This window comes from Apium graveolens, chromosome 10, assembly GCF_009905375.1.
Source record: "Apium graveolens cultivar Ventura chromosome 10, ASM990537v1, whole genome shotgun sequence".
Lineage (NCBI taxonomy): Eukaryota > Viridiplantae > Streptophyta > Magnoliopsida > Apiales > Apiaceae > Apium > Apium graveolens.
This window is the reverse complement of record NC_133656.1, coordinates 214,499,504-214,643,682: the sequence shown is the minus strand read 5'-3', so window position 1 is coordinate 214,643,682 and position 144,179 is coordinate 214,499,504. Positions and strand designations below refer to the sequence as shown.

Below are 144,179 nucleotides of genomic sequence, written 5' to 3'. Positions count from 1 at the left end.
CTTGGGCTGCAACAGCTCTACGGCATAAGCTTTGTTAGAAAAATGGATTTTACATCATAATTTTATTATGTTGTTGATAATAATCCTAAAATCTAATCATTGAAAGTTGTTTCGTGATATGTGAACTTAAACTTTTATATATGAATCTAAGTATTTTCTTAATGAAATCCATAGAGAAATAGAGTTGAAAATAGTAGCTTGTAAAAGCTTGAAATGGAGAACGTGTCATTTGTCCCACATTGAAAATAAATAAAGTGAGGATTTTATTTAATTTTTTAATTAGAATTAATTTATCAGTCGTGTTGAGTTATTTTTTCTGTTGGGCTTGGTCACTTTGTAAGTGGGCTGAGTCGGATTCAATGAATCTGGACATGTAACTGATAATATATATTCATAATTGAAAAACATTAAAACTGATTTAATGTGTGGATTAAATATAAAAGCTGTTACATTTTATTTAAATTCAAAATCAGTTTGATTTATGTATTAAATGAGCAGTTTTGATTTCTGATATTAAAGTCTATTAAAATCTATTAATGTCAGGGTGGTCAGTTACACCTAACCTCTACTATAAATAGAGGCCTAAGTTGTTGATGAAGATAGACCACACCTACATTCTCTTCTTCTTTCTACTTTCTCTTCTCTCCCAAACACAATTCTGAGCTGCTGATTTTTCCGGCGACTGAGGTGCTAGTCGAAGTTGGATTTGTTGTTGTTGTGAACATCAAGTTCGGAGCTGTTTTATCCTGGAGGGGGCATTGCAAGCATCCCAACGCAGCAGGTGGGGATTATTATACAGACCGGGGAACTTTTAACTCTCAGTACAAGTTGGTTATCATTAGTGTTTATCCAAGAACATATAATTATTTTTTTTATTTTGATTATCTCATGTGAAGAAGTTTTAACTCAACCGTTTCTTCAAGCAGAAAATCTCGCGCAACTGTTTGAAACAGAAAATGTCAGGGATAAACGTAACAAAAGAAGATGTGAAAAGTACAAAGAAATAAAGTCACAGTATGGTTTGTGTTTATATATATTATATTTCAAGATAAAATTTCTAAAAAGCATCTGTAATGTATATTTGCAAATTTAATCATGCTATTCAGTTTATATGTTCCAAAATTTATGTTATGCATATATAATATCTATTATGATTTAACTCTAACAAATATAATAAATATAATCCTTCAAACTCCAAAACGTACGCCCGTGCTTGGCACGGGTTACCAACTAATTACTTTACATCTAAAGGCATCCCATGGAACTGGCCAGCACCTGTTGGCGTTGTCCAATTATAATAGCACACGGTGAAAAGAGCACTGAAGCACCGTCGATCTTTTCTTCAAAAGGTTGTTGTTTGGTAAATCTTTTTAATTGAAGGTTGGCTGAGATTTTACAACCCATGCAAGAGCTAGTTGATCTACAAGCATCCGAGAAGCCTTCATGTATTTAGAACTATAAACTTGCAGCACCTCCTGCAAAAAAATCTTTGCTCTGCAAAAAAATCTTTGCTCTGCAAAAAAAGTTACATGATCGTCTTCAGAATGCGAGACAAAATATGTTAAGAGCAGAAAATAGTATGAATTGAGCCTTCCTAACTCCATAAGCAATATGGTTCAAGAGTAGAATGTTTGGGCCCCACTAATTTCCAGCCTAATATGCTTAGAACAATATCACAAATGAAAATAAATTACTGGTTCAAATTTTAGAGTCAGCTTTTGAGCTCATTCAGAGTGAAATAATTTGATAAGCAAACACATTGCTTGAACTCGTTTTTGGCAAAGATATCACTTGGCCTACATCTTAGGCCCATTCATATGGATTTACAAATCAGAAATATTACAAATTAAGACAAACAACCCCCAAAATTTTGGTTCAAAATATTAGCAGCACCTTTGTATTCCATCTTGGCTGCCCCCAACTGTTATGAATCCTGAATTTAGTGGTTGCTCTTTTTTGTTGCGAAATGTGAGGGCAATATCAAACAAAGGATAGTCATTGAATATTTGTCCCAGCTCATCAATCACTGCTACATCAGAGTTGGTAAAGATGTAATGTGAAATTCGACCCGGCAACTGAGACTGCTCCTCAAGTTTTTGTTCTAAGAAAACCTACAGAGGTGAAAGTATTTGCATATAATTAAGAGAATTCTACTGTGGAAAAAATAAACATGTTGCAGTTTCAGTGGGAAGAAATTTCTGCCTGCGCCAGAATGTGCTTAAAATGAACATATGAAAGGTCAAATGGTTATTTGTACAACTAACCAACACCATATCTCTATGTATTGTGCTCTTACAATGTAAGACCTGATTCTTTAAAACATCAACTTGTCACGTGAATATTCACCTTGAATTGGATAAAGTGTGACCCTGCTTCCGTGCTCTGGAAGTGTGGATGCTGGATCAGTGAGAATGAGCACATTGCTTTGAGGCATCGTCATTCGTCACCTACAATTGTAGTTTATGTTTCAACTGAAATAATAAACTCTTGGGACAAGTAAAACAATTTAAATGATAAATAACAAAACATAACCCAAAGTTGTGTAATTGGCATAATTACGGCCATAAGATAAAAACCTTTTGATCCTCACAAGAATGCACTTATCTGAATGTGGAAGTAGTGTCATGGAACATGTCAACTACATAATAGATATCATCATCCGTAACTTGAGAGTTGTGACAAAATGACATATATTCTTGGAAATAATATTGTAAATGGCTTGTTAAAATACTCCCTCCATCCTAATTTATTAGTTTCTGATGAAAAAATAGTGCATACTAAGAAAAGTCAATTTAAATGTATTTTTCAAGTATTACCCTTATTTATTGCATTAATTTTATATATATGTGTTATATATAAGTGGAGTAAGTTGCATTGGAAATGATAAAAATAAGAGGGTAAATTTGAAAATTTGTTCATAAATTTTCTTTAAATAGAGAGATGGACAACTATTATGATATAAAACAAATCAAAAAAGACTAATATACCAGGATGGGGGAGTAATTGCATAACAAAGACAACTATCATGATCCATATAAACAAGTCGTTGATAGTCTAGGAAATCAAAATAACCTACTGCAAGTTTGGGCTGCAACAACTCTACGGCATAAGCTTTGTTTGAAAAATGGATTTTAGATCATAATTTTATTATGGTCTTGATAATAATCCTAAAATCTAATGATTGTAAGTTATTCCATAATATGTGAAGTTGAACTTTTATATATGAATCTAAGTATTTTCTTAATGAAATCCATAGAGAAATAGAGTTGAAAATAGTAGCTTGTAAAAGCTTGAAATGGAGAATGTGTCATTTGTCCCACATTGAAAATAAATAAAGTGAGGATTTTATTTAATTTTTTAATTAGAATTAATTTATCAGTCGGGCTGAGTTATTGTTGTTGGACAAACTTAGTATTTTAGACTAAGTTGTGAATCATTTTGAGACTCTATATGAGTGAGACACATTATGTGTTAGTGGTGTGTATTTATTGGAACATATTCTCCTCTTCGAGGGGATTCCAACTCATATTTACACGCTCAAAATGAGTAAAAGGTGAATGAGAACTGATGTTCCAAAGTTTTACCTTTTAATATGAAAGTGGTTTTGTACCACATCGAGAGTAGCACAAACCTATTCCTTAGTTTTTCTTATAAATACCATGTACCACATCGAAAAGAAAAACAAGTCCTTTCAAGCCTCTCTTTATAAATAGAGTCTTAGGGCATCAGTTTTATCAAGTCAAGGGAATAAGAGTCCTCTCTTTCATTCTCGGTCTCTTTAGTCTTAAATTTTCCAATACTCCGGTGATAGTTCTCGGGCTTAGTTCAAGTTCGCTGAGAGTATATTCGATCTATCGATTATACTGGTATCTCGTTTTATCCTGGGAGGCTATCGACTCGCACATACGGTGAGAGGCGAAATAGCTTTAAGGAGACAGTTTCAACTGGACTCGAGGATTTCCATTTGGTTATATTCTTCCTTTCTCTGTTTGATTTCGTTTACTCACGCACACACTTATTTGATTTATATGTATTAATCGTAGATTATATTCACAATCTTAAAGCTATTTATTTTATATACATCTGTGACTGATACATCTGTATCTGCTTGTTTTGTTGAGTAACAGATCGATGGAGAACCAAACTGTGAACGATTCGATGAACATGACGGCTGATCCCAACGCACAGATCACTGGATCTGATGGGGTTCACCAGCAGCCGATTAACCCTAACGCACGGATCGTACGATCTGATGGGGGTCAAACGCCTGTTGGACATGTGCCTTCGGGACATGTGCCTGTGGGCACACTGTCATTGGACAGTTTAGTGTTCCTCTTGGACAGATATCGGCAGGATTCACTCCTCCGATCATACCTGCGGTGCCTGGTGTACATACACCTGTAATACAGACGCACGTACCATCTGTTCCACCTGTGGTGCCTGCTGCACCTGTTATGCCAACTGTGCCTGCTGCACATGCTGAAAAACCTGAGAAGTTCAACGGAATAAACTTCAAACGTTGGCAACAAAAGATGCACTTTTATCTGACCACGTTGCATATGGATCGCTTCCTTAAGGAAGAACCACCGTTGCTCACTGCTGAGAGTAACATGCAGACTGTGTATGTTGCTGATGCTTGGAAGCACTCCGACTACATCTGTCGGAACTATGTGTTAAATTGTTTGTCTGACTCGTTGTATAACGTATACAGCGCGAAGCCAACAGCTAAGGTCTTATGGGAGTCACTTGACCATAAGTATAAAACCGAGGACGCTGGGGCAAAGAAGTGGATTATTGGCCACTTTCTTGATTATAAGATGACAGACTCTAAGACTGTGGTCAGTCAGGTGCAGGAACTGCAGGTGATCATTCATGACATTCATGCTGAGGGAATGGTCATAAGTGAGTCTTTCCAAGTTGCTGCTGTTATTGAAAAGCTTCCACCTGGATGGAAAGATTTTAAGAACTACCTTAAGCACAAGCGAAAGGAGATGTCTATGGAGGATCTTATTATTAGACTTCGTATTGAAGAAGACAACAGAGGGTCCGAGAAGAAAGTTAATGTTACCACTGAGAAGGCAAACATGGTGGAGCACTCTCAAAGTTCCAAGCCCAAGAAGACTAATTCTAGTAAAGGGGCAAAGCTGGCACCCAAAGGAGGGATTTCGAAGTCGAAATTTCAGGGGAAGTGCTACAACTGTGATAAAGTTGGTCATAGGTCTTCTGACTTCAAGAAGCCCAAGAAGCCCAACAAGAAGAAAGAAGCAAACATGGTAGAGAATATCTCCAAGGATATGGGTGATATAGACCTCTGTGCTACAGTCTCTGAAATGAACCTGGTCGGTTCTAATCCACGTGAATGGTGGATTGATACTGGTGCTACTAGGCATGTTTGCTCAGACAAGGCGATTTTCTCTAGCCCCAAAGCTTCTGATGCTGGTGAGAAGCTCTACATGGGGAATTCAGCAACTTCTACCATTGAGGGTGAAGGCACGGTGATCCTGAAGATGACCTCTAGGAAGAATCTGACTTTGAAGAATGTACTTTATGTGCCTGATATTCGCAAGAACCTTGTGTCTGGTTCTCTGTTGAATAAGCATGGCTTTCGCATTGTAATAGAGACAGATAAAGTAATTTTGTCTAAGAGTGGTATGTTTGTAGGCAAGGGTTATTTAACCGATGGGCTTTTTAAGCTCAATGTAATGTCCGTTAAGGACGATAATGAAATGAAGAATTCTTCTGCTTACTTGCTTGAGTCTCCTAATTTATGGCATGCTAGATTAGGACATGTAAATTATGACACTTTACGACGTTTAAGTGTAAAAGAATACATACCTAAACTTACTATCGATTCAAAACATAAGTGTGAGACTTGTGTTGAGGCAAAATTAACGAGATCATCATTTAAACGTGTGGAAAGGAACACCAAAGTGCTAGACCTAATACATAGCGACATATGTGATTTAAAATTCGCTCCAACAAGAGGAGGAAACAAGTATTTTATTACATTCATTGATGATTGTACAAAATACTACTATGTATATTTGTTGAAAAGCAAAGACGAAGCTATAGATAAATTTAAAATCTATAAGGAAGAAGTTGAGACACAACAGACTGAGAAAATCAAAACGATACGAAGTGATCGTGGAGGTGAATATGTTGAACCATTTGGAGAATTCTGTTCACTACATGGTATAATCCATGAGGTCACTGCACCATACTCCCCTCAGTCAAATGGTGTGGCTGAAAGGAAGAATCACACTCTGAAAGAAATGATGAATGCGATGTTGTTAAGCTCTGGGCTTCCACAATCGATGTGGGGAGAATCCATCTTAAGCGCAAATAATATTTTAAATATTACGATGCGTAAGAATAAGGATGTAAGTCCTTATGAAATGTGGAAGAAAAAAAAACCAAGTTACCAACAACTGAAAGTGTGGGGGTGCCTTGCAAAGGTACTGATCCCTACACCGAAGAAGGTGAAGATAGGTCCTAAGACTGTGGATTGTATTTTCATCGGATATCCTCCACATAGTACTGCATATCGGTTTCTTGTTCATGAATCCAAGATTCCTGATATTCAAAAGAATACCATTATGGAATCAAGGAATGCCTCATTCTTTGAGACGATGTTTCCCTGTAATCCAGGAAACCAACAACCTACGACGTCTAAACGATCTCATGAGTCTGTAGATGACGATAATGAGAGTGACGAAAGTGAAGAAGAAAATGTGGGGGTAGTGAGAAGGAGGAAAAGACAACGAACGGAGAAATCCTATGGGTCTGATTTTATGACCTATTTGCTCGAAGAAGGTGACCCAAAAACCTATAAGGAGGCGGTTACCTCACCTGATGGACCTATGTGGAAAGAGGCCATCAAGAATAAAGTTGATTCAATTATGCAGAATCATACTTGGGAACTAGTGGACTTGCCAACTGGTTGCAAACCATTAGGTAGCAAGTGGGTTTTCAAGAATAAGTTGAAAACTGATGGCACTATTGATAAGTATAAGGCCAGAATTGTGATTAAAGGATACAAGCAACAAAAAGGCCTTGATTATTTTGATACATATTCTCCTGTAACGAGAATAACATCCCAGGACAAGAAAGGAAAGTTTGTAGATTGGTGAAATCATTGTATGGTTTGAAGCAAGCGCCTATGAAATGGCATGAAAAATTTGACGAGGTCGTGCTGGCTAATGGCTTCAAAATCAATGAATGTGATAGTTGTGCCTATTACAAGGATAACGAGAGTGGCTATGTCATGATGACGCTATATGTAGATGATCTACTTATTGCCGGAAGCAATGATAAAGTGATCAAATCTACCAAGGACATGTTGAAATCAAGATTCGACATGAAAGACATGGGACTATCAAATGTAATTCTGGGAATTCAAATTTCTAGAACATCAGAGGGTCACGCATTAAGTCAACCACATTATATTGACAAGATCCTTGAGAAGTTTCTTAAGGATGACTTTGAGAAAGCTAGGACACCTGTGGATATGACTTTGCACCTATCCAAGAACAAAGGTGTAGCTGTTTCCCAATTGGAATACTCGAGGATAATTGGTAGTCTGATGTACCTCATGAGCTGTACAAGACCAGACATTGCATACTCAATTAGCAAGTTGAGTAGGTTTACGAGTAATCCGGGAGCTGATCACTGGAAATCGATCATAAGGGTACTAAGGTACTTGAGGGGAACTCGAGACTATGGACTGCACTATGGCAGATACCCAGCAGTATTAGAAGGATATACTGACGCAAATTGGATATCTAGCAAGAAAGCACTTAAGTCTACGAGCGGCTATGTGTTTATATTAGCTGGAGCGGCAATATCATGGAAATCCTCAAAACAAATGGTGATAACTCATTTCACGATGGAAGCTGAGTTTGCGGCACTAGATAAATGCGTCGAAGAGGCTGAATATCTACGTCAGTTTCTGGAGGATATTCCAAGATGGCCAAAGCCTGTAACTGTAATAGGGATTCATTGTGATAGTCAATCCGCTATTGGCAGAGCGCAGAGCACGATGTATAATGGAAAGTCTCGTCATATACGATGATGACACAGTTCCATTAGAAAATTGATCTCAACCAAAATTATCACTATTGACTATATACCGTCAAAAGATAATATCGCGGATCCACTAACCAAAGGGTTATCAAAAGAAGTGGTTGAGAAATCATCGAGAGGGATGGGCCTTAAGCCTATTGCTTAACGGCATCATGGTGGACACCCAACCATTGCTGACTGGAGATCCCAAGAACTTGGTTCAATGGGACAACTAAATCATGATGACCAAATCACTGTGGGGGTAACCCCTGGCATGTTCCTATGATGAGGAAACAGTGAGACCCGTAAGGTACGAGGTTAAGCTTTGAGCTTTTAATGATCTTTGATGAATACATGGAGTTCAGGAGTGAACGCATGGAATTCAGTTGAGTAAACGCGGGTTACTCTATAAGATAAAGATCACCTATGTGGGAGAGAAGTGGGGCCGCTTCAAAGGAGAATTGTGAGGCACAATTCTTTAAAAACTCCTGCAGAACCAGGACGATGTTCCATGGCCAAAATGGATATAATCATGAGAACTGAATGAGTCAGGAAAGATATAGTGATGAGTATGTCATCGTTTACACAAACGGTTGAACAGTTCAAGGACATCGCGTCATACTATCTACCAGTAAAGTCGATATACTTATTCGAGCGAAGGTTCAAGGAGCATTCTCTACCTATCGTATGCTATATCTGACCGCCAGAACTATCACCAAGTCAAGCTCCGCGTCTGTCTGTCTATGTGGTGCGTGCTACTGGACCATCAATCTCATTTATGGGGGATTGTTGGACAAACTTAGTATTTTAGACTATGTTGTGAATCATTTTGAGACTCTATATGAGTGAGACACATTATGTGTTAGTGGTGTGTATTTATTGGAACGTATTCTCCTCTTCGAGGGGATTCCAACGCATATTTACACGCTCAAAATGAGTAAAAGGTGAATGAGAACTGATGTTCCAAAGTTTTACCTTTTAATATGAAAAGTGGTTTTGTACCACATCGAGAGTAGCACAAACCTATTCCTTAGTTTTTCTTATAAATACCATGTACCACATCGAAAAGAAAAACAAGTCCTTTCAAGCCTCTCTTTATAAATAGAGTCTTAGGGCATCAGTTTTATCAAGTCAAGGGAATAAGAGTCCTCTCTTTCATTCTCGGTCTCTTTAGTCTTAAATTTTCCAATACTCCGGTGATAGTTCTCGGGCTTAGTTCAAGTTCGCTGAGAGTATATTCGATTTATCGATTATACTGGTATCTCGTTTTATCCTGGGAGGCTATCGACTCGCACATACGGTGAGAGGCGAAATAGCTTTAAGGAGACAGTTTCAACTGGACTCGAGGATTTCCATTTGGTTATATTCTTCCTTTCTCTGTTTGATTTTATTTACTCACGCACACACTTATTTGATTTATATGTATTAATCGCACATTGTATTCACAATTGTTTCTGTTGGGCTTGGTCACTTTGTAAGTGGGTTGAGTCAGATTCAATGAATCTGGACATGTAACTGATAATATATATTCATAATTGAAAAACGTTAAAACTGATTTAATGTGTGGATTAAATACAAAAGCTGTTATATTTTATTTAAATTCATAATCAGCAGTTTTGATTTATGTATTAAATGAGCAGTTTTGATTTCTGATATTCCTGATCATGTGGAAAAGATGACAAATGTGGGGGCGGAACCTAGTAGTAGCTCTATTCCTAAGGAAGTAGAGGAACCAAGGAGAAGTAAGCGTGCAAAGGAAGTTAAGGATTTTAGAGGTGATTTTATCACTTACAATGTCGAGGACGAACCTTTAACTTTCCGATAAGCTATGGATTCTTCGGAGTCTAGGCATTGAAAGGGCGCTGTGAAGAGTGAAATTGACTCTATTATTTCTAATGGAACATGGGAGTTGGTTGATCTCCTTCCTGGGTATTCTATTATTGGGTGCAAATGGGTCTTAAGAAGAAGTTGAACCCTGACGGCTCAATAGATTAGTACAAAGTTAGACTGGTAGCTAAGGGTTTTAAGCATAGGAAAGAATTGATTACTTTGATACATACTCTCCGGTTGCTAGGATGGTAACAATATGAATACTTATAGCATTGGCTTTCGTCCACGGTCTTATCATCCATCAGATGGATGTAAAGACCGCTTTTCTTCATGGTGAACTTGAAGAAGAGATTTATATGGACCAGTCTGAGGGATTTGTTGCATCTGGCAATGAAAGGAAATTATGTAAGTTAATCAAGTCCATCTATGGCTTGAAACAAGCTCCCAGAGATTGTGATAAAAAGTTTGATGAAACTGAATTGCCATTCAATTATAAGATTAATGAAAGTGGCAAGTGTGTCTACAATAAAGTTAAAGGTAATGAGTGTGTTATCCCGTGTCTATATGTGGATGACATCTTACTATTTGGAACCAATATTGAGATTATTAACGAGATAAAAGAATTCTTGAAAAGGCACTTTGAAATGAAGGATATGGGTGAGGCTAGTGTGATTCTTGGAATCAAACTGATTCAGTCAACTGAGGGAATAGCCTTGACTCAATCTCATTATATAGAGAAATCTATACTTGAAAAATATGGTTATTCATAGTGTAGAATCGCTAGTACACCTTATGATTCTAAAGTTTCCCTTGTCAAGAATACTTCAGGAGTGCATGTGTCTCAGTTAAGGTATTCTCAAATTATTGGGAGTTTGCAGTATCTAGCTAACTGTACTAGACCAGATATTTCATATTCTGTGTCTAAATTGGCTAGATATACAAGCTGTCCAAACAGAACTCATTGGGATGCTCTTGATAGAGTACTTAGATATCTAAAAGGCACAATGTACCTTAGTTTACACTACAGGAGATTTCCTGGTGTGCTTGAAGGGTACAGTGATGCAAGTTGGATAGCTAAGAAGTCTGGTTCCAATGGAGTGACTGGATATGTGTTCACCTTGGCTGGTGGAGCAATATCCTGGAATTCAAGCAGACAGACTATAGTGACTCAGTCTACATTTGAGGCTGAGTTGTGTGCACTTGATGTCACGGGGACGAAGGCTGAATGGTTGCACGGACTTATGTCTGTGATACCTGTAGTAGGCAGACCGCTTCCTGCTATTGTTATTCATTGTGATAGTCGAACAACTATCGACAAGATTAGCAGTAAAAAGCATAATGCTAAAACAAAGAGACACATCCAAATTAGAGTCAAGTCTATAAGGGGTTTAGTGTCTGATAGGATTATAATTATAGAGTTCATAGGAACTCAGAATAATATATCTGATCATTTGACTAAGGGACTGGAACCTGCAGTGGTCCTCAAGTCAGGGTTGGGGATGGGACTGTCAACCCATCATAATTCATCAACAGTGGGAACCCAATACACATGAGAAGAGATCCCTCGAAGTGTATTCAATGTGCTAATAACAAGCTGTAAGGATGAATTGGTAGTACCTTTGCTACATAGATTATACTATTGTATCTGAGTCTATCCCCTGTAAACCTAGAAGGTACAGACACTGCTAGAAAAGTAAGAGTGTTAAAACTATGAATGGGGTCAAGTCATTTGACGAGATAGATGCAGTATATCTCTGGAGATGCCCAACTAAGCGGATATAATTGTATGGTTGCAATTAGAGGAAAGGGTTATTGCTTGAAGCATTCGACGAATAGGATCGAGACAAGACCATTAATGTCTCAAAGCCGTAGATTGGAACCATAGCCGTTGATTTGTCGTCGTCTATGGAACATGGTTGGACTAAACGGATTAAGATTCAAGGTGAAACATTCCATCTAAATCCGGTGGCCATTGAAGTAGAGGACTTAGGAGGGTTCAAACCCAGAAAGGTACCGACTCTAAAAAATAAGTCATGATGAAAAATCTGATCGCATTTATGTATGGATTTGTGGGGGATTGTTAGAAAAATGGATTTTATATCATAATTTTATTATGTTCTTGATAATAATCCTAAAATATAACGATTGGAAGTTGTTCCATGATATGTGAACTTGAACTTTTATATATAGATCTAAGTATTTTCTTAGTGAAATCCATAGAGAAATAGAGTTGAAACTAGTAGCTTGTAAAAGCTTGAAATGGAGAATGTGTTATTTGTCCCACATTAAAAATAAATAAAGTGAGGATTTTATTTATTTATAATTTAATTTTTTTAATTATAATTAATTTATCAGTCGGGCTGAGTTATTGTTTCTGTTGGGTTTGGTCACTTTGTAAGTGGGCTGAGTCAGATTCAATGAATCTGGACATGTAACTAATAATATATATTCATAATTGAAAAACATTAAAACTGATTTAATGTGTGGATTAAATACAAAAGCTGTTACATTTTATTTAAATTCAAAATCAGCAGTTTTAATTTATGTATTAAATGAGCAGTTTTGATTTCTGATATTAAAGTCTATTAATGTCAGGGTGGTCAGTTACACTTAGTCTCTACTATAAATAGAGGCATAAGTTGTTGATGAAGATAGACCACGCCTACATTCTCTTCTTCTCTCTACTTTCTCTTCTCTCCTAAACACAATTTTGAGCTGCTGATTTTTCCGACGACTGAGGTGTTAGTCGAAGTTGGATTTGTTGTTGCTGTGAACATCAAGTTCGGAGCTGTTTTATCCTGGAGGGGGCATTGCAAGCATCCCAACGCAACAGGTGGGGGAAATTATCTCTTCAAGAGCAGTCAGGGCTTTGAGTAAGGCCTAGCGACTCAGCTGATTATTTTTCTTCTTGCATTGTACCTGTTGGCTACCATTATTTTTCAGTTTCTTTTCACTGTGTTAAAGCTATGGTTACTGGTACGCTTTCTGTTCTTTCTTTGTTCCTACATTTACTGATATGCATGTTATTTACCTACATGTTTTGTTTTGTTAATTGTTATCTTGGACTTGGCTTGTTAAATATGTTATAGAAATGCATCTATGTTTCTATAATAGTCAATATTTCCAACAAGCTTAAGATTGAATAGAAGGAAAGGAAAGATCAATTTTAAGGAGCAGGATACACAAATTATGAACATTGAATTGTTCTGTAAATATCTAACTAGTGCATAAATTATGATTATACTCTGTAATCTGTAATATCGTCGTAACACTTTATGCTTTGTATGAATTGGTTCTCATACCATGTCTCAGTTTTGAGAATTCCCCTAATATGAATACATACGTGATTTTGCTTAGCATATTTATAAAAGTTAAATTCAAATGTGGTTTCCGGAGTGCGTAGGATTACTCTTAGATATTACCTCAATGAATTTAATAAAGGCATTCAGAACAGCCATCGATCGCTCAACCTTATTGTATAACATGTTCCCGACAGAAACCTGCTCACTTGATCTTCTTCTGACCAAGCTATCAACGGTTGAATTATAAGTGGTAAAAACAGTGACAAAGCTAATGCCATCCCCAACTTTAGAATCTCTTAGAGAGGATGCAAAGTAGGTCTTGTTAATGCCTTGGTGCCTGCAATAAAACATTGCGTCCTACCAAAAATTAGGAGCAGATACACTACATATAATGATATAAATAGTATGATTTTACAGAGAAATAGGTAAACATGAGAATAATATATATATATATAAGTAGAAATAATCTTTAGCTTTTGAATATGCACTAGTAATAGAAACCAAACTTTTATTATATTTTATTTCATAGTTTGGGAGTATGACACTATATTAGGAGAAAATCATTTTAGAATAATAAATTCTCGATCTTTATCCATAAGCTATGAAATAAAATATAATAAAAGGTCTTAAACTGGTAGGTACTAGCTATGAGATTCAGTTAGTATAGATGTTTCTAGTTTACAGGGAAAAAAACTCAATGAAGATTTAATTTTGTCATAAAATTGCACATAACGAAATCATTCTTTAAGCACAAATCAAGCAGTGAAAGTTCATATGATCAATTAATTTGAAGAACATTGTCAAGCAAACTGCTTGAAATGTAGCAAATGCAAGTCTAGTACAGACCACAATATATGTTTATCAAGAAGATGCAGATCCTTGGCATTAAAGTCGATCATGCAAACCTTCTCCGGCAGCAGGTCCAAAAACCAAATGATTAAATTTATTGGTCGATGCCCTAGAGTTGAATCCATGTGCAACTTTAAAATTGACAAATGGAGAAGTGTATGTTATCATTCAAAATAGCAGGTATGCTTGAAAGTACAGACTGATTGGCATATTGAAAAAAGGAATAACCTGAGATTATATGTGGAAACAATGAAATGACAGGTAAAAGTAAGAAAAACTGACGCCATCCACGACACGCTTTCATCTAAAGAGCCCTTATATGGAACTTGCTAATTTGAATTATCTGTCCATAAAAAATAGAAAAATATATTTGTACCATGGTTATCATGACGCCAAGTCGAGTCTCGACGCCCGAGTACCTTCCAGAAGACCAGTTGAAAAGTCGCCTAACTGGTCATAAAAAGTCGACAAAGTGTACAGTGTACATACACTTACTAGATTTAACATATAATATAACTAAACACATCATTCCCATGATTTATATCAAAAGTAATAGAATAGTAAGGTTAAAATAAGCATCTTAAGCATAGTTGCTGAAAAATAACATGCATATTTCAAATCTCAATATGTGCAAGCAACTAAAAAAAGTATGATAAATATCAAGCAAATTTATAAATCTTTATATCATTTCATCTCCATCTCTTTCTTATGTACTGTCATTGGCTGAATCGGGTGATGATACCCCAAGTTGGGCTCTGACCCGAGCACCATCGCGATAACTAGTCATCAACAAGTCGGGCCGTCTTCGTGATGACATTGATTTGTCTTATCAGTCTTGATATATTTAATTTATATGCCCAAATAAGAAATTAGCGAACAAGATATTAATTTATATGACCTGAATGCCATGAAAAGTCAATTCAATATTCAACTGTCATTCCTTAATAAATAGTAGCTTAAATCATGTGTGATGCACGGACGTGCTCTAATATTGTTCGATTTTAATTGAATTTTTTAAATATTAAATCATTAATTTAAATTGAGTTGATAGTGTGTTTTAGTTGAAAATGGTAATTGATTATAATAATTAGAATATCATTATTTTATTTTGTTAAATAAATATGCACATGTCATGTTTGGAAAAGAAGGTTGGCTTGGTTAGAAAAAGTAGCTTGAGTCTAAGATAATTAAGTATTTTATAAAACCAACCGCATTTAAAGAAATACTTGCAGTAAGTAGACGAGGCAAGAAATTTTAAGTTTAAATGAAATGGTTTTCATTTTTCATGTGATATGGTTTAAAGCATATGCCAAGAGGTCAAAATTGATGTATAAGCAAATCTAAAGCTCCAACTTACTTGGATCTCAAATCAATTTTGCTTAGACATCAATTTTGCCCTCGTGGTATACGCTTTAAGCCAAATGTATAAGAAGAAGAAGCAGATGATTAGTAAAAACCTCATTCATTTCAGATACACGTCTTCAAGAGTTTGAACCATAGATTTGAAAATTAGAGTTTTGATCTCTATGAGGTAGATAGAGATACAAAGAGAAAGAGAGCTAGACTAATTTGAAATTGATATGAGAGAGAGAGGGGGGGGAGGGGGGGGAAATAATGATTTCAATTTGTCCAGTGAAAGTGTATTTAAAATTCAAATTCAGAAATGGTGTGGCCGGAAGGACCACACCACATAGCTGTCAAAGTAAATAAAAGAAATAGTAGTCCTCAAATTTGAGTATGTGTCAAGATGATAATGGATTATATATAGATGTCACATGTGCAACTAAAAAAGCTCAAAATTTATAATTATATAGTCCTAGGGCAGGGGTTGTAAAACGGTCTTCATTTGTGAATTCAGTATTTATCATATATCCAGCTGCACCTTCCAGTACGGCTTAGAGTCTTAAAATGCGTGTCGAAACCTCAATTCCAAATGTTAACAATCTGGCGGGATGGAGGGAGTGATATTTTACAAATAACTTGTTTCGAAGATATATAAAGGTTATTTATTAGTTTTCATTCTAAAGATATTTCAAATTTATGATGGCAGAATAATATAAAATTTTATTTTAACAATTAAAGTTAATATTTGTACCGAGAATTTAATTTTTATGTTGGGTGATGGTAAAAAATGTAAACTTTTTCGAAAAGTGTAACAAGAATATCATTTTTGAATTTGTTGGCTCAAAATACCGTTTTAATACGCAATTGAAGAATGGGTGAGCCTGTTACACATTTGAGAAATGGGTAATACAATAAAACCTGTATATAAGAATACTGTATACAGTAATAACCTTTTTATTGTAATAAAAAATTACGATCCAAATTTGGGCTAATTATAATTAAGAATAATTTCTACATTGTAATATTCCATATTTTTTATAAACACATCCTTTATTAATTTTTCTCTATATACGAATAAAAATGCTTAAAATTACATATATATACACATACATACATGCATACATATATGCATATATATATATACATTTATGCATATGTGTGTGATAAATATATATAGTAATATATAGTTTGCTTACATAAATAAACATTAAAAATGACTTAAAATATTTTTTCAATGTTATATCATTTTGATTAACACCGCATCATTAGTTTACACACCCATTTGATCACATTCTTCTCAATTTGTTTTAAAAAATTCATGTACTTGGTATTATGTTATGTAATTTATCTTAAAAGTTTATGATATATCTTTTAAATTCATGTATTAAATATATTTAATGGTACAGTTTCGCTCTATTTGTTGTGGTTTCAGTTTTGATTTCGATTTTTGGTTCGGTTTTGCTCATCCCTAACAAACATACATGTTTTAAGTGCGTATTATACTGCTTAAAAGATAACTGAACAGAAGTCCCAAATCTCCTCGATGTGGGACTGGGATGTTACAATTTATTTTAAGTTCAAAAATGCTTCAATCACAATCTTGTTGTGTTTCATGAGTCTAGATTTATGATGAGATTAAGAGGTTGAATAAGTATTTTTTCAGTAATCTTGTTGCGTTTCATGAGTCTATTTATACACACACACACATATACTTAGCTTGTATTTAATTAATATAAATTTGTACTCTAAATTCTTATGGCCAAATAGACCCTTAATACGTTCGGAGGAATATTCGCATTTCTTGCCTCCAAATATTAGTAACAGAATTGTAAGCAAAAGTTAAAAGTTAGATAACTCATAAAAGGATTATTATAAAAAAATTTACTATGACGGTAATTAAGCATATTACCATGTGGCAGTTCCATATCATGCCACAAGGAAAACATATAATTTATAAATTTTGGAAGTAATAAGTGACAATCATTTGACATCAATTAAAGAAATCTCTCATGCCAATAAGTTTATCAACCAATTAAGCAAATGCCTAGCATCCAAGTGTGATGTTTTCCTAACATATATTATCGTTAATAGATACATGACCATAATATCAACCAAAATAACAAACCATGGCAGCTTTATTAAAACCACAAATAAATATAAGAATCAACAAATGATCTGGAAAAGGGGTAATCAGACCAAAACCAAGGAAAATTGCAGCCAAGGAACATACAATAGAGGAACTTACCATTCACCTTTAACTTGATTCGGAGTTTTAAGATGTTCATCTATACAATAGAAGAATTAGTTTAGTTATAGTGGTAAGATATGATCAGAATCATATGTCGAAGAAACCCTGCAATCAAAAAATGAGTGTGTGAATATATTCTCTTTACACGCGTAACTATATCTCAAATTAATTTTTCTTAATAGTGCTCATGTTAGGTATGAATACAACACAGAGGGGGGGTGAATGTGTTTTGGCTTAAATGTTTGATTTTTGATCGACTTAGGCTTTAGCAGTTGGTTGTTATCAATGATTTAGTAGAATAGATGTTAAACATAAATGACTGTGCAAATATGTAAAACAAAGATCTTCAAAACTCACTTAATTTTATATTAAAAATCAAGCAGTGTTTTGCTACAAAATCTCTAAGTTCTTGTTTTAGAACTTAGCTCCTTTCTTGAGAGAGAATACAAGATTTTCTATCTAGATTGTTACTACTGACTAGAGGACCAGTGTTAACTTTATAACTCAGTTAACTGCTGGTTTACACAGAGGATAATAAACATGCTATTAGCTTTTCTAAACTGTCACTTGTCATTTCTATTTATAGAAAAGCAAATCTTCCATTTCTGGCTTAGCATATCTTTAGCATCCCGTGTTTACTTTAATCTTCCCCTGTCAGTTAATCTTTGCCATTGATCTTGCACATCTCTCAAGCTGGTAGACTTGTCAATCCAGCTATGTGAATTGTTTGTTGATTTGCAACCTTGGATATTAAACTGTTCTGCAATTCTGTACTTAGAGAAATTTCTTCACTTCGAGATCTCCAATTAAGCTGTAGAGAACTCGACATCTCGATAGGCTTGTTGGCTTGTCGATATCTCTGAAACTTCATTGTTGACTTGACTTATCGACAACTCTGAGTTCTCTAGTGAATTTTGGTTTATCGATAACTCAGAGTTCTCTAATGGACTTTGGCTTATCGATAACTCAGAGTTCTCTAATGAATGTATACTTGTCGATATCTCTAAGTTCTCGAATGGGTATCTGACTTATTGATATCTCCAATAGCATTTCATGAGTTCTCGGTAGACAATTCCTGAGTTCTCGATATGCAATTCCTGAGTTCTCGATAGGCAATTTCTGAGTTCTCGATAGGCAATTCATGAGTTCTCGAATGACTTCTCTATAACACTAATTATGTGACTTGTAGAGATCTTGACTTAGAATGTTTTTCACCAAACAGAATTATTCAACTCCAAGCTTCTTCATAATTCTTCTGAGGCATGACCTTCTTGATCTTCTTCCAGATAGAATTATTAGGCTTGATACTGTTTAGGGAAAAATGCTCCAGTCTGCTCCATTTACATTTTACAGACATTAAGTGTTACAAGTATAAATTACAGATTAAGGTTACAGTACATCTAATCTTAGGGTTGGCCCCAAGCTTTACTGATTGCTAGTGACATTGTTAGCATCAGTAATCTTTGACATCATCTATTATATATTACAATCTCCCCCAACTTGTTCATTATGAAATTATGCACAAGTTCAGATTATTAAAGATTAATGACATTGTTAGCTCCAGTAATCTTTGACATCATCTATTATATATTGCAATCTCCCCCAACTTGTTCATTATGATATTATGCACAAGTTCTGATTGATGATGTCAAAATTTTGACTAAATGCAGAAATCAAAACCAATCTTCCCATCGGGTCTTCTTTTGTTGAGTTGTATTTAGATTTATTCAACATCCATTAGCTGTTTTGGCATTTAGATATATATTCTCCCTCTTTTTAACATTATCTCCAGGAAGAAGGATCCAGCTAAATGCACATTGTTCAAGCTGCTGTCATTTTCCATTTGGAACACTGTCTACAACTTCAAGCTTCACTGAGATTCATGGTGATGAGTTTATCAAAAAGAATAGAAGTTTCAATTAGATCTGTAGAAAAAGTCTGTCAGTGATAAAAGTCCTAAGCTCTCAGTTTTTTTGAATAAGTAGTCTCACTAAATCTCACTGCACTAGTCTCATGATTTTTGAGAGTCAGAGTTCCCTCACAAGGATTACTAAATCCATACACTAATTTTACCTCTCCTTTTGCCAGGAAGGATCCTGCCTCTCTTATTTTCCGTTTTTCTCTCAAGCTTTTCTCTTATCCTCACATGAAAGGCTCAAATGTTGTTTGACCTACAAAAATAAGAGTTAATATGTGATCATATGATTAGAGGAAGACCATATAGGACTAATCATACTCATTTCACCAGAAAAATGAGTGCATAAGCATCTATGACTGGGGTCACAGTTTGACTCACAGATTGCTCTGTGGTTGTGATAGTGTGTTATCCTCTACTTGTAGTAGGAACCTCCAATTGAATTGGAGGGGATTTGACCGGGTTACTGTCATGTGCACCAGCCTCAAACCCTTGTGTGTCTTGCAACACACTGGCACTTGAATGTGCTAAGATTGCCCTTCTTATGACATTGTCATAGGCAATTGTTCTTCTAGCTTTGACTGCTAAGGCAGCTTCTGCTAGAGTTATGAGGGGAGTTGTTCCTTCTTGAGGAACCTCCAATTGAATTGGGGAGGATTTAGATAGCTCCCCCTCAGGAGTACTACCCTCAAACCTTTCAGTCTGTGAAGACTGTTTTGCACATGAAAGTGCATAAGAAATACTCATGAAATATTCAGTAAACTAATAAATTTTCAAGTTTGGTGGATTCTTTTCTCAAACAACAGAACAATCTGAAAAATATCATGAAATTGTTGTCCTTTTGTAAAACAGGTGGCTTTTGAGAGTCACCTGAGTGGGATTGTGTTTGAGCTTGTGTTTGTGTTGTTGTGCCTGGGTAAACCACAGTTTGGTTTTGAAATGTTTTAGCTGCAGTTTTAGCACTAATACCTGTGAATTGATTATTTGAATTCCCTGTTGATGTCTTGTATTAGACCTGTAATGCATTGAACAACTGTATCTTTTTGGAGTTTCATTAGACAAATACATTGTAAGATATTTTAGTTGCAAGCATTATTGCAGAGAGGACAAAATTTAATATAGTTATAAGAACATAGTAATTTTTACACAAACAAGTGATTGCAAGACAAGAATCAGAAATTTCATTAAAAAGGAAACATAGTACATTAAGACATAGATTTAACAAGTAAATCCTAATCCTAACTACTCTAATTCAGGCTCCTTCTTCTCGGCCTCTAACCTCCTTGCCCTGCGCTGGTAAGCTCTGGACATGGAGTGTGAAAGAGAGATGATCCTCTCCTGCAACTCCAAAGCAGCAAGGTGTTGCTGCTCAGCCACCCTGGCTCGTCTCTCCTGCTCGAAGGAGGCTTCCATCTCAAAGAAAAGAATGATGATTTAATCATTCCACGAGAGTTCGTAAAAGACCTCAAGTGGAATATCAAAGGGGCTGTAAACAACCCCCTTGAGACGGACACGAAGTCCGATAGGATCAAAATATACTAGATCATCATCCAAATGATGGACCAGTTGGTAAGCTCCATGAATAAGTTTGTAAAAGACTGGGGCATCCATTTGAGTGAGAGAGAGAGATGAACAGGAGGTGAGTTTGAAATTGGATGTTTGTTGAGAATAGGAGAGTAGTGATAAATGATAAAGAGTGAAGCATTTTAATTTATAGAGGGAGTAAAGATAGAAACCAAGAGACTCTTGAGTTGCCCGGATAATAAGAGTAATAATCACATAAGCATACTTGACAGCTAGAAATGACTAGTTACTATTCCCCATGCAAGTACTCAAGAATATTAGTTTACTTTAAAGAGTGACTATTCCCCATGCAAATAAGCACATACTCCCTACACAAAAAGTAACTCATCCTATCAGCAATCAGACAAATAAATTTACCACTATTAGCATACTCAAAACAACACAAATAATGTACTAATCTACTAACATTGGACTAACTTATTTTTACGTAAACAAGAAATCATATAAGCATATAAATGTGTCAATAGGTCAGAGAAGTTAGATACAAAGTATGTCAAAAGTATTTTTATGAACAGAATTTATGAATTAAATTTGTTCAGTTTTTCATACTTTTTGCTTCTTTGGATCTGTCATTTATTAAGTTCATATACCGAAGATATGAAGTAATAAATATTCAGTTTACTTAGAATTTTGAAAAATTCTAAGTTCAAATTGAATCGAGAAGTCTGGGTATTTATAGAAAAAGTAAAATACTTATCGAGAAGTCAAATAAACGATTGATATTAAACTTATCGAGAAGTCAAAAATGACTTATCGAGAACTCTGATAAATGCCCAGTTTGTCTGAAAATTGACTAAAAAGATTCTAATTTATTTGAATTAAATTAAATTGAAATCATAATAAAATTTTCAAAAGTATTTGTCTAAAATAATTCATTGAATTAAATTATTTTAGTTTTGAGTTATTGATAAGTCTCAAAATATCCTTGTCGAGAACTCTGTGTATTAACACTATTAGAGAACTCTACATGGTCTTATCGATAAGTCATAATAGAGCTTATCGAGAAGTCTGTAAATAGACTTATCGAGGACTCACTCGAGAACTCTAAAATGACTTGTCGATAAATTATTTTGACTTATCGAGAACTCAGTTCTCTATACCTTTGAGTACTGCTATTCTGCCATGTGTTAATTTTACACATTTAAGATGTAAAATTAACAACTAAGCAGTTTACTTAGAATTTTGAAGTATTCTAAGTTAATTTTTAAATTTTTAAGAAAAATAAATTTACAGAGATTCTGAAATATTTATAATTCATATTTCAGTTAATTTCCAATTAAATCAAACTAGGTTGATTTATTAGAAATTAATCTGCTGCAACACATTTAGCTGAGTTCTTGCCTTAGGATGAAGAATTGAGCATTCCAATTTCACTCACAAGTCTAGTGAAGGTTGTTTCATCCAAAGGTTTAGTAAAAATATCAGCTAATTGTTTCTCTGTTGGAACAAAAATGAGCTCAATGGTACCATTTGCAGCATGTTCCCTGATAAAATGGTACCTAACTTCAATGTGCTTTGTTCTAGAATGATTAACTGGATTAGCTACTATAGATATGGCACTAGTATTGTCATACATAATAGGAATTTTGTGTAACACTAGACCATAGTCCATTAGCTGATTTCTAATCCAAAGCACCTGAGCACAACAACTTCCAGCAGCTATATATTCAGCTTCAGCTGTGGAAGTTGACACAAATTGTTGTTTCTTACTATACCAGGATACAAGTCTTTGACCAAGAAATTGACAGCTTCCACTAGTACTTTTCCTATCAACTTTGCATCCAGCAAAATCTGCATTTGTGTATCCAACAGCTTCAAAACCAGTTCCCTTAGGATACCATAATCCCAAGTTTGGAGTTCCCTTTAAGTATCTGAAAATCCTTTTTACAGCCATCAAATGTGATTCCTTTGGATTGGCTTAAAATCTGGCACATAGACAAGTAGCAAACATGATGTCTGGTCTATTAGCAGTTAAATAAAGAAATGATCTAATCATCCCTCTGTAGCTTGATATATCCACACTCTTGCCTTTCTTGTCTTCATCCAACTTGGTTGCAGTAGACATTGGTGTAGATGCAGGTGAGCTATCCATCATACCAAATTTCTTCAATAAGTCATTCACATATTTGGTTTGGCTGATGAAAATACCATCATTTCTTTGACTAACTTGAAGGCCAAGGAAGTAACTCAATTCTCCCATCATGCTCATTTCATACTCACTCTGCATTAGCCTAGAGAATCTTTGACAAAGTTTTTCATTTGTAGATCCAAAGATGATATCATCCACATAGATTTGAACTAGGATCATATCTTCACCATGCTTCTTGTAGAAGAGAGTCTTATCAATAGTACCTCTGGTAAAGCCATGTTTGAGTAGGAATTTTGATAGTGTGTCATACCGGGCTCTTGGTGCCTGTTTCAATCCATATAGAGCCTTGAGTAATTTGTAAATAAAGTTAAGGAATTTTGGATCTTCAAAGCCAGATGGCTGTTGCACATAAACTTCTTCTTCTAGTTCACCATTAAGAAAAGCACTATTGACATCCATTTGGTACATCTTGAAATTTGAGTGTGCAACAAATGCCAGAAAAATTCTTATTGTTTCTAATCTTGCAACAGGAGCAAAAGTCTCATCATAGTCAATTCCCTCTTCTTGTGAGTAGCCTTTAGCAACCAGCCTTACTTTGTTTCTAGTAACAATTCCATTTTCATCCATTTTGTTCCTGTACACCCACTTAGTTCCAATTATGCTTCTATTCTTTGGTGCAGGAACTAATTTCCAAACTTTGTTTCTCTCAAACTGATTCAGCTCATCCTGCATAGCACATATCCAATTAGGATCCAATAGGGCTTTTTCAGTTTTCTTGGGCTCTACTTGAGATAGAAAACATGCATGTAGGCATTCATTAGCAGTTGTACTTCTAGTTCTCACACCAGTTGAGGGATCACCAATAATAGCTTCTACTGTATGACTCCTATCCCACTTTCTAGTGTGGGTCTGTTGACTAGTGCCTTCATCATTTTCTTCAGTATTACTATGACTGTCATTTCCATTTTCCCTTTCTCCCCCTGAGTTTGTGCCATCAAATTCAGGTGTCTGAAGAGAGCTTTCATTCCCATGATTTTGTTCAGAGGTCTCTTCATTTGTTACTTGTTGTGCCACAACTTCATCTTCCTCATCAGAATCACTATCAATGGTTAGATTTTCAAATGCAAGAGCTTCAACATCATTTACATCAAGACATTCCAAGCCTGGACACTTGTCATCATCAAAAGTCACATCTGTACTTTCCATAATTTTCTTTTGATCAATCACATAAACTTTATAGGTCGTTCTTTCCAATGAATATCCCTGAAAAATTACTTCAAAACTTTAGAGTCAAATTTTCCCACATATTCAGAGTTGTCTTTTAGAATATAACACTTGCTTCCAAACACATGTAGATGCTTTACTGTAGGCTTCCTGTTAGACATGATTGAGTAAGGTGATTTGCCATGAGCTTCGTTTATGAGATATCTATTTTGAGTGTAGCATGCAGTATTAACAGCCTCTTCCCAAAAACTAGTTGGCAACTGAGCATCTTGTAGCAAAGTTCTAGCAACTTCAACCAATGTTCTATTTTTTTTCTCAACTACTCCATTCTGTTGAGGTGTTCTAGCTGCTGAAAATTCTTGAACAATGCCTTTACTTTTGCATAATTCACTTAATGTTGAGTTTCTAAATCTTTTCACACTAACTTCTCCTTCGGCTTGCTTCTCAATTTTCTTGATGTGCTCAATTATAATGTTTGGAGTTTCATCTTTATAGTACATGAACTCAACCCAAGTGTATCTTGAAAAATCACCAACCATGACAAGGGCATATTTGTTCCTTGAAATGGACAAGACATTTACTGGCCCAAACAGGTCCATATAAATAAGTTGCAGAGGTGCACTTATAGAATTCATGGATTTTGACTTGTGACTTGATCTTTTCATCTTTCCTTTCTGATAAGCTTCACAGACTTCCAGTTGAGCAAATTCCAGATTGGGCATGTCTCTCACAAGCTCCTTCTTGACTAAGGTGTTGATTGCTTTGAAATTCAAGTGAGATAGCTTCTTATGCCATAATTTGCTTTGCTCTTCTGATGCCTTGGTGTAGAAACAACACACTCCATCCTTATTTGTTGAATCTAAGTCTGCAACAAACAAGCTTCCCTTTCTTATACCTTTAAGAGCAATTTCACCAGTCTTTTTGCTAATAAAAGCACAATCTTCTTTGTTGAAAACAACTTGAAAACCTCTGTCTGCAAATTGACTAACACCTATAAGATTTACTTCTAATCCAGCAACTAGTGCTACATCTTCAATGACAACATTTCCAGAAATAATCTTTCCATATCCCATTGTGAATCATTTGATGTTGTCTCCAAAGGTCACCAAGGGGCCAGCCATCTCCTCAAATTGTGATAGTTGGGCCTTATCACCTGTCATATGCCTGGAACATCCACTATCAATGATCCATATGACCTTCTTTCCTTTGCCCTGCACACAATGAGGATTAATTGTGTTTAGCTACCCAAGCTGTGTTGGGCATTTTCTTCTTGTTAACTGATTTTGCAGAACTAGAATGTGAATTTTGAGATAAAATGGAATTCATAGACTGGCATTCTCCCTTTCAGATACAGAACCAATTTTTGATTCCATGAGATCAATTCTCAATTTGTGGCAACTCTTCATCACTTTCATGTTGCAGGGAATGCAGTCGAACTTGTCACAGAATGAATAGGGATTATTAGCCTTAGCTTCATTGTACTTGCAGACTCCTTCAGGTGTATTGCTAACAGTCTTTTTACAAAGATGAGTTAGGTGATTCATTGATCCACAGTTCTCACACCTCTTTCTGGGAGCATCTGCAACATAAGAAAAATTATTGCTTTTGTTTATCCCAATCTTTCCATTTCTATTCTTCTTTTTCTTTTTGACCTATTCAGCTTTAATCTCCTTCACAGGCTCCTTAGTTTCTTGATTGGCCTTTGGTGTTTCAACAAAGATGGAAGACTGAGTTGTCTCATCATTTTTCTTTTCCTTGTCCTTATCAACTATCTTCTGTTTGATGATCAACTCTTCTTCACTGAAGTTCACTTCACATGCCTTGAACAAAGGTGATTCAACTTTCTTCAAAATAATTGGAACATCCTCAGTTTTAGTTGATTTTCCTTTATCACTGACAAACTTCTTTTTGTTGTTCAAACCCTCATAATCAAGACCAATGGCAATGTTTGCACATGGCTTGTTCTTTTCATGATATTGGCCAATCAAATCTGAAGCATTTTTGAAGGATTTCAGCTTCACTTCATTCTTCTCCGGCCTTTCTCTCAGTACTGCTTCAATTTCACTTGCACACTTTAATTTGTTCTTTAAGTATGCATTTTCTTGCCTAGCAGCATCAAGCTCAACCAACAACAATTCAGTCTCTTGTTTTTCACTCTCAAGTTTTTCATTGATCTTTTTCAATCTGCTAACTTCCTCATTTGCAGCAACCATGTTTGTATGAATGTGGAACATTTCTGTGCTCATCTTTTCAACAGTTTCCTTATATTGACTCACATTTAAATCAATTGTGGTAAGAGTTGGTACCTGTGATTTAGATGATGAAGAGTCTCCTTGCTCCAAAGCCATGAGTGCATAGTTCCTAACTTCCTCATCTTCATCATTATCTGAATCATCCCAGCTCTTGCCCTCAGCAATATAAGCTTTCCCTTGTTGCTTCTTTAGAAGAGCATCGTACTTTGCTTCCAATTCAAGATATGCTTTATCTTTCTTTTTCTTCTTGGGTTTCCTACATTTTGTAGAAAAATGGCCCAACTCATCACAGTTAAAGCACCTTATGTTTGATCTATCAACAGATCCAGTTTTGCTATCAGGAGTGTACTTCCCTTTTCCTTTCCAGCTGCTGTCTTTGTTGAAGGACTGTCCTTTGCTCTTGAAGAATCTTGGTTTCTTCACTCTAATGTTAGAGAATTTTCTAGCCAGGTAAGCCATTGATTTGTCTAGCTCATCAAGAGTGTAGAATTCATCTTCTTCATCCAATTCCAGTATGACTTGCTCTTTAGTGTCATTGACTCTTTTCTCACTTGTAGAAAATTCTGGAGTTTGGGATCTTTGCTCATCATTAAAGGTCTGGCCATCATTCACAATTAGTGCACTTGAGCCGTCCAGTACATATCCTTGACCAGCCCTTAATGATTTCTTTTGAATCATTTCAAGTTCATAAGTTTTCAGAACCCCATAGAGCACTTCCAGTGTGATTATACTCAAATCCCTTCCTTCTCTGATTGCAGAGATCTTTTGTTCCAAATGATCAGGGAGAGTAAGCAAGAACTTCAAATTCACTTCTTCAACATCATAAAATTTATCATGAAGCTGCAAGTCATTTATCAGCTTATTAAACCTTTCAAACACATCAGTAATACCCTCATTTGGTTTAGCCATAAAACTCTCATACTGAGAAATCAATATCCTTCTTTGATATGACCTAACCTCCTCAGTTCCTTCACAAAGTATCTCAATCTTTTCCCAGATCTGTTTAGCAGTGTCACAGTTGACAATGTTATTATACATTACATTATCAAGTGACTCAATTAGTATTAGTTGTAAAGCACTATCTAGGGAAACTTTCTCTCTTTCAGGTTCAGTATACTCAGAGGGATCCTTGGGAGCATAATGAGCTGGAATAACCATATCTCCATCTGTGGTTTCCTCAACTCTAACTACAGGAGTGAAGGGCCCATTATTGAGGATATCAATGTAAAGGTGATTGGCCATTCTTATAAACAGCAACATTTTCTTTTTCCATAAAGTGTAGTTGGCCTTATCAAAGGGAGGAATCTTGATACTACTGATTTTCTGTGTATTCATTTTCCAAGATCTAATCTGTTTACTTTCAGATTTTGCTCTGATACCACTTGTTAGGTATGAATACAACACAGAGGGGGGGGGGGTGAATGTGTTTTGGCTTAAATGTTTGATTTTTGATCGACTTAGGCTTTAGCAGTTGGTTGTTATCAATGATTTGGTATAACAGATGTTAAACATAAATGACTGTGCAAATATGTAAAACAAAGATCTTCAAAACTCACTTAATTTTATATTAAAAATCAAGCAGTGTTTTGCTACAAAATCTCTAAGTTCTTGTTTTAGAACTTAGCTCCTTTCTTGAGAGAGAATACAAGATTTTATATTTAGATTGTTACTACTGACTAGAGGACAAGTGTTAACTTTATAACTCAGTTAACTGCTGGTTTACACAGAGGATACTAAACATGATATTAGCTTTTCTAAACTGTCACTTGTCATTTCTATTTATAGAAAAATAAATCTTCCATTTATGGCTTAGCATATCTTTAGCATCCCGTGTTTACTTTAATCTTCCTTTGTCAGTTAATCTTTGTCATTGATCTTGCACATCTCTCAAGCTGCTTTTTGTAGACTTGTTAATCCAGCTATGTGAATTGTTTGTTGATTTGCAACCTTGGATATTAAACTGTTCTGCAATTCTGTACTTAGAGAAATTTCTTCACTTCGAGATCTCCAATTAAGCTGTAGAGAACTCGACATCTCGATAGGCTTGTTGGCTTGTCGATATCTCTGAAACTTCATTGTTGACTTGACTTATCGACAACTCTGAGTTCTCTAGTGAATTTTGGTTTATCGATAACTCAGAGTTCTCTAATGGACTTTGGCTTATCGATAACTCAGAGTTCTCTAATGAATGTATACTTGTCGATATCTCTAAGTTCTCGAATGGGTATCTGACTTATTGATATCTCCAATAGCATTTCATGAGTTCTCGGTAGACAATTCCTGAGTTCTCGATAAGCAATTCCTGAGTTCTCGATAGGCAATTTCTGAGTTCTCGATAGGCAATTCATGAGTTCTCGAATGACTTCTCTATAACACTAATTATGTGACTTGTAGAGATCTTGACTTAGAATGTTTTTCACCAAACAGAATTATTCAACTCCAAGCTTCTTCATAATTCTTCTGAGGCATGACCTTCTTGATCTTCTTCCAGATAGAATTCTTAGGCTTGACACTGTTTAGGGAAAAATGCTCCAGTCTGCTCCATTTACATTTTACAGACATTAAGTGTTACAAGTATAAATTACAGATTAAGGTTACGTTACAACTAATCTTAGGGTTGGCCCCAAGCTTGACTGATTGCTAGTGACATTGTTAGCATCGGTAATTTTTGACATCATCCATTATATATTACAGCTCATTTCTTCCACACAATGGTAATGGTGGAGAGTATCACTTGCATTACTTACTTTTGACATGTAATTGAATTATTTAAGGGGTTTTTAAAATTTAAAACATACAACTAGTTATAACAGTCATCAAAACAGGGGCTAACACAAAAAATGACATTTTTTTACCTGCAGCAATTGAGTGCGACACTACTAATCAAATTCAATTTTTTCAATCGTATCTAAAGATGAACTTCTTTAGCCTAATAAGCAACAAATTCTTGACAATAAATAGGTCAGTAGCATTACTCATCATCTTCATTATATATCTTCATATTCCCTGTAAAACCGGCTTATACGTTTATTTATAAAAAAACAAAATCAGATTAAATTTAGAACCTTAGAACAAATATATGTTGTGCCAGTAATAAAAAGGGACTTAAAAAAACAATCTGTTGCAAAAAGACAACCAAAGAGGGCAAGGTCACAAGTCACAACAAAATCAGCAATCCCGCTTTCGTAATGTGTATATACAATTATAGATAAATGTACATAAATAGCAAGGGGAGTGATTGAAGTAACAGAGTTTTCAAGAAAATTGAAGGAAAGGTATAAACGATTTACAAAAGAGAGAGAATTGAGGGGCAAGGATCGGTGAATTTTGGAGTTAGGGTTGGGTGTGCACTTCTTGCACCGGCAAATTTTTTATTTATCTAATTTTATAAATTATTTTTACAAAAAAAAAATCTTCAAATTTGAATAATTTAAACTTTTATTTAAAAAATAATTAAATATTAGTAATAAACTATATTTTATATATACTTAACATTTACATACGTGATAAATAGGAAACAAACTGAAGGGACGAAAAGAGTATACAATAAAAGATAAATTACATATTCATTTTCTCTCATCTCTGTATTCTCTCCGTCTCAATAAATTCTTAACATTTAAAACAGAGCGTGCGACACGCACTTTAAGACTCTTATCTGATATATTTATATAAATTATTTTTAAAAAAATGTCGCAATAAAAATTAAAATTTTATATTTTTATTAAAAAAAATAAAATTAAGTTATGAAACTATAATATCCTAGTATAGTTGTCCGCTATGTTTGGCGTTGTAAAGTAAAATTTTATTTCAATTATTTAAATTTCTTTACAAACATAAATTTTTGATTTCATATTTTAATAATTTGGCCAAAATATATTTTAATGTAATATTGAAAAATAAATTTTATTGATGTGCTATATATCTTACTAACCATCAACGAAAAACTATTATTTCACCGCACTTAATTTTGGTACAAAGTTATATTAACTTTGTTCAACAATAATTTCTAAATTGAATAATAATAATTTTATAAAATAATAAAAATGATGAATATGAGTAAATTAACTTTAACTAATCTTGCAGCAAATTAAATACACCCCTATACAAATCTACCAGCACAGCATACGAATAAACTAAACAGAATCACCATGTTAACGAATATTGGGCGCTAAGGATGGGCACTGACTTCGGCCCGACCGATCCCGCCCCGATCCCCACAGCGAAAGTGGCGGGGATTCGGGGATTTTTGCGGGTACGGGCCGGGGCATGGGGATGATTTCGGAAAAAACCCGGGGAACTGGTCGAGAACGATTTTTTATGTCTAGTTGATCCCCGTCCCCAGCCCGATTTTTTCCTGCTCTACAATATATTTATATATTCTTATTTATTTTCAAGAAATATTTAAGTGCTACGAACAATTTGCATTTTCTATGTTGTTAGAGATGTTTTTAGATACTATCTTTTTCAAAGTATAAGGTGAGAGTGAAATACTACAAATGTACTTTGATTTTACATAAATGTTTAAAGACAAAATTATTAAAATTTGTAGTTTAATATTTTGTTTTGTACTTTTTTTCTATATATAGTGCATGAAAAGATTATTTAATAGAATGTTTAATTTAAATAAAATATCCCCGATTATCCGAGGAGATCCCCGTTCCCCATTTGGGTCGGGGACGGGAAATGATATATAGTCCCCGACGGGTAATGGGTCGGGGACGGGGATTAGGTTTGATGTCGCGGGCCGGGGGCGGGGATAATACTACCCGACCCCGAAGTGACCCAACGTCCATCCCTATTGGGCGCCGAGCAGGTACCGAGCACCTTGTTAAAGGTGGCAAGGATGCTAATATGAAACATCAAGTTTGATAATATAGTACATGATAAATTTTGTAGAGTAATTTTACTTAAACATAGACTTAAGCAACTAAATTCAGATAAACACATCAGGCAACCTGGAACAAGACCAACTAAAATAATTAGACATTTAGACCAACTTCATGAAGACTAATGTTTAGCTTCGAGACATTACTACTTTTTGTAATCATAAAAATATCGTAATTGGATTACCCACGTTATAAACTAATGTTGTTGATATTAGCAGCTAACCTTGGACCATTTGGTCTCTAGCATGGAAATGTGCTTATGCAGATAGCAAATTATAACTTGGTTCTCAAATAATTGGTGGGGGGTAGAGATAGCATAATCTTAACATGCTACATTCTGAAACTGGCCAAAATTATCAAAAATAGTTGTTGTATTATTAAAAGAAGGAATGTATGGGAAAAGATGAGTCAAGAACATGTATTATTGCCATATTTTTTGTTGGCATGTAAAAGGCAATCTAGAATTTGGTTAGGGTCTATGACTTCTTAAACATAAACAATGTACACAAGAGACAAATTTCATGACTTGCCTAGTATTAGTACCATCAAGTATGTAAGATACTGAAAAAAACTCACATGATCATCGTCAAGCAACAATAAGTCATCTTCTAGATCTAGGTACATAAATTTATCATTTATAAGACTGGTCAATATTGGAACACAAAGTTATTTAAACGTGCATGCCTCATTATGTTATTAGTAAAAAACAACCATATTTTTAGAAATACATAAATAACTATATTACCAACCCTCAATCATGTGTTCATATTTATTTAAACTAAATTTACAACTCAATGATTTTACCCCAACAGTCAGCCACCCCTCAGTAGATCACATATACAATTTCTAGGTACTTGATACATTGGCGGAGCTTTGATCTGAGCTATTTTAGAAGATCAACTTCTTTGCCATCTCCAACATTTCACCTGGAAAATTATAGATTACATAATGATTTTCTTTACTTCGTAATCATTTCAGAATAGTTGCGTATCACATTGAACAAATTGCAGGTCAAATTGATAAGAAAAAACTCACAGTTAAACTTTTAAAGATATGTACACAGGACTACAAAAATTACAAAATTTAAAATATGCAAGCCGAAGCTGAAAAAGAAAAACTGGCCAATAGACAAACGGTGGGCCAACATCAGCTTTGCACTAACATTCTTATACCACATATGACATGTATCCCCTCGGAAAAATCCAATCATTTTTTCTTAAAAATGTAACAAAAGACCGTCGATAGACAAAAGACCCTAATTATTGTGAGTAACAAAATTATACTAATACAATCAATAACACAATTAGTCGAGAATTATAAATCACTGAATAATCTGTAATTGTTCTTTAATATATGTAACAAAATTGATTTAAAGTATCAAATAAGAGATTACCAACTCTGTTCCCACAAGATCTGAATACGCAACCAGTTAGAAAGAGTAATCAACGTATTTCTTATTTGAGAATAAACAATCATTGATTGAAGTATTCATTCTAAACTAAACTTAATCAATAATGGATAAAAAAATTATGAGTAAAAATAAAATAAATATAATAAATTACCATAAAAAATGATGAGTAAAATAATGTTAGATATTGTCCCGTGAAACCATTATGTGTTCCATATGCAATAATGAAAAAATGAAAGTCATTAAGCGTATAGACGTTCAAACGTTGTCCAATAGCAAATTAAAAAACTCATTAGGACATTACATCAAACAATTTATGACATGAAGCAAGCATTTATATATAACACGAAAACATTAAAACATATTTTTAGCTGCAGATTTATCGAAATTCTTATGGCACAACTGCAATCAAATTCTAAGTAATTAGATGAAGCAAACAAACCATAAAATCTCACCTTTTGTTGTGTTTAACTACATGAAGTGTACTTTTGTTGGCATTTTTTTTGTCTTCGCCTCATAAATTGTCAAATATATGAAAAAAATAAGATATTAAATGTCACATTTCATCATACACTTGGTGAGCATAAAAATAAAAACTATGGAGAAATAAAAATAGCAAGCAAACACACAATACCTTAACATCATTGCAACCTATAAGAACTAACAACAAGAAAGCATATGCATAAGCATATTTAAAAACATCACCAACCTAACAAATCCAAACAACAAAATCATGTTATAAGAAAATGAAAAAAGATGGCGGATATGATATGTATGAAAAGACGAGAAGAAGAAGAAGCAGATGATTAGTAAAAACCTCATTCATTTCAGATATACGCCTTCAAAAGTTTGAACCATATATCTGAAAATTAGAGTTTTGATCTCTATGAGGTAGATAGAGATACAAAGAGAAAGAGAGCTAGAATAATTTGAAATTGATATGGAAGAGAGAGTGTGGGGGGGGGGGGGAGGGGGGGAAATAATGATTTCAATTTGTCCAGTGAAAGGGTATTCAAAATTCAAATTTAGAAACGTGTCTTCTAATTAAATTTGAATATGTTTGAGTTATATGTATGTAAGTATGTATAAATCTCCATATGAATTTGTTTGTGGCAGGAAGGACCACACCACATAGCTGTCAAAGTAAATAAAAGAAATAGTAGTCCTCAAATTTGAATATGTCAAGATGATAATGGATTATATATAGATGTCACATGTGCAACTAAAAAAACTCAAAATTTATAATTATATAGTCCTAGGGCAGGGGTTATAAAACGGTCTTCATTTGTGAATTCAGTATTTATCATATATCCAGCCGCACCTTCCAGTACGGCTAAGAGTCTTAAAATCCGTGTCGAAACCTCAATTTCAAACGTTAACAATTTGGCGGGATGGAGGGAGTGATATTTTACAAATAACTTGTTTCGAAGATATATAAAGGTTATTTATTAGTTTTCATTCTAAAGATATTTCAAATTTATGATGATAAAATAATATAAAATTTGATTTTAACAATTAAAGTTAATATTTGTACCGAGAATTTAATTTTTATGTTGGGTGATGGTAAAAAATGCAAACTTTTTCAGAAAGTGTAACAAGAATATCATTTTTGAATTTGTTGACTCAAAATACCGTTTTAATACGCAGTTGAGGAATGTGTGAGCCTGTTACACATTTGAGAAATGGGTAATACAATAAAACTTGTATATAAGAATACTGTATACAATAATAACCTTCTTATTGTAATAAAAAAATACGATCCCAATTTGGGCTAATTATAATTAAGAATAATTTCTACATTGTAATATTCCATATTTTTTATAAATACATCCTTTATTAATTTTTCTCTATATACGAATAAAAATGCTTAAAATTACATATATATACACATACAAACATGCATACATATATGCATATATATATATATATGCATATGTGTGATAAATATAAATATATATATATATAGTAATATATAGTTTTCTTACATAAATAAACATTAAAAATGAGTTAAAATATTTTTTCAATGTTATATCATTTTGATTAACAGCGCATCATTAGTTTACGCACCCATTTGATCACATTCTTCTCAATTTGTTTTAAAAAATTCATGTATTTGGTATTATGTCACGTGATTTATCTTAAAAGTTTATGATATATCTTTTAAATTCATGTATTCTATATATTTAATGGTACAGTTTCGCTCTAATTGTTGTGGTTTCAGTTTTGATTTCGGTTTTTGGTTCGGTTTTGCTCATCCCTAACAAACATACATGTTTTAAGTGCATATTATACTGCTTAAAAGGGTGATACACGTCAATTGAATGCATATCTGGAATGTTTTTTTTAATTCACAGAGCAAATATATAACAAATAAGAAAAGACACAATTGCCTGTATTAATGAATTTGATGGTAATTTTGTCATTTCTTCTATTTTGCTTTTAAAGTAAAAAATGTGCTATGGAAATACTTTCCAATTATTAAAAACCGACAAATATTTGAGAAATTTGGTGAAGTTTTCAACAAGGTACATGCACAAGATTGAAATTAAGTATTTCATATTACATGTACGAATGATAAAAGCGAGAGAATAATTTAAATAATGAAAGATTTGTTCGAACCTGTGTGTTAAACTTTAAAGAAGTTTGGATGATCATATTTGGTAGAGTTTGCACAACATTAAAATGCCCCGCTTTGCGCACTTATATGCGGCAAATCGAAAATATAAAATATGTAAAATGTAATTTGTATCAAAAGATTTGGATCATTATTGGAGTGCGTTGAGTATTCAAATCAGTTGGTGATCTAAATTTGAATTTTCAGATTACAACGGTTGGAGATGGCTAAAGCGCAATAAGGAAAATTGGAAATGCATGGTACATCTTAATGCGATCAATGTGTAAAGCAAACTTATATTGTAATAATTATCCGTTAAGGATCATGTTGGGACTTGTGAAAACAATAATGTGTTTATTTGTGACATTGTGTATATGAATAGATTTTTGGATATGATGATATTGATGCAATACTGTCTTTCGATATTTGACACAAAAAATTGTAGTGATATTCCTTTATTAAGCAGTACAACTCATTATTACCCATATTTGTTAATACTTCATTAGTTGATATTAACAATTTATGAATATATTAGTTTATAACCCGTGCTTTGCACACGGGAATCTCAAAAATTATTTAATAAAATAAATTTATAATTCAAATTGAATAATATGATTATGAAAGATTAAATTATCTATATAATAAGTGTATTGCATCTACATATTATGATAAATTTATTCAAAAAGTACTTTCGTTACATATGTTATTTTTATGTTATATATTTTATGAGATTATTTCTATAAATAGATCTGTTAAAATTTAAACTTTACTTCAAATTTGTATTAAAAACTTACCATAAGTAACACAATTCATATTTAAAATTGTATTGCAAAATTTCTATAATAAAAATGGGTCATAATAAGTACATGGATCTTTTATAAATATAATATGGATACCAAACCTAAAAATGGATAGTCCACTGGGTCAAATTAAAGTTAAAAATCATATCCGAACCAAAATATGGATACCAAACCTTTGGAAAAGGTTATCCAGCAATTTATAATATATAGATATATTTTAATCTCAATAATAAATACAATTACATATATTAATTTTTTTAACATTAACATAAGTCTTGTAAAAATATAATACCATCCTGCTTCTGTTTACAAAAACAAGTGTATTGAAATTTGAGACGATACTTTTATTCCATTTGTTTTTGAATAGTCACGGGTGATGATGCACATTGACGCGAAATGATAATGAACAATATTTAGTATTTAGAATATGATATACCTAATTAATATCAAATTTGAAGAGTATGTGGAGTTCGACAAGAAGATAACAAGAGATGGTCTTACGATCAGTCACCAAATTTAATAAGTACCCCGGGTTTTGTAAAAGTATTCGAAATCTGACAAAAAGGTATTAAGCGGCTTTACAACTAGTTACCAAATTTGACGTCAGTAAATGTATGAATAAATATAAGATCCAAGAAAATCTTATAATAAGAAGATACGCAAAATTATAGTTTTCTTTACATAATTAATAGTTCATTTTCAACATAATGTTTACAAAAATAAGTAAATTAAAATTTTAAGATTTAACATATATAAAACCTCAATTCATACATTTATAACACAATAAAAATCTTTGGATCCAATTCTTGTCGAAACCTCAGATTTGTTAAAATAAATATTCAATTATAATTGTAATTGTAAGACATATATTAATTTTAAAAAAAAATTATATATTCAAACAACAAATCCCAAAAAATAAATATATAACTAAAAAATGTTACCATAAAAACCGTACATTTAACGAATATAAATTATAGAAACCCAGGCGGGTCACATACCCGACTTTAATCAATCAAAGCCAAGAACAAACTCATTTTCTTTTCTTTCTTTTTGCCCCCTATTAGCTACAGAGATTGCGAGTGTACACAAACACTTGATCGTTACACAGTTCGAGCAACGAGGTAAGTGATTTCAATTAATTAAATTCATCGATTTTTCAAACTGTATGTGCATATGATTTTTTTTTCCATTTATCTGCTCTAAATCTACTAGATTGTATGTTTATATGTGTATGCAATTGTTCTCATCTAACTTTACCTATACACCTGCTCCTTAATTTGTGTTTTTGGTTTGCTGGAACTAATATATTTTATATGTCGGCAATATTTGTATGTATTTGAATGTAGTGTTACTGCACTCAATTCCTCACTCATGTTTAGGGTTACTGTTTAAGGATTTTTTGGTTACAGGTTGTTTATTTTTCGAGAAACCGGAGGTACGTGTATCGTTATTGAAGTGTTTATGCAATGTTATTTTTTGTACTTTTAGTCAAAATTGATTGAATTCTGAATTTAGGGTTTCATTTCACAATATGACTACTAAGAAAACTGTATGTATGTGTTTAGATATTGTCACTGGGATTGTATATTTGAAATGCAAGGGTGTATATGTGCTCAGAATTATCCATAATTTTCCGTGTTTTTTAACTTTAATTATGAAACTTTGATGATAAGTTGTTGTAGGAAGTCTATTGATTTGTTCTGATAGAGCTATCTTTTTGTATGATATTTAGTTATTCACTGAGGCTGAGTATAATTATTTTGGCAGGAAGATGGAACATCCAGAAAATGAGTCTCGTTCTGGTGGTGAACAAAACCACGGTAAACCGGATGACGAGGTTAGTTATTCCTTGTAAAAGACTGGGACTTAGGAAGTAAACTATAAGCATTAAATTCTTTACTTATCTACAAGAAAGCTGGGATTCTCCGGTCACCCAACGAATCCCGTATCGCCACGCACCCCCGTAAATGGATACTTGGATTCTTGGGGGGCATACTCGGATGCTCAAAATTCTCAAATAAATTTCATCTTTTTAAATATTTGTGCTATGGAAATAAGTGATTTTTAGTTTAAACTTTAAACTATTGTGTTTTAGATGTTTAGACCATGTATTTTATTCAATTTGCAAAACTATTAGTTTTATTAATGAATTTCTATCATTTTTAATGGATTTCGTCATTCATAACATCAAACATATATTTATAGAAGTAATATATGTGCCGTTTCCCGCCGCATTCAAATTATTGTATTATTTTATTTTCCGAATCCATGTATCCCCCACACCCGCATTCCCCATCCTTATCCTTGTTCTATGCTTATTTATGTTTCTAGCATCTTTCCAAATCAAATGTTCAATTAGATTAATCTACAAATATCATTGTTGATTTTTTAGTGTTTGTTGTGTGGCAGTATTCCAGAAACATGGTATAAAAAAAATTACTTGAAAAATAATTAACTTTAATTTTGACAACTATATTAATTACAGTCTCAAAATGTGTTGGTCTTGCCATGATTTAGAAACACAGTAATACTAAAACTCCATACGAGTTCATAAAATTAATGATGGTTGGAATGAGTCTTGCCTGGGTTGACCTTTTTTTTGATGAACTTGTAAGTTTGTGGTATGCTTTCTCTCCAGATATATAACAATATAACTATTTGCTTGGTTGCAGGAAGCTGGGGCTCGCCTAGAAGAATTTAAGAAATCTGTGGAGTTTAAAATGACTCTTCGTCAGAGTAACCTAAATCCTGAAATTCCTGGTAATGAGTTTCAGAAGGGAACTTCTATTTGATACAAATTATGATTGTTTTTTAATTAATTGAAAAGAAGTCAGGATGTCAGTTATTATATATCATATCATTGCTGCATTCCAAAGTACGAATCAAATATATATCTAGTTAGACATCTTGGTGTGCTTTTTGGAAAATATAAAAACTGATGTTGTGTTTGGTTGGGTTGAATGAAAATGGGAGGGAACATGATAAAGTTTGTTTCATTTCATGATTGAAAATTGTTAATTTTCTTTTTTTCCTCCTTTACATTCCTAGAAATCTAAGTTAAAGCTCAAATTTGCTAATGTGAGAAGGAATTTTCCAATCTCCCTACCGACTTAGCTTCCTTGCAAATTTCATTAAAGAAAATTTGCACTCCCTCATTCCTGTTCACTCTTCCCTTCTCCATTCTTCCTTTCACCTTGGATATTGTCAACAATTTTCATCCATTTATTCCTCATTCCTAGCTGGATAACACATTCATAACTGAGGTATGAAAATTCTCAAAAATAATAGGCAAACATTTCTATCAAGACAATGTGAAATATTTCATCACAAATATTTAAAATTATTTGTAAGTAATGACACTACGTTCAGTATGTTAAAAAGCTCGGATATCTCAACTCTTGAATTATTAAAGTTCAGCAAGTGACTATTTGTATATTTGGTTTCTCCCATATTGCAGTTATTATACTTTATCCCTATGCTTCAAGTGAGAGGCTACACTAGTTTGAATAACCAGCTAATTGACGAAGTTGGTTTCAGACTTCATGTATAATATATTGTGCCGACTCTTTAGTACTTCTATATTAATACATCTCCTATGTTGTAGAATTGCATTGTATTTTGCAATACCCATCGGCTGTAATCATCAAATTAGGATAAGATATTTATGCTTACATAATGACATCAGCTAAATTTGTTGTTCTTAGACAATGTATGGTTGGGACTGAAGATTTCTGTCCAAAAATTCTGTTTTTCTCGATGTTTTTTCAGAGCCAAGTTTTCTCAGGACACTAGATTCCAGCATTAAGCGAAACACTGCAGTTATTAAAAAATTAAAGCAGATTAATGAAGAACAGCGTGAAAGTTTAATGGATGAATTGCGAAGTGTCAACTTAAGCAAATTCGTTAGTGAAGCAGTGACTGCTATTTGTGAGGCCAAGCTTAGAACATCAGACATCCATGCAGCGGTCCAGGTACCTATACGTTTGAACTAAATTTAGCAGACATGCCATGTAGTTACTTGTAGGGCTGTCAAACAGATATTTCGGATACGGAACCGCCTACATCCGTATCCGGATCCGAATCCGAAAATTCATATCCGGATCTGTATCCGAGGAAATATTTAAAGAATAATATCCGAATCCGGATCCGACAGATACTATCCGGATACGGATAATCTCCGGATCCGAATCCGATTTTCAATCAGATTTTTTTATTTTTATATTAAAAAATAAAAAAATAAAAAAATACAGTTAAAATTAAAATTTCATTTTTAAAAATGTAAATAAGAGTTAAAGTGATTTAATCCTATTTTTAATTTATTCAAAAATTAATTTTTATTTATCTTTTCAATATATTTGTTATCTTTAAATTGTTGAACTCAAATGATTTTTTATATATGTCAATACTATTTTTACAATTATATAAAATTTGTATAAACATAATATTTAATTATATATATATGTGTGTGTATTTATATACACCTACACACACTATAAATTAAATATAATAAATTTTAAATTACATAAATATTTAAATATAATATATTTATTCGGATTCAGATATTATCGGATACGAATATGCCTATATCCGTATCCGTATCCGCAATCATCGCATTCGAATACGGATAATATCCGCTTTGTTTCGGATACGGGTAATATCCGCTTTATTTCGAATACGAATACGGATTTTTCGGATGAATATTGGATTTTTCGAATTTTTTTGACAGCCCTAGTTTCATGTTATTTCTTTCAAGTATTTAGTTGTTAATACTTAAAAAGAAATGGTACTACTCTGGCTTCGGTGATAAGGAACCACTAGTTGCAACTTGCACCACTAATCAACCTTCATTTGTGCAATTTATGCAAATAGCTTATAGATAAAGTACTTCAGATTGATAGCCTGCCTGGATAGTTTTTTTTTCTTTTCATCCATTTTGCACTTGCATTTGGTCGTTAGATATGCTTTGCGATCTTGTTAAAGTTAGGCACTTTGATAGAACTTTTTACGTAGAAACTGTGATATATAATTTTTACATTCATCTCCTTACAGTTCCCCTCAATATTATCATAATTTCAAATTGTATGAAGGTCAAAAAGTTTGATATGCATGGTAGCGTCAAACTGAGGATTTACAGAACAAAAAATGCCAAATTTGAGATGTTAGGCCGAGGTTCATTTAGGTGTTAGGATTGCAGAGTGTTTGATACTGGGATTAAATGTAATTTTGTGGGAGTTGGTACAAGAAATTTCAGTTATGGCATTATTTCCTAAACAAGACCATTTTTTGGCCATTTAAATACGGCCATAGGAAGAACATCTTTCATAATAATTCTCTATGCATTATATCTCAAATTTTGCTTGTTTGCACTCCTCCCTGTGTTTCTGATATTCTGCCCCCTCCAAAATCCAGATATGTTCATTGCTCCATCAGAGGTATAAAGACTTTTCACCTAGTTTGGTTCAAGGACTCCTCAAAATCTTCTTTCCTGGAAAAACCCCGGAGGACCCAGATGCTGATAAGAATTCGAAGGCCATGAAGAAGCGCAGTTCACTTAAACTCCTCTTGGAACTATATTTTGTTGGTGTCATTGATGATAGTGGTGTTTTCATTAATATTATCAAGGATCTTACGAGCATGGAACACCTGAAGGATCGTGATGCAGCTCAGACAAATTTGTCTCTTCTTTCTAGTTTTGCTCGGCAAGCTAGATACTTTCTTGGACTTCCACTGTCTGGACAGGAAATTCTCGCGGAGGTATGTATCTTGCTGATTTATTTCATTTAATTGTTCCTTTTTTACGAGTCAGACAACCAGAAGCTACCCTTACGAGTTACCGTAAATGTATTTACTTAAATGTTGTTTAAGTTGGGTATTGTAAGGACTCCCAAGTTTCAGCTGCATAGCTTTGTACTTGACCTTTCTTGCAAACAATCTTCAAACTTCTGTTCTAATGGTCCAAGCTACCAATTATCTTTACAGACTACTAAGTTTCTCCGTTTCGTGTTGTTTGTTTCTCAGTTTTACAAAGGACTTAATATTACACCAGATCAAAAGAAATTTTTCAAGAAGGCTTTTCATGTGTACTATGATGCTGCGGCAGAGCTTCTTCAGTCAGAGCATACGGTAGGTTATTTTGATTTTCTTCACCTATATTGAGCATGTTTGGCTTATTTAGTGACTTATTACTTAAAGTTATGTTAGTCATCAAGCAAAAGTTTTTTTTTTTACTTTTAAAGTATCGAATGTGTTTGGACAAATTTACTAAAATTATTATTAAATAAAACTATACATTTAATCTGAAAAATCCAATTAGCTAAACAGATATATATTACCATTTATTTACTTTAATCTAAAGCTTACTACTTTACACAAGCCCAAACAGGCTCAACTCCTTGATTTTAAATTAAATTCCTTACATTTGATGGTAGGATGTAGCCAGGGTTCTCAAGATCATATATACTATTATGAACCAGTAGTGTGTAATGCGTTGTTGCCGTTAGGGTTAGGGAGTAAACATAGAACAAAAGTACAGTTTGGCTCTGGCACTTGGAAATGCAGTAACTTTTCTAGTAAGTTGGATTTAGTGTCTTACAGGTCAGGTACTGTAAGTTCGTTATATGATTATGAAAGGTAATATTATGTGCTGTTACTTTTGCGTTTAATATCTCTTTAATGTATTTATTCCATGGCTTTTGATGAAGTCACTGCGCCAAATGGAGCACGAAAATTCTAAAATTTTAAACGCGAAAGGTGAGCTCAGCGAGGAGACTGCAATTGCATATGAAAAGCTCCGAAAGTCATATGACCATCTATATCGTGGTGTTTCTGCGTAAGTTGATTTTCATTTTCCTAGGTGTCGGTTTGTTTTTAAATTCTGTTATGATGTTTAAATTATTGTTAGCTGGACTTTGAATGTTGGATTAAATGGCGAGGCCTTCGGCATTGTTGGTTCAATAGGGTGATTTATTGAGAGATGGTTGGACTTCATTCTTTATTCCATAACCTTTTCCCATGACTCCATTCCTGGCTAAGTAGTATACAGATGTTGATTAACATTTCGTCAGTGCTGTTCAACTATATGAAGCATGGACACTTGCGTACATTACTCCGACACTTTGCTATAATTTACATGTAAATTTACAGTAAGAAGGCTGAAGAAAAAGTAATTTATTTTGAAATTCTAAATTGGAAATTTTATATTACTAGTCCCTTAGAAGTCGGAACAAAATGGGTTGTAAGGATTATGTGTGATATCTTTGTAAGGTGATAAATGATAAGTATGCATTGGTTTGTGGTTTCTGAATCCACCTTGTGATTGTTTCTCATAGTGTTAGTTTATTTCAAGTTCAAACGACAATAATAAGTTTGCTTTCTGTGTTGTAGTTTAGCTGAAGCACTTGACATGCAACCTCCCGTAATGCCAGAGGATGCTCACACAACTAGGGTCACTACAGGGGAAGATGCAACATCTACTGGTACTGGGAAAGATTCTTCTACGCTTGAAGCGATATGGGATGATGATGACACAAGAGCTTTCTATGAATGCTTACCAGACCTTAGGTTTGTTTTACCCATAACAATTTATTCAATAAACAGTTATATACTCGAAGTTTAGAAAAAAATAGCCAGGTATGTGCTTCCCAAGTACTTCAGTGTCTCGGTGTATGCAAAAGGCTAAGTGAGCATAAAAACTATAAATTCCACAAGATAATTAGAACTTCTAGAAAATCTGGTAGATCAACTTTTTTACCTTTAATACCAATGTTATGCAACATAAATTGAACAGCCTTGGGAAAGATATGTAAACGTGCAAAAGTATCTAGAACAAAAAACCTGATATAGTGATAATCCAGTATATAAAATGTGGAATGTGTCACCTTTTAATTCATCTGTATTGGCTAGTTTAGTTGCTTTCAAAACACTGTGAAGGCTTCTAGTGGTAAATATAGTCTGGTTATCTGTTTCTGATTTAAAGTATTTTTTCTCGAAACATGTAATACAACTTTATCGCCCTTTATTTTATCGGTAACTGATGCATTGCCTACTTTTTCCAGAGCATTTGTTCCTGCAGTATTATTGGGAGAATCAGAGTCCAAGGTAAATGATCAATCTGCAAAGACACATGAGCAACCAAGTGTAAGCATTTCCTTGTCTATTATTGACACAACTATATATAATGGTTATATTGATATGTACAAAAGTGAAGTCGAAAGAATTATATCTCTACGATATTTAGAACTCTCTTTCTTTTTAATTCATTGTTCCCGACATTTTCAGAATGAAATGTATCATGTGCGACCTATAGATTTTTGGTTTCTCTTGCAACGTGGTCTCAAAATTTATTATTAAATTTAACATGGGATGCGTGAAACCACTTCCAATGATTTTAGCATTAAAAAAGTAAGGCATCTACTTGATATGTTTCTTCACTTGTTTTGTTTTACTTATAAATTTGTACTACTTTATTAACAAGGTTGAAGTATGCTACATTATTGAAGGTCGTTTACTCATCTCTTGGGAGAAATATTCTCTATTAGTTTCCAGAAAGCAATCTAGGTGCTTCCAATTTTTTGACCTTTTCTACAGGTTTTCCTACTTACGTGGCATTTCGTTTGTGTAGGATATGACTACCGAATCAGACCAGCAGATTGTTACACAAGACATTACAGAGGTTTCTGCAGGTTCTGAAGGACTGCATGATTTTAAAAGTGGAAAAGAAAAAGATGATAGCAATGATAAAGAAAAAGGCAAGGAATTAGAGAAAGAGAAAGGAAAAGAAAAGGAAGCTGATCGAAGAGGTGATATTGAAAAAGAAAAACTTAAAAATCCCGAAGGAACTAACCTTGAAGGTTTGTTGCAGAGGCTCCCAGGTTGTGTTAGCCGAGACCTAATTGATCAGTTGACGGTGAGTAATCACACTCGACATGTAAAATATAACTGTCGCACAAAATGTTCTTTTAGATGGTGTTTTGTAATCTTTAGGCTATGTTTGTGTGCAAACATGACGTAAGGAGTTGAGATAAGACTATTTCTTTTAGGTTTTCATTAAGGACTATATAGTCGGCAAATTAGTCCTTTTAAGATGGTGTAACTTTTTTACTTTTATTTACTAGCGGATACAATCCTTAGAGAGTGTTGGATAAAATGGCCCGTGGATTTAGACGATTAGCACAAGTCCTCTACTCACTTTTTAGTGAAAATTAAAACAAATAGTGCTATCCCATTTTCAATCCCTAAAAACATTCAGAGCCTGAACACATGATTCCTATTAGTGTTAAAAGACGCTTACAGTGTTGCTTAGCCTAGATTTTCTATGACAATTCTCTTAGATTATATTTTGGTACCTTCTATATAATATAGTTGTTATCTAGGACGCTTCTTTATATTATTATAATTGTTTTTTATCGTTATTATTTTTAGGTGGAATTCTGTTATGTGAACTCAAAATCTAGCCGCAAAAAGCTCGTGAGGGCTCTATTTAGTGTCCCCAGGACATCTTTGGAGTTGCTTCCATATTATTCGCGGATGGTGGCTACTTTGTCGACTTGTATGAAGGATGTGTCTTCCATGCTCATACAGTTGTTGGAAGAAGAATTTAACTTTTTGCTAAATAAGAAGGTATATTGCTCTGAGTCTGGAATAATCAATGATTAAGCTTTTAGATTTAGTTTTGGTAACTTACATATTTTTCATTTTTTTTCAGGATCAAATGAATATTGAAACTAAGATCAGGAATATTCGGTTTATTGGAGAACTCTGCAAATTTAAAATAGCACCAGCGGGTCTTGTTTTTAGCTGTCTAAAGGTATAACAAATCTCTCTCTCTCTCTCTCTCTCTCTCTCTCTCTCTCTCTCTCTCTCTCTCTCTCTCTCTCTCTCTCTCTCTCTCTCTCTCTCTCTCTCTCTCTCTCTCTCTCTCCCCCTCTCCCTCCCTCTCTCCCTGCCTCCCTCCCTCCCCCTCTCTTTCTCTCCATCTCTCCCTCCCACTCTCTCTCTCACTCACTCACACACACGCACTCAGGTCCTTTACTTACACAAGACAGAATGATTCACCTCTCTGTCTACGCTTGGTGGTTCTCGATATATCACGTTAATCCTACACATTGTGACTTGTGTGGTATCCAAGGCTTTCTGTTATAATTTTGAATTTGTTGATATATATGAAGTCATTGTGTTCATTGGAGAAAAGGAAACTGGTTTTATATTCGCTAAACAACTGGTCCTTTCCGCCCTCTTTATGCACATATACTTGATACCTCTATTTTTGACCAGGCATGTTTGGATGATTTTAGCCACCATAATATTGATGTCGCGTGTAATCTTCTTGAGACATGTGGCCGTTTTCTTTACCGTTCGCCTGAAACTGCTGTACGCATGGCTAACATGCTGGAGATATTGATGCGTTTAAAAAATGTGAAAAATCTCGATCCCCGTCATAGCACTCTTGTAGAGAATGCTTATTACCTGTGCAAGCCACCGGAAAGATCTGCACGAATATCCAAAGTCCGTCCTCCGTTACATCAGGTGTAATGTTAACTTCAGTTTTGTCCACAATTCTCGAGTTCTGCATCTATTTAGCAACATTACTAACCTTCAGTTGATGATTTGCAGTATATTAGAAAGCTAATTTTCTCGGATCTTGACAAGTTATCAATTGAACACGTGCTAAGACAACTTCGTAAACTACCGTGGAGTGAATGTGAGCCCTATCTTTTGAAATGTTTTATGAAGGTTCACAGGGGAAAGTATGGTCAGATACACTTGATTGCTTCCCTTACTGCTGGCTTGAGTCGATATCATGATGAATTTGCTGTTTCTGTTGTTGACGAGGTTTGTTCTTTTCAGTAAGATTATTTATAGATAATAACTGTTTTCTGAGTGGGCATGTAAATATATGGATATATCAGAGGTTCATTTTATAAAAATTCCATGTAGCCATGCATTGAGATGATTATTTTTTTGTTCTTTCCTAAGATTATTTTGCTTATATACTAGCTTACTGTAACCACGTTTTTTTAAAAGCATTAAGTTCTAACAAAAACTGATGATTATTATGAATATGACAGTCTGAGTCAATCTGTATTTTTTTGTTTATCTATTTGAGTTTGTGTATGCATTTGCATTTATATTCTGACATCAGTGGAATTTCATGTTAAATTTAGGTTTTGGAGGAAATTAGGGTTGGATTAGAGTTGAATGATTATGGAATGCAGCAACGGCGCATTGCACACATGCGTTTCTTGGGGGAACTATATAACTATGAACATGTGGATTCTTCTGTTATTTTTGAAACACTCTATTTAATTCTCGTTTTTGGACATGGGACAGCTGAGGTATTCTACAGTTTAAACTTTATCTCGAGTATGTGTTGGTTTATTATTCTTCATTTATCCAAAAACATGCTAAATATTTGCATTCTGGTCTTATTAAAGGCATGCAGTGGATGATATCTGTATTTGAATCTGTGTTTTTTTTAAGTTCTTCTGTAGGAAAGTGTAGTTCTAGGTGGATTTAATGCATATATCGTGTTTGTTTTCTAAAATACGTCATCTAATTGCCAAATACACCAGCTACGCGTAATCAATTAAAAATTATGAATATATATTTTAATCTCTTTCTTTTAAAACTGTAAAACTTGTTCAGGAATAATTAAAGGGAGTCATCTCCAGTCACCAACGTTGGTATATAAGAAGTACCACTATTTTAATGCGTAATTGTAAGCGGTTAAATGTGTCTGCTGTGCCAAATTTTGGTGGTATACTATGTATTAACTGGAAGGTTATAGTTCTATGTAAACTATCAAAAATATCTATTCTATTCTTGATAGATGTCTTTACGTGGCACTATATTATTTCTTATCTTGTACTAGGCATCAGAAGCTGTGTCGCTTTACTAAGCTTTTAGTTCAGTAGCATATTAACTTGTTTGAGCCATAAAACTGCATATACATATTTCTGTTTTTTTAGTTTTATTTATTTTCTTTGTTGAATGCTTTTCTATCATTATTGATATTTGTAGGAAGATGTATTAGATCCACCAGAAGATTGTTTCCGTATCAGGATGGTTATAACGCTTCTCGAAACATGTGGACATTATTTTGATCGAGGTTCCTCAAAGAGAAAGCTTGATAGATTCCTTATTCACTTTCAGAGATACATACTAAGCAAAGGTGCGGTGCCACTGGATATAGAGTTTGACTTGCAGGTTAGATTTGTAAATGCTCTTTCCTTGTGATGAAGGTGTTCTCCCACTGGCTTTCAAGATTGACCACCACTTTACTCCCTCTTAATATATTTATCGGTAATCCATATTAGGAACACGAGTATAGAATAGCCACACTTAAATTGTGCAGGGTATTCCAGTGATTGTATTCAAATATCACATATCGCTTACAAAATGAAGCATTTGCAGGACCTATTTGCAGACTTGCGCCCCAACATGACAAGATATTCATCTGTTGAAGAGTTAGATGCGGCTCTTGCTGTACTTGAAGAGCATGAACGTAAAAATTCAACTGAAAAAAATAGTACTGAAAAACACTTGCGCTCGGAAAAAGTACCTAGTGGGAATTTGGGGCATATTTCAGTTAATGGACAAATGCAGACAGACGGTGTTAAGGCAAATGGTGAGGCACATGAAGAGGTAGCTGAGGACACTGATACAGACTCTGGAAGTGACAGAAATAGTCCAGCTGGACACTATGATGAGGAAGAGATGGATGAAGAGAATCATGATGAGACACGTGACAGTGAAGATGACTACTCCGAAGGGGGTGGTAATGCTTCTGATGAAGATGATGAAGTTCGAGTTCGGCAAAAGATCACCAAAGTGGATCCTTTAGAAGAAGCAGACTTTGATAGAGAATTCAGAGCTCTGATGCAGGTAATCACATATCTGTTTGTATTATGAAGTTTCTGGAGTATCAGTTACCGATTTTTCCATTTCCTAGATTATTAGTAGAAAGAACAGAGATGAGAAATTGAGCAAGGAGAACATATTTAGTTTTATTTAGCAAAAAATAACTATTTAGTTTCTGAAGCTTGATTCATCTTTATAAAATGTACCAGAGATTGATTCGACTACTTTTTTTTGACACGATTTATATTGCTATGTTTGAACTGACAACTGTGAGGTGAATGCAGGAGAGCTTGGACTCCCGGAAGTTGGAGTTGCGGGCTCGGCCAACTTTGAATATGATGATTCCAATGAACATTTTCGAGGGACCTACAAAAGATCATCATGGAAGGGGCGTGGAAGGTGAAAGTGGTGATGATACTTTGGATGAAGAGGCGGGAGGAAGCAAGGAGGTTCGCGTGAAAGTTCTTGTAAAGCGTGGCAGCAAGCAGCAAACTAAAGAGATGTTTATACCCCGAGATTCCTCACTTGTGCAGAGTACCAAGCAGAAGGAAGCTGCTGAACTTGAGGAGAAGCAAGACATTAAACGGTTGGTCTTGGAGTATAATGATAGAGAAGAAGAGGAACTGAATGGATTAGGTAACCAACCAAATAGCTGGATCCAAAGTGGTGGTGGTAGAGCTTCTAGCCGAGGCCACACATGGGATGGCCATAGTGGGAGGGGTGCTGGATCACGTCATCGGTATCATCACCATTCTGGGGGTGGAATCTTTTATAGCAGAAGAAGATGAGATTAACCAACATTTGGAATGTAGAGATACCAAAGAAGCCCTGGAAAGACCATACCCCCCACCCCCACCCCCTCCCCAAAAAAACCCACCAATGCAAACCCTTTACCAAACTGGTGCAGAACGAAAAATGTCAGCCGAATCCTTAGATCTATGGGAAGCTCACTTTTGTTTATGGAGGTATCATCGAGGTGGTTAAGTTACCTTTTATCTTTTTAATACATATATTTTCAGCTGTCAGCGGTTATCTCATATTAGTACACAAGTAGCACTGCAGAGTAACAGAGTTTGCCTGACTGAGATTTTTCTGCTAAAAGCTTCATGAGAGTTGTGCTAACAATGTTTATCTATGTATATAAGTTGTCTGACTTAAAAGGGAATTGATCAACAATGTGTATCAGTGTAATGTATATGCATGCAGACTTTAGCTAATTCCTTGAGCATTCACTAATAGCTGGGACAGGATATTTAAGGAAAAGAAGTGTGAAATACAAAGGAAAGTGCTGGAGAAATTACGTAAAGTACTGAAATAGGGTATCAGATATATACATATAATCTGCATTTTTTGTTCGAATGTGTATTCTTGTCGCAAAAACTAGATGATTCCTATATCTGGGATGTGATCTACCTCTTTGTTCGAATGTGTATTCTTTTAGAAAAAACTATATGATTCCAAAATCTAGGATGTGAACAAATTTTCTTCATAGGTTTGTTTTTATTTATATATTATTATCAGGTAGGTCTGCTTATGCCTAAGCTGCAGAAATTCATCCACATAGACATAGGTCCCAGTTACGGTGTATATTGAGAGATGGCGTAGTAATAAAGAGAGAACCGACAAAAAGAAAAAATATAGGAAGGTAAGTTAAACTTTAGCCTTAACGGGTTAAGTATATTATGCCAGCACACCACCATCTGAATAGGAAACAGGAATAGGACCAAGGGGATGCGTATTGTTCTTGTACAAATAATCAAGAACAATTCTAATAGATTGTTTATAAAATATTAGAGCATCTCCTAGATAGTCTTAAGTTTCTTTTCAAATATGATATAAAATCTAGGTCTCTCTTCAAATATGATATAAAAAATTGACTTTTAGCGACTTAATATTATACATTTATCTCTAACAACGCTCTTTAAATAATATTTTAATATTAAATTACATTTATTGAATAGAAGTACAGTATAAAGTGTGTGTTTGTATTACTTAGTAGTAAAATATAATTTAAGAGTAAGTGAGCTCCAATTTTATTTATTTATTGACTTTGAGAGTTTGTTTAAAGAGTTTGGTGAAGATGCTCTTAGAAATGTTTTATAAACCGGACAACTTGGAATTGCTTTGATTTTTTGAGAGACTAATCGACATGCATAAACCAACCAGAAATATATATGTGCAATAGTATGCTATATTGACGACGATACAATTAGTATATCTGCATAGTACAGACAATTAATATAATCACCAACCAGAAATACTTAGTTATCTAAGGCTTTGCTTCCTAGTTTTTATTAGAGAAGTTTTCATTAAAGAAGTAAGTGACAGGGAGGTAAAGTATTTTTATCTCAAAAACGGGATGAAAGTTTTGGAGGTAAAATATGTATAATTTACGTTCATGATCACTTATTTTCGTTTCTTTTTGGGAGCACCATTAGAAATGAAAATGAAATTATTTTACTTATTTTCCATTTACTTTTCCCTTTTTTTAAAACTCGGGAGTAAGAGGTAAAAGTGTTACTGAAACTTGCATATAGCTACCTGTATTAGGTTTACACAAATTCATACTCTCTTGTACAATTAGAAACATTAACTTTGTAGAGAGATATGTTAGTGATGTAGACTTCCAAACGAATAAAGTAGCACTTGAAGAGCGTCGTTCCGGCAATAATTGTTTCACCATGTAACACATTCAGACTTGGTGAATCATGATCCAAATAATACGTGTATACACTGTGAAGGATCCGAGAATTTACTGAGAGGGAGACTTCATTTGCAGGAAAGATAATTTTAAACATCTTGTAATTCTCTAATAATATGTATTCTGAATTTTACTCCCCGTTCCCCGCCCCAAACGGAGAACGGGGATCCCCATGGGGATTTAGAGAATTTCTTTATTTTTTCGTTTAATAAAAAATAAATTTTAAATAATATTTTTCAATAAAAATTCCCGTAGTAAATCATAATATATATATATATATATTTTTTTAAAATTTAATATTAATATTTAATCTTAATTTGAATTAATATTTATTTCTAGTATAATAATAAACAAAAATAATATTATGATAATAAAATAATATCACGATAAGTAAATTTAAATTATTTAGGAGATAAGAAATTGAAAATAATAATATATTATATATATTTCAATATTTTATTTGAGATATTTATATATTTATAATATTATTTTTATTTAAAATATGATTAGGGGTCGGGGATCGGGATGGGGAGACACTAATCCCCATCCCCGAATTTTTTACACATATCTCCCCGAACTCCGTCCTGTACCCAAAAATCCCCGATTCCCCGCCTCGTTCGGAGCGGGGATCGGATTGGAGTCGGGCGGGGCAAGGGAAATGCCAATCCCTATCCCGAGCTCTCCTTCCGCCAATGTGTACCCCACCGGTGATTACTCTTTAATATTTTATGTGTAAATGGTAGAGAACCAAATATTTTTTTTTAAAAAAAATTCATTTATCAAATTTTTAACCGGTAAATTTTTTAATAATAATAATATAGATCACCGAATTAAAACCCGTCACTTATATGTCACATTATATACTATAAAGTTTGAGAAATAAATGTGAACTATCTAACACTACACTTTTCAGGAAGGAAAATGCTATATTTGATTTTGGAAAGAATTCCAGGATCTCTAATAGGAGTATACACTTACGTGTCTATTAATATGCAAAATACCAAATGATGGTCAAAAAGTTTGTTTGAAAACTGAATCCTAAACAATGATTTCCTTGGAGTACCATCTACGTGACAACAAAATCCAAACGGATCACCAAATAAAGAAAAAGTGAATCTTGCCTGATCAAAGAGCATCTTCGATACGGTTAAATAAAATAATTGATTAAAAATATATAAATTAATAATTATATAAAATTTGTTAAGTTAATATTTTTTAGTGTGACCGACTAAAATTTTAAATTTATACTTACATGATCCGATTCGATAAATTTAGCCAATATAAGAGTTGACTATAATTTTAACTAAGAATTTTAGAAAATTGAAATGTCAAAATTTATACATATTATATATAATAGTTGCAACATAATATTTATAAAATTCTTAATATCGGAGATGTTCTCACGTGAACTACTTAAATATTATTAAAATTAATTTTTTCTCCTTAAATAAGTAGATAAAAGTTAAGCCCTTCAATATTATTTAAGGGTTTTCCGTGGATGACAATTCTTTTCAATAATTATGGGTTAATGTAAGGATACAAATTTTCACCAATAAAAATTATGAATTCATAAATTAATCAGTAATTTACAAATATTATTTTGTCACCCTTTTAATATCATTTGTCTCGATCATATACATAAGTAATTCTGTTTTTTAAGTTTAGTTCAACGACAACAACAAATCATCATATTATATACATGTAATTTGGAAGATTGTTCAATTTTTTCGTAAAATACAAAAAATTGTACGTATATGAATGACATGTAATGATATAGATATATACTGATACAGCAACGAATGAGTGTACGTTATATAAATATTAAAAACTTAATTTAACACAAAATGTACGTGTAATTAACTAACACAGTTATACTTACACCAATAGAAATGAGACGATAAGTAAGACTTTTCAAATCTGAAATAACACCGACAAGTTGAAAATGTACCTGTGCAAGTGCAACACCGTATGGTAACGTGTCAAATCACATCTTTGTTTATACTTTGTATATCATCTTCTCCTCCTCCCAACAATACCAAATCCTTTGCGTACGGCACCTACACATAAATACAGAATGCCCAATAAATATTCTGGAGCTTATTTATCTTATTTTAGTTGTTCAGCACACGGGCGGGCGCCCATTTATATATTTATCTATATATTAGGGTCGAGCAAAATCGGATATCCGGACCAGTTTTAAAATTACATTCCGTATCAGGATCCGATTTAACCGGATATCCGAATTAAACTGGACCGGAAATCGGACTATCCGGATCCATTTAAAACTACTAATGATTCATGAAACTATACTTTTGTCATCATATTATTAGTTGGGAAAAATGGTGACACGTAATTTAATTTAATATAAATATTGATTGTAAATTAGCGAACATGATCAATATAAACATATTTCTTATTGTACACTTATATTAAATTTGTTCATATTTATTTTTTATAATACTCGTCAAACATAAATTATTATTTGTTACTATCACTTATGTCTTATTTGCAAGCATGGTCAATATAAACTTGTTAATATTGATATTACACACTTATATCAAATTTTTTGATGATATTAATGAAGAAATGATGAGTAAATTGGATATTAACCTGAAATTTTGAAAGTCCCAGACAGAAACCGTCATAATGTCGCTAAATATATTTTTTTAAAATAATCTAAAATAAATATAATTTATCATGTATTTATATATATAATTTGATTTGTATTAAAAAAAGTAAAAACTGAATCGGATCTGGATATCCAGTTTTATGAAAAATTGTGATCCGGATCCGAATCTATACAAAAAAATCGGATCGGATATCCGGTCCGAATTATTCGGATTAGATATCCTAATTATCGGGTTTCTTAAATCGGATACCGGATCAGAAATTCGGATAATCCGGTTTTCGGATTTTTATGTTCACCCCTACTATATATATATATACATATATATATATATATATTTATTTAGGGTCGCGTTCAAATGTGAATCCATATAATTGAGAGGAGAACTATGCCTAAGATTTTATGTGTCCTGTACAAAACTAAGACAACTAAGATTTTATGTGTCCCGTACAAAACTAAAAAAACTTGTCGTGAATCCTGACTATCAAAAATAATACTAGCAAATAATACAATAATAAAAATTAATAAAAATTTATATTTTTAACATAAATATTATTAATTTAAAATTTAAAAATATTACAAGTACATAACATTAAGATAAAGTAATTATAAACAATAAGATAATCACATAAAACATAATTCATATCTCAACTTTTTTAAATTTATACATAAACATTAATTAATAAATATTTTAAAGTAAATTTTTATTTAATATGTAAATATTACAGTAATTTAAAAGTAACTAATTACCCAAAAATTGTATTATTTAGAAAATGATATAATGTACAAGTTGTTTAATATTGTTACTCTTCTAGGGATTTTTTCCTAATTTTTTAGTTACTAATTTAAAAGGATATTTTTTTGAATTTTATTCTAGATAATAATTTATAATTATTTTATATTTACTATTTTTAACCTTTCTTCTATTTCTATATTTTTTTATTAAAAAATTATACTTATTTATATTTTTTCAAACGAAGAAATTATACGTATATATACTTGGACCTTGAAATTGTGGCCCTCAAATTTTAAAGTCATGTTCCGTCGAATACTTGGAACACCCTCAGGTACGAGGTACGGATCTGATTGTTATATATTAGATTCAATACTAGCCACTCATTTTGATACCTTATATTAATCTCTCACAACATGTTAATTTTTAGAATTTATATATTTTATCACCATCTTCTTTATACTATAACCACCCACCACCCCCTCCAACTGCCGACGACCATGATTTCCGGCAACCACGAGAACATCACCACCGAAAAATATAAAATCACCACCGTCAAATCATAAAATCACCACTGAAAGACAAAATCAACCCGACAAAATTATCACAGACAACCATGAATAAGCCGTGATATTATTGGCTTCAACCACCACCTCGTCATTACCAACAAATCACCATATCAACAAACTAACAACAACCACCACCGCTAAAATCAATCACCGCCTTCTCCTGCCTACACTTTCACCACAATAATCATGACGAACCACCACCATTCTACCGCCTGGAGAATGACTAACAATAAGTATAAATCATTACCTCCGAAAGTCATTAATCAGAGACATGTTTACCTTCTTTTCCATGCGTTCTCTACCCGTCCTGTGCGGAAAGGTTGATCGGAGGTAGAGAGGGAGCCAGATCTGAAACGGAGATGTGGAGAGAGAGAGAGAGAGAGATATAACAGATCTCGTAAAGAGAGACCAAATCTAGTGTTTTCCGGCGGTGGCGGAAGGAGGCTGGCAGTGGAACGCGACGGCGGCTGCTTGCGAGGAGGGTTGGGTAGAGATGGGAGGGTTATATGAAAGTGATGAAAGATAAAAGATAAAAATAAATGTGTGGTTATGATTTAATCAAGATGTATAGAATGGGTGGATGAGATTAGATCTCATATCTCATTTTAAAATGCGTTCTCATTTGAGTAAGTGATATATATATAGGCAAATTATCAAATAGAAATCAAACTTAAAATAAAAACTGGAAACTAATCTAAACCATTAGATCAATCTAATCTACCCCCCAAAGCACCACACCCAACTAATCTGCACGCCCACACATAATCTCAGCTTCCCCCCCTCCCGATTTTACTTTGATTTTTCCCGTCAAACGGTAAGTTTTTTTTTAAATCCGACTTCACTGTATATTTTTAAATCTCCTAATGATCAATTTGCATATTATATGTGCTATATTTCAACATGCATGTATAATGTGTTGTCTGTAGGTTTGTTGACTGACTAAAATTTAGCACAATGACAGCAGTGTTAGTTTATGGTCACCTTTTTGACCAGAAATACATTTTATCCAATTTAATTCATTGGACTTCAGCATATAATTAAAATTTGTAGATGTTGCTTCCCTCATGGATCTGCAGTTGGTAAATGTTGTGTAGATGTGTCCAAACTGCCATTACATTAATTACCTCTATATTTTTTAAGTTCTAATTCCATGTTTTCTCTTTCTTGTGGGTTATGTAGTATTGATTTTTCTTTTTGACTGTACCTCTAAATGAATCAATTCTTACACCATATGCAGGGGGTAGTACTTAAAACCCTTGTTTCAACCGGCGTAATCAAATCTCATCATTTTCGTCATCATTTCTAGCTGGATGTGAAGCATATTTCTTCTTGTGGGGTTCCAAGTGAGAAGAGACCTGATTGCGGACTTAAAGTTTGTAAAGTAGATGTTTATATTTTGGTAAAAGCTAATTATGTGTAATTAGATTGGGCAATCGGGTCGTGTCGTGTACTTTCGTGTCGTGTAATTTCGTGTTTCGTGTACGTAAATATGAAAGTCATATCCGACCCGAAATGATTTCGTGTACCCATATGTGAAACCCATATCCGATTCGAATCGTGTCGTGTACTTTTCATGTATATTAAATAAAAAATAAATATAATATATATACATATAATATATATAAATATATGTTCTAATGTATAATTTAATGAAATATGGAGAGTGTGTATATAAATATATATATTTTTACATAGTATTTTATAAAAACTTGTAAATATTTATATTATATACATAAATATATGCATGTGTTATATATATTAATTTATAAATATATTTATCTCGTGTAATTTCGTGTACTTTCGTGTACCTAAATTGAAACCCGTATCCGACACTAAATCTATCGTGTAATTTCGTGTTCGTGTACATTCGTGTTTCGTGTACCAAAAATTAAAACCCATATCCGTATTTTTCGTGTCGTGTTCACGTGTCATGTACCAAATTACCCGCTCTATGTGTAATTATGGCCATAATGTAGATGTTTGTATTTTGATGAATGTTTGGATGTAAACTGGTGCTAATATATTGGATGTTTGGATGTTAAAAAATCGTTGGTATTAGATGTTGATGAAAATATAATTGACTATTGTGATATAGTTTTAGTTTATATATATGCAAGAACAGGATTCATATACCAATCAAACTTAACAAATAACTGATGTCCTATGGAGGTTTGACATCAGCTTATTATATAGCAACCCATGTCTCTCATGAATAAAATATCAGTTTAGTTTAAGATGGCCGATGTTAAATTACATTTTTAATAACAGTTCAAAAGTTATCTTAAATACAAGCTTACATATATGATGTCTAATATTATAATTTACATCAGTTCATAAAATAACCGATGTTAAAAGTACTTATTTACAACGTCCTAATTTTCATAAATGTTGTCTTTGTCTTTTTTTTTCTTTGTGTGTCACATGCTAAATTGATAGAAATTAAAAGATAAACTATTATTGAACTCGTGATCATGTGTTAAAATGTATTATATTAGAAAAAAGACATCAGTTTCTAAGTTAGAACTGTTGTCTACTCGTATCTTAGACATCGGTCTAAAACCGATGTCTAAAACTCTGGACCTTTCTCTACATATGCAAAGACATCTCTTTAAAAACTTTTAACATCGGTTTATAACCGATGTCTTTTGACATGTTTCTTGTAGTGATGATTGATAACTTTTTTTATTTTAGTTTCTAACTTTCATTATAAGAGAGTTTCTATTGGAGTAGCCATATATATATATATATATATAGCCAAGCTCAACTTGGAAACAATCCTTAAAATAGAACTTAAGAATCATTACAATATATGGCGAATTCTACTGCAGAACCCTAAGTTTTAAACAGACTCTCGGGATTCAAATATATATATACATCGTTGTGTATGCTTAAAAATGTTTCTAAAATATACATAAATACGATATTTTGCATGTACAATTCTGCTACAAAATCCTAATTAATACAACAAATAAGGAAAATTTCTACACACGATCTCTACGTAAATAACATATTAATACTACAGAATGAAGCGAATTTTGCTAGAGAATGTTATGTTCTACACTTGAAATCTACGTAAATAGCATAATAATACAACACAAAAAAGCGAATTTTGCGGGAGAATCCTAATTAATACTACAAATAAGGCAAATGTTGTTGTAAAACCCTATTTTTTAATAGACTCCCTGAATTCAATTGTTAAAATATTTCATAATTTTAATATAAAATACAAAATTCAGAAAGAAATACAAAACTACAAAGTAAACCGAGTTCTGTTCGAAAAGCTTAGATAACTTACTTAAGATGTATAAGCTCTGAGAGTTCTTAGGTTAATTGCTAATGGTTCTAATAGGAACATGACCCATATTTATTATATTTATCTTAAATTTTTAATGAACTTTACTCAATTACATTTTAATTAGCTTTTTGTATCTAATTTAAGTGTCAACACTCCATAGTAGTAGGAGTGTAAATGAGTCGATACGCTCACGAATAGTTCAGTTCGAAAAAAGTTCGGCTCGAGTTCATTTCGATTTGAAAACGAGCCGAACATAAAAAAAGTTCGGTTTATAATTTAGCTAAATTTGAACACAATATAGTTCGGTTAAAAAATTCGCGAAAAAGTTCGATTAAAGTGTTCGTGAATAAGTTCGTGAGTAATGGTTGTAAACATGCAAATTAAATAACTCCTTAATAAGTATTTGAATTATTAGTTATGTATGCTCGTAAACGACACACTTATGATATAATATTGGGAAAATGAATTTTTTTGTCACTCAACTATTTTCTGTTTTAGAAACTTACCACTGAACTGTAAGTTAACTTATTTAAGACACTAACGTTACAAGTAAATTTGAATATCAACATTCCTTTAGTTTTTTTAAATTTTCGTTAAATCAAGACGCCAGCGTGGATGCTACTGCTGATGTGTCGTGCTGACGCGATATATTCTAATATACACACATATAACCCGATTGTTATATGTCACTAACGGATCTCTCATTCAAAATTATTTCAAATTGGGAAAATATAATAAAATTAGGGTTCTAAAGTATCCTCTTCAATTTGAATTCAATGGCTTCCACTGTGTCTTGTTCTTCGATTGATTCTCAAGCTCGAAAGGCTAAAGTTATATGATGCTATTGTGGAGTTGAAGCACCAGTATGGATATCCTCCAAACCAAAAACGAAGGGGTTAAAATTTTATGGGTGTCCATATTACAAAGACAAGAACAAGTACTGCAAATTTTTTTTTGTGATATAATCAGGCTGCATTGGAGATAAATGATGAAGTGAAGCAATCCATTGAAGACATTGAAATTGATAAGGTTGCATTGGAAAGAAAAATTCAACATTTGGAGGCTAAACTAGAGTGTTCCATGACTGAAATTTGTTGCTTAAAATTATTGTTGAAATCAAAAGATCAAATTGTAATGTGGAACACAATCACAATTGTTGTTCTGTTTAGCATGTTGGCTTGTGCAATAGTTAAGTTGATAGGAATGATCTGATGTAATGTTGAATGGACTGTTTTTTATCTTAATAAAATGGCAAGTTCATGGTATACAAGTTCTTACATGTTGTTTTGTGAAATAAAGAAATGTAATGAACAATTACTTATACCAAGTAGTCATTCTGATATCAAAAGCAATACCACCAGTACATAACAAAAGACCAGTATTAGAATCTGATTACATCTCATAACTAATAATTAGAAATCTGACAATTGGTCAAAATAATACATAATAAGAAATTCAAGTCTAGTAATCCAAACTACTTTCATTAATTTTTCTTCAGTTCACTCCTGGGGAATACTTGTTTGCCATTTTTTTTAATGGAGAATGAAGGTTGAATGTTGCAGGCTGACTGGAACTATGCCTCTGTACCTCCTCCATTGTTTCAGTTGGATTGTTTGGTTGTGCACTTGTCACTCTAACAGTGGTTGTTGAAGAAGATAAATATGCATGTCCATCATCACCAATCAATACTCCAATACCAGCTGGAGTACTCTTAGTCTTAACTTGAGTAGATGAGACCTTGGGAGGTCTTCCTCTTTTCTTTTTTTGCACTGTCTCTATTGGATCTTGTTGGCTAGATGAATTAGGGTTGCTTGAAATTGTAGGCTTGTCTCTTTTTTTGACTTGTCCAGTCCCTGCTATAGACTGCATAAAAAGTTGAAATTATAGTATATAATGAAAGTTACATACATGAATTAACAAAGACTGGGCTACTCAATCAGCATACCTGTGATGTTTTTTTTCTCATATTCTGTTTGTTTCTCAAAGAATGTGCCTTTGCAGCCTCAACTTGGGCTTTTTTGGCTTCATCAGCCTTCCTGTGATTTTCTACAACCTCAGCTTCATCTGTTTTACAAGTTGCCTTATTGTGGCCAATCATCAAACATCTACCGTATTTCATTGAAATGCCTTTTTTTGACATCTTACAGCCAGCACCAACCTCATCAGCTTCCCTCCTCCTATGTTTTTTTGGCCTTCCAGGCGATCTCCTTGCCTTTGGAGGCAAAAGTTTATTTTGTTTTGCTATTGGCCATTCCTTACTACCTTTCATAGGACACATAAGATTTGTATATGACTTCAAGTATGTTGTCTTCTTAAAACAGTCATCTACAAAATTTTCTGGTAAAGCATTGATGCCCATAATGGCTTGACAACCATGGATACATGGTATCCCAGTCAAGTCCCATTTCCTACAGCTGCAAGTCCTTTTTTTTTCATATTCACCTCAAACTAGTTACCCTCTATGTCTTTAACCTCACACTTATCTCCACCATCTCAAGTAGAACTACACATCTTTGACCCCTCAATGTTATAATTTAGCTTTCTGATGATTCTAGGGCATAATTCAGTATCTAATTTAGCCATATAGTCTCTCTTTAAATGTATCCTTTCCATACATTGGACTCTAATATGATCCTTTATACTAATTATTGGTTTATACCTAGCTTCCAATATCCATGAGTTAAAACACTCAGAAATATTATTATCAACAACATCACAATGGGTCAATGTCTTAAAATAAGTCCTACTCCAATATTTAGGATTAGTTCTCAGAAGATCATCATAGGCAAAAGGTGATATAGACCTGATCTCATCCATGTAAATATTAAATTCTGCAATTGTACTTGCCTTGGCTGCTCTCCAAAATGCATTCTTTAGTGCATTTTCAGGATGACTTTCCTTCCAATTTGCTAACAATAATGCAATTATGCTCTCCTTTGTAAGTCTTTATTTGAAATGCTTTATCATTTTCCATCTTACTTGCCCATAATTCTCACTTGCATCCTTATCTGCATTTGGCCTGCATCCTTTTAAAATCACTTCTTTTTACAAACACTCTTCTTTGTCTAGCCACACCATATTTCCTGATTGCATCTCTCAACAGCTCTCTTGAGGTAAAAATGAGGCCCGGTTGAAACTCTATATGTTCCATCTCTGTGTCTGGATTGAAAGTGGGGTAATGGGGCTGTTTTTGCTTTCTTTTTACTCCTTCTTGGTTTCACTAACTCCTCAATATTATCAACTACTTCATTATCAATGGAATTAGATGATGGAAGGCTTGGCACATCAAATGAATCACTATCATCTTTCTCATCCATCTTTCTATTTACCTTATCACACCCAAGATCCTGATTATCATCATATTTGGGAAATAATTTGCTCAACATTGCATACTCATGTTGCACAAATTTAGTCCATTCAGGCATTTCACCCATATAATCATTATGCTCATGATGTGCTTCCTGCCTCTCAGGTCTCTCATGTTGTGCTTCCTGGTTGTCTAAAGATTCCACTGTCACATTATATGTACCATGACTAATGTGCATTTCAGTAAGGTTACCATCCTTCAAAACATCAATCTTTCCTTCCCTTAACATTCTTTTCTTTTCTCTAATTTCCTCTAATTCTTCATCAACATCTGACTCAACATCATTATCATCATCAGATGACATCTCCTCATCAGTACTACATTCACTATCAACATCTTTTTCATAATCAGGATCCTCTAATTCATCACCATCATTTTACATATTTATCTCATGTGTAGCACTATTAGGTTCAACACTATGAGGTTCAACACTATGAGGTTCAACACTATTACTAACATCAGCATATATTGAAACAGAACCATATCTTATTGCATCAAAACGCAGCTCTTTAACCGACTGATGATTCCACAACAATTTATAAGTTTCGTTACTAACAGTCAGAGGTTTTTTATAATAAAATTTGAGACCATTTCCATAACCAACATCATCTAAATAAGCAACGAAACGCTGTAATAATAAATCATTAACCTCAACCTCATAGATAGTATCGCATTTACCTCCTTTGTAGTAGTATATTCCTTCCTTCGTTTTGAACTCACCCTCATGATATATTTCAAGCTTGACCGTGTCCATTAAACCTATCAAAATTAATTAAAAAAAGGGTTAAAAAGAATAAAATGGTGCAAACACAAATTAATAGTAATGGGAATTGCAAGTTATGAATTAATCATACCTTATTGTCCTTCTAATTGTGCCTTCCTGGTTGTTTTGATCAGCAAGAACCCTAATCTCCCATTTATGCACGTAACAGTGAAAAGAGGGTTTTTTAATTGATCGTGTTAGATGGGGAGGGTTTTGTATCTTTTTTCATTTTGTTTTATTAATAATATAGATAATAAGAATTAAAATTTATACGTCATCTGCCATGTAGACACAGATTAACACGTTGGATGAATAATTAACGTCTGTTAATTTTAATTAACGGAATGATTAGTTACTAATTGTAAAATTAGTAGAGTTCTAAACTTGAGAGACTTTATAGTTCAGTGGTAAGTTTCTAAAAAGGAAAATAGTTGAGTGACAAAAAAATTCATTTTTCCTATAATATTTAGTAAATAATTATATATATATATATATGTGTGTGTGTGCGCAAATTATTTTACTATTTTATTTTATCCATTTCTCTATTTTTATTAAATGTATTAAAATTTTATATCTATAGAAGTTAAATTATAATAAATTATAGATGAAAAATATAACTATTTTAGTTAACTTATGTTCAGGTATAAAATTAGCGTGTCCATAGTATTATATTAAATATAAATAGCATAATTTAATAAAAAATAGAATACATAAACACGCAAATTTAATCGTTTGGTTGTATGTTTTTAAAAAATTTAATTGATGTTTTTATTTATATAAAAATAATAATAAATGAAACTCATGCCAAAATTTTGGGAATTGTGAGAATGAGTTAATAAAATAAATTGTTTACGATCAAAAGTTCGTTGAATGATAGTTCGTGAGCTTTTCGTGAACAATGTTCGTGAATAACTTTTTTTTAATGAATTCATATACGAACAAAATTTGTGACTCGATAAAAGTTCAAACTCTAGTTTAATAAATTTTTAACAAACTGATACCTGAACACTTAAAAGTTTGGTTCGATTCGGCTCATTTACGGCCCTAAATACGAGAAAAGGGACTAAAAAATAAGTATGTGTTTGGTTCTTTGGTTTTGATCCGGAAATAAAATGAAAACTTATAATAATTATGTGTTCGTGAATGATATTATACAAGTTTAAAAAATCAAGTATATTAATATTTATAATAATATCGCTTATTTACATATTTATAATTTCATATATTTTTTATTTAATATTTTTTAAAATGAATTAACATAGAAATTATATCAAACCTATTTGAATTTATAAAATTTAAAAAGAATTACATTTTAATTTTACTCTATAAGTAAAGTTATAAATTGTAACTAAAATTAAAAAGTAACTAGAAAATGGAAAATAACAAATTAGGTGTGGGAAAACAAATTTTCAAAAATAAAGGATAAAATTAAAAGAAAACGATAATTTTCCCAAAACAACACTGAATTAGTCTAATTAATTCCTTTACATTATAGAAATTACATGCAGAGCTTCTTATTTAACATAACGATGGAAACTTAAAAACAGAGACAGAGACGCACAGTTCATCTTCTGTAAACTTGGGATGAAATTCAAGTATTTAACATCCACATATTTAACCAAATCATGATGAGTTATGTCACGGGTTGTCCACGGAATGGTCCAACACTCCATCCAATTATTAAACTTAAATTCAATTATCCATAAAAACAAAAGTTCACCTTAAACTCTTCCCAATATTTCAATATAATTGGAATCATAGACATGGCTATTAACTGTGCCTCTTAATTTGAAAACAAAATAAAAATATACAAGTAATACATATGTGTCTCTACCGTGTTTGTGGTGAATTTTATCACCAAAGCTTTTTCTGTCTAACAAGTGATCAAAATTTTATAATTATATATTTATTTTTAATAAAAAAACAAGAACTATTGTAAAATCTAGGTCTCAATCAGTGAGCTATTCTCCTATATAAATTTGCTAAAAATGCGAGGCATATATAGTTTGGGACCCCGAAACACGATTTTCATTTCGGCCTCGTAAGCTAGATGGACTAATGGAACTAAAATTTCACCAAAGGTAACCTAGATGATTACATGCACAGTTAAAGTTAAAAAGTAAATCAGTAGGCTGTAGAAATTGGAATGGTAAAAGTGAACTCCCATGAGTCCAAGACACGCGTACTCCACACAACATGTGACAAAAACAACATAGTAATAATAAAATCAAAAGGAAGGTTCTTACGAATGAATATGTGTTTTTTTAGCTGCACCAATAATAATGTAATTTTCTTTTGCCTTGAACCTCAACACTTTGAATACAAGCTTTTTATTTCAGGCCAAGCCCTGGGTTTTGAATTTTTCTCATAACTAAGATCCGCTGTTTATGCTCACTTACATACACGTCTGCGTATATCCCACATATGTTTGTTAATCCATTCCTTATTCTTCTTTACATTTTCCTCCCTCACTTAACTTCTATATATAACACCTTACATGTGTGTTGTTTTTGTATATATACACACACCCTGTACAACTCTGCAATTTTGTTCACTCTAATCATCACTAAAAATCTCTCCTTTTTGACTGTTTACTTCAAGATTTTGTGAAGGGTGTTTGAAGAACAAGCCATTAGAGCTGACATGGAGCTTCAGCTTCTCCACCGACACCTGATCAGGCTTTGATTTCAAGATTTTTAATGGAAGCTGATCAGATAAAGCTTACTATTACTCTTTGTATATATCTTGTTTCATTAGTTATTAGTACTACAGACCCTAATGATCTTGCAATTATTAAACAATTTAGTAAAGGATTGTCAAATGCCGAGGTCTTGAAGTGGCCTAATAATGATGACCCATGTGGTCCTCCTAGTTGGCCACATATATTTTGTACTGGTAATAGGGTTTCACAAATTCAAGTTCAAGGCTTAGACTTGAAGGGTCCTTTGCCTAGGAATTTTAATAACTTATCTATGCTTACAAATGTAGGCCTTCAAAAAAATCAGTTCACTGGGGCTTTACCTTCTTTTAGTGGATTATCAAGATTGAGGTATGCTTATTTGGATTTTAATAGTTTTGATTCTATTCCCTCGGATTTTTTCCGAGGACTTGATGGTTTGGAGGTATTGGCATTGGATAATAATCCTCTTCTTAATAAGACTGTCGGTTGGTCATTGCCTATTGATTTGCAAAATTCAGCTCAGTTGACGAATCTTTCTTTGATGGACTGTAATTTGGCTGGAGGTTTGCCGGAATTTTTGGGACAAATGTCGTCGTTAGAGGTTTTGAAATTGTCTTTTAATAGGCTTTCTGGTGGTATACCAGCTACATTTGAAGGCTCAGGTGTGAGGATTCTTTGGTTGAATGAGCAATCTGGTGGCGAAAGCCATGGAATGTCGGGTACTATTGATGTAGTTGCATCAATGAGTTCACTTGCTAGTTTGTGGCTTCATGGGAATCATTTTTCAGGTAAAATTCCCAAGAATGTTGGTGATTTAGCTTCATTACAGGAACTGAATCTCAATAGTAATGATCTTGTTGGTCTGATTCCTGATAGCCTCGCTACTATACATTTTAAGAGTTTGGATTTGAATAATAATCACTTCATGGGTCCTATTCCCAAGTTCAAAGGTGTAAATGCTAGTTACAAGACAAATTCATTTTGTCAATCTGATCCAGGATTGCCTTGTGCCCCGGAGGTTATGGCATTGTTAGGGTTTCTTGATGGGGTAAATTACCCACCAAGGCTTGTTTCTTCATGGTCTGGAAATAAGCCGTGTGATGGACCATGGTTGGGTTTGATATGCAATGGCAATCAAGAAGTTACTATGATAAATCTTCGCAAGTTCAATCTTTCTGGTACCTTGAGTTCTTCAATTGCAGACCTGCATTCGGTTAGTGAAATAATACTTGGTTCTAACAATCTAACAGGTCCAATTCCACCAAGTTGGGTTAACTTAAAATCTTTGAAGGTGTTGGATGTAAGTGGCAACAACCTTTCCCTTCCTGTACCAAAGTTTGCTAGCAGTGTTAAACTGTACTTAAATGGAAACCCTTTGTTGAATTCCAATAAGTCCAATTCTACTCCAGACAATGGACAGTCTCCCGAGGAATCTATGTCCCTTCCCAACAATCCAATTTCTCAATCTGCAGGTTTGAAGCCTCATCCTGAATCAAACAAAAAGAAGAGGTCTAATCTAGTCGTGTTTGTGATTCCAATTGCGACTTTTGGAGTCCTGATTTTTATGGCGGTTCCCCTATCTATATATTTATGTAAAAAGAGGAGAAACTCTGTCGAAATTCCCACATCCCTACTGGTTCATCCAAAAGACCTGTCTGATTCTGACAATACGGTTAAGGTGGTAGTCGATAGCAACAATGGAAGCGCTAATTTGCTGACAGAGAGCAGTTTTGCTAGCAGATACAGTAGTGGAATGAATTCTCATTTGACAGACACCGGAAATATGATCGTGTCTGTTCAAGTTCTTCGAAAAGTCACCAAGAACTTTGCCCCAGAGAATGAGCTAGGACGTGGAGGTTTTGGGGTAGTTTATAAGGGCGAGTTTGATGATGGAACAAAAATAGCAGTGAAAAGGATGGAGGCAGGAGTCAGTAGTGGAAAAGCTTTGGATGAATTTGAGGCTGAAATTGCTGTTCTTTCAAAGGTTCGCCATAGACATCTGGTGTCACTTTTAGGCTATTCTATAGAAGGGTTCGAGAGAATACTGGTTTATGAGTACATGCCTCTGGGGGCGCTTAGCAGGCATCTATTTCACTGGAAGAACTTAAAACTAGAGCCCCTTTCATGGAAAAAGAGGCTAAATATTGCTCTGGATGTGGCTAGAGGATTGGAATATCTTCATACTCTGGCTCACCGAAGCTTCATACACCGAGATCTGAAGTCTTCAAACATCTTACTGGGTGACGATTTCAAGGCAAAAATATCAGATTTTGGATTAGTGAAACTAGCTCCCGATGGTGAGAAATCCGTGGCTACAAGGTTAGCCGGAACATTTGGGTACCTAGCACCGGAATATGCAGGTAAAAGTGTTCTCATTCTTACATACTACCAAGTACGAACCTATATCTGTCTTTTCTTGCTATACAAAGTTCCGCTTGTTGCAGAATAATTTTAGATCATTGAAGTACTTAACAATCTAGTCCAATACTCCTATATATAATATACAGATATGCACCAAAAAATAAATATAAGATACAGATAGAGTTGACATAAGTCCAATTTTCATGTCTTTCTGGTATTATAATTGTACATAATCTGTAAAGAAAAACGTACGTCCTGTAAGAATAGCTACAGAGTTCATCCGCAAAAGAATATTATGTTTACACTCTGCTTAAATTAAATAACCAAATACCCCACAATGTTTACTGTTTAGGCATCCAAAGAGACTAGTCTGCATTTGTTATTTGACACATATAGTCTTTCTGAATTTTATTAATGATTTGGTTCAGAGAGCGGGGGTGATATATAATTTAATTTTGATTTCCTATAAAAGAGAGACCAGAAGTTTTTATCTGTTTTTGTTTATCTAGCTAGCTAAATTAAAGAGCCTAAGATTAGTTCTTCACTCTGCTAGATGTCTTCAAATGTACCCAACATATTTCAACAAATCATGTACTTGTCACACGGTTATGATTTTATTATATTTTCTTCCACCATTCTAAGATATCATTCTATCCACCATTCTAATATATCATTCTAACTCATGATTATGGTGATTCAGTCACGGGTAAGATTACAACAAAAGCTGATGTGTTCAGCTTCGGCGTCGTGCTAATGGAGCTGTTAACCGGGTTGATGGCACTGGATGAGGACAGACCCGAGGAAACCCAATACTTGGCAGCATGGTTCTGGAATATCAAATCCTGCAAAGAGAAGCTAAAGGCTGCAATTGACCCAGCCCTCGACATGAAAGAAGAAATATTTGAAAGCATTTGTGCTATTGCTGAATTGGCTGGTCACTGCACTGCTAGAGAGCCCAACCAAAGACCTGAAATGGGTCATGCAGTGAACGTCTTGGGTCCACTAGTTGAGAAATGGAAACCGCTAAAAGATGAAATCGAGGAATACTGTGGTATTGATTATAGCCTTCCACTTAACCAAATGGTGAAGGGATGGCAAGAAGCTGAAGGAAAAGACTTCAGTTATGTGGACCTTGAGGACAGTAAAGGTAGTATTCCATCAAGACCTGCTGGATTTGCTGATTCGTTTACATCAACTGATGGCCGGTAAGTTGGGCACTCTATTACTTCTCAAAATTTCCTCACAGATTTATTTGAAATATGTGGATTGCATATCATACATATGCAATCCGCTTAAAAGGCGCTATCAGTCTGTGTAGTCGCTGTTCTGCTGTTCCTTCTAGTAATGGAAGTCTGAGAACCCAATGAGTTCTATGTCCTAGTTAGTATCTCCGCGGATTTAAGCTGTAAAAATGTAGATAATCAAAGAAATATATGAAAAGTTTTGGATCGCATTATGTTGATACATGAAAATGACATATACAAATCTTATTTACCTTTAGTTTTATCAATATGTTTTGATCTCAGACAATAAGATGACATATACAACCACTGTGTTACAGTTACTATGGGACACTTAAGTACTTATTAACCTTATTTCAATTCTTAATGGGGTAAAGCATCGTGATTTGGTGGGTTTTGTACTCCAACCTCAAAAGTGTGTAGTGGAGGGAATGTACCTGGACACGACATGACTCGATCAACCAAACCAGAATCGTTCGTTTAAGCTTTGAATATTTGTATTTACTAAATCTCGGCAAGTTGTTGAATGGCACGAAATTAACATGTTTTTGAGCAAGGAAAACAATTTGAAACCAGAAATCAGGACTGCAAAAGCAGTAAGGTAAAAACTGGGAAGAGAATCTAATGTTATCTTGTGAAGAGAGAAAAATGTAGAGTGGGGCTGAGGGTGTTGCAGAGAACGTGGGAAGTCAATCAGATTCCCATACTATAGGCCCGGCATAGAAAAGGTGAGAGTGCCAGAATGAATCTACTTACATGCATTGTGATATCTAAATGTCTTATTCTTTCACATGCATTCTTCTCCTGCCGGTGCAAATTTATCTTCCTCTACATGCCTGGGCCTCCTCTTCCTGTGTTTTGTTTCTCCCTTCAATTATCAGTCTGTGAAGCAGGCAATAATGTATTGACAGTTGTAACTATGATGCTTATTCAAGTTATGACATTAGTCACTAGGGGTTTTCTGTCCACCACAATACCAGTAGATTTGAAAGCACTATCTTCTTATCAGGTACTACAATTCTATTTCTGGACTCATTAGTCTTAAGTTGGTTCAGTTTTCCTATGAAACCGAGCTGCTTTTGATTTTAATGAACATTAGTGATAAGACAACCTTGGGCCTTCCATCTCTTTTGATGGCCATCAAATTACCAACCACAAAGAACCAAGAACCAGAAACAGATTAACAAAAGTCTTTACCTAAATACTTTTGACTGCTAAAAAGTAACAAGTCCTTTAACAAATAATCAACCTCAAAATTATACTCTGATAAAAAAATTGATGTTTGACTTCACTGCAATTATTCATAGCAATACCAAGAACCTAGGCTTCAAGCACATTAGAACACAATAAAGTTCATAAATGGTCCTGGTATAGATTATAATTGCAATATAAAGTCTATACAAAATCACACAAAATAATACTTAACAATATTTTAAAATAGAGAAGAATGTTGTTGATGCAGAAACCAGAACATATAGCCAACAAATTAGGATATCAAACCATAAACATCTAGTAATACAGCTCACACTCTCAAAAAGTATGAATAAAGATTTACTTCAACCAGAGTTCGGAGAGAGATTTTCCTTCTTTGCATGTCTTCGCACATTCCAATACAATGCCCTTCATCTGCTCCTCAACATCTTCTACAGAAAGGTTAGCATCAATTATCTGCAGTAATTAACACGAGGTCAGTGCACAACTGAAGAAAGGGATTCCACTTCAGATGTCATATGCCAACAGCCAACACAATCTAACTTGGATGCTGCCCATGGGTTATATAGTCAAATGAGAAAGGAAATGATCTTTATTCGTCAATTCTCATAAATGATCAAAACATCTAGTGTATATACAGCAAAAAAGAAGTCTGCATTTAATAAAAATAATAATATAGAGTCATCCATAACAGGCAAACAATGAGCATGATACTGTGAATATAAGAATCAAACAGCTGATCCCTGGAACTAATTACCTTCCATGAGGCATCACGAAGAACCTGGTACGCCTGGGCAACCTTCTTTTGGAATTGAAGCTGCTCGTATCTCTCCCCACCGTAGCCTCCTCTTTCAGAAGCTTTCTGAAAATATCAATTAGCTTTTACCAGTTAGCAAAACAGTGAAACAGGTTAAACTACCTTCAAGAGGAGGCTTAACATAGTAGAAAATATATTAAAATGCTTATTGATGTTGTGCCAACAACCTCGTCCAAGAAAGAAAAATGTTACTTGACATTCAATCAGTCCATATTTTGCAAATCACAGCTCTGACAACTGATTACTTTTACAAAATGCTGTAACATCTTTTTTTTACTTCTGATGCCAGTAAGGTTCATAAATAAGCAAAGGCTTTTTAAACCATATAAACACTATGCAAAGCTTGTATTATATGCACTTGTATATTTACTTATAACTTATAAGTTAGCTAAAAATGAAAAAAACTTGCAAGTACACCAGAAAAACTAGCAAGGAACAATTATATAATTAAATTACATCCCGGATTTTCCCGATTCAGGTAGAGCATCAAAGTAGTACCTCTGGAGATATGGCAAGGTACAACACCAAATCAGGAGCCAACAACCCCTTGTCTGGAGCCTGCACAAAGACATCAGTGTTCTGTGATACGCAGCAAAAAACTGAACCTCATATGGATTAAATAAATAAGGGCTTTTACCTTGCACCATTCAATATCAAGTCCTTTGGCTGCTGAAAATGCAACCCCTGAATACGCATATCGATCAACTATAAGAGTTATTCCACTCTGCAACTTAGATTCCATGAGTGATCTGCAAAAATTATCCACAATAAAGTACTCTTCTGGCCTCCAAAAGTAAGAGCTTAAATAAATCTCCGCTTAATTAAATCATCAACTATAGAAAACGAAATGTGAAAATCCAAATGCAAGGTAACACGATGAAAATATTAATGCACAGGTTAAAAGAGTTTTGTAGTAAATTTTGGGAATTTCACCATAGCCAGGCAAAAATGATCAGTCCAATTAACAATCAGTAAACAAATTAGACAAATGATGTTAACTAGTTAAAATTTTCTGAATAATGACATTCAGTTATTCTGTTTTTGTAGTAGTAGTGATAAATGTCTTAAATGGATAGCCCGTGACTCTCAATATATACTAGAGTATCGAATAATGTGTGTTTAGTTTTCAGTTGGAAACAAGCTAGACCCACACGAATCTCAATCATGAATTACTTAAAACAATTAATTACTAACTGAACTACGAATTCCCAGTTTTGAATAATTAACAATAAATGTGGCACAAACAATTGATTTCAGTGAATAAGGACAATTTATAAAAGATCGAAAACAGCACGAAACATAATACAGGAACACACCTCTTCTCCCAGCGGTTTGCACTAAAAAGTAGATGAATTGTATGATCATCCAATTGAGAATCACTGTTGAGATACGACGAGATCATCTGTCCAATAACAGTATTTCTATCCGGAAACCGGAATAATTCAGCAGGATACCCTAACTCGTCCAATTTCTTGACAAGTCTGCTGGACTGAGAAGTCTTACCGCATCGATCCAAACCTTCTAAAACAACCAATGCACCTCTCGAGGCGCTTTTACACTTATCTTCCATATGAATATGCCTTAATGAGCACCGTAAATTCGAATTCAAATGTGAACTAGATGATCGCCGTGTTAACGCTGCTGTGCCAAATTTACTTGAACAGACAAACATAAAAGAAAAACTAGGTTATCAATTGATAGCAGTAAAGCACATCTTTTTGTAATGGCCGGCAAAATCAAAATATTTAAAAAGAGAGCTGTTTAATAAAAAATGGCGGCCAAATTCAAATTATTTTGAATTGTTATGAAATTAGAAAAGTGTGTTTCAAAATTGAAACTTGTACCGGTAATTTTGCCCGTCCTTGCAATATACAAACGTATTAAAAAATATTGATTTTTCAAATAATGATTTTGCAATATATAAAAATATGAAAAATAATGATTTTTTGTAAATTTAAAAAATTCTAAGAAATTTAAAAATTGTATGATTTATTAAAAAAAAAAGAAAAATTATTATAAAATGCAAAATTATCGAAACGTGTAATTAAGGACAAACTCACATGGACTTGAAAATTAAGGTGCCCTTAAGCATGTGATTATGTCCGAGAAACAGCTAGGAATAAATTAGATAGATTAGCTGCTGCTATGTGATGATAAGGCAAGTATGTGTGTAACTGCATACATCTTGTAATCACCTGGGGGCAATATGGTTTGAATATTTTTCTGTTTTTTTATATAAATCTCAGCTGCTTGAATAGTTGAATGCCAATTTTGGGGTTGGTCTTTAGGGTTTTTACTTTGAGTGAGTAAATTTTGTAGTGTAATTTGGGGGCGAGTGTGCAGGCCTTTCATTCATGGGCCAAGATCTGTGAAGAGTATTTGGGTTACGAACAAACGTGGTTTATGTGGATTGCTGCCCTGACTTTTTTAGGAAATTTATCAAAAATTATCCCATGTACGTTTGAGAAATCTTAAAATAAACAATTTATGACTTAAATTAAATAAGGGTGTGTTTGGTATTACTGTTACATACAGTAACATCTGCTTTTCAGCAGTTAAAAAACTGTTTGGTAAAATTTAAAAGCTGTTTTTCGGAAAAGTGTTTTTGGACTAAAAGCTGCTAGATAAAACAAGCCCCCCATACTTTTAGAAAAAACTGTTTTTCAGCAAATTTTACCAAAAACATCATTATTTTTAATTTTTTCCATCAAAACATATACGTATCAAAAAAATTACCAAACAGTCATCTGATTTTTACAACAACAATTTTTCTAACAGCACAACATTTTTTAACAGAAATTCCAAACAGAGCCTAAGTGATTTATAAGAGCATCTCCAATAGTTGCTAACAAAGTTGTCAAATCATGACAAATCATTAAATATATTATTTTTTTAATTTTCTCTCACATCCATGTCACTCTTTGCAATATTTATTAAAATTTATCCCTGTATATTAATTTTATATTTAATTAAATATAAAAGTGAGGTGAGTAATATATATTTTAGATATTTTTATGACTTTATGCTAATTTAGTAAGTTGTCAAGGGTTTGTCAAATTGGCAACCCTGATAGACAACCTTTTGGCAATCCTTATAAATTATATAAGTGTTTGAATAATTTTACTTATAATTCAAAATTATATTTATTTAAATAGAATAAAATAAATAATTTTTAAATATGATTATCTTAATTCTTATCTTTTAAGTTAGATTAACATTTAAAAATATTTTTTAAAACTAAAATAAATAAAAAAAAATTAAAAATAAAAAATAAGTTGAGAAAAAGTATGTCGTTACTAATATTCAACTTATCAGCTTATAAATTATAAATTCAACTTATAAGTTGGGTCGACAAACACTCTTCTATAAACTGTTACGGGCTTATAAGTCATTAAACTGACTTATCAGATTTGCGAAACACGCTATATTTTTGAACTTATTTACAAAAATACGAGTGTGGAGAGAAGTTTACTAGAATTTGCATTCAAACTTATGAATATTACAGAGAAAATTACTCAAAATTATGTAATAAATATTGCGGATCATATTTTTGAAAATAATTTTTGGAACAGAATATTTTTTAAATATTCTTTTTAATGGCCTTTTCTAGTTTTCTGGGTCTTCCAAATTTGTCACAATGGTAGGTTTAAGCTTCCAACCCTTTTTTCATGGAACACTTATTTTGTAACAAAAAAAGCAGCCTACTTAACACTTATATTGATATTAATTTTTTAAGTTATTTTTTCCAGGGACATTAACTTTTAAATTAATATAATTAATTGACAGTATATTATATAATATATTATAAAGATTTTATCAATTAAGGAGGAATTTTTTTTTCTATATTGCATTTTATTTTATAACTCACTACCGAATTTACAATATTTCTATTAAAATTAAGTTTTCAATACCTAAATAGTTTCTTTTCTTGTTTAGGCCTTAGGGAGATAATAATAAATGCTTTTCGCGTAACTTTTGGAATATATATTTATTTAAAAAAAAAAAAACCTGATAGACAATCTTTGCATTAAGGTTTAAACAGGTCTATGACCCGACCCGACCCGACCCGACAAGCAGTGTGTTTTTTGCTCACAGGCAAGGCAAGCAATTAACAGCCGCTGTTGCAGCTCCCTTTTATTGGTTCTTAAACCCTGATTTGTTAAACCCCTGAAACACACACACACACACGCCCCCTCAATTTGTAATCACAAGTAATGGGAAAACCCAAGTCTTCCTCCAAGAAGCAGCCTAAGCGCGGTATTGATTTCAAGGTTAGTTTCCCTGTATATACATACATACCATATACATTCCAATTTTTCAAATCCTCATTGTTGTTTTATTCTTCATACATCTTCTTGTGCAGAAAATTAAACGCAAAATTGGCCGAAAGTTACCGCCCCCCAAAAACACTACTAACACCGATATTAAATCCAAAGGTTTTGTTTCTTTTTTTATCCAATTAATGATATTTTATCATTTTAATCAGAGCATTGTTTTTTTTTTAAACAGTAGTTTCTGTGCTGAGTTTATTTAACTGAAAATATGATTTTTTGTGTTGTCAACAGCTATTATACTTCCCGAACAAAGTGTAGCATCAGATAAGGCAGGTTTAGCTGTCAGCAAGAAAGGTTTAACACTCAAAGAACTTTTGCAGCAAACATCTCACCACAATGCCAAAGTTCGCAAAGGTACTGTGGTGTTATTGGATTTAAGGAATTATCATGTTTCATATAAATTTTGATGAAGTATATGTCATTATTGTTTCGTCCACACATTTCCACGTGACATTAACTCTGCACTTAAAGATTTGAAAAAGTTTAAGAATAAGATTTTAATCAAAGTAGTATAAGTCTATTATCTTTTTTTGGTTGTCCGCTTTGGAGCAAACTAAGATGCAAACTATGTCTGTTATCCTTTGATTTTGTATAAATATATATAAAAAAAATAGTATAATTTAAGAAGTAATAATTGAATGCAAATTAATTTAGTGTTGTCTTGTTCTCAACCATTATTAAGTATGTGCTACGGTTTACTACTTTCATGTTTGCGGTGTTTTAGTATTTTAATTCCTAAGCCGACAAATATTTTATTTTTGGGATTAAAAGTGTGTAGTAAGAAGTACTGTCAAAAGAAAATATCTCGAATAATTAAGGATGGACAGTTTACCCCATATGTTACATATTGTACATTACCATATGTGTTTGTAATACTTCTTCCTATGTTTGAAATTTGATGATTATATCACTAATTATTGCTTAGTTTGGTGGCAAACCATATAGTAAAAGAGTAAACCTTTATTGCCAGTCTTTGTTTTTGAATTAGGGTACATTTGTTTTGAACTGTATGCAAAATGCTTGAATGTTTACAAGGATTTTTTTATGTATGTGAAGATGCACTGATCGGTATAAAAGATATACTCACCAATAATCCAGACGAGCTGAAGTTGCATAAGCTTGCTGTAATAGAGAAACTGCGTGAACGCATCAGTGATGATGATAAACTGGTTCGTGAGACACTATATCAACTTTTCAAGTCGGTGATTTTCCCTGGGTGCAAAGAGGCAAGTCAATTACCTTTTTTTTTTATTTCTACCATTTTCTATAAATGTTTTTTTTGCGGTTCATAAATAAAATATTTCTTTTCTGGACATATATAGTATGGATTTTATGTCTACTAATGCACTTGTCGAGCTCTGTACTCATATTCTGTGCGATCGAAAGAAAGGGAGTTTGGCATAGCAGCTGCTGTATTATTGTGGCATTTAGTGCAACTATATCACTGAAAATAAAAATAAATCAAGCTTATATGATATTATAGCAATGCATCTACCTTCTGACATTCATCACTTCACTATAATGTTATTCGATGTATCATTGCTATTTTTATGAATTTATACTCGAAGGGGAGATAAACAAAGCTACATTCAACCCAGTGTGTGGATGGCTTCTCATATTCTATAGCTTTCAGTTAATGTAAATGTTATTATCAAATGATTTTGGATTATGATCTTTAGTTTGTTCATCTTTTCTTTGTGTTTTGGACCTTGTGGTTATAATTGTTGCTGTTACAGATGTCGGTTGGACTTAATTATAATTTTTTTTTCTTTACAGGATGGTCAAGGACCTTTCATATCTCTGATGATGGTATATATTTTTAGTGCAATGACAAATTTGGCCATTGATATCAGGTTGATGGCTTTCAAATTCCTAGATCTTGTTCTCCAAAATTGCCCAACTTCATTTTCCTTGTATGCTGAAAAGGTACCTATTTTGCCCTCAGTGTCTTGCAATGGAAATGTGGTGGTGTTATGCATGTGAACCATTTTATGCGACTGTCTTTGTTGATTTCTTTCTTAAATTTGGGAGTTTTTTCTCGAATGCAACTAGGAGCTTCAAAATTAAAGCAGATTTATTTGATTTAGTTTTAGTAAGGATGTACATTATCTGCAATAATTTTATCGCTTCTTCAGTCTGGTGTGCATGTCTTATTGTGTTATGAGTCAAAAGTGGGATGAAATAGATGTAAGAATAGCTTTAGCAGGAGATTCTGTGTGTATTGTTAGTGTAACACTGTAGGACAAGAAGTCCTTACTCAATAAGTGTTTCACTTGTAGATTATTCCATAAGGATGACATGTCACCTATTTTATCACTGCATTTCATATCTCCTATTTTTTTAAATAGTTATACTCCGTTGTATATCATTTGTTTTTTCTTCGTTGTACTAATATCTTATGTTTAGAAAAAAAAATGGGTTGTATAAATTTTATACTGCATGTATAAAAGATAAAATGAAATTTGGTGACACCTAAACTAATGTATTAAATATATTATTAATATTGTAAACTATTAACTATCAATGTACAATTCAGATAATTAGTTACAGATATGTTAATTTTATACGTATTATGTTGAGCATTTCGTATTGTAGATATAAATGTGAAGTGTTGAATTATAATTTTTATTAATTTTAATTTTTTTAGGGTAAAATCATTATTTCTTTAATAATTTTAGTTAATAAATATTAATCGATTATATTAAATTTATTTTTTTATAATCGTCAAAAGATGAAATCAACTCAAGGTTAAAATTTCCATTTGCATGCTATTCAGATATTTTTAGGTGCGTGTTATAGAACTTCATTTAGCTAATTTAATCATTCAGTATTTTCTATTCAGTTTTATCGAACACCCCTAATTATATTTTTGATCAATTTGTACAGATTCTCCAGAACTATGAAGATATTTTGAGACAGAACCAGTTCTATCTGCAGGACAAGGCCAAGCTTAAGAGTGCTCTTGCTGGGATAACACACTGCTTATCTCTTTTACCTCATAACCAAAAAGGAGATGCTTTAGCAACTAATAGCGTACTTTCTTGTCCCTGTTTCCTGCATTACTACATGTTATTAACTTAGTTATTCTAATTCTGTCTTATCATTGTGATATTTTGTTTAGTTGTTGTGGCATTATTAAGCCTCACATTCCTTTCAGGTGAGGATCTTATGCATCCTTCCTCTTTATCTTTTGCATGATATTTTATTTTATTCTATCAATATTATTTAACTTAAGGAACTTCGGAAAAACCCAAATTTAGGAATAGAATGTAAAGACTAGAAGGTCCCCACCCACATTGCTCCAAGATGCTTAATCTAGGTTTGTTAAACTAAGAGCAACCGATGAGAATTCTGTGTTCTAGATAATACTTCACGCAATCTAAAAGCTCTTTACACCCTTTTAAAGCTACCAACATACAAAACTGTTTCAAGGAAGACCCTATGGCAATAAAATTGTTGATGCAAACCAAGTGAGAATGCATTAACAAATTTGATGCAGGCATTCTGTGGCATCTTTATTTGCTTAACAGGCACTGAGCAATTAATTATTGAAGAGATAATTTTAAGATGTGGTTTCAGAAGTATCTGTTTTTGGCTTGAGACTGGCCATGGGACCTAGGACTATTATTACGGTGGCTGGTCCCGGTTACAGCATAGTGCATTTATCGAGCTCTCATTACAATAAAATTATGTGTCAGAGATGATATCATAAGAAATTGGGTGAAACTAGGAGCAAAGGTTTACATAATTTTGGGAAACTGTTGTAATATCTTGTTTGGTCAAATAATTAGTCCTTTTCTATTTGTTTTTTCTCATATCTTATCTTTTAGTTGTCCTTTATTTTCCCTAGCTATTTCAGAACCTGGTGTTATGCATGACATGCATTGTAACTTTAAGTCTTTATATGTTCTAAGGGGGCTCTGTTTAAATCCCAAAGGGCCAGTAATGAGTATTCTAATATTCAGGTTATTAAAAACTTATATGCCCTGGTTAGTTTTATCGTAAAATTTACTGTATATTGATCGTTTTACGATACATCTGGGATTAGCAAATGTAAGTGACATCCACTGCTGTGGAAGTGGTGAATACCTTCTCGCAAATTTCACCTGGTACAGGTTGTTACTGGTTTTAGTAAAGCAGTCAGGAATCCCAGTTAGTGTATAATTTTTCTATGATCTTTGTCAAAGTTTGTGGTCTCTGTTGTTTTATTTTGCTTCTTGTGCTATCAAACCTATATTAATAACAAAAAACACAAAGATGTTTAGCTGATGTAATATTTTCTCTTGTATGTAACAATTTCCAAGCATTATATATAACACTTAATTCATGCTGGTCACTGTATGTCACGTCACATCTTTACCTGTCTTTCATTTGCTGATTTTCAAAACCAGGTTCCTGGTGAAAGTGTTTTGCATGCTTATGAACCTGATGAGCCCAAAGAATCTGCTGGTGAGTTTTGCAAATAGTCTTAAGCTCTTGCGTTTTGCGTCTTCCATATGATACCGTTACGTGATGTTGTATCATCTTTGAATTTCCATGAAAGCCACTAATATTTAAGCTGTTTAATGGATTCTAATCTCGTACCTTAAAAAGTAGTACTGAAAGAAACAACTAATGTTTTGTCTTTTGCTTAAAAAAATTTATAATTTTGAGCTATTTCAATGACTCATCAGATTTTTGCTTTTGACCTGCGACAAAATAAATAGCTGCTTCTCCCCCTTTTTGTTCAAATATCTTGTGCTATTCGTCGTTCAGTCACATATTGGGTTGTTTATATATGCTTTTCCATCTATCATTTCTGGTGAAATTTATATTTGTGTACAAAATTTCTTTTTTTATAGTTATTAGTTTTGTCTTGGTGTTGGTATGTTAAAACTAATATGCTAGTTCCGGTGATTGTTTATAGTTCCGAGGGCTTACTAATCCATATATAATTGTTTTTTAACCCTGAAGTAATTTGAGATTGTTAATAGTAATTTGTGTTGAATTTGAAAAGGAGTCCCTGATTTGTTACACTATTGTTGTTTGGTTGGTGCTCTGACTGCATGGTAAAGTAGTTACCCTGTTGTTTGTCTGTAGAATAAGATAGCCAGAGATGGTATTAGATTCTAATGCACATTTATACTCGTAGTTTGCAAATATCTTGATTTAAGTTGATATAATAAACCGCAGCAGCTGTGATAACTTTGTTTGCTGTATTTTGTCCGAGAGAAAAGGAGGAAAGCATGATGTCGCTGATACATCATATATATTTGAAATCATTCAAACATGAAATCAATACATATCTCATGTTTGAGGTTATTTGAAACGTAAAATAAATAGAACAATGAACTTCGGTAACGAGGAAGAAATATAACACAACATTAAGGACAAAAGCTTAATTCCAGAATTGAGAAATTCTAGGTGCTCTCACCTGGCAATGGATGTGCCTTAAATGTATTAATCTGTTTTGCATTAAATTCTTTGCTAAACAAATAAACATGTACACCTTCCTGTTTGTACTTTTAAAATTAGTTTCGTTATAATTGTTAGAAATTTTATTGTGCATGCTTGTTAAATTAAATGAAGGGTGAGTAATGTATGCTGATTGGTCAAATTATTGTGTTTCTATTGATACTCCCTGGCCTTTTCTACGCTTCTAAGTTCTTTTGGGTGCGTATGTTAATATTTTTTGTCTCTTTATTTTTGTGTTTGTAGGGCTCTCTGTCATCACAAAGAAACTTAATGGGATTTTACCTATTCTGGTTGGATGTTTCCAGGATTTCGTACCTTTGGTCCATACTTCGCCACAACTAGATGCACAATCATTTGACTGTATGCTATCTGTACTTCAGAGTATAGATCTGATAGTGCAGTTTTTTGCTTATGGGACTGACAAGAGTCAGCAGGAGTTACAAATTTCTCTATTGTTTCATACTCATCGGGGTGTATCTCCTCATAATCGAGATAATAATATCATGGTGATGCTAAAGAAGTTATGGGATGTCTTTCCCCTCTACCCAGCACAGCAGCTGTCAGAAAAGGTAACGATGGTCGATGGCTGCACTTTTTAGGCCATTATGCAGTAATCATACTTATACTTGTCGGCTACTAAATAACATGTACAGTTATCTTTTTGATTTTTAGACATTATTATTTTGTGATAAAACTCATCTGAAGCTCTAGTTTAACGGCTTTGACTTGGTTTTCTCTTCATCTTTGCAGGAAGATAGTAGATACTTTATTCTTAATATCATAATTTCTGAAATTTTTTTGTCCTTGAGTGACTGGATCTACCCTTCCTCAGCTTTGCTGGAAAAGTTTCTTGAATTTATCGACAATGCATTATCAGAAAAGGTTTGCTTCTAGAGTTGTATACTTTTCATTTTTTTGAAAGACATTGCTGCTAGAAATCACCGTATATCATGGTTTCGAACATTTCTCCCAGGGATTTGGTCAATAATAATGTCGATAACAGAATCTTAACAATTGAATTTTTCTATAATCTTGCTTTTTCTTCTTTCTTAGTTTCTTAATCCTCTAATTCTTGGAAACGTGATATGATTTTCAGTCAAGTCCCCACCTGAATTGTTGTTACCAATAGAAATTACAAATAGGATTGTGTTTGGTCCAAAGTTTCTATAAACACCTCACTAAGACAGAAAATGACCGGCTACGACCTTTCAGTTTCCATCTAATATAGGGAAACTAGAGACATGTACAAATCCTTTCCTCTTTTAGAGTGTTGGATTAGGAATCCCTTGTTTTAGTCCACCGCAATCTGGAATTGTTTGATAATCTTTCACATGTGGAAGGTTGTATATAGTTTTTTCAAGGTCGATAAGGATATGGTTCACCCAGTCATTTTGTATAGGTCTTCTTTGTTTTGTCATACTTAAACTGCCCCCTCTGAATGTTCTTCGTCTTATGTGGTTTAGTCCTCTGACAGGAAGTTGAATGGATCAATAGGTCTGCACAATGTTTTTTCCTGGTCAAGGGAATCACATTCATTTTAAATATTTTTAGTATGTGAAAGTTCAAAAAATTAACTTCAATAGTGGAAGCAGCTTAATTTATAGCTCTAGCATCCCAGGGGGAGACACTTGATCTACGATGAGAATTACATGGAAGATAGAATCCACCTGCATAAGTTAACCCTTATGTAATTTGTACAATCTAAAAAAATTTAATCTGTATCTAGAGCCTGACTTTTTGCCAGGAACTTTCTCGTATGTGTCTTTCGATGTGCCTGTAAGTGAGACAGTTAAAGTTACGATTAGAACTTTAATTACACGGTTCATATATTTTTCTTCTTCCCACTATAGGATCATTTGGCTCCTAAAATACGAAGAATTTTGATCTTACACTTAATAAGGACTAAGTTTTGTTGTATGCTTCTTCGCTTAAGTTTATGTATTATAGTTGTGTGTTTTACACACTCGACAGAAGTTGGCTAAATACATCAAATACATATTACATTGCAGATATGTAGGAGCTTGCAAGTAGGCAAGGTGTTTCATGAGAAACATTCGGTTTCACTAGTTGCGTACATACCAAAGCTTTTGAGACAAGTTTCTGGTAGTTGGAGATCCCGTATCCTTCAGGTATGTGATTTATTTTTTACTTTTATCCAGCTAGTAAGGTTTTGTTTCTGACTCATTGTTATTATGTTATATATCAGTTTCTTGTATGAAATTTAAATTGCACATGTGGCAATTAATTGCAGGGTTTCACTAATGTTTTCAAAAGTTGTAAGCCAGAATCTTCACTAAAAATGGTTTGCATATCTGCTATAGAAGAATTTCTAGATCCCGTAAGTTCCTTGCTCATACTCAGGAGATTTCTCCTCTTATTCTCTTAATAAAATTTCATTTTTGTGTTGTACTTTTTGAGGTTACTTACGGAGGTCTAAATATAGTCTTCTTAACCTGCACACATACATATACACAAGCATCTTTCTGCCGTGATGCATGGTGTCTCTAGAGGATCTTGTTTCAACCAATTTCGTGAACTTTACTATGTCGTAAATTATAGTGCGAGAAACTTGCGATCAATATCGTCTTGGTTGCAAGATGTGTAGCATTTCCAACATATTATGGTTAAGAGAAGTGATCGTGATTGCACATTTGCAAGCACTTCAAGATAGATTGGTTGCACATGGCAGGTAAAGACATTTCCAGGGAAAATTTGGGGCTGGTTGGGACTTGGAAACGGTCCAGCTCGCTAGGTTACTAAAAGTTCCATACTATTTTTGTATATGAATCAACTGAATTTGTATTAACATTTAACACCCTCTGGTGTATTTTTGGTTGATACTGCTTTGCAACTTCTGTAGCAACGGGCAAATAATGAAAGTTGCCCAAAATATATTTATTCTGTTTCTTAAGCAAGTTTCTTCATGCGAATGGCAGGAAAAAGGCGGGCTATACCTAGAGACAAGTGATCCTGAAATTTTGGCTTATCACATAACTTGGCTAACGGAGCTTCCTTCATTGTTGATCCATTTAGGTGATAAACACCCATTATCCTCCAAGGTAAGTTCTTCAGTAGATCATTGGTAATTTTTTCTATGAAGTCTAAAACAGAACTGGTGTTATTATGGGTTTTTTACATCTGCAGTATGTAGCCACTGTCTTTACTATGCCTTTTTCTTCTCATATCAAGCCACTTTTTACAGGCCGTGTTACTTCTTCAACTTCACCTTGGACAACGTGCTTCGATAAATCCTACTCTCTCGCAGGAATACAATAAAATTCAGCATACAGTAAAAGATTTTTACAGCAGTGTAGCAGATTGTAAAATCTAAACTTCTATGTTTTTCTGTTGGATAAATATATTACATTTTAATCGTGCTACTTATGTTTCATGCTGTATTTTTCTTCTTTTTTTGCAGCAACCGTAGGCTATGGTCCTTTTATAAGTCTCGCCAGAGATATTCAGGAACTCTCCGTGTGTTGCCTTTATTATTTCTCTTATTTGGATTCACCCATTATTCAGTCAGTAACTTCATGTTGCCTATGTGAGTTCTGAAACACTAAATGGTTGAAATTTTTATCGATTTATTTTGCTGTTGCTAAAACTTCCAATACTTAGACATATGTCACATTTTGTGTTGTGGGACATCATTTGTCATTCCAAAACTGTTGGACGCCTTCACATTGAATGACTTCCTAGTCATTTCAGGCTTCCTTTTGTCCTGCACAGTCTTCTGTTTGTATTGCTTAATCTTTCGAGAAAATACAAATAAAGGAAAACATTTCGTAAACTAATTTGCAGATTGCAAATACAAGTGGGCTACGTCTTGAGCTCAATATTATAATGATTAATATATGTATGCAGATTATGCAATTTCTTTGGTATGATGATACATTAAATAATTTTTCATCTTTGTCACGACCTTGCTTTAGTAAGTAACTTTAGGTATTCACTTCAAATTAGATCACTGCTTTAATATCACTAACCATAGAATCTAATATATGTTTTAGCTAGTGAACAAATAAATACAGTAGAAGTGTGTAATTTTGTGCTGGCGTATGGTCATATGGTCATACGTATGTAGTTGATGGAATCGCTTCCGACCTGTACTTCATTTAAGAAAATTTGTTGTATATAAATTGCACAGATTTTGGTGTGAACATTTCCAGTATTGATGCTCCTTTTTTTCGATTTCACTGCAGGTCATAATTTAGAGTCATTTATATTGTTTCGGATCCTAGAGGTTTTGCATTCATCCTACAAAGCTGGACGTATACAGATTGCAAACCACATTAGTTTTTTTATCACTCTACTCTCTCGTTACAAAATTTTTACAGGTACTAGCAGATAATATATTTTTGTGTCATTAGAGGAGATGAATACTGTGTGATTCTAGAAGGAAAATGTATATTCTTGTTCTTGTAGGCAAGTAGAGTTAAGTAGTTAGTAGCGCGAAAGAGCTCGTAGAAACATTTTCCCCAAACTGCTCAGCGTATTTGCTTTGTTTTACTTTTCCATTTGTAATATCCTCAACAGGTGGATGACTGCGTCTTGTCAGTAGGGTTAGGGTTTGTAATGTATGTTTTCATTTTTAAGGAGCCTCCTTCCACTTCTAAGCTATCTTTTATAATAAATTATTCAAGAAGACACTATATTTCTCTATCCACTTTTCGTACTGTTATTGGTAAAAAATACTACTCACTAAAAATAGTAAACTTGAGGAGTGTGTAATGAGGATTTTTTGGAGATGACACATGGATCTATGTACAAATTTAGCAAAAACCAATTTTTTTTTATATTAGATTTGGGGAGGGAACTAAGAGTTTCTTGGAGATACTATGAAGCTCACCTAGTATCATAAGGCTTTGCTGTCTGGTTTGTCCGAAGTTTTAAATGAAGATTTCTGGGACATGATTTTTGACCAAGCATTGAAACTATATCCGATACTTGCTAGAAATAAAAGTTTTCAAAGATGCTTAATACTTTAAATAAAATTGTCGCTGTTGTCTCATTCCAACTTCCTTAAATCTCCCTCACTGATGAAAGTTACTAATATATGATCCAGTTACATTGTTGATTGTTTCTGTTCAAAGTTAGACATGACTATATGATACAGGTGTATCTTGATATATATGGGTGATGATAAGCATTATTAATATCAGTGTGGCCATTGTTTTGCAGAGAAGAAATATGATGCAACGGACAATGATGGGAAATCAAATTTTGGAACTTTTAAGTCAATTACTAATGTTGTCTGCTCTTTCCTGCTGCAACTTGGTGATGAGCATGTTGTGTTTCAAATGCTAGAGAAGATAGTTATTAACCAAATAGTAAGTCTCTTAACCTTCATCTACTTTATACTCGAGTTAATTATTGTAATGAATGCAAAGAATCATCACTGTTCTCAAAGTTTCTTGCAGTTTCTATTTGTTGATCCACAAATTCTGACAAGGGATTCCATCCTACTAAACTTTGTACAATATTGCAGTTACTCAATCCACCTTTGGACAACATTTGTGCATTGCTCAGAGTGCTTGCTACACTAGACTCAGAACCAACGAAACTTTCGGAGCAGAGTGTAATCAATCTCAGTAGATTTCTTCCAGGATACCTAATGAATATTGTATCAGTGAGTATCCTTAATCTTATGATCTCCCTCAGTTATGCTTCCTCCATCCTGTAATGTGTGAGCCTTTTGACATGTTGCACACTCGTAAAGGTGTATAAATTCACAACTAAATATTATGTATGTTACATTTTATATGTCTGTAAACTTTCAAGTGTGCAAAAAATCGAAGGCACGCTAAGATGGGATGGAGGGAGCAACTATTGTTGCAATTTCAGGTCCTTGTTATGTGGGGTTTGTTTGTTAAGCGGATTGTTGTTAGCCATGTTGGATGCTCATAAGTTATGTCGACCATTTTATGACTATATATAGGGCATTCCAAAAGATAATAATACTGAGTCCGCCAGCATGGTTTCAAGGAAAAGAACTCGTTATTATCTCCTGCCTTGCATGTTTATCTTCTCCCGGAGTCACAAACTTCTAAAACTTGTGTTGAAGATGATGGGATCATTAGTAAATGAAAAGGGTTCATCAGGTTCAACTGAGCAGTGGACCCAGTATACCACTGGCTATTCAAGAAGAATTGATGCAATTGTTTCCGTCCTATTGCTGATATTCGCAGACATCAAAATTAAAAAAATTCTTTTGTTGTGCAAGGCAGAAATCGAGCAGATATTAGAGAATATTCTTCAACTACAGGTACTTGCTAAGCCATCGCACTTTAAAGTTGCATGCAGATAGATCCTGCGGCCGAATAGTGCTGGAAAGCATGATACATGACTTGTTTGAAATACAAATTTGTAGTCATATATTATTCTTTATGCAAGTGAAGATTCTCTGCTTATATTCGGGTGTCGGGTAACCATGTGTTTGTGTTTCTTTTTCTGCATTTTTTGGTTTTAAACCAGTTCTTATGCCCTAGTTAAGACTTAGAGTAATATTATTCTTTCTTTTCCCCGTCTTAATTAAACTGATGATCTTAAATTATAAGATATGATGCATAAACACTCTTGTAGTTATGTTTACACAACTAAGTCATAAAATTCAATAACATAAATAATCACAGGAATACAACATTACAACTTTCAAGGCAAAATTTTGTTTCAAGATGTTTTAATCCTTGAAAGCTTTGAAGTTTAGGACAAGACATGACTGGGGCATTGTAACTTGCTTTACATGTTGTGGCTTGGAAGGATAATACGGTGTTGTTTTGTTTTTTTCCCAGACAAAGCTACATATATTATCCAGATTGGATTCTTTTATATTCAACTTACTCAGTTTCTTTCATTTTTTATGGTGTTTTGCTTTTTCGTGGGGTGGGGGGGGGGGGAGAAGGTGTAGGCCTGTCGTGTATGATGGTTTTTTGGATCTTTGTGATGAATACTGTGAAAAGTGCTTGAATTGCCGGAATAATGTTGGTTGATTTATTAGGAAGGTCATATGAAGTAGAGTTCTTAATCTTTGCTTATATCCCCTTAATTCTATATATTTCTGGTTTTCCAAACTGAAACCGGGATAATTGTTTATTTGGCTAATTGATACTTGTGGATTTATTCACTTTCAGTTAAGAATGTAGAGAGCCTCAATTACCATTAGGCGCCCTAAGAAGCGGGAGGATGTTACCAGAGTTTTGTTCATGGAGATAATGTCCAAGTCAATTTGCAATCACCTGTTGTGCTCCTTTTATCTCGGAAGAAAATGAATTAGTATTCAAGTTAATGGATAGAAAATATGTCGGTAACCATAGGACCAAAAAATAAATGAAGAATATGTATGCAGTTTATGGCATCCGTCCTCTTGTTCAACAATCAACATGATTTTGCTATTAAATTTTGCAATCTAGTTCTAGTTATCAGCTTTCTTGCTATGAAACTAATTATCCCGTGTCACTGCAGTTATCGGAGGGTATCAACATGACTATGGAAGAAAAGCACAAAATAGGATGCTCATATGATCGATTAAAGAATTGCAGCAGTAGATTATTAGTGGGACTAAGATGATGCACAAGAATTTTTTTTGAACCAAGTAAGCATTTTCCTTTTTGCAGCATACATAATACTGTGGTTTTCGGTGGTATTTAGTAGATTTGTTTTTTCTCCTTGTTAAGTTTAACGCTTTAGATGAATTAATCATCTGCATTTTTCGTTTGCAAGACAACTTTCTCATTTAAATTAGAAGAGTTGCTAAAATATATGTTCCCCACTTTTGCTTTATTTTGTAACAAATAACTAAAATGGGTTTAAAATTCAAAACGTTAAGGTTATATGTTTTCGACTTTTCGTTTCAATAAACTTGGGAATATGAGTTAGATTGAAGGTGCTTCTCAATAACCCATTCCCCAGGCTGCATCATACGCACCATATGTCTCGTGTGCCTGAAACTTTCACCCTATTTGTAAAATGGTTTATTAAAAAAAGAAAGTGATACGTAAATGTATAATTCATCAGGTATTATGAACAGAATATTCAGAGTGAGGGAAAAAATCGTCAATGGTCATGTTGAGTGCGTAGAAGAATCTTGATCTTTTTCCTTTTAGGCATTTGTTTAATGTAATATTTAATCATATAACGCAATGGGTAGAATCTAGTGAAAGCTAGCAACATCCACTTGCACTTGTACATTCTAATATGCAGTATTTACATTATTAACATGACCTACAGCAAGAATTATGAGACAGGTTTTTTTATAATAAAAACTCAAAAGAAATTATGGATCATATATGAGTATCTGTTTTTGCCAACTGCCTGATGTAGTAATCCATTTAAAGTAATTCATTGAAACAGTTTTGAAGGAGCAGAATGTTTGGCTTGTGCATGTCACCATAGCTATTGGCAAATCCAAAAATGTACTACTGCTCTGATCCGGAGAGCTGGATTTGCCTCATCCTCTTCCAAAGATGGAAGTTAAGTTTCGAATGAGAGGTTGGCGAAACCAAATAAGAAAATATACGAGTTTGTCGTTTGTGGACCTGACAGTGCTTATCATTTCAGGCTGCAGTTCAGATGTGTGATTATATAACTTGGTCATATGCATACTTGTTCAATATTTAGATTGGACTGTACAGCATGAAGGTTATTGTTATGTAAAATAGAGATCTATTAAACACAATAGTAAGCGGGTTTCAGTCTATTTTTGTACAATTAGTGCCTGCTTTATTTCCTTCAAGTCATGTTGATTAGGCAATTGGGCCTTTTTGTCAACTGTATGGTTTAAGTTTAGTATAAGTTGACGAGTTCTACTGTCACGGAAAATTCAGAAATGGTAAAATTGATGATGATTTGACTGTTTTTTCTTTGCACAAGCTGGTGTCGAACTTGTGACCTCCCGCAAGAGGGAACAAGCTCGAGTTCTGCACCAATACTTTGTCGGCAATGATTTGACTATTTAACAGTTGTAGTGCAGACTTTTTTTGGTTTCCTTATCGATTATTAGGTAACTATTCGTGACCAGAAATTGATTCGCAACTGGTAAGGATATTACTGGGATAAAATAAAATCTATCAACTACAAAGGATGTAACTGGGATAAAATAATTATTAGTAATTGTTGTAACTTTTATTATTAGGGTTAAAGTGAAATGTGAAACAGGCAGTGGATAAATGTAAGAGCATCACATATCATGATATCATTATCAATATATCATTATGTGAATTCGTCAAAATTAATGACTTGGATTTTATTATGTCAACCTCATGTCATAATAATTTTCTATTAATTATTCCTAATACTATCCTAGTTCTAAGTAGTATAACTCATCTCTTGCAATTGATTACAACATTTTTTGCAATCCTAGAAGTAATCTTTTACAAATCATATGTCATTTTTTTTAAAACTTTTGGCCTGACACAACATTTTTTTTAAAAAAATACCGACTAACAATGCAAAAAAAAAAATACTGACTCTAACTATGCAAAAAGAAAATACCGACTCTTAACACATGAAATTTTGAAAAAAAAAGGGAAACGTACTGATTTTGAACTCGGCTGTGTACGCAAAATCTGAAACTCTACTTAAAGAATTATTAAAAAAGGGGGAGGACTGGACTGGACTGGACTTGTTGGCTGTGGATGGAGTAATATTTTTTTGTTAGCGAGGGGGGAAATTAAAAAAACATTTGAGTTGGTTAAACAAACGCGGGAAACCCTTATTTAAATTAAATCAAACCGGGTTATTTAACTCTTACAATTACTCAGGCTCAAAAGATCAGTCTGTCTGTCTGTCTGTGTTCGGTTGAGACATCGTGTCTATCTCTAACATTGTAGTCCGGTGGATATCATTATTACCCAAATAGAATTATCAGCGATATTTATTTGGTCATCTATAACTAAAACAAAGAATTTCTAGTACTTATTTTGATCACAAGGATAATCATTTTTATTATGTCGGGGACTGTTTTATCATGTAAGATCCCCAAGGTCATTTGGATTCTGGGGTAAGAAGTCAAATTTCGATTACGATGGTTTATTCGTCCACTTTTGTGTTTTTAAATTTAAAATGTTTTTTTTATCAAGAAAAATGTTTAATTGTGTAAGAAGATGACCAAATTATAAGACATTATTATGTAATACTAATAAGACAGAACACGATTTCTACAGTCCAACTAAAACTTCTTGTTCTTCCTCTTCTTGCCAACACAGTTTGTGTCTTTCTAGCTCTAATAATATAATTATCTTAAATCCCAATCCAGGAAGAGCTTTTTCATTGGGTTATCCAACAAAAATATGATTTAGCATTCTCACATCAAACAATGAGACTCTCGAGGAAATGCAGGAGATGTTGTATCTATCTAATGAAGATGAATCTAAGTTCAACATACAACTCCAACACCAGATTAGAAGAGAATAATGAACACTCAAGGAAAAATAATTAATTTGCCCAATCTAGAGGAGCATCTTGAACAATGCTTGTGAGATTTCTGTGAACTTTCTTCTATCAATTTTCAATAAAATTTGCAGCACTTATCATTTTTATCTACTATTGAATGATCATTTTGTATAAGGTATTTTGTTATCATCAAATCTTCCTAAATTTATGCCTATAATTCTAGTAGACATAAATTGGGGGAGATTGTTAAGAATATGTTGTAGACTTGATGACATTAACTTTGTGGATGCTTTCTATTTATTTGTTAGAATGTAACATCCCACCTCGATAAAACTAAGATGTCTTGTTTATTTCGTCAATTTTATAATTACATAGAAATTTGAACTTTCTAGTAACTAATAAGTCAACACTACAGGTTTCAAGTTAATTAAAATATATATGTTTAATTTATTACTATGCAATTTGATATTACATAATTAATTTTGATAAGTAATTAATATTTTTATATTGGATTGTTATGTAACGCGTAATGATCATGGTGGACCTTGATAACTAAGTTCCCACGTTTTGTGCTAACTACAAAAATCGTGGAACTTGAAGTTCTGTTACCCAATTGAAAATACAACAAATCGAACGCCATAGCTTAGTCTGAATCAGACTCACTCGCCTGGAAAAAACTATGTCCAGCGACAGAAAGGTCGATCGAGAACCAATTGTGACGAAAGAGATCGAGTAGTACTGACCTCCCCCGACCGAGTAAAGGCAGTTCCCAAAGATTAGTGAGTTTAACGAAAAAGGCGACACGAAGGACCACTGCGAAAAATACGAGCTGCTGATGATTGGGATGGGTCATAATGACATACATCATGCTTTGTAAAATGTTCAAGACCTACTTGAAGGGATCGACTTCGATGTGGTACAAGTCCCTCAAACCCAGGTCCATCGGATCGTATGAGCAGTTGAAGAGAAAGTTCCTGAAGTACTATTCACATCTCTGCCGAAAGGCGAAGGATACCGAGGCCCTGGTCCACTATAGACAGAGGGCGAACGAGGAACTGTGAGATTATTTGGCTCGGTTCAAGGAGGAAGCTAGAATGGTCACGAATTTGGACAAAGTCAAGACTATGGGCTTTCTTACGACGGGGCTTAACCCCTATAAAGGTAAAAAGCTTCGTTCATCTCTTTACAATTTTTCCCCCAAATCCCTGAATGATATATATGTGAGGGGCGAGATTATTCGGAGGAAGATGGAAAGTATTGGGGGTTACAAAGATTCCCGAAGGAATGACCGATCGAAGCGAGCAGAAAGATATGATAGCTCAAGATCTGGGAATGACCGAAGGGATAGTAGGAAAGAAGGAAGAAAGGAAACCGACCGTGGGGCCTAACGGCGCCGAGATAGAGATTCGGATGTACTCACCCCTCCGAATGCACCAATCTACAAGATTCTCCAAGAAATCAAGGGAAAACCTAAAGTTATTCGCCCAACCAAGATGAAAGTCCCAAACAATAAGAAGAACCCCGACAGGTACTGTGATTATCAAAGAGATAAGGGGCATAATACTGATGAATGTTACCATCTCAAGAAGCTTATCGAACGGATGATCAAATAAGGCAAACTCAATTAGTTCGTCCGAGATTTGAGGGACAGACTGGGTCAAAGGATAATTAGGAAGAACCAGAAGCCGAGGAGCTCGAACGAAGAGACATAATAAGAGGTGAGGTGAAAACAATATATGGGGGAAGTGTGCGAGACAGAGATAGTAAGACGGCGAAGAAGAAGTATGCCCGACAAGTGTACAACCTCTATTAGTTCGGTCAGGCGAAGTCCTACATGCCCATGACTTTTAGCACAGAACATTATGAGGATGTCATTCATCCATATGAATACCCCCTCATCATCAACCCTCTCATTGGTCAAAACAAAATTTGGAAGGTGCTTGTGGATACCGACAGCTCGACCAACATCCTGTTCCACAGAACTTATTGTAAGATGAACCTGAAGGGCGAAAAACTAGAGCCCTGCAATGAAGCACATCTCCACGCCTTCGGAGGGCACCCGATACAGTTTGAAGGTATAATCACTCTTCTCGTTCTTTTGGGTAAATTGCCATACACCGTCGAGAAACCAGTAAAGTTCTACGTGATTCGGATTGAGAGTCCGTATAATGCCATTCTGGGAAGGCCGTTCATGTCAACCTTCGAGGCTGTAGAGTCCATACCACACCTCAAGCACAAAATTCCGACTGAGAAGGGGGTAGGAGAGATGAGGGGCGATTAGAAAACCGCCCGAATAATCATGCTAGAAGACTTAGAAAAAGATTAGGCATACGAAAGGCCAGATGAAAGTGGAAAAAGAAAAAGAGCTGAGGTCGAACCCAGTAGAAGTAGATAGACCCTGAACATTGAATTGGAGAAATTCGGGGCGGATCTTTCAAGTCTGATCGTCGAACCAACCGCTGAAGTCGAAGAAGTTGAAATATATGCAGGACATTCGGGTAAAATGGTTCGAATTGGGAGAAATATGGAGAAAGGTCTGAAGGAAAAGTTTATTGCGGTAAATCGGCAAGACCATGATGTGTTCACTGGGGGATGGAAGACATGCGTGGTTTGGATCCCAAGACGGCTAAGCATTACCTTAATGTGCAGCTCGAGGCCAAACCAGTAAAGCAGAAGAAGACCTTTACGGCCGAACGACAAAAGGTCATTGAGGCCGAAGTGGAGAAGCTGTTGGAAGCTAAGTTTATAAAAGAAATTGAGTATCCAGACTGGTTGGCTAACATGGTGGTCATTAAAAAATCCAATGGGAAGTGGAGGATGTACGTGGACTACACGGATCTCAACAAGATCTATCCGAAGGGCCATTACCCCTACCCAACATTGACCAACTGATAGACGCCACGGCCGGATACCAAGCACTTAGTTTTCTTGATGCTTTTTCTGGTTATCATCAAATTTCTATGAACGACAAGGATGTTCCCAAGATAGCGTTCATAACTTCGAAGGGGACTTATGCCTATACGGCGTGCTAAGTGGAAAATTTTTGGGCTGCATGGTCAGTGCCCGTGGGATAGAAGCAAACCCAAAGAAAATTGAGGCAGTTATCAACACGGAAGCTCCTAAATGCATCATGGATATCCAAAAGCTGATTGGGCGATTATAAGCCCTTCAGCGATTCATCTCCAGATCAGCCGAGAAAGCACTCCCCTTCTTCGCCGTGCTTAAGGGGTCGAAGAATTTTGAGTGGGACCCGAATGTCAAAAGGCGTTTGAAGAAGTGAAAGAATATCTCACTAAGGGGCCACTTTTAATGAGGCCTGATCCGAAGGAAACCCTTCAGCTCTACTTGGATGTGTCTGACCGAACATTGGGAGCGGTACTTGTAAAAAATCATGGGGGGAAGCAACATCCCATCTTCTACGTATCTCATGTGCTAAAGGATGCAGAAATAAGGTACCCTAATGCCTAAAAATTCGCATATGGGTTGGTCATGGCCTCCCAAAAATTGTGACATTATTTCCAAGGTCGAACAGTTCAAATCGTCATCGATTAGGCGTTGAAGAAAATTTTGACAAGACCAGAAGCTTCGGGTCGCGTCGTAGCTTGGTCCATCGAGCTGGGAGAATACGACCTCGAGTTCGTCGCCCGAACGGTGATCAAAGCCCAAGCTTTGATAGATTTTATGGTCGAGTGCACATTCTCCGGGCCGAAGGATCTTACACCAGAGGAACAACTCATCCAGACCCCGAGTAAATGGAAGCTTTTTGTGGATGGATCGGTCGCCAGGAAAAAGTGCGGGGCCTGCTCAATCCTTTTCAGTCCGGACGGGTTTGAAATATGTCAATCCATATGGTTCAACTTCCCTCTCACCAACAATGAAGCAGAATATGAAGCCTTCTTGGAAGTAACGGAGTTGGCTCGAAGCCTCGAGGTGAAGCACTTGAGGGCGTTTAGTGATTCCATTTTGGTAGTCAAGCACTTCTCAGGAGAATATGAATAAAGGGATCCTCGTATAAAGGCTTACGCCACTAAGGTAAAAGAATCTTCTTTGTCATTTGAAAATTTTATGCTAAGTCAGATAGGCATGGAAAATAATAGTCGGGCGGATGCCCTATCCAAGCTAGCTTCGGATGAGACGCAAAGCCTTACCGGTTTCATTTATCTCACCAAAGCCAAGACGCCTTCAATCGAAAAGAAAGAATGCCTTGAGATCCATCAAGGCGCCTATTGGATGATCCCCCATTCGGAATTTTCTGGAGAAAGGAATCCTGCCTTTAGACCGAAGGGAAGACCTGAAAGTAAAGTACAGGGCATCAAGCTACACCATCATCAACGTAAGGATGTATCGTCGATCTGTCAGTCAACCCCTTTTGAGATGCTTAAACATCGAAGAACAACAGCAGGCCTTAGAAACAGTGCACGAAGGAATTGGTAGAGAACATATAACTAGACGGTCTCTTGCCTTTAAAATCCTTCGGCAATCATTTGCGAGCCGATGCGAGTGAATATGCAAAGAAGTGCAAGCAATGTCAGCTGTTCGCCACCGTTCCGAAGCAACCTCCTGAAGAAATGACTTATGTCCTTATCCCCATTCTGTTCTCTATGTGGGCCATGGATATAGTCGGAATTCTCCCTACCAGTATCAGACAGGAAAAATACTGCATAATCACCATCGAATACATGACCAAGTGGGTCAAAGCCAGAACATTATCTGCCATAATCGAAGAAGCGGAAAAAAAGTTCTTTCTGGAGCAGATCATTCTCAGGTTCATGATTCCAAAAGTTCGTGTCTCGGACAACAGATTACAGTTCGTTGGGAACAAGTTCAGAAGGTTTCTACATCACCCCGTGGTTCAACAGAAGTTCAGCTCAGTTGCACACCCCCAGGGAAATGGGACGATCGAAATAACAAACAAGATAATGTTTCAAGGGATCAAGAAAAGGTTAGGTGAAGCCAAGGGAAGATGGTCTGAAGAGCTACCCTGGGTCTTGCGGGCTTACCGAACAACGCCCAGGTCTTCCACCGGGGAAACTCCTTTCAGGTTGGCATACAGGACAGATGCCCTGGTCCCGATCGAAGTGGGCCAGAAATCTTACAGAACTGAATTCTACAATATGGAAGCCTAAAATTCAGATTAAGGGCGGATGTAGATTTTTTTAGAAGAATAAAGAGAGGCTTCCCGCCAAAGAAACGTAAAGTACCTACTGCAGGCCGCCCAATACTATGATTCGGGAATAAAAAAGAGGTCATTCAGAGTCGGAGATTTGGTCCTCTAGGAACTGGCCGCATCTATGCCGTCAAGACAAAGGAAACTTTACCCAAACTGGTAAGGGCCTTACAAAGTAATTGAGATCATTCGTCCCGGAACATACAAGCTGGAAATACTAGTCGGCGATGCAGTAAAATATACTTGACATGCTAGGTGCCTTCAAAAATTTTATCAGTAAGGAAAATCTCATTTAGTTCCCATTTGTATTTCATTCTGCATCTTATGTAAAAAATTGTTATGGCTAAAAAATCAAATAAAAATACAATTCCTTTGCATGAATTTATTACTTGAAATTACGATAGACTAAGCGGGCGAGCGAGTACTATCTAGGGGTGATCCCGAAGAAGATACACCTTTCGCCCGCCACATTTAACGAAAAGATGAATGAATATTATCTAGGGGAAATCCTAAACAGAATAATATCCTTCGCCCTATAAAATTATTTAATTATAAAGTGCATGGACACAAGAAGGACGAATGAGGAACGCCTAATGGAAATCCTGAAAAAAGACTTCTTTTGTGATTTCTAACCATCACAAAAAGAAAATAATTGAAAACGATGATAATCCCGAAGGAACGAAGAAGGCCTTGTCTAGGGGAGATTCCGAAGAAGGCAAGCCCTTCGTTCTCAAATCTTACATAAAATTTTTAAAAGTAAACCTAGATGGAGAAGAAGGCCTCGTCTAGGGGCAATCTCGAAGAAAACGAGCCCTTCCCCTCCTAGGTTAAGTCGTGCTTCAAATTTTATAAGTCTTACTTAAATTTCTAAGTACAATTTTTAACCGATGGATCGAAGGAGGACACGCCTAGGGGAAATCCAGAAAAGGCCATCCCCATGTTTCTTCGCCTAAAAGATAATTTCTTCAGTGTTAATGGCCCAAGTTTTCCTTTCAGGATTCCAACCTGCCCTCTTACCACTCAGGGCCGATGAGGGACATTGTACAAAAAAATTCTAAGGCAAAAAAGTCAAAAATGCAGAAACACTACGCATAAATTGCTAAGGCAGAAGTAAAGTCTAACATCCAATGAACGAAGTAAAAATAAATTATGATAGAATGCTGATAAAAGAAAGATGCATTAAAACTTAAAGATATTTTGCCCGATGGCGAGTTAAATTACAAAGCCCGAAGGTAGGAGTATCAATTAAAATTTACAAGTCAAAATATCTAAGACTGGAGGTCTTCATCTAAGAGCTCTTAATCTTCGCCGGAAGAGATCGCAGGAGCTTCGACCGCTAAACGGACGATGTGATCTTCCAGGATGTCGTCCAATAGCTGCTTATAGTCCCAGCCAAGGCCGTTAGCCTTCTCCAGGACATAGTCAGCGCCAAAGCGCTCCTCCATCTGGTCCAGCTGCTTCTTCGTCTTCTGAAGCTCCTTTCATGACTTCTTCAGCTGGATGTTTCGATGGATGATCCGCCTGTTCGCCTTGTCTTGGTCCCCCAACACTTCATTTTTGGTTTTCACCATCCCAATCTAATCCTCGATTGTCATGGCCCTCCGCTCCAGCTCTTTGACTTCAACCATCCTGGACTCCATACCTCGGACCTTATCCTCCACGACACCGGCCCAAGGAGTGGCCTGCAAAAACACACAAGGAAAAAAATATGTCAAACGAATGAAGAAAAAGTATTAAGAAGGACTAAACAAATAAAAGTAAAACAATTATGTACCATAGACAAGAAGGACATCAGCTATGTGCAAGCTTTTGTTGGAGAGGCCGCCGCGAAGGAAGCCCGATCAGCTGGAAGCTAAAGACCGTGGCAAAGGTCTGAACCCATCTCCTTTGTGGATTGCCTTGCCGGGTAGACAGTATGGTCGAATGTCAGAACAACCCAGTTAGGGATGAATGTTTGAACGTCCCCATTCTGACTCCAGAGCTTCTTGGAGGGGCCTCCCTCGCCCATGACCTCCCACTCGTCTTCCTGGTCTTCTTCGGAGATCAGAGGAGCATGTTGAAGTGGGAATGCTCTCTCTGCTTCATTCCCCTCTTCCGTCTCCTCCGCAGAAGGATCCGGGACAATTTTCTTGCCAACCGCCTTGGCCCTCTCAACCTTCTCTGCAGCTCTCTTCTCGGCCGCCTTGGCATTCTTTATCTCAATGAGGGCCTCCCTAGATGACACTAAAAAATAAGGAAGACAGAAAGAAGGTCAGTCCAAGCAAGTATTACAAAATGCTAAGTATACAATGCGTAAAAACGGAAGGGAAAAAAGACAGAACAAAGGAAAGAAATTATATAGACAAAACTACAAGTAAAAAATAGATGTAGAAAAAGATTGTTACCCCCACCCCATAAGCTAAGGAGTCAGTATTTGTCCAGGAACTCCTCGGGACCGAGCTTGTTCACCTTCGCGTCCATCAGGGCCGCGTACCAGTCCTTCTCCTCCTCAGTCAAGTTCTATATTATAAGCACCGAAGCGTTGACCTCACGCCACACCAAAATCTCATCCAGCTTAGGCCCACTGACAAAGCACCAATGGGTGTGGTGGACTTATTGTTGGAACTAGTGGTTGTCTAGTCTGCTCGGTCGGCCTGATGGGCAATGTTGTAGAAGCTCGGGCTCTTCGAGATCTTCCGAAAATCATAATGATACTAGAACAGTTGAGTGAGTGGCTGAACCCCGGCTTGAAGGCACCAGTTTTGGAAGCAATTGATGTGAATGAATCTGTTCGGATCCATCTGCCCTAGAGCGATTCCCATTTGGCTGAAGAGGCGCCTAATAATCTTCAGCAACAGCACCCTGAAGCCGTATTTAAACGCCGCTTCGAAGATACCGATGATGCGGTCTCCATATCCCTTCGGCACACCGAGAGTATCATAGATCCGCTCGTCTCTCTTAGCGGCGTACATCCAGAAATAGCCTCGTGGGACAAAATAATTGAAATACATTTATCCCACTCGTTCCTTCAACAGCTCTAAATGGTTGTTAGCCGCAGGTTATGTCGCCACAGAGCAGAAGAGAGCCCTTTCCATTCTTTCGGGTTGGATAGAAGAAGTCCCGGCGAGAGTGTTCACCCTGGGAGTAGAAGTCTCGGCAGGAGGATTCGCTCGGTCCATGTCCCTGTATTAGGAAATAAAGAGATAAATTAGTCCATGTACTCGGATAAATGAAAAAAAGGACAAGGGACCGAGTACATGTCCTGGAACCGAGCGAACAAAAAAACGCCCAGAGTTGGCTCCCGAAGAATGTTCTACAGACAAGTTTTCCTAAAAGAAGTTCTTGCCTCCAGAACCCTTCGCATGCCATCTTTAAACTTAACATGCAAGGAAGAATGAAGAAATAAGCACCCTGGGTCGGCTCCCGAAGGTTGTTCCATAATCAAAAACCCTCCGAAGAGAGTTCTTCACGGAGAACAAATTGCGTGCCCTTTTTAAACCCAGTGGGCACCCCTGGAAAGGAAAAACAACCTAGGAAAAGGTCTACCACCTACCCAGAAAAGCATCCCATACAAAAATAGCAAAAACCCCGAAACAAGAAGCCTAGAAAACATTTTTAGAAAAAAAGTAAACTTGCATGCAAAAACATCCCAACATAACTCGCATGTAGAATATAAGGAAATGCAAGAAACACTCATTGATTTGAAGATTCTGCTTGACTGGGATGGGATGGTTGGGAAAGGTGGAGTTGTTGCTTCCCGTGATTAAAAAACTTGAAGAGGCTGTTGTTGTTTGTGTTTGGTTGTAAGAGAAAGATAAAGAAAAAAATAAAGACACGCTGTGTTTATTTATATAGGCGTTTAATAACATTTGGGTTCCAAAAAAGGCAACGTTTGGGGCTCCTTTGAAATGGATGGTCCTGATGAAAACTGTTGAAATTCAACGGTAGGGATTGGGTTATGAAACGACAAGACAGACAATCGTCCCATCAATACACCCACGACATTGCCACGTGTACGAACGGGATCGAGGTGATACCGAGGTAATCGTCTTAGGGTTTCTTCACCCCAAAATGGGCCGAGAGGGGTGTCCATCGGCTCGACGGAAGGCCCATCTGAAGGACAGGGACATGTTAGTTATGGTCCCAATAAGGCCCAACGAACGAAGACCCGTTAGATAACCACACTACTGGGCCAAAGGGCAACAAAGCTCCGCAGGCCGAGGCCCATTTCTCCTCCAACCATTAGGATTGTACAATCATAATACCCCATTTTCACTCCTCTTTATGATTAAGGTGTAACACACGTGCATTCATGGGGAGTGGGGTATAAAACCCTTGGGCAAGTAAGATAAAAGAACACACTCAATCTCTCACTTACTCTCTACTTTCTTGTATTCCCTAAACCCACATTACACCCAGATTCTTATTCTCACACCGGATGTGAATTGGGGGGACAATCACTCACATTCTCTTCCTTTTCAGGTAGCATCCGAAGGCATTTTATAAGAGGACGAAGGTTATTCTTGCAGTACGAAGGAGATCTGGGTGTAACAATTAGTTTACTAGACTATTACTATAGGAGTATTATTGTTGCTTCCAAAATATAACAGACTTATACTTGAAAAATGGAATGAAGCACATATATGATGATGAATATATAGCCTAATTTGAAGATCAGTACACACTGGACAATCGATTCATGGTAAAGTCAGTGTTGAAAAGAATGTACTCCCCCCCCCAGTCAAGGAAATGTGTAGCCTAATTTTGATAGAAGTATAAAATATACTACTACTACACATTAAAAACAAAAATACATTTTTGGGGAAGTAGAAGAAAGTTGGTATTTTTGATTCCATTTCTTTTGGGAGTAAGAGTTAAGAGACTGCAAAAGCTTTGGAAACTAGAGCGTCTACTTTAATGTTAAAATACATAGACATTTCCTTCTATTTGCAGTAGGAACTTAACTTTGTGAATGACTATATAATTTGTATCCTTCTATTTATTTGTTTGAATGTAACATCCCACCTCAATAAAAATAAGATGTCTTGTTTATTTCGGCAATTTTATGATTACATAGAAACTTAAACTTTCTAGTAACTAATAAGTCAACACTACATGTTTCAAGTTAATTAAAATATAAGTGTTTAATTTATTACTATGTAATTTAAGATTACGTAATTAATTTTGATAAGTAATTAATATTTTTATATTGGATTGCTATGTAACTCGTAGTGATCATGGTGGACCTTGATAACTAAGTTCTCACGTTTTGTGCTAACTACAAAAATCGTGGAACTTGAAGTTCCGTTACCCAATTGAAAGTACAACAAATCGAACATCGTAAATTAGTTCGAATCCAAAAAAATTTAAGTTACATAGTTGGGTTACATAGAACCAGACGAGGTCAGAGTATTTGGGACATTTATAGATACAAATCAACAACTAATGTGTACCAAATCGCTAACTTTTTCAGACTGACATGTGATATGTTGTTGGGTCATCTGATTGTGGGATTGGTAGTTAAAAATGGGATTAGCGCTTTCCCCAGAAGGAAGTGCAGAGGCACTATCCGGATTTCGTATGTGTGCTTGTGAGATCGATGAGGACGTTGATCTTATAGAAGTGGGTTTTTGTAACATCCTACATCGATAAGAATAAGAGTATTTGGGACCTCTGTAGATGCAAGTCAACAAATAATGTGTATTAAGTAGCTAGCTTTTTCAGACTGACAAGTGATGGATTGTCGGGTCCGGTATATATTCAATTCTGGACTTGAATGTTATATATTTAGTGACTTGAACAAATATAAGATCTTAGAGCAACTACAACAGTATTATTGCTCCAACATTATCCCTACGAATGCTTCTTAATCAAATTTGAAAGAAATAAAAATTGTCTCCAACCAACAAATTGTCTGTAAGATCTCTTATAATTACCTAAAATCCTCTCCAAAAATAATATAAATTATTAAATTGTAATTATTTAAGATACTATAATATAATTCTATCTCCAATAATCTCTGTATCGATGCCTCTTAAATCGTTTTTATTATTAAACGCACTTGCAAGATTTGAACATAACAATGTGACATTTGTACAAAATTGGTAAAATCTAATATATATTAATAAAGAATGAATATATTAATAAAGAATGAAGTAAGTAGAATAGAGTGAGATTAAGTATGTCGATTTTAAGGCTTCTTAAAATAAGTCCAACGGCTTACTTAAATGAGTTCTGAAGTTTAAATCTAAGAAATTTGATACAAATTAACACTTCAACAATGTCTTAGTATTGTAATTCCTTAAATCACTGATGGGTCATTTGGTTCATGAAATTGTGGAATCATGTATGAGTTTTAATCATTTCAACCCCATACACGGTGTTTGGTTCAGAAAAGAAAATTTTAATACCCATTACCCAAATCCCCAAGGTATGGATTTTTTATACCCAAGTGGGGAGGTGGATACGAGAGAGCGGTATGAGATTGAACTTTATAACTGCTATTTTAATTTCTATTTAAGCATTTAAATGTAATTATTTAATACCAAAATAAATATATGAACCAAAATATATTAAAATGATAATAAAGTTATATATTTAATTAAATTAAAATTATTGACTTAAAATATTTTAAATTAAAAATGTTCATTCCAACACTCAACCAAACACATGATATCAGATATGATACCTCAACCCATACCATCTTAACCCGATTACTGATTACAACCAGATACCACATTTTAAACCAAACGACCCCTAAAACATCACGCCCGTACCTTATCTTCAAGTAACTACATGTCTGCCTTATATAACTTTTATTAATAAAAAATTTACTTCCCGCTCTTTCTTCCCTTTTTTATCTATCTTTCTTCCACTTCTTGTCCATTATTTTTCAAATTTATTATTAGTCTAAGTGATTCTAATACGGATAACTTATAGGTTCAAAATAGGGTTTTATATCGTTATAAATACATCTTATTCATCTTCCTCATCTTTTAATTTAAAATTCGTAGGGTCTTTTGTCATCAAAATCAGCAATCTTGTAAAATTCGTAAAATATATATCGCAAGTCAGAATTCGTTGATTTTGGACTTTTTAGAAAGGTTTTTTCGTTCTCTTCAACTTTGGTATTTTTTCTTTTTCAAGAAATATCGTTTAGAGGGTCGAAATGGCTAAATAAAGATATGTCCAGAATTAGAATTGCAGTGATGTTTGAGATTTAAGATGTTTCTTGTGTGATGGGTTACTAAAGATTGACTATGTGATCTAATGTGAATTATCTGTTTGCGTGATTGAGGTAAGTAACTTTCTATTTCCTCTGTATTATTTGTTTGCCTATATATTTTGTAAGTGACTATTCATTCCTCCATGTATTTTGAAACATGAAATATTTGTTTGATTACGTAAATGAATTTTTATTGCTCCGTATGTATTGTGTAACGTGTCTTATTATGTGTGATTTAGATGTTCTCCGATATTTGTTTAGTTATTATAAGTATGATATGGATATGTGATTAATAAGAAAATGAATTTTCGGAAATCCCCAGTCTTAGTCATGTATAAGAATTAGAACCCGGTCACTGGGTAGTTTGACACATAGAACTTAGAACTAGTTTGCGCACGTTCCGGAACACATCGATACCTTGTCAAAGTTGGGTTTCACTTGACGAGGGATGTAAACTAGCCTCCCATCGAATAAGAATAAGAACCCGGTAACTAGGAAAGTGTGTCATAAAATATAAGATGTCGGTCACTAGCAAAGTGTGACATTAGATGTAATTTATGATTGTGGGACAATAGAATTAAATAATTGTGACAATAGAATTATATGATTTTTGAAATAGATTAAATAATTTTTTTAATTATTCGATCAGTTTTACTTATTATTCTCGTGAAATTTTTAAGTGCTAATAAATTCGAGATTAAATATTAAATGACGAGATTGCCGATTTTTGGATACAGAGGATAATAAAATTTGAATTAACTATATCAAGCCAAAATTTTAATCAAATATATCAAGCCAACAACAATAAAGGATAGAAACGATGAAGAAGACGATGAAGAAAAATATAATGAGAGTGAGGAACATAAGAATAAATAATACTCCCTCCGTCCCTCCCAAATATTTACATTTATGTTGCCCACGGAGTTTAATAAAAATGATAAAGTAATGGAAAAAGGTTAAAAAAGTAAGTAAAGTAGTGGTACGATTAATATTATATGTATAAAATGGGTATAGTGCAGAGAAGTAGTGAATGTAGTTATTTTAAAAATTATAAAAACTTTACTAATTTTGAAATTTTTTGAAATTTAAACAATTGCAAGGGACATTCCAAAAAGGAAAGTGTAAACAAATGGCAGTGATAGAGGGAGTAATAACTAGTGAGTTAAACTTGTTACTTGAACTATAATATTGTTATTAGTTGATACTAGCCGAAAACACGTGCGATGCACAGATCACACATTTTTTTAATATTATATATATTTTTTAAAAACAATTGAGTTAAATTCTTAAATTTGTTCATTTAGAATTTTAAATTATACGATTTCATGATAATTATATTAATAAATCTATATGTTCATAGTTTTTTAGACCATTTAAACCTATTGAAAGTAATAGTTTTGGTACCAAAAAAATATATTTTTTTATTATTTTATTCAAAATAAAAATAAAATGTCTCCTAGTATCTTAAAAATAAATTATTTTAGCGAGTTATTACTTAATCTATTGACTATAAGAGATATTTTAAAAAGCCAATATTTCTAATTGAACGATACAATTTTATTAATAATTCTATGTGACTCTGTGTGTTTTAAAAAAATAGTAATTATTTTTTAATTAAAAGTTAATCTTTAATTCAGATCTATATGATACGAATTATGCTTAGTTTGAAATTAATTTGATTTATCGCGAATCAATGATTTATATTATTTTATCTTGGCTCAAGGCTCATTATACCAACAAAATCCAACTTATTATGTTTAATTTAATTTTAATTTTTTTAAATCCTGATAGGGATAAATAAATCCTGATTGTGTAATTAAATATTACATTAATTATACATGATTTGGGCTACTAGGCCCAATAAGAAGATGTATGACATTCAGACCAAAAAGGTTAACATATTGATCAGGCCTGATGGACCAGATCAGGCCTGATGGAACAAAGAAGGCCCAAAAACCCTGAATATTAATTAATTTCATAATTAATTAATAAGGAAAAAATCAACTATTGAGAAGAGTCCCAATAAGGACATAAATCCTTGCAGATTAGCCTCTAAGGGACCTAGAAGGATAAAGAATCAGTTTCCTACTATTTAGGACTCCAAAGTCCATTCTAATTCTGAGACTTGGCTACCAAGTCTCCTATACGGCTATACCAAGTCCAATTCAAGGACCACCAACATCTATATAAGGGGTCTCACCCCATAAATCAGAACTACGTTTTTTGACTTGATCCTTGGCAATCAGGAAGGTACGAAGGCATCTTGTTAAGGCATATTGAGTCACAAAACACAAGAGCAGTCAAATCGAGCCCCGAAGCTCACATTCCTTAGTAATAAATACAACAATTATATACCTTAGTTTTTAATCCATAACATTTGGCACCGTCTGTGGGAAAGTACAACAGCAACCATGGCGAAGACACGGAGAACAATTAGAGCTCTTGAGGAAGGAACACCATCGGGGACAACCCAAGTGATTTCGTCAACCGTGGAGGTACCTCCTCATTCAACTTATGCAGCCACCCAGGGAGAAGCCCAGATAAGGGTAACTGAACCTCAGCCACAAGGGACGATTCCCTCGGCCATTCAAGGTACGAATCCCCAAGTTCAACAACTACATGCACCTGTGAATTCTCGACCCATTGGGTACGAATATTCAACTGTTGTGACTACTAACCCCCTTATGGGATGCCCCTTTACCCCGAGGTTGGAGGAAGTGGACATGCTGGATGGAGTGAAGCATGAGGGCGATCGCCCCCCTACATACGAGGTTTGGCTCCTATCCCTGAGGATCGGGAATTTTCTGGCCCTTACACTGAGAGAGACTCCGAATCTTCGGATGATGAAGTAGCCCCAAGAAGGAGACGTGCTGGCAAAGAGCCGATGGCTGATGGTAGCCAACGTCCTAGGAGCACCCAAGGGACGAATCCCCAAGAAGTGCATGAAAGGATCAGGGCTCACGAGGCTGAGATTCAAAGGCTAAAGCGTGACTTGGAGGCGCACCAGACCACCAGACCCCCACTACCTCCTAGGGGGAGAAATCATCCACCTATCATAGACCTGGATGGTCCGATACGGAGAAGGGCTGTTGCCCAAAGGGCTGATCCAAGAAATCTTCTTCCCCTTGGAGATCCTGATGATCCTACTCCACCCTTCACTGAAGAAATAATGAATGCCCATATCTCAAGAAAGTTCAAGATGCCAACTATCAAAGCTTATGATGGCACGGGAGATCCCGCTAATCATGTTAGGACATTCTCTAATGCACTGCTGTTGCAGCCCGTGAATGATGCTATTAAGTATCGGGCCTTTCCTCAAACCCTGTCGGGTATGGCTCAAAGGTGGTATAGTCGTTTGCCCCCAAACTCTATTGGGTCGTTCAGAGAATTAAGTCGGGATTTTATTAAACAGTTCATCAGTGAGAGAGAACATGAAAAAAGTTCAGCATCCCGCATGAGCATTGTGTAGGGAGCGAATGAATCCTTGAGAGACTACATGAATCGTTTCACAAAGGAAGCTTTAAAAGTCTCGGACCTTGATGACAAGGTAGCCTTGATAGCACTGCAACAGGGAATTAGGGATGAGTTTTTCAAGATGTTCTTGGCCAAACGCCCCCCTGAAAGCATGTTGCAGCTCCAAGATAGGGCAGGGAAGTATATCAAGGTCGAAGAGAGTATGAGAAAAATAGTCGTGAGCAACGAGCCCGCTGGAGGCAAGAAGCGGAAGACCGATCTGGAATACATCGCTAAGGATAAGTATCCTAGAATTGAGCAAAATCCTGACTCAACTCCCAAGAGAGGAGGACCTGGACAAAAATTTACTGAGTATGCTAAGCTGAATGCTCCATGGAGCCAAATTTTAATGGAAATCGAGAAAGATCGAGATATTCGCTGGCCTAAGCCCTTGAAGGCCGACCTTGCCAAGTTAGATAAGAGCAAGTATTTTAGATTTCACAAGGATGTTGGTCATGACACCGATGAGTGTAGGCAACTGAAAGATAAAATTGAGTTCCTTATTAGAAAAGGGAGGTTGAACAAGTACACTGGAGATGGAGGGGATAAGAATAACAATGGAAGAAAGACCTTTGAAGATCGTAGGAGGGACCAAGACGATTAGGGGCGGAATCCCCAGCCTAGGGGACTGGTGATAAATACAATCTTCGGAGGACCACGACCCTGAGGGCCTGTGATAAACACATTTTTTGGAGGACCAACTGCTGCTGGGTTATCCAAGAACTCCAGGAAAACGTATGCCCGAGAAGTTATGCATATTGTTGGGGAAGCCCCGAAGAGGGCCAGGACAGGAGTAACAATGTCTTTTGATGATTCTGATCTGGAGGGTGTGAAATTTCCCCACGACGACCCATTGGTTATAACCCGATAATAGGGAACAACCCAGTGAGAATGGTCCTTGTGGATAATGGTGCTTCAGTGGATATCTTGCTCCATGACACCTTTTTGAGGATGAGATATAACGACTCCCAATTGACCCCAACCGACATGCCAATATATGTATTTGCGGGAGTGGGGTGCCCCGTAGAAGGGATAATCAAGTTGTCAACAACCATAGGACATGAACCAAGGCAAGCAACTCAGATGTTGGACTTCGTGGTGGTGAAGGCTAGTTCGACTTACAATGCTATCATGGGAAGAATAGGGATACACGCCTTCAAGGCAGTCCCTTCTTCCTACCATTCAATTATGAAGTTTCCCACCCGGGATGGGATCGGAGAAGAGAGAGGAGATCAAAAAATGGCTAGAAGCTGTTATGTGGCCTCTTTGAGGGCAGATGGAGTTGGGGGCAGGTTCTTCCTATTGAAGATCTGGATATCCGAGAGAATGATGAGAAAAGAGGAAAGCCAGTAGAAGACTTGGTTTCAATTCCTTTAGACCCTGAAGATCCTGAGAAGGTGACTTTTATTGGAGCCACGCTCGAGGAGCCCCTTTGAGGGAAGTTGGTGAAATTTTTGCAAGAAAATAGTGACGCATTTGCATGGTCAGCAGCTGATATGCCAGGCATAGACCCGGAACTGATTACTCACAAGCTGAATATGGACCCAAATCGGAAGACAGTGAAATAAAAGAAAAGAAGTTTTGCTCCAGAAAGGCAAGACGCTATAAAACAAGAAGTGGAGAAGCTCTTAGAGGCTGGTTTCATTGAGGAGATTCAATTTCCAGAGTGGTTAGAAAACCTTGTAATGGTGAAGAAGGCCAATGGAAAATGGAGGATGTGTGTGGACTTCACTGATCTAAATGATGCCTGTCCTAAGGACTGTTTCCCGTTACCAAGGATCGATATTTTGATAGATTCCACTGCTGGGCATGAGATGCTGAGCTTCATGGATGGATTTAGTGGATACAATCAGATCAAGATGTATAAGGACGACATTCCAAAGGTATCATTCATCACTGACTTTGGTGTTTATTGTTATCTTGTTATGGCATTTGGTCTCAAGAATGCATGAGCCACCTATCAAAGGTTGGTAAATAAAATTTTTAAGGATCTTATTGGAAAGACTATGGAAGTCTATGTTGATGACATGTTAGTCAAGAGTCTAGTAAAGACTGATCATATAACCCATTTGAGGGAAGCTTTCGAGGTCCTGAGGTACCACAAGATGATGTTAAATCCTACGAAGTGTGCTTTCGGAGTAGGATCTGGAATTTTTTTGGGATTGATGGTCTCCAAGAGAGGGATCGAGGCCAACCCCGATAAAATAAAGGCAATCCTGGACATGGAGCCACCAAACACTGTCAAAGATGTTCAGAATCTCACAGGAAGGGTTGTTGCGCTGGGACGATTCATCTCTAGGTCAGGAGACAAGTGCTTGTCGTTCTTCAAGTTCTTAAAGAAGGTCAAAGACTTTCAATGGAGTGAGGAAAACCAGAAGGCATTTGAGGAATTGAAGAAATATATGGCTCAAGCCCCGTTGTTGGCCAAGCCAGTTTTGAACGATGTTCTATACTTGTACTTGGCCGTTTCAGAAAACGCCTTGAGCGCTGTGTTGGTTAAGGAGGAACTGAAAATCCAGAAACCCGTATACTATGTCAGCAAAATTCTGCATGGAGCTGAGTTGAATTATTCAACCATTGAGAAGTTTTCTTTAGCTCTGGTAATGGCTTCAAGAAAGTTACGTCCTTACTTTCAGGCTCATCAAATTGAGGTTCTAACAAATCAACCCTTGAGAAATATAATCCATAGTCCTAAGGCTAGTGGGAGACTGATCAAATGGGCAATAGAGCTGGGAGAATTCGACATCAAATATAAGCCTCGAATGGCGATAAAAGCCCAGGCATTGGCTGACTTCGTGCTGGAATATACCATACCCAACCAAGAAGTCGAGGGGCAGGAAGATACCATACCTCTAGACAAGGAAGTTGATAAGGAGGACAAAGAAAAGGTTGATAAGGAGAAAGAATACTGGGTTCTCTATTTTGATGGAGCATCAAAAAAAAATTCAAGTGGAGCAGGTTTGGTTTTACAAATCCCTGATGGGTTCTTAATTGAGTATGCCATGAAGTTAGACTTCCCAACCACAAACAATGAGGCAGAATATAAAGCTCTGATAACTGGTCTTGGCTTAACAGGGATACTTAGAGTCAAGAACTTAAAAGTTCGTGGAGACTCGAAACTGGTCATATCCCAGGTGAAGGGAGAGTTTGAGGCAAGGGATGATACGATGGCTAAGTATGTCCGCCTAGTAAGGGCCGTGATGACCCAATTAAATGAATGCCAAGTTGAGCACATTCCAAGGAAGGAAAATGCTAAGGCAGATGTATTATCAAAGTTTGCTTCATCTGAGATAGAGGAAAGTTCAGGAAGTGTGTACTTCCACGTCCTGAAGACACGAAGCATTGATGTTAAGCTTGTAGCTCCTATAGGTCTGGGGACATCATGGATAGATCCCATTAAGACTCATATTCAAACCGGTTGGTTGTTGAACGATGCTACTGAAGCATGAAAATTGGCTGTTCGAGCACTAAGATACTCTTTGATAGATGGAATTCTGTATAAAAGATCTTTCGTGGTTCCCTACTTAAGGTGTCTCAGGCCCGATGAGGCACGCTTGGCTCTTGAAGAAGTACATGAAGGCATATGTGGGCAACACTTGGGGGGCAGGGCCTTAGCTCATAAGATAACCCGTTTAGGCTTCTATTGGCCAAAAATGATGGCCGATGCCAAAGAATATGTGAAAAAGTGTGACCACTGTCAGAAGCACGCACCAGTCGTTAGACAACCCCCCGAGATGCTGACCTCCATCAACTCACCCATCCCCTTTGCTATGTGGGGTATGGATATACTGGGGCCTTTCCCATGGACATGACACAAAAAAGTTCCTGATTGTATCCATTGATTTTTTTTACTAAGTGGATTGAAGCCAAGCCTTTGGCCAAAATCACAACTAAGCAAGTTGCACAATTCCTGTGGGAAAATATCATGTGCCGGTATGGAATTCCCCGCATCCTAGTCAATGACAATGAAACACAATTCAACAATGAGGAATTCAAGAAGTATTGTGAGGAGAATGAAATTGAGTTACAATTCACCTCTGTGGCTCACCCGCAAGCCAATGGGCAAGCGGAAGTGGCGAATTGAATAATCCTAGATGGACTAAAGAAGAGGATCGAGAAGTCAAGGAATAACTGGGTGGATGAAATACTCCCAATACTATGGACCTATAGGACTACCTGTAGAGTCACGACTGGAGCAACTCCCTTCATGTTAGCATATGGTGCATAAGCAGTTGTTCCTGTAGAGATATCACATTCCTCCCTCAGGATTCAAGCTTTCAATGCTGAGGAAAATGAAGAAGGGCAAAGGTTAGCCCTGGATGTAATTGATGAAGTATGAGATGATGCACATGCGAAGATAGTGGAATATCAGAAAAAAAGCTTCGTTCTATTACAACCTAAGGGTTAAAGAAAGGTTCTTCAAACAAGGTGACTTAGTCTTGAGGAAAGTGGAAGCTTCTGGTGTAGGGCAGAAAGGGAAACTTGCCCCAAATTGGGAAGGGCCATACAAAGTCAAGAGCGTTCAGGGTAGAGGAACCTACAAGCTGGAGACTATGGATGGTTTTGAAGTCCCGAGAACTTGGCATGCCCAAAACCTGAAGGTTTACTATATGTAAAACAATTAAAGCACGATTCTCACTTGTCAGAGTGACAAGTAGGTTTAAAAGCACCTTGAAGCTTTGCTTGCTTAGGATTTTTTATATAGAAGATATGTTTAGATTTTATCAGGGTTGAACCCATCTCATGTAAGGTATCAAGAATACCAATTTATAATAAAAAGCACTCGGCTTATTCTAGCCTATTAAATCGATGCATTGAGAAGGATAAAACCAAGTTATAAACTTGAGTTCAAAAACTCGGAAAAAACACGATGATACTTGGACAACACAAGTGAAAATAGTAAATTACAAAGTTCGATATTGTCTAAAAAAATTGATACAAAGAACTTAGGCCTTAGAAGGATCAGATTCTTTAGAACCACTATCTGAAGTCTCCTCGGACATCTCTTCAGTCGGACCCTCAGAAGTCTCTTCAGAACTCTCTGCAGAGGTTTCCTTGGAGCTACCTTCAGATGGATTAGATGCCTTGGGGGACGCTGGTTTTGGAGGCTCTTCTACCCTGGCCTTTTTCATAACAGGCTCGGTCTCCTCCTCAGAAGAAGATTCCTCATCTTCAGAGCTGGATTCAAGCTCTTTCCTTTTTTGGCCTTAGCCCTGGCTTTCTAATGGGCCATCCTTAATCAGATCAGCAAGTTTATCTGCAATACCCCAAGTGCTGGAACTCGCACACGACAAGGGAAGGAAGATTGTTCAAGGACTTCCGGAAATTCATCCTGGATAGCCTCCAGAGCGGCGTCCCAGCCTTCCTTGTAGCTGACTGGATGTAGGAGGGCATCATGCTCCACCATTAAATCCTTGAATTCCTAAGTATCCATCCAGTCATCAAAGGCTTTGTCCTTCTGAGCCTTGAGGATAACATTCTCAGCCCGGGCCGTTTCCAGGTCAGAAGTTGATGAGGTGAGTTGGGCTTGAAAAGCCTCTATCCTCTGGTTGGCTTCCTCCAGCTTCTTGTTTGCATCCTCTAGGCCAACTTTCCAAGCCTTGGCTTGGTGAATTTCCCCTTGAAAATGGACATTCGCCTACAAGATACAAAGCGAAAGTGAGAAACGAGAAAAATTACGGCAAAAAGCTATGAATGCCAAATGTAAAAGACGTACCGTCGCTAAAGCCTAAGCTTCGAAAAGCTCGTTAGCCTCCAAGTCCTGTTGAAGGACAAGGTCATGATAGTCTACCGGGGAAATGGAATGCATAGACCATTTCTTGGCAAGCGCTGTGTTTCCAACAATCGAATCCTTTCCCCGGATTCCCCAAGCGGGCTGGAAGAAAGCCCCTGGTTTTTGTTTAGTGCGTAAAGGTTGTACGAGGCCTTCCTCGCCTGCTTCCTTAGCCTAGAGTAGGAACTCCGGGAAGCGATCCCTGAGGCGCGGGTCTTTGAAGACCTTTCCAGCACGCTTCATCCTGGTCGTTTCCAGGTCTTTAGGCTTTATAGCCTCCTCAATCTTTTCAGCCACTGCAACAAATAAGATAAGTGAGTTGAGAAATTAGCAAAGTAAAAGGTGGAAGAAACGAAGACAACTAGAGAAGGAAGGAAACATACTCTTTTTAGGAACGGGAGAAAGGCCACGTTCTACAAGAACGGTCTCCCTGATAAGATCCTAAGAGTGGGAAGTCCCATTATCTTGAGTAAGGAGGTTGAAAGCTCTGGTCTCCTCCTCAGACAAAACTATATCATTAGGGCTCCCACCTACGGCTAGCCCAAAAGACGAACGAAATTGGGTGCCCCAATCGCCACCCTCCCAAAGAACGTACCGAAAATCTTTCTTCCACCCCAAATTATTGTCAGGGATGGACTTCCCGTTCACTATGTGGGGAACGGTTGGGCGCTGGTTCAAAGAAACCCACCCCGAATTCTTGTCGGGACTGTTCTTGAACTGAAAAATCTTTCTAAAAACAGCAACCGAGGTAGGGACGTTGCTTGGCACATTGCGACAGGTAGCACAGAATCAACCTCCAAGAGTTTGGAGGAAGTTGTCAAGGGCTGATGCCCACATCAGCTAGCAAAACAGGGATAAATGGGTGAAAGGGGAGTCTGATACCTGCCCTTAGAGTGTCCCTGTAGACGCATAGTGCGTTCTTCCTCCATTGACAGGCCCTGTCGACCGGACCCGCAAGAACCAGCTTGAAGGGCTCCTTGATTTTGAAACAAGCAGTCAACTTGTCCAGCTCCTTTGGATCCCGGAAGACACCGATATGGTCATGCGCATCCAGATGCGCGTCAGATGGGTACTCATCCCCTCGGCTGTTGATCATATCAATCAAGGATGTGTACCTCGATCGAATGGGGAACTCACTGGACTTTTTGGCCACGTTCATCTTGGCCAAGCGTGTAATTCTCTTATCAGCCATCTGAAAAAGAGCACAAAAGAAGACAATTTTAAACACGAGCTATGCAAAAACAAGTAAAAATGAGTAAAAGAAAAGAAGAGAAAGGTATTTTACCTGAAGTGAAGGATTTGGGGTGTTGTGCATATGTTATGTACTTGATGATTTCATAAACAAAACATCTAAGTAGATTTTACTTAGTGAAATTATATAGCACCCAACAGATAAGAATTATAGTCCCGACGGATAACTCATTATAGTCCCGACGGATGATTAACTTATTATCCATTGAGTGAGTAGTTTATGTAATAATAAGTTTGTAGCACAGTTATGTATGCACCTTTGTATAGAATCTGTAGTAGCATTATAAGTCATGTTGACTTTAACTAGATATGCAGAATAGGTTGATTAATTGTACATAAATGATGTCTTGTAATTTTGCATAAGTGAAATAGAGTCAAGTGCCAAAATAGCTACCGACGGATGATTAACAAAGCCATCGACGGATGATCAAATGACTATCAACGGATGTTTAATATAGCAGTTGACGGATGATCAATTAAACCATCAACGGATGTTCTGAATGTCGACGGATGATCATATGAAGAATTCAAACAGCAGTTGAACAGTGAAAGCTAACACACAGCCGTCGAGATGTATACAAACACACTGTGGAAGCCCATTAACTGGGTAATAGAGGACAAAAAGCAGCAAAGCTTAAGACTGATAGTTTTTATATTTGTTCAGTCTTTTTGACTTTGTAATCTTGGTATTATATAAACCAAGAGAGTAGCAAATAGAAAAATAACTGAGATAGCTGAGAAAACACAAAAACAGAGAAATCTTTGTAAGCAGAATTATTAGCATTTCCTGTATTCTCAGTAGTTCAATTTGTAAGCAGCTGTGAGCATTCCTGCACACAGAGTCCTCTCGATATATTATATGTATATCTCTGGTGGAATTGTTTAAATCCACCAGAAAGTTTTTAAAGACTCTTGTTTTTAATTACTTATATTTTGATTCTATTAAGTTTCTATTCCGCATTGTGCTAATCAAAACATTATATCTATATTCGAGTTGAACATTTTTATTTCGAGAAAAAGGTTCAAGAATTCCATTCAACCCCCCTTTTGTAATTCTTGCTATATTGTTAAGGGACTAACAATTGGTATCAGAGCAAGCTCTTAATCTACAAAGAGTTTAAAGATCAAAACAATTCAGCAAGATGAACAAGAAAGATGTTGGAGTCAAGATTCCTTTTCTTGATAAAGATAATTACCATCATTGGAAGGTAAAGATGCATCTTCATATGCTTTCTCAAGTGAGGCCTATGTGGACTGCATAGAAAGAGGCCCTCATGTTCCAATGAGAGCTGCAACAGGAAATGAGCCATCTGTTCTAAAGCCAAGGCATGAATGGTCTGATCCTGATATTGAACAAGTTAGGAAAGATAAAAAGGCCATGAACATTCTGTTCAATGGTGTTGATGCAGACATGTTTGATAACATCATCAACTGCAAAACTGCCAAGAAAGTTTGGGACACAATACAGATAATTTGTGATGTCACTGAGCAAGTTAGAGAAAATAAAATGCAGCTCCTGATTCAGCAATATGAGCATTTTCATAATGAAGAAAGTGAGTCACTCACTAACATTTTTAGTAGATTCCAAAAACTACTAAATGCTCTTAAGTTGCATGGAAGAGTCTATCAGACTAAAGACTCCAATCTGAAATTTCTCATATATCTTCCAAAGGAATGGAAACCAATGACAGTCTCATTGAGAAACTCACAAGATTATAAGGAGTTTACTTTGGAGAGACTGTATGGCATTCTGAAGACCTATGAGCTTGAGATAGAGCAGGATGAAAGAATGGAGAGAGGAAAGAAGAAAGGAGGATCCATTGCACTAGTTGCTGATCTGGAAAAGGAGAAGGAAGTGAAGATGGAAGCTGTAGAATCAACTTCAAAGGTCTGTGAGAATAAGGGTAAGGGGCTAGCTGCAGAAAGTGAAGAATCATTGAGCCAAGATGACATGGAGGACATTGATGAGCACCTAGCATTTCTTTCAAGGAGATTTGCCAAGCTCAAGTTCAAAAAGAACTTTGGAGCAGCCAAGCCAAATAGAAACATGGTGGATAAGTCAAAATTCAAATGTTTCAAATGTGGCTTGGCAGAGCATTTTGCAAATGAGTGTAGAAAGTCAGATTCCAGTAAGAAAAGGTTTGAGTCTGTGGATTATAAGCAAAAATACTTTGATCTACTCAAACAAAAGGAAAGGGCTTTTATTACACAAGAGAATGACTGGGCAGCAAATGGTTTGGATGAAGATGAAGATGTCAGCTATGTCAATCTAGCCCTAATGGCCAAGTCTGATGAAACAGAGACAAGTTCCTCAAGCAATTAGGTAATCACTACAAACCTTGCATATTTATCTAAAGCTGAGTGTAATGATGCCATAAATGACATGTCTACAGAATTGTATCATTTGCGTGTTACACTTAAGTCTCTCACTAAAGAAAATGCTAAAATCAAAGAAAACAACTTGTTTTTAAGTGAGAGGAATAATGTGCTTGAGTCTCAGTTTGTTGAGTTTGAGAAACTAAAAATTGAGTGTAAGATTGCCAAGGAGGAATTAACTGAGTCCTTGAAAAAGGAAGAAATTTTGAAGAAGCAGCTCGAGCGTAAACAAGAGGTGATTAAAGCATGGAAAACATCCAGGGATGTTCATGCTCAAATCACCAAAGTTCAAGGAATTGAGTCTTTTTGTGATGAAGCCTGGAAGAAGAATAAAGAGAAACTAGAACCTATTTTGGTAGATGGGTTGTTGACAGATGTAGACTCGATGGATGATGAGGACTATCCGTCGGATAATAAAAAGTGTTATCCGTCGAATGATGAAAATCCTCATCTGTCGGCTGTAAGCAAACCCATTAGCAAAGCCAAACTAATCAAGCTAAATGAAAAGTATGGGTCTGTTTCCAAGAACTTTGTTTCAGGAGAGTCAAGTCAAGCTAAGAAAGGGAAAAAGGCTAATGTTGGTCACATGATTATCAAACAGTTAAGTGACAGACTTGAGAAAATATAGGTAAAAACAGAGACTAAAAAGAAAAACAATAGGAATGGTAAAGTAGGGATTAACAAACACAATAACTACACACCTGATAAATATGCTCCTAGAAAAATCTGTGTCAAGTGTGGTAGTGTAAATCATTTGTCTGTTAATTGTAAATCTGCCATGCCTACTCCCATGTCTGTTCAGCCTCAATTTCCTAACATAAATGCCATGCCTCCCATGCCTGTTAATGCTATTCCTACACAGAATATGAATGCACAGTTTGCTAATATGCCATTTGCACCTAATCCATATTATGCTGCATACAATATGCCTCAAATTCCATTTAGCATGCCTTACTGGAATAACATGTTTGCACCAAGCATGCCATTTCCTGTTAGCCATAACATGCATGATAATTCTGTTGTATTTAGTGGTTTCAAAGGTACAACCCAATTAACTAAGGAAGAATCTGAAATTCCTAAGTCAAATGAGATAAAACCTAAGAAACAGAAGAAGAAAGCTAACAAGGCAGGACCCAAGGAAACTTGGGTACCAAAATCAACTTGATTTGATTTTGATGTGTGCAGGGAAACAGAAAGAATCTTTGGTACTTGGATAGTGGTTGTTCAAGACACATGACTGGTGATTCTACCCTGCTCACAGAGTTTAAGGAGAGAGCTGGCCCAAGTATTACTTTTGGAGATGACAGCAAAGGTTATACTGTGGGATATGGCTTGATTTCAAAGGACAATGTCATCATTGAAGAGGTTGCCTTAGTGGATGGTCTCAAACACAATCTGTTGAGTATCATCCAGTTTTGTGACAAAGGCAACTCAGTAACCTTCAACAAAGAAGCCTGTGTTGTGACTAATAATCAAAATAACAAAGTGGTTCTTACTGGTGTGAGAAGAGGAAATGTGTACCTAGCCGACTTCAACTCAACTAAAGCAGAATCTGTAACTTGTCTTCTCAGTAAAGCAAGTCAAGATGAAAGTTGGCTATGGCACAAGAAGCTATCCCATTTAAACTTCAAGACCATGAATGAGCTGGTAAAGAAAAAACTAGTAAGAGGCATTCCTCTAGTGGAGTTTACAAAGGATGGACTGTGTGATGCCTGCCAAAAAGGGAAACAGATCAAAGCATCATTCAGGAAGAAACTTGATTCAGCAATTGAAGAGCCTCTGCAACTGCTTCACATGGATCTGTTTGGACCAGTCAATGTATTGTCAATTTCAAAGAAAAGATTTTGCCTAGTAATTGTAGATGATTTTTCAAAGTTCTATTGGACATATTTCCTAAAGTTTAAAGATGAGGCTAGTGAAATCATCATCAATCACATAAGGCAAGTTAACAATCATCCTGATTTCAAAGTTAGAAGAATCAGGAGTGACAATGGAACTGAGTTAAAAAACTATGTCATAAGAGCATTTTGTGAGGAAAATGGAATCTTACATGAGTTCTCAGTAGCAAGGACTCCACAACAGAATGGAGTAGTGGAAAGGAAGAACATATCACTTTCTGAAGCTGCAAGGACAATGCTTGAAGAATCAAAATTACCAACATATTTCTGGGCTGAAGTTGTAAACACTGCATGCTACACTCAGAACATCTCTCTGATTAATCAAGCAAGATGCATGACTCCTTATCAATTGTTCAAGAATAAGAAGCCAACTCTAAACTTTCTTCATGTCTTTGGCTGTAAATGCTATATTCTGAGAAATCAAACAGATCAAAATGGGAAGTTTGATGCTAAAGCAGATGAAGGAATTTTTGTTGGATATGTTGTTGGTAAAGCATATAGAGTCTACAATCTAAGAACCAATATTGTTGTGGAATCTATACATGTTGTGTTTGATGATAAAAAGGTTGAAGGACTGAAAGATGGAGATTACCATGAGAGCCTCAAATTCGACAATGTTGAGATGGTCAGTGATGAAAGTGATGATGAGAGTGATCAAGAAACAGTGTCTAAGGATAATGCAGACAAATCTACCACCAATGAAGCATAAAACTCAACATCCATCGAGTTGCATAATGCTTCATCCGTCGGAAGGCAATCTGTGTTATCCGTCGGAAGACAACCTGCCTCATCCGTCGGTACTCAAAATTCACCATCCGTCGGGTTATCTAAAGGAGCAGGAAGTCAAGGTAGATCACCCATAGAAAGTACCCCTTTCTCAAATCAAAGATCCTCAAACTCAGGGGGAGTTTCTAGCAATCAAAACTCAAACACACATCAAGACAACATTGAGGTCTCTTCATCCAGAGCTAATCTACCTCAATCAAGGAAATGGACAAAAGATCACCCCTTTGAACTGATTATTGGTGATGTTTCTTCTAGAGTTCAAACCAGGAGAGCAACTCAAGAAGAATGTCTATACCGCAGCTTTCTGTCAAGGAAAGAACCAAAGAAGGTAGAAGAAGCCTTGTTAGATACTGATTGGATTTTAGCTATGCAGGAGGAGCTAAACCAATATGAAAGGAATAAAGTATGGAAGCTGGTACCCAAGCCTAAAGGAAAGAATCCAATAGACACCAAATGGGTATTCAGAAACAAGATGGATGAAAATGGCATAGTAGTAAGGAACAAAGCCAGATTGGTTGCTAAAGGCTATTGCCAGCAAGAAGGAATAGATTTTATTGAAACATTTGCTCATGTTGCAAGACTTGAAGCCATCAGAATCTTCTTAGCCTATGCAACCCATGCCAATTTCAAGGTCTATCAAATGGATGTCAAAAGTGCCTTTCTGAATGGAGATTTGGAGGAAGAAGTGTATGTTAGTCAACCTCCTGGCTTTGAAGATCCAAATTTTCCAGAGTATGTCTATTATCTACTGAAAGCACTTTATGGACTGAAGCTAGCACCTAGAGCCTGGTATGACACTTTATCAAAGTTCCTTTTGGAAAATCACTTCACAAGAGGTACTGTAGATAAAACTTTATTTTTCAAGAATGTCAATGGCTCTAGCATACTTGTTCAAATTTATGTAGATGGTATTATTTTTGGCTCTACAGATGAGAAACTTTGTAAAAAATTTGCCAAACTGATGCAAAATTAGTATGAAATGAGTATGATGGGAGAACTAACTTACTTTCTTGGTTTACAAGTTAAGCAAGTTAGTGATGGAATATTCATTAGTCAAACTAAATATATTTTTGATCTTTTAAAGAAGTTTGATCTAATGGATTGCACATCTGCAAAAACTCCCATGGCCACTGCAACTAAGCTTGAATTAAACACTACTGAAAAGTCTGTGGATATTTCAAGCTATAGAGGCATGGTTGGCTCACTTCTGTACTTAACAGCTAGTAGGCCAGATATAATGTTTGCTACATATTTATGTGCTAGATTTCAGGCTGATCCTAGAGAATCTCACTTGATAGCTATTAAGAGAATTTTCAGATATCTCAAGGGAACACCAAAACTTGGCATTTGGTATCCTAGAGATTCTGGTTTTGATCTAACTGGTTATTCAGATACAGACTATGCAGGTTGCAGAATTGACAGAAAGAGCACAACAGGAACTTTTCAATTTCTAGGAAACAACCTTGTGTTCTGGTTCAGTAAAAAGCAAAATTCAGTTTCTACTTCTACAGCTGAAGTTGAATATATTGTTGCTGGCAGTTGCTGTGCACAGATTTTATGGATGAAAAATCAATTGCTAGACTATGGTTTGCAAGTTGAGAGGATTCCTATTTTCTGTGATAACACAAGTGCAATTGCCATCACTGAAAATCCAGTGCAACATTCAAGGACAAAGCACATAGACATCAAGTACTATTTCATAAGGGAATATGTAATGAATGGTACTGTATAGTTACATTTTGTTCCAAGTGAGAAGCAACTTGCAGATATCTTTACCAAACCACTGGATGAATCCACCTTTTCAAGGTTGGTAAGTGAGTTAGGTATGCTTAATTACTCTTGAATTTATCTGAGTTATTTTGCAAGTTGAAATGTAGCCAGAAATTTAGCTGATTTTTTAGTCATGGATGAAATTTTGACTAAGTCAAAATTTGCATCTCGACGGATGACCATTATCCATCGAGTTGAGTCATCCGTCGATATACTATTTGCAAATAAAAATCAATTACTTTTCTGGAATCTTTTAAAACTCGACGGATAACAGTTTATCCTCATCCCTCGAATTGTCTAAATCTTAACCGTTAATTCCCTGAACATTATCCATCGAGTATACTTACAGTTTGTAAGCATTACACGACGGATAATGGGTGGAATTTTTACAGTTTATTTTTAAAACGGCTATTTTAGGCAATTTCTATTGGGTAATTTACTTTTCTTTATTATTTTCATCCGTTGTTTTTGAGATAGTATAAAAGCTTATTTCATTCCAATTATTTTCTTTTATCATTCTCAAATTCAACTGCTTTTATTTCATTCTCTCTCAAGCAAATATTCACTTTCTCTTCAAGCTTTCATTCTCTAACAATGGCACCTGTAGTAAAGATTATGTCTCAGACTGGGTTCATTTATGAGAAGAACAACTTCACTGCTTTGGTCAATAAGGGTATTCAGCAATCAGAAGACTATCACAAGATGATGGGCTTCGTGAAGAACTGTAAGTTAAGTTATGCCATGCTTGAATCACCCATAATTTTCTGTGAAGTTGTTGAAGAGATGTGGACCACTGTAATTTACAACTCTACTGACAAAACCATCACTCTAACTATCAAAGGTAATGAGTTCTGTATCAATAATGATGTGATAAAAGCATGTTTCAAAATTCCTGATGATAATGTAACTTCACCACACAATGACACTGATATTATCAATATGCTTAATTCCATGCATTATGCACTTCCTACTACTAAGCTAAGTGATATTAGAAGATTAGGTCTTAGGAAGGAATGGAGTTTCATGTGTGATGTTATGACTAAAGTTTTCTCTGGAAAATCAGTAATTTTGATTCTGTGAACATTTGCATGCTTAACATGCTATACATGCTAGTTACAGATAAATTTTACAATTCAGTGACCTTGTCTTGTATGAGTTAGGTTTTAAACTAGGTGAGTTAGCCAAAAGGGGAAAGAATGTATATTATGCTAGATTTTTCATGATATTGGCTAACCATCTTTGTCAAGAGATTGTACTTGAGAACCCAAACAACAAATTAGCTTGTTGGGTTCAAGAGAGAAGAATCATTGCAGATTTGAACAGAGCCAACCATCATAGGGATGTGCCAATGTTCTACTTTCCTGTAATGCAGACACCTCAGGTAAATGAGGTAAGTTCATCCATACCCTCAACTATTCCAATCTCCTCAATTTCTTTGAGTTCAGGAGTAGCTATGACAACTGTGACAATGACCAAACAGTTGCCTACCAAAGCTGCCAAAATAACTATAATTTCTAAATCCAAGTCAAAGAAAACCCCCTCTGGTATATCTCAAAAGGTACCAGTTGAAAAATCTACCAAAGCCAAAGAGGGGAGTGTGAAGGAGGGTCAGTTAGGTGAGGGAAGGGGTGAACATCAAAATAACCCAAAGGATAAGGTTGGAGAGCTGAGTGAATCCCAGCCTAGCCACACTACAGTTTCCCAACAAACTGTAGTGCTTAAAAAGGACAAAAGCTCACTTCTAGCTGCATCCTCCCAAAAGGATGTGGCTATTGAACATAGCTCTCATCCAAGAGCACAGGCCAAAAGGGTTAGGGACACAAGCTCACCCCAAACTTACACAAGAAAGAAGAAATCCAAAACCACTGGGGATGCACAGGGCACACACACAGTGCAAACTAGTGCTAAAGACACAGTCCCTGCACTTTCTCAAATTCAGTTTGATGTGGCTCCAATAAATGTGGAGTCACAGCCAAAATCTCTCATAATAGAAGCCTCTGAAACACCATACTCACCAACAAACTCTCTGGAAGTGGATATGATAAACACTTCAATTCCTGATTCCCCTTCTTTAACTCTGTTGGGGAAGCCAAAATCTAGTGCAAGTGAGCATCATCTTTTAGATGATTTGTTGGCTCACTTTCCAATTCTTTCAGATACTATTGTTGTTGGATTTTTAATCACTGCGGGGCGTGGAAAAACACTTTTACACACACAAAATCCAAATAAAAGCATATAAATCGTGAATAAAAATTCGAGGGATCGAATCTAACCTTTTAAAATAATTCGGAGACAACGATCAGAGATCCTTAGCAGTTTCTCCTCAAGTGTGAAGCACTCCACCGGTATCCACCAAGAAAATGACTTTTAGGAGGAGGAGGTGGAGAGAATTTGGTTTTCTGAAACTTTTGGGTTTCTCGGGTTCAAATAAAATAGGGTCTATAATAGTGTATTTATAGGCAAAATTTTCAGCTAAAATTTTCCCATAAATATTATTATTATTATCCCATTTATTATTCTCATTAATAATTAAAACACCTTTTAATTATTAATCCTTTTTCTAAACACTTTAGAAATAATTCTCTCTCTTGATTTAATTTCCAAAAATTAAATCCTTTAATTAATAATATTAAGAACTTTTCTTAATTAATTTATAATCAATTAAATCTCATTTAATTAATTATTAAATTTGCCAATTAATTATTTATTTCACAAATAAATAATTATTAGCCATTATTAATTAATTCCTCCACCAATAAATCATTCTCTTTTTATGGTGTGACCCTGTAGGTTCAATATTAAGCTGGTAGTAGAAATAAATAATAATAAAACTATTTTATCATTATTTATATAAATTCTCTAATTTATTAAATATGATTAATTAATTAATCACATTTATTCTACATCGTGAGTGATGCTTTTCAACATATCACGACTATCCGGATAATATGAATTCACTGCTTAGAATACCAAGAACCTGTCAGTGAATAGTTACCGTACAATAAACTCCTTCTACCCTACAATGTCCCGATTAAATACAAGGCATGGATCTCGTGTCAAGCCTATCTAATTCAATCACTTTGCTTACCATTTACTATGCGTAGTTCTATGCAAATTAGAAACTCCTTTCTAACTTCATTTACTCTGGCCAGAGATTCCTGAACTAGCATAAGTGGATCAGCCTTGAACATTCGCTTCCTTCACTGGAAGGGGTAGATCCTTTATTGATCATACACTATCTTCGTGTACAAATTCCTATACCCAGAAGAGCCCTAATAATTGTCCCTGGAGACTAAGAACTAAACCAAAGCATAGTTCAGTGTACACAAGATGACTATGATGACCTCAAGTCTAAGGATACTTGTACAACTATCACTAAGCGAACAACTGCTGACACGTGAGTGAACTCCATCAGTTGTTCAGCTAGGCGAGTCATGTTCGGTGAACTTATTCTATAATAAGCACCTACATACTAGCTATAGTGTCACCACACAAATGTCTATGAGAACAGACATCCTTCATAATGAAGCAAGCATAGTATGTACCGATCTTTGCGGATTATTAATTACCAGTTAGTAATCCTATGATCAGGAACTATTTAAGTTTAGAGTTATCATCTTTTTAGGTCTCACTATTATGATCTCATCATAATCCATAAAAAGCTTTACTCTAAACTATGGTATATCTTATTTAAACACTTAAATAGATAAAGCCCGTAATAAAAACAAAAACTAGTCTTTATTAATATCAATGAAATCAAAACAGATTATATAAAGAGTTATTCCTAAATCCTAATACCTGATTGGACTTAGGACATATTCCTTTCAATTGTGACATCTGTGCCTCAAATAACTTCAATCAACACAGAGTCAACAATAGTTTCTCTTCCCACCTCATTCATTTCTACTCTCTCGATGGATATTTCTCATCCGTCGAGTAGTGATTGTATCCCGACGGATAAGCTTAACAGCAGTTATCCGTCGGATAGCTTTACCACTCACCCGATGGATATCACTTATCCGTCGAGTGTCTCTGCATAACTTCAAACTTCAATTATTTCTAGTGCAGAAGATTTAGTGGTAATACAGTCACTCTTAGGACTGAGAGAGCAGAGTGCATTGAGTGAGAGGCTGGGTTGATCCCAGGCAAAAGGAGAGGAAAAGAGTGAATCTCAACAATTCATTTATTCAGGATTGGCAAAAGTGAGTGAGAGGAGTCCCACCTTAGTAGGTGAAGGTGAGGGTGTGAGGGTGGGGAGCCAGGGTGAGACCCTGATGCAACAAAAGAGAGATTATGAGAGAAAGCCAGGTACAGGAGAAATAAGGGTGGATCCAGCCATTGCTAGTGAGTCAATGATTGTGGATGATGCTGAAAAGGGAAGACAATTTCAGCAACATTACAAAGCTGAAATTAATAACATTTCCTTGGATGCTAACACTTTTACTCATCCTGTGTCAGCCTATCAATTGTTGGCTGCTCAGGGCAATGTGGAGGCAGAACAGACTTTGAATTTAGTACACACCTCAAAATCTCTTCAAAGAGATAAAGCTGCTGTCAATAGGATGCCTTCTCAAGCTGGTGAGCCTGTTGGGTCCCAATGTGTTTGTAGAAGGGGGGTTGAATACAAACAGTACCAAATAATCGAATTAAATGCGGAATAAAAAATGTGAAACAAAATTCAAGTTAAATAAAAATATTATTAAACTTGAAAGGTGTTACAACAACTGTATCGATTACAAGGAATTAATCTCAAATTAATTATCACAAATTTAGAATAAATTCGACATGAACTTTTTCTATTTTTGCAATAATTAGAATCAAATGCTAAACGCGATTTGAGATTAAGTTCTAGGGATTTTAATCCGCTAGATTGTTACACAAGAGCAAGATAAAGATTTCTAGTGGATTGGATTTAACTTTACAATCTAGAAATTTAATCTTGAAGTATGCAGATGAAAAGATGAAATATTTCTTCTTGTTTTTCTTTTCTGCTTTGTTCTTGACTTCTATGTACTGGATTATTGAGAGGCTGCTTCTCTGCTTCTTTTTAATCAACAGCCGAATAGAATTGAATTGGCATGACAATCCTATAGCTGGCAAGACTTTCGGTAGGACAATGGATTGAACTAGCAAGACAATCTGAATGAACTAGCATGACAATCTGAATGAACTAGCATGACAATCAGAATGAACTAGCATGACAATCAGAATGAACTAGCAAGACAATCCTTCTCCTAGTGTAACTTTCGGTGAGATTATTGAAAATGGCCTAGCATGACAATCGGTATGACAATCCTGATTGTCATGCTAGTTCATTTTCAATTGTCTTGTTGATTTAATGCAGATTTTAATCCAATTTAAATTCTGAAAATTCCTAAAATTAATTCAGAATTAATTAATCAATTAATTTAATTAATAAATAAATTATTCTTCACAGATATAATTTATTTTCTTAATTAAATTAGATGACTTAATTAATTAATAGAGAATTAATTCTAGTCTTCAACAGCACCCATCCTTCTGCAGATCTTCTGAAAATCACTGAAAATTATGAATCAATTCCACCACTTCAATGTTGACACTCGATGTACTGTCTGGTTCATGAGTGACTAACTTCCGTGATGTTTCTTCATGTCTTGACTTTAACACTTTGATTTTCTTCAGATTAAATCCTTGTAATTAATGATACTCTGACGAGATCTCTGTCACTTGATTAAATCCACGATCTTGATTTATATCACTGAGGCATGATCAACTTCTTGAACTTCTTCCAGTGAATTAACTCCTCAAGTCTGTAGATGAACCTTGTTTCTGAATCCTTTGACAGATATTACTTTGCGAGATCTCTCTGACGGTCGATCCACTATTTACTTATTACATTCTTATTTGAGTTGAGTTGAATCCTCGAATATACAAATAGGCTATGACATATGACTTACAATCTCCCCCTATTTGTTTGTTAGACAATAACACACAAATACCTAGAGGATAACTCAACTAACAAATAAGAAAAAGATATAAACATACATGCAAAGTAAATAGTAGAAAAGTTCTGGATGAGATTTAACATTTTCCAGATTCCAAGTAGATGTTCCTCTAGACTGAACATATCTTCAAGTAGTTCCATCTTCATTTGTACAACCACATTTCCTGTTGAGAAGCCCATATCTCTTGCTTCTCCCCCTATGAGAATCAACTGATTAAAGAAGATCACCTTCGTTTTACCACCTCTCCCGTACAATAGGATCCGCAGATAAAAACCAATGGTACTCCCCTAACTGCTTTTTCCCTTACTAGGAAATCACCTTGTGTTTACCACCTCTCCCGTACAATAGGATCCGTAGTTAGAAACAACAATGGTGTGGTGTAGTGTACATTTTTAGGATCTTTTTCTTCCTCCCTGCTATTTCTCCCCCTTAGTTGAGGAATCCTCCAAACTATTTCTTAAGCTTTTATCTCCCCCTTAAAGAAGGAATGTATGCCGTCGTCTGAAGGAGTTCTCATATTTCACTTGGTTGGAAAAGAAATAACAAGAAGTTTCTCTTTCTTCCTCACTGTGAGTGTGTGATTCTGTTTAGTGTACCTCACATGTGTTTCACTCTTCTCTCCACTCGTGTTTACACTCATTCTCACAAGTGTATCACTCTTCTCTCATAGCTCCAAAAATCAGCTGTACCTGCAAGGAAAATCACCTTAGCCATCCTTAAGGAGGTCACAGGTGGTGCAATGGGAGTTCACAAATCCCCATCCTTGTTAAACTCGTCAGATGAATCTGAGTCATAATTTACAAGTTGCTAGTTTCCCTTTTAGGGTTCCAGATTTGAATTCTGGGAAGGTAAACAATGATCCAACGAATTTAGCATAAAGATCAAAGTTCCCTTCTAATATCTGTGAAGACATTTCCTTGTGACTTATCAGGTAATATCTGAATCATTGTCAACAAGTTGCCGATCTGCACCTATGTCAGATCCACTATCCGCAGATGCATCCAGGGGATTTAAGCCTGGGGAGGTAGACACTGACCACTGACATATGGCTTTTGGATCAGTATCCTCTCCTAACACCTGTAAAGGCAATTGGTCCACTAACGAACCTTGAACAATCGAATCTGACCTTAAAATGGTCGAAACTCTTGTTTCCTTCAACTCATCCTTTGTGTGTGTAACCTCTCCTTGTGCATCAAGAATTGATTATGTTTGAAGTGTTGACACTACATCGGATACCTTGGCCGACAGGCAAAATTCAATAGACGCACCCTGTTGAGAGAATGAATCTAGTAACTGTTTTTGTGCCTTTTCAGCCATTACATCTTTTTGAGAAGATGTATGGGGGCTAGCAGTTGTCTCGGTTTAAATACTACTCATCTATGTAGGAGACAGAGCTACTGGGTTGACTACAGAACCTTCCTTATGTGGTGCACTAGGCACTATCTCCCTCACGCTCATTCATACTACTTTTAGTGGTAAAAGAGTGTTGGTTGGTTCTGTTTTTGTGTTTGTCTTTACAGTCTGGGATAGATGTTGTGGGTTTTCAACCTCATGACTGTCAATGAAAGAAAGTCATTGGAGACTGAACCTGTAACACAGAACATATGGTAATAGAGAGAAAATGATTTACACTAGTGATTTCAAAAGATTTTACATGAAATAAGAAACCACTAATGTAGAAAGAAGTTTAATTTTATTTTTCAATATGAATGAGTTTTTGGATAAAACATTGATCACTTAGGGTAAAGTCTAAGTAATTCTCATTCATGTCAAAAGCTTACAAATATCTGCAACATAATGTTAACAACATATCATTGACCGATACTTGTCAAGTACTTTAGATACTAATTGTTATGTTGCATAAGCAATATATCACTGCACATATAAAACAATATGATTGTGCCTAGTGATAAGAGAGTTATAAATATGACGACTCTACTAGTTCATATAAAATTATAACTTCTGTTAGAGTGCCATACCATGTCCTTGACGATTGCTTGAGCAGTATACTAGTTCATACCAACCTGAAGTGAGATTGTGAAGAAAAAATTGCATAGTCCAATAGATCTGCAGCTACAAAGTCCATGAACTGTGGTGCATTGACTTCCTCTTTTGACTTACCAACCAGGAGTACACTTGTACACATCTTACTAGAGTACAATTCCAAGTGTAATGTGCAGCAGGTGTCTGATATGTCGTAATATTCTCAAGTCTCGTCACTGGTGCTATATGTTAGATACTGCTTCCTGATAATAACCTAGCACAATATACAAAATTACAATGATAACATTCCCAGCTTGCAAACAGCCATATCCCTCGGATAAACCTTTGCTGTTATCTCCAAAGGTAACCAGGGGGTCAGCTTTCTCAATCCACATTTGATAGCAGGGCTCTATCTCCGGTCATATGTCTTGATGATCCACTGTCAAGAATCCACACTACCGGTTACACCTGTTTAATGCCCTGCACTACAAATGGATTAGACCTTCTTCGGAACCCAAACTTGGTTGGGCCCGGCATACTTGTAGAACTGTCCTTTGTCAGGCAAAACAACATTTTTAATCTTAATTGTCTCAACTTTCTCAATGACTGAACATTTGACCTTGTAAACAGCCTTAACAAATTTTTGTTTAAGCTTAGGCACAAATGTCTCCTTTCTAGCCTTAGAAGGACTAGCAGTCTTAGACCTATCATGCTTCTTGTTATTCACATGCTGACGAGGAGTAGTCTTATCATTAGATACATGCTTACCATTAAAATAAGCATACATCATATTAAAAGCACAAGACATACAATTAGCAACACTACATGCTTTATGAGAGTGATTAACAGCAGGTAATTTATGCATGGTAGACATGGCATTATTGTTATCCAACTCATGTATGTCTGAGTTAGTCTCAGTTGCTTTCACAACTTTGACTGGAACTTTCGACTCACTTGACTTGGAAACAATCTTCTCATAAGCATGATCCTCAGCACGTATTTCTTCTTGAATAACAGAAGAGGTCGCATCAAATGGTTCAGCAATTGATGCTTTATAGAGGGGTTCATCAACACCCTTAAGCACATATGGTACTTCCCTCCCTTTAGCACAGACATGAGGAGGGGAGTTTATGCCTAATTCTCCAATAGCAGCATTGTAATCATAACATATTCCAGATGTTTGATTAACAGCTTGCTTACTGTAGAACTCTTTAGCCTTCGAACAAGAATTGAAGTAGGCTCTAACCTTAGTCTCAAGACCGGTGATCTTGTCTTTGAGAATAGTTTCAAGTTTTCTATAACAGTCAACTCTATTCTCTAGAAAAGATACCTGTTCTTTTAATTTGTCTTGATTAATGTGCACAAGTCTTAATTCATTGACCTCTTTCTCAAGGTCTGTGATCTGTAAACTTAACAGTTCATTATCACGACGTGCACAATCTAAGTTACCTCTTAGATGATAAACCATTTCAGCATCAGAAAGTTTTACCTCTATTCTTGACGATGAAGCTTTTCCATCAATAGCCATAAGAGCAAGATTTCCTTCATCTTCATCTTCACTGTCAGTATCATCCCAGCTTCTTCCCTTTGCCAGATAAGCCCTTTCAGAGTTCTTTCTTACTTGCTTTGGCTTCCTACATTCTGTGGCAAAGTGTCCCAACTCATTGCAGTTATAGCATCTAATGGTGCTTCGATCAACCATCCCTGTTTTGTACCCACCACTGCTGGTGTTAGAGGATGAAGATCCACCTTTCTGGAATTTGTTGTAGTTGGACTTGTACTTAAGCTTGGGATTCCTCCTGAATCTGACATTAGAGAATCTCTTGACAATTTGGGCCATTGATTCATCTTCCAATTGCTCCAGCTCTTCCAAGGAATAAAAATCATCACTTGATTGATTTGTAGTAGGAGGATCATATTCTGCTACTAACTCATTTTCCTCACCCTTGGAAAACTGTACCATTCTTTCTAACTGTTGAGATTGTTGTTGTTGTTGACCTTCAGCTACAAGTGCAGTAGATGTGCTGACCATTCTATCCTTCCCGTAGACTTCCTTCTGTTGAATCTGCTCCAACTCATAGGTTTTTAACACTCCATAGAGCCTGTCCAAAGAAATCTCACTCAGATCTCTAGCTTCTCTAATGGCAGTGATTCTATGTTCAAGATGAGCTGGCAGTGTTAAAAGGAACTTTTTGTTGACCTCCCTGATTGAATAATACTTTCCATTGATGTTCAGGTTGTTGATCAACGCATTGTACCTCTCAAACACTTCAGTAATTCCTTCTCCTGGATTTGATTTGAAATGTTCATATTCAGAGGTTAGGATTTCCAACTTGTTCTCCCTAACTTCCTCTGTGCCTTCATTAATCACCTCAATAGTTTCCCACATGTGTTTGGAATTTTTACAGTTCATCACATGTCTGTTCATCAAGGGATCAAGGGAATCAATTAATATTAATTGAAGGCTGGCATCCAAGGAGGCTTCTTCCTTCTCAGCAGGAGTAAAATCTTCGGGCTCTTTTGGATAGGTTCTAGCTTTAGTAGTCACCACACCATCTATTATTACCTCCGGTTCAATAACCATCGGAGTTTTTATACCCTTCTTTAACAAGTTTGAATATTTGGGATTTGCAACTTGTAAAAATAATAGCATCTTCTTCTTCCACATGATATAATTCTCTTTATCAAATTGTGGAATTTTAACGGTTCCAACTTTATGTGAAGTCATTATGAATTTTTGAATAAATAAAAATTCAAGGAGTTGAAAAATCACAAAAGTCTAGGATCTTGATTTGTTCGTTAATCAGAAGGCTCTGATACCAATTGTTGGGTCCCAATGTGTTTGTAGAAGGGGGGTTGAATACAAACAGTACCAAATAATCGAATTAAATGCGGAATAAAAAATGTGAAACAAAATTCAAGTTAAATAAAAATATTATTAAACTTGAAAGGTGTTACAACAACTGTATCGATTACAAGGAATTAATCTCAAATTAATTATCACAAATTTAGAATAAATTCGACATGAACTTTTTCTATTTTTGCAATAATTAGAATCAAATGCTAAACGCGATTTGAGATTAAGTTCTAGGGATTTTAATCCGCTAGATTGTTACACAAGAGCAAGATAAAGATTTCTAGTGGATTGGATTTAACTTTACAATCTAGAAATTTAATCTTGAAGTATGCAGATGAAAAGATGAAATATTTCTTCTTGTTTTTCTTTTCTGCTTTGTTCTTGACTTCTATGTACTGGATTATTGAGAGGCTGCTTCTCTGCTTCTTTTTAATCAACAGCCGAATAGAATTGAATTGGCATGACAATCCTATAGCTGGCAAGACTTTCGGTAGGACAATGGATTGAACTAGCAAGACAATCTGAATGAACTAGCATGACAATCTGAATGAACTAGCATGACAATCAGAATGAACTAGCATGACAATCAGAATGAACTAGCAAGACAATCCTTCTCCTAGTGTAACTTTCGGTGAGACTATTGAAAATGGCCTAGCATGACAATCGGTATGACAATCCTGATTGTCATGCTAGTTCATTTTCAATTGTCTTGTTGATTTAATGCAGATTTTAATCCAATTTAAATTCTGAAAATTCCTAAAATTAATTCAGAATTAATTAATCAATTAATTTAATTAATAAATAAATTATTCTTCACAGATATAATTTATTTTCTTAATTAAATTAGATGACTTAATTAATTAATAGAGAATTAATTCTAGTCTTCAACAGCACCCATCCTTCTGCAGATCTTCTGAAAATCACTGAAAATTATGAATCAATTCCACCACTTCAATGTTGACACTCGATGTACTGTCTGGTTCATGAGTGACTAACTTCCGTGATGTTTCTTCATGTCTTGACTTTAACACTTTGATTTTCTTCAGATTAAATCCTTGTAATTAATGATACTCTGACGAGATCTCTGTCACTTGATTAAATCCACGATCTTGATTTATATCACTGAGGCATGATCAACTTCTTGAACTTCTTCCAGTGAATTAACTCCTCAAGTCTGTAGATGAACCTTGTTTCTGAATCCTTTGACAGATATTACTTTGCGAGATCTCTCTGACGGTCGATCCACTATTTACTTATTACATTCTTATTTGAGTTGAGTTGAATCCTCGAATATACAAATAGGCTATGACATATGACTTATAGAGCCATATGAAGAATTTGGAGTAAATTCTAATAATGATGACTCTGTTTCTTTGGATGGAAGCATGAACTTAGGGGGAGATGAAGGCCCAAGTTCTTTTTTAAATTTACCTGGATGGGCATGGACAAAGGAATTTACACCAGGACAATTTGATGTGTCTTTGGTCAAGCAAGTGGTGGCTATTCAAAAGGCCCTTCAGGAGACTTCAGATGCTGGTACCAAGGCTATTCTTCAAGCTCACCTAGACTCTCTACATCTCAGGAAGATCCAGCACTTAAGACAGAATATGAATGTGGATGAACTAAAAAGAGATATAGCTGACTTGAAGACATACAATTCTGAGAAGCTGGATTCAGTAATGCCATATGGTACCATGCAAGATCTACTACTAAGATTGAGGAGAGAATCAGACTCTGAAAAGAAGCTAGCCAAGATGGAAAATAGAGTTCAAGTTATTGAGAATTCAGTAGCTATCCTTCTTCAAAATCAACAGACTCAGACAAATCTTCTCATGCAACTGGCTAAAGCACAAGGCCTAACTCCTCAACTTGATGATAACAAAAAGGGGGAGAGAGAATCAAGTAAGGGGGAGAAAGGACCAACTGAGGGGGAGAAACTTCAAGTACAAATCAGCAAAGTAATTGTACCTTCAATTACAATCTCCAAGCCAACAGTTACAGATGGTATAGATCTAATTAATGCAGCAGCAGCAAATTTGAAAGTTGCTGAAAAAGGAAAGTTGAGTTTGATCAACTGGAATAAGATTGATGAGGAGATACAGAAAAAGTTTGAACTAGTCAAGGAGCCAGTTCAGTCAGCCATCCATCACTCTCATGTCAAGCCAATCAGTGTGAATGAGATGAGCATGAACTATCTGGAAAAAGGACAATCTTCCTGCATCAAGTCTACAAAGGCTGAAACAATTCTTAAACCAAGGGAAAATTATCCAAAATCATCTTGGAAGAACCCTATGGACACTGTGTATGAGACACCCAAGCCTGATGAAAATAAGCTTCTGTCAAGATCTATTGTCTTCTATAAAGATCCAGCTGATTCAGCTTCAAAAAGGATAATTGCTAAGATATTCAGAAATGAAAAGGAAATTTGTGTGGTAGCTGGACATCCACAATTTGCTCAAGCAAAGAAAGAAGAAAAAGCCAGATTAAAGCAGGAAAAGAGGCAGGTTGCTCTAGATGAAAAGAAGTCTAAACAAAAGAAAGAACATATTGCTATCTTGGCCAAGCTACAGGCTGTGAATTCTTCTCAACAAATTCCCTCTCAACCATCTGAAGCTGCTGAATCAAAGAAGAAGATTGAAGAACAGAAGAAAATCCCCAAGGAAGAAAGAATTGGCTAGAAGAACAAAAAGGAAACTGGATGTTGTTGACAAGGAATTGGAAGATCAATTTCCTAAGGAATCCACACCAGCTACAACTCAAGCATCAAAGCCCTCTATGGTATTTGAAGACATAAGGGTGGTGGATCTCTACAGGAACATACATGGTGAACCTATTATGCCAAAGGATGAGCCAATAGAGTGGGATAACATACCAATTCCTGACTTCAACTTACCAATCCTTAGCAAGCCAAAAAGGACAAAGTCAAGGTCAGTCAAGAAAGTGAAGCTGTCACCTCTCAAATCCAAGTCAGTAGTTAAAGCTCAACCCAAGGTCAACAGGGGAGACTACTTGTACTTGTATGATATCAAAGAATTTTCAGATCTAAATCTTTATCTGGATGAACTAGATGAAGTGAGGGCAATTAATGCATACAGAAACCTACCTGAAAGGTTGGTGTTCAAGTACAAATGAGGAAGGGAGATTCAGTGGCCACTTCACAGGATTCTTCAAGAAAGCCAAGATGTGTTGATTAAAGTCTATTCATCCTTCAAGAAAAACTTTGGGTTCAATGTAACTGCAAGAAGACTAGTATTGAAGAAGATTGAAGAGCTGAGGAGTGTTAGAGCTAAAGATGCACTCCCAAAGACTCTAATCATCCCATACACAGGGAGAAGAATGCATCTAAGGCCCTACTGGCTGATGGAATTCATGGATGACAAGGGTGTAAGAAGATTCTTCAGATTAGAAGACCAATTGAGTATCTCTAGCAATGAGACTCTCTTGGAAATGCAAGAAAAGCTAGATCTCTCAGAATCTGATAAACTAGAATTCCACAGGCAGCTCCAGAATCAAATTGAAGAAAATAACAGAAAGCTTGGAAGAAGATCCAGACTTTCAAGGAACTAGAAAAATCTGCTCAGGCTAGAGGAGCATCTTGAATTGACTGTGAGCCAAACCTTGCACATTTTAATTAATTGAAGCACTTTCAGTTTATCTACTTATCTTTAAAGATATATGTTCAGGATATTTTGTTATCATCAAGTATCTCTTAATTTATGGCTACAATTCCAGTAGACATAAATTGGGGGAGATTGTTGTGCATATGTTGTGTACTTGATGATTTCATAAACAAAACATCTAAGTAGATTTTACTTAGTGAAATTATGTAGCACTCGACGGATAAGAATTATAGTCCCGACGGATAACTCATTATAGTCCCGACGGATGATTAACTTATTATCCATCGAGTGAGTAGCTTATATAATAATAAGTTTGTAGCACAGTTATGTATGCACCTTTGTATAGAATCTGTAGTAGCATATAAGTCATGTTGACTTTAACTAGATATGCAGAATAGGTTGATTAATTGTACATAATTGATGTCTTGTAATTCTGCATAAGTGAAATAGAGTCAAGTGCCAAAATAGCTACCGACGGATGATTAACAAAGCCATCGACGGATGATCAAATGACTATCAACGGATGTTTTATATAGCAGTCGACGGATGATCAATTAAACCATCAACGGATGTTCTGAAAATCGACGGATGATATATGAAGAATTCAAACAGCAGTTGAACAGTGAAAGCTGACACACAGCCGTCGAGATGTATACAAACACACTGTGGAAGCCCATTAACTGGGTAATAGAGGACAAAAAACAGCAAAGCTTAAGACTGATAGTTTTTATATTTGTTCAGTCTTTTTGACTTTGTAATCTTGGTATTATATAAACCAAGAGAGTAGCAAATAGAAAAATAACTGAGATAGCTGAGAAAACACAAAAACAGAGAAATCTTTGTAAGCAGAATTATTAGCATTTCCTGTATTCTCAGTAGTTCAATTTGTAAGCAGCTGTGAGTATTCCTGCACACAGTGTCCTCTCGATATATTATATATATATATATCTCTGGTGGAATTGTTTAAATCCACCAGAAAGTTTTTAAAGACTCTTGTTTTTAACTACTTATGTTTTGATTCTATTAAATTTCTATTCCGCATTGTGCTAATCAAAACATTATATCTATATTCGAGTTGAACATTTTTATTTCGAGAAAAAGGTTAAAGAATTCCATTCAACCCCCCTTCTGTAATTCTTGCTATATTGTTAAGGGACTAACATGGGGCTCAAAAAACTCCGACCTACAATTATTTCTCTGAGATCTTTAAGAGAAGAAGAGAGAAAGAGAATTCAGAAATGATAAAGTGAGGAGTGATAGACTCTACTCACTCCTTTATCCTTTATATAAGGAAGTAAACGAAGATGAAGGGACAAAAAGCCCAGAAAGTTGGAAGCCCAAAAGAAAAAAAAGCCCAGAATCTAGAACATTCCAGAATATTTCCGGGCATTCTAAATTATTCTAAAGGAAATTATAAATCGAGGCCCAAATCAAAACCCAAATCCAATTAGGATTTGGAAAAATAGAGGCCCAAATCCAATTAGGATTTAGAAGAATACATGCCCAAGTCAAGGCACAAATCAAAGCCCAAACCCAATTAGGATTTGGAAAAAGAGAAGGCCCAAACAAGGCCCAATCCAAATTGAATTAGGAAGAAGCCCAATAAAGACCAGGATTGAGGTCGAATTTGAGGTCGTGAATTCTATTCGAATTCTTTCGAACAGACACCCGAAAATTACGGTTAAAAAAAGACCAGAATTAAGGTCGAAGTCCAGGTAAATAAGACCCGGATTGAGGTTGAATTCCTGAATCAAGCACAATATTTTTCGAGAACAAGGCCAGAGATTTCGACCAAAATCCAGGTCAAGGCCAGAGACTATGTTTTTTGACTTGATCCTTGGCAATCAGCAAGGTACGTAGGCATCTTGTTAAGGCAGATTGAGTCACGAAACACAAGAGCAGTCAAATCGAGCCCCAAAACTCACGTTCCTTAGTAATAAATACAGCAGTTATATACCTTAATTTTTAATCCATAATAAGTCCAGATCTATAAGATAATTTTATTTTAGTCCGCATAATTATTATATATTATTTTATTTTTTAGTTAGTTGAATTATATTTTAATTTTAATTTTGTGTGTGTTTTGATCAATTGTATAATATATTTTTTCTGGAAAAATAATATATATTATTTTGTTTATTATAGTTCAATAGTAAAATTTTATAGTCGGATCAGTATTATTTATTATTTCGTCTTAGCCCGAGATCCATTATATCAACCAAAGCCAATTTATTATATTTATTTTGCTTAAATTTATTTTAGCTAGAAATATCAATTAGAATAATATAGAACTCTATAAAATAGAATTTAAATTGGTAGAAGAAATTAATTTAAAGTGGAAGAAGAAGTTGACTTTAATATCAATTATAGTGATATGAAGTTCAAAATAAAATAGAATTTAAATTGATAGAGGAAGCTAAATTTTATATCAATTAAAATTAGAATTGATCGACCAACACCAATTAGAATTAAAATAAATAGGTAAGGGTAAATAAGTAATTTTAGAAAGTACCGACCGACCGACTACTAAACTTTTAATGTTTCGTCTATTATAATATAGTATAGATATGAAATTATGAAATAAAAGAAATAATAATAAATCAATTCAATAAAATTCCTAAATTTTATTTAGTCCACCAAAATGTTAAGAAATAAATTCATTAAAACCCATCAAAATATATATAAAAATTAAAAATTCAATATTAAATTCTTCATGAAATTTAATAATTTATCTATTTACAAAATATAATAAAATTGATGAATTAATATCGATTTATTAGAGTCTTAAATGAATATCCTATATTAAAGATGTTCTAAGACGGAGAATATTGTTGGAGTGATATTTAACACATCTTTTTTTAAAGACTTAATTCTTTTTTTAATATAGTTAGTTTGTATACATTCCCGAGTGGAATCCTTTAAGAACTGAAGTACTGTATCAATTTTTTATCGGCATTAAGAGTTTAGGAGTTTGTTGGTAATACTTTAACTAGTGTCAAAGATTGGATCGGTTCGGTCCAAAATCTGACCGAACCAGATAGATTGAAAATTAAAATATATTTTTTTCTCAGACTGAACCCGAAAAGGTTAATATTTCTTTTATACATGTATATGAGGTAAAAAAAAATTAACCCATGCCTGTTTTAATTTTTTCTGAAAGTTTACGTGAAACATTAGTCATTTTTTGTTAGAATTCAGTTTTCTTTTATGATAAGCGTGTTGAACTAGAGCTAATATGGAAGCTTTGCACAAATACCATTACAGACCAAAATTACACAAATAAATGCAAGTACATTATACAGCTTGGTGGCCAAGTAAACCTCTTTCAAAATTACCTTTTCACCCCTCACACTGTCTCTTATTTACGAAGCGTAAACCCCACACTTCTCATCTATAAAACCCTTCTCCCCTCTTTTCTCTCTCACCTTTTCTTGTCTCGCTGATCAAAATATCTCGCCGGAAAAAATGGACGACGACGGCGACTCTAAGTCATTTCCGCTCGCTTTCTACGATGGCGAATGCGAGCTCAAAATCGGCCACGTCAGCATCCGCTCCTCGCTCGATTACAAGTCATTTCAACAGATTCTCAGCCAAAAAATCGGCATCTCTCCAAACCAGATGTCAATTTATCTCGTTGACCGGAAGAAGTCAAAGCAGTACCATCAAGACCAGAGAAAGGTTCTGATCACCGGTAAAGCAAGTTTCCGGTTGATTTTGAAGGAAAAAGACTGTGCGATTCTCGTTGTGTTGAAGCGGAGTCGACGAGACAGGCGACGCCGGTCCAAGCTTGGTAATTTTGAGTCGAGTTACTGTATTGAACCGGAGAATTTCATTCTTCTCCGACGAAACATGCCTGAGTTGGTGAATCGTTCTGTTTTCCCCTGCTTTGATCAGTTAGGGTTTGGTAATTTGGGGCAGATAGTTTCGGAGCCTAATTTGTATGATTATCCGGTGATTACGGAGCCTTATTATGTTTCGGAGACTTGTAATGGTGTGTTTAACTACTGTGAGGAGTGTATGAATGCGAGGAGACAGGGGAATGTGGTTCCGTTTCATTTGTGTGTGAATGATGCCGTTACGGTGTCGTTTCGATCTCCGGCTGGACCGATTGCTAGGCCTAATTGTTACTGAATGGCGCTGTGATGTTCTGGTACTATTTTGTACAGAAAATGAGGGGGTGGGGGGATGATAACATAACTTATTGGTAACTTATTGGTTGTGCATTGTGATGATATGCTTTGCTTATGACTTATAACTAGTTTATGTATTGGATAAATATTAGTACTCTATATTTGCACCAATGTAAATGTAAGGATTGGTGATTGGCGGGGAGATATTTTGCTCTACAACTCCCTGAAGGATGATTAGATGATTGCTGGTATTGGATGAGAAGTATTGATAATTGTAATTGGGGGGCATTGTTTTGCTATGTAATATATTATCATATAAATTATTATTACATTTTGGTGCTTATGTTGCTAGTTTTAATGGTGTTTCTGAATTGTTCTGTTTTTTTGCATACATTTCTTGTGGATGAGTATGGGTTTGTTGTCACTAGTCATATTTAGAATTTTTGATCAGGGAAATTTGTATTGATCATGAAAATGTAGTTGTCATACTGTCATATGGTGCAACATTGAAAAGCTTTAGGTGTTATCTTGTTTTCTTGTTGCTATTTTTATGCTTCGCTTGTATTTATGTAGACAAATGACCGTGAAAAAGATGTTTGTAGCTGTTTACTTCCTCTGTTGAGTTGAGCGACGACTTGGGACTTGATAGCTGCTGCTGAAAATGAAAAGGAAAGCATGTACTTGATAGCTCTAGAACTTGTGTTTACGGGTGCAAACACTGTCATTGATCCCACTTTGTACAAACAAATTTACCAGCCTACCATCTTGACAAGACAAAATTCGAATTTCCCCACATTTTTATATTTTTAACTGAATTTTATATTTATTAGGCATATCTATACTATTATATTAAATACGAAATATTAAAGATTTGGTTGTTTAGTCATTGATCACTCAATACAGAGTCGTCAGATCAAATCTATAAGAACCGTTACATTTATTCTTAAAAATTAGTATTATTTAAGAGATATAAGGTTCGAATCATGACAGTAACATATTAAAATTAAAAAAAATTAATATTTTTTAAGAGTTTTAAGGTTCGAATCCTGTCAGCAACATATTAAAATTAGAATTTATAATATATTATGAAAAAAATAACCATGCATCGCACGAATTATATACTAGTACTGTATTAATGGTGTTGATATATATATGCTTATTAATTTTTGTTTGTTAAAAGCTATTATTATTTTTTCAAAATTATTAATAAAAACAACCTTAACGACACAATTATGGCATAGGGTAAGAAGTTTTTTTTTTTTTTGCAGAAATTCATCGACATAGGGTGAGAAGTTGATATTATAATAAACCCATAAAAATCGGGAGCAGACAATGTTTTGCCGAAATCGATAAACCACTGTGAATAGTTACTGATTAATAGCAATTAAACAAAATGAATCGGCTAAAATATTTGGGGTAACGTTATAAACCTTAACTGAAAAATATTAGTTATGTTTAATGTAGAGGAAGTATATGAGAATAGAAGATATAGAGAGTGTTGTTGGAGGTGTCTAGATTTGTCTCGTTGTATCAAATCCCTTTGCCAAGATATTTGCGTACCAATTTATATTGGATCAAACCTACGCAGTTCTATGAAATTGGGCTTATCCCTAAGGACTTTAGGGATAAGTTTCGTTAATGTGCTTGATTACCAATTTTATTTGATTTAATCTTAGCGTTGTGATATCTTTCTTGATTTGAAAGATATCGTTTCGAGATATTTTTCGTAATTAATTGATTGTGATTGATTATTCCTCGTTTCAGGGAGAGGATATTCTTGGGAAATAAGTAATTAAATATTAATCAGAATTAATAATTAATAAATATTAGAAATTTGGACTATGCCAAATTATGGCATAACAGAGAGAAAGTTGTATCTCGTTTCATTAGCTAAATGAGTTATTTATAATAGTTGTTTTACAAGTCTTACTAAATAAGTTGTTCAAATCTTATTCGTCAAGTATTACAAAACTTCGTTGGTAAGTTTTGTAAATCTTCCTCGATAAACTTTACAATTCTTCCTGATTAAATTTTTTTCTTAGGAAGCTGTGCAAGTCTTCCTCAGCAAGATTTGAGAGACTTATTCGATACGCTTTGACAATCACTTTATATTTATTCAAATATTTTAACACTCCCTCATGATTGTCAAATACGAGTTATTGCAAAGATTGACTGTCTCGTTAAAACCTTGCAAGGAAAAACCCAGTGGGATAAAAACCTTGACGAAGAAAAAAGAGTGCAGCCTCCCCCTGAATAAAACATCTCACAATTTGACATTTTGTTGTATTAATTATTTCAGTCTCCGCATTCCAATATTATTTCGCAACTTTTCAAAAGTTGGTGTAGGTAATGACTTTGTAAGCAGATCTGCCAGATTATCACATGATCGAATTTGTTGCACGTCAATGTCACCCTTCTCTTAGAGTTCATGCATGTAGAAGAATTTTGGCAAGATATGTTTTGTTCGATCTCCTTTGATATATCCTTCTTTTAGTTGTCTGATACAGGCTGAATTATCCTCGAACAAAATTGCAGGTCTGTCTGAAATACTTCATAACCCACACGACTTTCGAATATGTTGAATGATAGACCTTAACCAAATACATTCTCTGCTTGCTTCATGAATTGCTAATAATTCTGCGTGGTTTGATGAAGTTGCTGCCATAGTCTGTTTTGTAGATTTACAAGAGATAGCAGTATTACAATATGTAAATAGATAACTTGTTTGTGAACGTCCAAAATGAGGATCCGACAGATATCTAACATCTGTATATCTAACTAGCTGCGATTTTGAACTGTTTGGGAAGAATAGTCCAAGATCAATTGTTCCTTGGAGATATCTAAATATATGCTTGATCCCATCCCAATGCCTTTTAGTTGGATCAGAACTAAATCTTGCCAACAGGTTCACAGAAAAAGCAATATCAGGTCTTGTGTTATTTGCAAGATACATAAGAACACCAATTGCACTAAGATACGGAACTTCAGGTCCAAGTGCATCTTCATCTTCTTTTCTAGGATGGAATGGATCCTTTTCAACTTCGAGTGACTGAACAACCATCGGTGTGGTTAGTGGATGAGATTTGTCCATGTAGAACCGATCAAGAACATTTTTTGTATAAGTGGAATGATGAACAAATATGCATGAAGATAAGTGCTCCATTTGTATATTTAAACAAAATTTTGTCTTTTCAAGATCTTTCATTTCAAACTCATTTTTCAAATAAGTAGCAACGTTAGTAATATCTTCAGAAGTACCTACAATATTCAAATAATCCACATATACAACAATAATAACAAATCCAGTTTATAACTTTTTGATAAACACACATGGACACACTTGATGTTAGATATATTTGATAATGTCATGTGTAATATAATTTGTGTTTAGTTTACAGATCTTACCTAACAGGACAAATCAGTACTTAACTGGAAATCAGTACTTATTTATCAGGAGATAATATCAGGACTTAAGATGACTTTCAGATAAGGCAGGCGGCTGATTGAAAGGAAAGAAGATCGAGACTAAGACAGAAAGAAATATGCATGAAGAAAGAATTCTATGAAGAATAGAATACTTGGAAGAAAAGATAACTAGTTGATATATTTTAGGAAGCAGAATTATATTCCATATCAATTAGAACATTATCTTGTAACTGTGTAATATATAAACACAGGCATAGGGTTTACACTATAAGTGTTATTATTATCGAAGTTATTATTCTTTGTAACCCTAGCAGCTCTCGTGATAATTTGTTCATCACTGAGAGAGGACAGTTCCATATTGTAACAAAGTTTATTGTGTTGAATAAAATCTATTTTCTGTTACTTGAGTTCTTATATTCGATTTGATTGTAGTAAACACTGTATTCAACCCCCTTCTACAGTGTGTGTGACCTAACAAGTGGTATCAGAGCAATCTGTTAACACACAAACAGTTTAAGATCCAAAAACAATCATGTCTGAAGAAGAAACTCCAACCAAGCCCACCAAAACTGAAGAACCTCCAAAAACCATAACCCATAGTCGATATGAGACTATAAGAGTTCCCATGTTGA

General features: G+C 35.1%; 5 protein-coding genes and 1 pseudogene across 10 annotated transcripts; 4 read left to right on the top strand and 2 right to left on the bottom strand.

Moving 5' to 3' along the window:
* Positions 1-1,234: 1,234 nt before the first annotated feature.
* On the bottom strand, positions 1,235-14,346 carry LOC141689815 (uncharacterized; annotated as a pseudogene).
* Positions 14,347-37,382: 23,036 nt separating this feature from the next.
* LOC141693265 (regulator of nonsense transcripts UPF2) lies at positions 37,383-50,676 on the top strand. Of its 2 annotated transcripts, none has more exons than XM_074498297.1 (18): positions 37,383-37,527; positions 38,174-38,243; positions 39,079-39,166; positions 40,175-40,377; positions 41,816-42,160; positions 42,425-42,529; positions 43,108-43,235; positions 43,790-43,966; positions 44,461-44,503; positions 45,027-45,311; positions 45,827-46,024; positions 46,110-46,211; positions 46,679-46,930; positions 47,018-47,236; positions 47,569-47,739; positions 48,425-48,610; positions 48,818-49,288; positions 49,549-50,676. In XM_074498297.1, the coding sequence occupies exons 2-18, from the start codon at positions 38,178-38,180 to the stop codon at positions 50,050-50,052; spliced, it is 3,543 nt and encodes a 1,180-aa protein (XP_074354398.1). In that variant the 5' UTR covers positions 37,383-37,527; positions 38,174-38,177; the 3' UTR covers positions 50,053-50,676. The 2 variants fall into 2 exon arrangements, with proteins under 2 accessions (XP_074354398.1, XP_074354397.1); XM_074498296.1 differs by having other exon boundaries at positions 44,461-44,542.
* Positions 50,677-65,579: 14,903 nt separating this feature from the next.
* Positions 65,580-69,859, top strand: LOC141689498 (receptor protein kinase TMK1-like). Of its 2 annotated transcripts, XM_074493802.1 has the most exons (3): positions 66,234-66,367; positions 66,562-68,358; positions 69,060-69,859. In XM_074493802.1, the coding sequence occupies exons 2-3, from the start codon at positions 66,585-66,587 to the stop codon at positions 69,566-69,568; spliced, it is 2,283 nt and encodes a 760-aa protein (XP_074349903.1). In that variant the 5' UTR covers positions 66,234-66,367; positions 66,562-66,584; the 3' UTR covers positions 69,569-69,859. The 2 variants fall into 2 exon arrangements, with proteins under 2 accessions (XP_074349902.1, XP_074349903.1); XM_074493801.1 differs by having other exon boundaries at positions 65,580-68,358.
* Positions 69,860-70,952: 1,093 nt separating this feature from the next.
* Positions 70,953-73,962, bottom strand: LOC141689499 (thymidylate kinase-like). Its single transcript, XM_074493803.1, has 6 exons — positions 73,690-73,962; positions 72,946-73,284; positions 72,267-72,378; positions 72,128-72,187; positions 71,570-71,674; positions 70,953-71,268 (listed from the first exon to the last, which is right to left on the bottom strand). The coding sequence occupies exons 1-6, from the start codon at positions 73,719-73,721 to the stop codon at positions 71,152-71,154; spliced, it is 765 nt and encodes a 254-aa protein (XP_074349904.1). The 5' UTR covers positions 73,722-73,962; the 3' UTR covers positions 70,953-71,151.
* Positions 73,963-75,693: 1,731 nt separating this feature from the next.
* Positions 75,694-90,270, top strand: LOC141692919 (uncharacterized). 4 transcript variants are annotated; one of them, XR_012562956.1, is made up of 20 exons: positions 75,695-75,900; positions 75,993-76,065; positions 76,195-76,317; positions 77,020-77,189; positions 77,740-77,889; positions 78,850-78,996; positions 80,355-80,412; positions 81,661-81,986; positions 82,168-82,299; positions 83,427-83,546; positions 83,669-83,755; positions 84,354-84,476; positions 84,620-84,737; positions 84,836-84,961; positions 85,620-85,754; positions 86,599-86,747; positions 86,906-87,046; positions 87,356-87,682; positions 88,548-88,697; positions 88,879-89,006. XR_012562956.1 is itself a non-coding variant. In XM_074497879.1 (20 exons), the coding sequence occupies exons 1-19, from the start codon at positions 75,844-75,846 to the stop codon at positions 88,981-88,983; spliced, it is 2,667 nt and encodes an 888-aa protein (XP_074353980.1). In that variant the 5' UTR covers positions 75,696-75,843; the 3' UTR covers positions 88,984-89,008; positions 89,767-90,270. The 4 variants fall into 4 exon arrangements, 2 of the variants coding, with proteins under 2 accessions (XP_074353981.1, XP_074353980.1); XR_012562957.1 differs by having other exon boundaries at positions 88,548-88,716; positions 88,879-88,958; XM_074497879.1 differs by lacking the exon at positions 88,548-88,697 and adding an exon at positions 89,767-90,270 and having other exon boundaries at positions 75,696-75,900; positions 88,879-89,008.
* Positions 90,271-96,485: 6,215 nt separating this feature from the next.
* On the top strand, positions 96,486-96,932 carry LOC141691777 (uncharacterized). The gene has a single exon (XM_074496534.1). The coding sequence runs from the start codon at positions 96,486-96,488 to the stop codon at positions 96,930-96,932; it is 447 nt and encodes a 148-aa protein (XP_074352635.1).
* The last annotated feature ends 47,247 nt before the right edge of the window (positions 96,933-144,179 follow it).

Coding starts and splice junctions, on each gene's coding strand:
- LOC141693265 (XM_074498296.1), top strand. CDS start 38,178: ATGGAACATCCAGAAAATGAGTCTCGTTCTGGTGGTGAACAAAACCAC. Junction 44,543..45,026: donor AGACACATGAGCAACCAAGT/GTAAGCATTTCC, acceptor TCGTTTGTGTAG/GATATGACTACCGAATCAGA. Junction 48,611..48,817: donor ATATAGAGTTTGACTTGCAG/GTTAGATTTGTA, acceptor AAGCATTTGCAG/GACCTATTTGCAGACTTGCG.
- LOC141689498 (XM_074493801.1), top strand. CDS start 66,018: ATGGAAGCTGATCAGATAAAGCTTACTATTACTCTTTGTATATATCTT. Junction 68,359..69,059: donor CCTAGCACCGGAATATGCAG/GTAAAAGTGTTC, acceptor ATGGTGATTCAG/TCACGGGTAAGATTACAACA.
- LOC141689499 (XM_074493803.1), bottom strand. CDS start 73,721: ATGCTTAAGGGCACCTTAATTTTCAAGTCCAT. Junction 72,188..72,266: donor TTGATATTGAATGGTGCAAG/GTAAAAGCCCTT, acceptor GTCTTTGTGCAG/GCTCCAGACAAGGGGTTGTT. Junction 71,675..72,127: donor ACCTTGCCATATCTCCAGAG/GTACTACTTTGA, acceptor TGATATTTTCAG/AAAGCTTCTGAAAGAGGAGG.
- LOC141692919 (XM_074497879.1), top strand. CDS start 75,844: ATGGGAAAACCCAAGTCTTCCTCCAAGAAGCAGCCTAAGCGCGGTATT. Junction 76,066..76,194: donor CACCGATATTAAATCCAAAG/GTTTTGTTTCTT, acceptor TGTTGTCAACAG/CTATTATACTTCCCGAACAA. Junction 84,962..85,619: donor AGTAACTTCATGTTGCCTAT/GTGAGTTCTGAA, acceptor ATTTCACTGCAG/GTCATAATTTAGAGTCATTT.
- LOC141691777 (XM_074496534.1), top strand. CDS start 96,486: ATGACCAAGTGGGTCAAAGCCAGAACATTATCTGCCATAATCGAAGAA.